Source organism: Pseudorasbora parva, chromosome 9 (assembly GCF_024679245.1).
Source record: "Pseudorasbora parva isolate DD20220531a chromosome 9, ASM2467924v1, whole genome shotgun sequence".
Taxonomy (NCBI): Eukaryota; Metazoa; Chordata; class Actinopteri; order Cypriniformes; family Gobionidae; genus Pseudorasbora; species Pseudorasbora parva.
In genome coordinates, this window is record NC_090180.1 from 12,401,568 (window position 1) to 12,523,463 (window position 121,896).

At 37.4% G+C, this 121,896-nt stretch overlaps 7 protein-coding genes across 15 annotated transcripts; 3 read left to right on the forward strand and 4 right to left on the reverse strand.

The window, feature by feature from the left end:
• Positions 1-2,368: 2,368 nt before the first annotated feature.
• rwdd3 (RWD domain containing 3) lies at positions 2,369-6,433 on the reverse strand. The gene is made up of 4 exons (XM_067453953.1): positions 6,291-6,433; positions 3,762-4,225; positions 3,431-3,543; positions 2,369-3,330 (listed from the first exon to the last, which is right to left on the reverse strand). The coding sequence occupies exons 1-4, from the start codon at positions 6,373-6,375 to the stop codon at positions 3,219-3,221; spliced, it is 774 nt and encodes a 257-aa protein (XP_067310054.1). The 5' UTR covers positions 6,376-6,433; the 3' UTR covers positions 2,369-3,218.
• Positions 6,434-7,877: 1,444 nt separating this feature from the next.
• On the reverse strand, positions 7,878-14,599 carry hccsa.1 (holocytochrome c synthase a). Of its 2 annotated transcripts, none has more exons than XM_067453951.1 (7): positions 14,493-14,599; positions 13,758-13,857; positions 12,976-13,151; positions 12,731-12,879; positions 11,983-12,102; positions 9,238-9,324; positions 7,878-8,577 (listed from the first exon to the last, which is right to left on the reverse strand). In XM_067453951.1, exons 2-7 carry the CDS (start codon positions 13,852-13,854, stop codon positions 8,385-8,387), a joined length of 822 nt encoding a protein of 273 aa, XP_067310052.1. In that variant the 5' UTR covers positions 13,855-13,857; positions 14,493-14,599; the 3' UTR covers positions 7,878-8,384. The 2 variants fall into 2 exon arrangements, with proteins under 2 accessions (XP_067310052.1, XP_067310053.1); XM_067453952.1 differs by having other exon boundaries at positions 14,368-14,493.
• Positions 14,600-15,129: 530 nt separating this feature from the next.
• Positions 15,130-23,649, reverse strand: si:dkey-10f21.4 (Transmembrane protein 56-B-like). 4 transcript variants are annotated; one of them, XM_067453959.1, is made up of 7 exons: positions 23,506-23,649; positions 18,785-18,951; positions 18,613-18,702; positions 17,665-17,723; positions 16,731-16,825; positions 16,568-16,641; positions 15,130-16,467 (listed from the first exon to the last, which is right to left on the reverse strand). In XM_067453959.1, exons 2-7 carry the CDS (start codon positions 18,937-18,939, stop codon positions 16,149-16,151), a joined length of 792 nt encoding a protein of 263 aa, XP_067310060.1. In that variant the 5' UTR covers positions 18,940-18,951; positions 23,506-23,649; the 3' UTR covers positions 15,130-16,148. The 4 variants fall into 4 exon arrangements, with proteins under 4 accessions (XP_067310060.1, XP_067310056.1, XP_067310057.1 ...); XM_067453955.1 differs by lacking the exon at positions 23,506-23,649 and adding an exon at positions 22,609-22,648; XM_067453956.1 differs by lacking the exon at positions 23,506-23,649 and adding an exon at positions 20,025-20,235.
• cnn3b (calponin 3, acidic b) lies at positions 22,770-39,510 on the forward strand. The gene is made up of 7 exons (XM_067453954.1): positions 22,770-23,025; positions 35,054-35,175; positions 35,803-35,869; positions 36,311-36,448; positions 36,562-36,678; positions 36,806-36,952; positions 38,429-39,510. The coding sequence occupies exons 1-7, from the start codon at positions 22,969-22,971 to the stop codon at positions 38,774-38,776; spliced, it is 996 nt and encodes a 331-aa protein (XP_067310055.1). The 5' UTR covers positions 22,770-22,968; the 3' UTR covers positions 38,777-39,510.
• Positions 39,511-57,735: 18,225 nt separating this feature from the next.
• f3b (coagulation factor IIIb) lies at positions 57,736-60,691 on the forward strand. Its single transcript, XM_067453961.1, has 6 exons — positions 57,736-57,934; positions 58,142-58,265; positions 58,439-58,629; positions 58,732-58,910; positions 59,022-59,187; positions 60,157-60,691. The coding sequence occupies exons 1-6, from the start codon at positions 57,865-57,867 to the stop codon at positions 60,288-60,290; spliced, it is 864 nt and encodes a 287-aa protein (XP_067310062.1). The 5' UTR covers positions 57,736-57,864; the 3' UTR covers positions 60,291-60,691.
• A 1,347-nt stretch (positions 60,692-62,038) lies between these two features.
• On the reverse strand, positions 62,039-77,128 carry abcd3b (ATP-binding cassette, sub-family D (ALD), member 3b). Its single transcript, XM_067453960.1, has 24 exons — positions 76,980-77,128; positions 76,615-76,846; positions 76,396-76,432; positions 76,140-76,238; positions 75,965-76,053; positions 75,612-75,681; positions 75,241-75,338; positions 72,976-73,099; positions 70,730-70,786; positions 70,097-70,239; positions 69,937-70,006; positions 69,778-69,847; positions 67,886-67,983; positions 67,521-67,612; positions 67,284-67,375; positions 66,631-66,700; positions 66,416-66,479; positions 66,228-66,305; positions 66,072-66,137; positions 65,856-65,945; positions 63,672-63,791; positions 63,106-63,210; positions 62,809-62,865; positions 62,039-62,723 (listed from the first exon to the last, which is right to left on the reverse strand). The coding sequence occupies exons 2-24, from the start codon at positions 76,719-76,721 to the stop codon at positions 62,646-62,648; spliced, it is 1,974 nt and encodes a 657-aa protein (XP_067310061.1). The 5' UTR covers positions 76,722-76,846; positions 76,980-77,128; the 3' UTR covers positions 62,039-62,645.
• A 933-nt stretch (positions 77,129-78,061) lies between these two features.
• arhgap29b (Rho GTPase activating protein 29b) lies at positions 78,062-121,471 on the forward strand. Of its 5 annotated transcripts, XM_067453962.1 has the most exons (23): positions 78,062-78,313; positions 80,006-80,356; positions 97,468-97,611; positions 102,423-102,519; positions 103,991-104,063; positions 106,481-106,535; positions 107,388-107,543; positions 107,633-107,697; positions 109,488-109,598; positions 109,689-109,769; positions 109,856-110,023; positions 110,445-110,582; positions 111,088-111,278; positions 111,616-111,788; positions 112,424-112,555; positions 113,861-113,959; positions 114,428-114,591; positions 114,676-114,864; positions 114,955-115,092; positions 116,998-117,224; positions 117,326-117,629; positions 118,966-119,068; positions 119,692-121,471. In XM_067453962.1, the coding sequence occupies exons 2-23, from the start codon at positions 80,086-80,088 to the stop codon at positions 120,633-120,635; spliced, it is 4,023 nt and encodes a 1,340-aa protein (XP_067310063.1). In that variant the 5' UTR covers positions 78,062-78,313; positions 80,006-80,085; the 3' UTR covers positions 120,636-121,471. The 5 variants fall into 5 exon arrangements, with proteins under 5 accessions (XP_067310063.1, XP_067310066.1, XP_067310064.1 ...); XM_067453965.1 differs by lacking the exons at positions 78,062-78,313; positions 80,006-80,356; positions 97,468-97,611 and adding an exon at positions 100,060-101,457 and having other exon boundaries at positions 102,423-102,470; XM_067453963.1 differs by lacking the exons at positions 78,062-78,313; positions 80,006-80,356; positions 97,468-97,611 and adding an exon at positions 100,061-101,457.
• The last annotated feature ends 425 nt before the right edge of the window (positions 121,472-121,896 follow it).

Genomic DNA, 121,896 nt, shown 5'->3' on the forward strand with positions numbered 1-121,896 from the left:
GTAAGAACATGTCAGGGAAAAGGTCAGGCAAGGTGAATTTATAGTTCAGAGTGGATCATTGTAAAGGGCGAGGAGGTGATTTTCATTAAGCCTTGTTAATTATGTTTAAAAAAAGAAATTTCATGTCAATTGCTCCTGGACCCACCTAGGCAGAAGCTGTCTGCACAAAGTGTATAAGATAAACAGAAGATGACAGCCAGCTATACAACGTGTGTATGTGGGAGTACGAAACAGAGCTAAAAACAGATTTGCTTCATATCTTTTTCATAATTAAAGTTGATGTTCAAAAAACCGATCTCTTATTAAATAGGGTGCTTATTAACCTGTACCAAAAATATCCACAGTTAAAAGATGAGTCTTAATTTGTTTGAAGTACAAAAGCTGTTTTTAAGGTCAGTGAGTGTGCCTATTTCAATTTACAAGTTTAATTTAAAGAGCATCTTCACACCAACTGCTCAACAAAGATTTACTTTGTTTTAATTGTATTAAAGAAACACACCGAGTTGTATTATTCACATTAAGAGGAAAACTTTACACTTGGTGTTTGTTCTTGTAGTGTGTGGCAGATAAGATCATTGATTTTGCCTTAAATAAACTGAAGCAGTAACTACGGCTTGTTTTTGCCCCCTAGAGCTTTAACTGTGTCATTGCTTCAAGGACCTGCTATCACCAGTACCACTCCTGCTTTGGGGTCCAATTGAATTATTATAAATTTAAAAATAAATATAATAAGAAGCATTATGACTAATGAATTAGAAATGATTAGGCTTTGTATGTCGCTAATCAAATAGATACATTTGCGGCACTGATCATGTGACCCTTTGTACAGATGGTAAGTTTTTCTTCCATTTAAGCTTTTTGTATCTGAAATCATACTGGAGAGCATGATCATCAGGTTTGATAGTAGCTGTGACTTCTTGACTTGACTTCTGCTCAGCGCCGCTTCAAGTCGAACACCTGCTACAAACTTCTAAAACTCATGCCGCTCGAGTGCTACTGTTGCTAAATTCATGAACATTTCCTAAATAAAAAAAGTTGATTTAACACAATTTTTTTTAAAAGTTAGTTTAACCCTTTCACGTATAGAGGTCACTAAAGTTGACAGCTATTGAGTGGTGCAGCTATGTAGGCTATGTATATCACTTTGTAGGCCAACCGAAAGTTCACACTGGTTCTCTCTCTCCTGAAAAAACATACAGGATTTTCCGATAGGCTTCTGGATAAAAAAAAAAAGCTCTGTGATCAACAAAAGTTTATGACACTTGTACGTTTTCTCCATAAAGATAATTATCACAGATTAACATAATTTTTCTGAATTTTGAAACCTAAACGGACTACACCTCGACTTCAACGTCACCATCACTAAGCTTTTTTTTTCTAAACTCTTTTTTTAATTGTATCTAAAATCATTTCCCAGAACATTTGACTAATAGACTAATTCATAAAAAACACTTATAAGCATGGGCTGTAAAAGCAGACCTTTTCGGCATGATGACATTTTATCTCCTTGACAATCTCTGTAGTCTCATTTAGCCATTTGTTAGCAACAACCTTTATCAAGACACGCAACAACTTACAAAAAATCACTAGTGGGGTAATACTGATGTATTTTATGTCATATAATAAAACCTGAATGTGTCTCGAGCTTGTGTTCACTACAGACCTTATTTCAGCCATTCAACCAAAATCCCATTCAAAATACATTGACTTCAGGACAATGGAAGCCGGAAAGCTCAAATGCTAACTCGCTTCTAAGTTTTGGCCTATAAAGTGATGTCATGAGTGCACCACTCTATTAAAAAGACATTTTCTTATACACTGCATCATCCTATACACTGACTTTTTCTTCTTCAAACCAAGATGGCTGACACCCAGTCAGAAATGCCAAATTGCTCACACCCGAATATCCATTCCTATCTTAGAAGACTCTTGCTCGTTAAATTTTTTTTGTAACATCTAATCACTGTTCAGTTTTCCAAGTATTTATTTTAAATTGGGAGGAAATTCTGATTAATCACCTGTCCACTAAATTGGACATCATGCTTTACTATCTATTTTTCAGATACAATTCTATTATTGTGACCGTTGTTCTTGAAAATACTTTATCTTTAATACAGGGGTTTTCAAACTGTTGTCTGGGGATTTCCAGGGGGCCACAAAAGTGTGCTGGGATGTGCTTCAGTGTAAAAGATTAGAGAAAAGCAGTGTAATTTTTATTTTTAAATAAAGAAATAAAAGTACTATTAAACTAACTAAATAAATTTGATTTAAAATGAATATAAATAATTTTTTATTTAATTAAATAATAAAAACATTTGAATGAAATTTGATTTAAATAAATAATAAATTAAAACACTCAATTAAAATAAATACAATTTGATTGAAATAAAAATAACTTCAAATACTTTTTAGCTGTATTAAATGTAATAGACTGTACTTTACAGTTGTCAAAAAAGTAATGATTACATAATACATGTTACATTTTAATGCATTACTTTACTCGTTGTAACCTCAAAAAAGTAATCTGATTACATAATGCATGTTACTTGTAATGCATTACTTTACTTGTAGCATCAAAAAAGTAATCTGATTACATAATGCATGTTACTTGAAATGTTTTACCACAGATACTGCTCATTTTAGATGAGATTTAAAAACACCTGATTACATTTTTTTCCAGTCTGAAAACATGAATAGATCAATGTAGATTTCAGTCTGTTTTCTCACAGAGGAGAGCTAAATTTGTCCATTTTGATCATAATCTGCATTATCAGCTAATGAGGGTAAATCGACGTACTCTGTAGAATGGAGGGAGCACTCGTTTTCTACATAGTCAAGATAGCTATGCAAAGTTCAACTTGTATGAAGTACTTCTCCATCTGCTGGTTGAATGGCAACAAACTCAGTTGTGTTTGCAATAATAGAAGCTGTATTATGTTTTATGGTTTTCACATGATTTATATAATTTTATTTATTGCTTTGTAGTATCTCTTCAATTGAAATGTCATGCAATTGGTGAACATTTTCACCAGTTCAACTCCATAAGGAGAAATGTCCTGTATTTTAGACCTGGGACTGATATACAGTTTTAAACAGTTTAACTGGGAATATTATACAACAGCATACTTTGATTTATAAGCTCTTAGAATCTAGAAAAAGAGTTGTTGAGTGCGGCTCCACTCAGTGGAGAGAGTGTGTGTTACACAGCAGCTGTCCTGTCAGATGAGTGAGGGCACAAATTGGTCATAAATCTCATTTAGTCCAACAAGATCAAACTCCCTTTTGAGTTCATCAAGTGATAAAATGTCTTTCACTTCAAATGTAGACATCCTAAAAAATGAAAAAGATAGCTGTGAGATTTGAATAAAGGGCAGTGGAGTATTTAGTTAACAATATATCACACAAAAATGTATGCATTGTATATGCTTACATTCTCTTCTCTGGATGTGGAATCTCACAAAGGACACTCATCATCTTTTCCTTACAGCGTTTTCCCGAAGAATCAACATCCACTTTTACAGTCTTCTGAAGGTGGACGTATTCCTACAAGAGTCATTTCAGAATGTATATTTTTTTAATCACAATAATGCATTGACAAATGACAACCAAATCCAATAAAAAACTCTAGTTAGCCAGGAATCACATGAGAAAGTAATAAAAAACTGTGTTGGCTGTGGTATTAATGCATATCATAAGTGATTGGATCAAATGTCTGGGAAATTGAAAATAAATGTTTATACTATATCATTTTGTAGACCTACTTTAATATTTTCCTTCGTTCCTTGCAGCAGAATCAATATCGGTTTGCCTGTAAAGAGTCTCCCAGTGAGACACAGTTCTGAAGCCCATTTTTCAATCAGTTTTATGTATTTTGCTTTGGATCTCATGTGATCTAAATGTAGTAAAGCGGTCCAGGTTTCTTCTGTGGTTCCTGCTCTGACCTCTGCTGAATGGCAGCTTGATGTTTTGATCAAGTCAGAGAAGTTTTCCTGAAGCCATAGCATTAAGCCATGGATCATGGGCTCTGGTGGAAGTGATCGTGCTGTGTCCAGTAACTGCTGTCTCAGGTCATGACACTGTTTCCTCGATAAGTGACTGGAAGTGATGCTGATATCTGGAGGAGTGCGGGGGTAGTCAGGAGAGATGTGGAAATCAAGGCCTAGCGGGGTCTTCCCGTTCTTCCTCTCTATCAGTGTATGTATGCGGCACACGATTCCTCTCTCAGCTGCATTGAAATATAACATGGTATTTCAAAAGGAATGCAATTATGGAGTTAAGAGTTGTTGTATAGAATGTGTATGCTCAGATAGAACATACAATAATGATCCAAAAATAAAAAGAGATTAACAAAATTAAACATATTTACAAATAAATTGAACAAGACTCACACGTAAATGCTAGGATTTTAACAAAAATGAATTAATGTGATTCATAAATAAAAAATATTTATAATTTGTGGATTGTACAATGATTGGTCAGAGCATTGTAGCTGTTATCTGATTGGCTTGATTAGAGGGGCAGAGTACACCTAATAAGTAATTTAGATTATTTTTACATTTGTATCTTATTTTTATTCTTTGTGAATTGAATTAATTTTTGTTAAACTCCTAACATATATTTGTGGCTCTCATTCTATTTATTGGTAAATGTGTTTGTTTTGTGTTAATGTCTTTACATTTATAATGTGGATCATGATCTATGCATCTAGAAATATGAAACCGTTTTAACTTTATATACAACCAATTCAAAATAAATGGTATTATTTTCCATCAAAAGATATAGTTAAGAGTAAGATTAAGATACTTTATTGTCATTGTACCAGTAGGCCTAAAAGTAAAAGTACAATGAAATTTAGAATGGCAGCTCTCATAACAGAAAAATAAACATTTACTCATTTAGACATACACATTAAAACACATAAAGAGACCGTATTGCATAGTACAAAAACTGGTATGATGCATGTATTGTGTATAAAAACTGATATGTTCTGATTCATATATATGATATGAACTGATTCATATGGGGAAAATACATGCATGGATGCATGTATGCATATTGGATGTCCTTCAACATTTAACAACACAAACAGCTCTCAATCCTCGACAGCAGTTACAATAGTTTTTGTTCCTACTGTTTAACCTCCTGGGACCCAGTAATAGACTTTTGTCCACTGTAGTGGACATTATATTTTAGTGAGTTTCTGTGACATCACACACGTCACAGTTTTGAGTTAGGATGTCCTTTATAGAGCACATTCAGGGCTTTGCACAGATACCAAATGTTTGGAGGTTTCACCAGGACAACAACAACTTCTTGGACTTTAAAAATGGCTGAAATTTATATTTTGCACTCTTATGGAAATATGATAATATTTTGTAATTTTAATTTAAATCTCATACATTTTCTAATTGTTTGTTATAAATCATCTCAGGAAAAGTTCTGGGGTTTCTAATCAAAATATGAATTTCTGTTACAAAACAGGGCATTGATTTCATAAATGTCCACTGTAGAGGACACCAGGGCCTAAATCATGTTTATCAGGCATTTTAGAGACACAAACAGTAAATAGGGAAATAAATTAGATATCAATATTCCTATAAAATATTACATATTATTATGAAAATGTTGGTAATTATTACTCCCCTTGTTACACTTCTTTTTTTGCACCAAGAACACAATAATATGCAAATTAGAGGCAGTGTATAGATGCATTGCATTGAATAGGAAAATCCAAGTATGGCCATTTTACCCACATATTGCACAAAGTAAGATGGTATATCAAAGCATTCAGTTATATCTTTTATAACATAGCTCAGAATCATCTTTTAAAAAAAGTTTGTTTTGAAAAAATCCTGAAACTTAAAAATGTATTCGTAAATTAAAAAATAAATCCCATTGTTTTTGCCTACACATGCGCAATTTCATTAAACAACTGAGTCCTGGTGTCAACTACAGAGGACATAACATATGAATAAAATATAATTCAATAGAATTCAATAATTTTCAAAAAAAAAATGTGTCCATTTGTTTCTAATGTAGTCTAAACTATCTAATGACATTAAAAATACAACAAACAAAAAATCTGGGTCCCATTAGAATGTGAATCTTCAAACTGGAGGCTTTCTAACAGTTAAACATAATGTCAAGTTACAGCTTTACTGCGGAAACATAAACATCCATTAACTGTACTAACTCAGGGCGGAAACGCTTACCTTGTGTTCAATAAAAAATAAAAATAAATAACCAATAATTAATTTAAGATTAATAAAAATGAATCCAGCAGAACTCACTTGACTCTTCTAACAGCTCGAATTCGCCCTGCTCGCAGTATATGGCGGACAAAACTGACATTTCATCAAACGCTTCCTTTGACATGTTTGCAGTTCATGTAGTAAATGTAAAATTATAAATGAGCGTGTGTGTACTGTGTAGATTGCTAACCGGTTTGTTATTGTACTACATGGCCATTCCGTGTAGAAACACCAGAACAGAACACCAGTTCCGAATGACAACGTGTAATACTTTTCAATGCGATTAAAACAATTTAACAGTTAATTAATACTTGTTGATGGATCGTTTTATTGAATAGCTGCGTTGCACAAAATTGCAATCCATAGAATGCTTAAATACAATTGATAGTGTAATTTTTTTATTTATTTTTTGACATTAGCCTACAAACCAAAAACCGGTAGGCCTATGTTCTTGTTTGACAGTACCATACGGGTGCACTGCACGCTTACCCCTCTGGTCCTATTTAGTCATAAACATTTTGTGGTTCAGCGGAATGGGATGATACTTGGTGACTTTCGTTGCATTGGCTATGTGAGCACACAAAAAAATCATGGAGATGTTTGGGTTATATCACGTTAGGTCACACTTGTCTCCTTTGCGGTCAAAAATGACAGACATAGTAAATGAATGGGAAATACGCAAAAACACAAAAACTCGGAATATTTTGCTGATACAAACCACAAATCAGCCATGAACCAACAAAAAGTGCATTGCAATGTAGTTGTGACACTAAAATATCAAGAGTGCAAAATAGACAATACCAACCTAAATCAAAATCTAAACCTTGACAAAAAGTTGTCTTTGAGAATGTCTATCCAAATCCACAACTTAATAAAAATAAGTATTTACGTCTAAAACCCCTAAAGAATGTAACCACTTTATATAGTTATATAGGAACCTGAATTTTATGATTCATGGAAATGCATTTCTTACATACAGTTCCTTTAACTTGGAATACTGTTTTAATTGAAAATAATAATAAATAAATAATAATCTGACCAGGAAGAGGACCAGAGGGTTAACTAATGCACATGATGAGGTAATGTGTGCCTCATGAAGAACTAAATCATTTATTAATGATTACTGCATCAGCAACTAATGAACATTCTATAAGATTAATGGAGTCGTGCCTCAACAAGTAAAGTCATAACATGATTACATCGTAAATCATTAGCTAATGATTAAAGCACTGGAACTGGAAGTTGAAATGCATGGCTTCGCCCTGTTGTGCTAATTACATTATTAATTAATGTGTTATTAGGAAATTAATACATGATGACACATTGAACTAATAACAATGTATTGATTACTTAATCTATTAATCATATAGAATGCTCATTAGTTGCTGATGCAGTAATTAATAAATGGTTTAGTTCTTCATGAGTTATACATTAACTCAGGAATATCTGTGCATTAGTTAAGAATGAATTAATGCATATTAGTGAACCAGTGTTGTAAAGTGTTACCAGAATGTCATTTCAGTTCTGTACAGTGAAATATTTAATCTTCATATTTTGTTTTGAAAAGCAAGTCAGTAGCAAATTTTAAAAAAAGAGCGAATGAGCATTTTAATGAACACAATAAGATTCCTTTAACAACTGACTTTATGGCAGAAATAAATATAATTGACATAAGGAAGAAAAAAAGTAGTAATTGAAGAAAAACTAAAAAGTTTGTATCAGAATATTTACATGGTTGCTGGATTTAGTCACTCTGGGTGGTTAACATTAAAGATATTTTACAATAAAACAGGAAGTATACTGACATGCCAACATTTGTTCTTAAAACTCATACAGAACATTTCATTTTTGTATGCCGGATTGCTTTCTTAAGACTACAAAAAAAAAAAAAATGTATCCGCTATTTCTTCTTTAATTACAGTAACAAGGTAGCCTACAATGTATGAATCCATATGTCAGCAACAACACAACCGACAACAGCGACAATCTTTACTTATCATAGGAGGAAGTCATGAGCATATGCACATAACAAATACATGAGGCCAATCTGATTCCATTTGCAAAAAAAGAAAATGTTAGTTATAAAGTTCCAGTATATCCTGTAGATCACACAAGACTCAATGTGGAGAATATTCATGTGGAGGTCCAACGCCACCAGGCCACTTTCATACGATCCCAGACCGCTCCTAAGGAATCGAAGGCAGGACGCACATCAAGGATAGTATGCTTGGACACCTGGCCTCCATCGTAGTAGTCTATCACATATCTGACCTCTTTCCCACACCGGTCAATAATCCAGTCATGCCTGTCAAACGGTAGCTCATTCCTAACACAGAGGACCACAGAGAAACACAGAGGACCAAAAGAACCTTATTATATTATATAAGCATTAGCATTGACACTTACATTTGCCTGAAGATGCTAACAGAAGTTTTTTTTTTTGAGAAAAGGCATTCAAGCAAAAATATCAAATAAATGTTATTAATTTAGATGCCACAGCCCCCCAAATATAATCATCCTTCTGCAAAGGACCCCCCCAAGTGAAAAATGTATAAATATTTTCTATTACATCGCTGCATTTTTTTCTATTCACTGTAGTACTGTACTACTATAAGTTAGGTGTATTTTTAATTTCATCAAATTATTTGAATAAGATGTATTAATTGATTATTTATCAAATTTAATGTATTAAATGTTTTTATTTTAATCAATTTATTTACTTAGTTTAACAATTTTTAAATTATTTTGACTCTTCTATTTGTATTAGTTATTTAGTTAAATCTAATTTAATTTATTCATATTTTTCATCATTTATTTGAATGATGCATTTATATTAATTTAAAGCTAATTTATTAATTTATTTAAAAATGTTTTGCACTGCTTTTCTCTAAACTTTTTCACTGACCCCCAGCACTGTTTTGTGGCCCCCTGGGAATCCCTGGACACCAGTGTGAAAACCCCTGTATTAAGGAATACCATCACTTACCCCATCCAGTGGCGAAATCTGGCTCTGGGTGAAAAGTCTTTTGCTTTGCCACCAAACCTTAGAAGAGAAGGTCCACATGGGCATTCTCTGTGTAGAACAACAGCAGAACATCAGGAATCATCTACTCAGTGGCCATTTCTCAAAATAAGTATGCAAACTTCTGACTTGCGTCCTTGGTAGTTTAGACTTGCCATATTCGACTCAGGAGAAAGAAATCCAGAGGATGGGGGTCATTAACCTCAATTATAAATCGTCATCAGTAGCTGCCCAAGTACTGTTCCAGTTCAAAGTTTTCATCTAGCCAAGTACAGTTAAAAAACCCGAATGTGTCCTTGATCTGCCCACTTCAGACCCTCACATCATTTAAAAGTACTACTATTAATGTGTCACAAAATCTAGTTTTAAGTCCTTTTCAGGCAAGAATGTAGTTGTTTAGAGCTCAAATATGTGGTATATTTATAAAGAAAGCACTTATTTGAGAATTTGATCTGGCGTTTTAGGAGTTTTGTATATTTAACTTAATTTTTTGGGGATATTTAACCATATTTTTAGGATATTTAACTTTACAGAGTTGTAGCCTACTTTCAATAACTGTGTTTGACTGAATTGTTTGCTTTATTTATTGTATAGCTTCTTATACCTTTTACTTATACTTTTATATCATTAATTACACATAACTGATCACACAACTGACATTTAACAAAAAGACACTAGGTCATGTTTTATGTAAGATTTCATTTTATTAGGCAAGGCAAGGCAAGTTTATTTGTAAAGCACATTTCATACCCAATGGCAATTCAAAGTGCTTTACATAGAAATTAATTAAAATAGTGGAAACATATGCATGAGAAAAAAGAATACCATGTGTACAAATTAAAAATTAAAAACGAAGATAGTTAAAACAGTTGTAAAGATAATTTAAAAAATAAATCAAATTAAATCAGATCCAGAATAGTGGGCTGAAATAAAAATAAATCATCAGTTTACAGCCTACATACATGTACCATCTTAATTAGAACCTCTCCTTCATTTCTCTCTCTTAAACACGTTCATAACATCAATTTTAATCATTATTCCCTGATTTTTTATTACAATCAGGAATAATCATATACATGCCCACTTGTCTGCAACACATGTTGTTGTTTTTTATGTAAATGAAAAAAGGCAGGTTTTTTTATATTTCCTTTTCTTATAAATATACATGCAGTGAAGATAATATGCATTGCCAGCACTAAATGTGTTTGGCTCTAATATGTTTATTTTTTTAGTGAAAATGAAAAGAGGCAGAGTGGTGTTTTATCATACATTTAGTTTTATTATAGCCCAATATATATATATATATATATATATATATATATATATATTATATATATATATATATATATATATATATATATATATATATATATATATAAATATATATATCACACACACACACACACTTAGTGTTACTATCAAGAACGATGCTGTTCCATTAGCAGAGTACCGGACTTGTGTCCTCCTGTCGTCAGAAGTTTGTTCTCTGGAGTCGAAATTGACAAGTCTGAATTACATGGACTCAAGTCAGATGTTGACATATTTGGAATTGAGAAATGTATATTTTAGGCTACAATTAAATGAAATGTGTCATAAAACACAACTCTGCCTCTTTTTTTCATAAAAAAAAGAAGAAAATAAATAAATAACATTTTAGGCTTCAGTGAAACGAAATGTGTCATTAAACACCAGTCTGCCTCTTAATCTTAAACATATTAATAATCACACAAATGTGGTTCAACGTATACCTTGATTGATCTTGCATGTATATTGAATGTATATTTATAACTAAACGAAATATTAAAAACTTTTACATTTAAAAAAAAAACATGTGTTGCAGACAAGTGTGCATGTATATTATTCCTGATAATTGTAATAAAATGAAATATGACATAAAACACGACCCAGTGTCTTTTTGATAAATGTAAGTTTATGTATGATTAATGATTTAAAAGTATAAGTAAAATGTATATGAAGCCATACAATAAATAAAGCAAAAAATTCAGTCAAACAAAGTAAGTGCTAGTAGGCTATAATTCTGTGAAGTTAAATATCCTAAAAATACGAAGTTTTGAAACTTAACTTTCCCCTCAGCCAAAACGATCTGGCATGGAACAAATGATAAATTCATGAGACCAAAAATGGCTGTTAGATCTACACAAGACGAATGAGATCTCAGAGACATCAGATCCTGCAGCAGACGTCAGAAGGACTAGCTGAGGTAAGGCTGCTCTCGGTGGGTTAACAAGCTCTGAGCGGCCGCTGATCGACTGGATCTCAAAACGCCAGATCAAACTGTCTCTTTATAAATGAACCGTAGATTTAATCTTAAAAAAATTACATTCTTGCATAAAAAGGTCTTAAAACTACATTTTGTGACACATTAACAGTAATATTTTTAAATTATGAGAGGTTTCTCATCTGCTACTGACGCTTGCTGGTCGGTGCGAGATGCATTTTGGGATACCGGTCTGTCTAAAGTCCACTCAAGTTTCCTCTCGATGCATCCTCGATAAAAGGGCGGATCAAGAACACACTCAGGGATTTGAACTGTAATCGGCTAGATGTGAACTTTGAATCGGAACAGAACTTGGGCAGCGACTGATGACGATTCACAAGTCCACGAGAACACAAGTAAGACAAGAACTCATATTGAGAAACGACCAGTGACATCTGAGGATACACAGCTGCCTTTAACATGCGACTTACTTGGAATGGAGCTTTTCCCATCTCAGGATTTCCTGCCAGGCTTGCTCATTATTCTGGTTGTGAATACTGATGATGCTTGTCATATCTTTCTGTTTGATATCATCATTGTTCCAGCGCCATCTGGTGAAAGTTTTAGTCATAAACAATGAAGTTGATGATGCTAATTAGTAGGGGTGACCCTGAATTGTCGAAGATTTAATGCATCGATATGCCGAGCCGGATTCGACCACCGATTTCACAGTCGAATCTTTGCGGGTGTGCGTCCCCCTTTAGGCACAATCGGTGCATGTAAACGCATTCAAAGTGTTCTTTTCCTTTCTAGGCAGGTTTTTTATTTGGGTTTATTTATCAAAATGTTCTTTTATATATTGTGTGATGTTCTGTATTTCAATTGCGGCTTTAAAACTGTATGAGAAAACGTTTTACGAATGTTTATCCACCACATTCCCTTTTATTCAAACCTAAATAAGAAAGCCATTGTCAGTTCGTCTGTCAGTTGGCAGACAGTTTTGGTCGCTTTATTAAAAGTTGTTGCCGTGTGCTGTGTTTACAGGAAAATAAAAATAGTCCTCCTGCGGACTAGTGTCGTGACTCGTGCACCTTCCAACCCATCCACACACACATAGAGGATTCAACTATCAGTCGACCATAGAAAGATTCGACAATCCTGATTCGAATGTGTAAATCCTTAGTCGGGGGCACCCCTACTAATTAGATGTACATTGTCTTTTCTCCATCAGGAACTCACCCTTTTCTCAGCATGGCATTCCAGAACATCTGCTCTGAGGGATAAACCCAGTTTTGCTCAGATCCAGAACGAGGGATTGTAGATTCCTCTCTTGCAACAGACAGGGGAAATGGTTGACCAGGTGTAGGTTGCTGGTCAGGTGGTGGCATCTATAGAGAAGAGTAAATAAATTAGGCTGAATGGTGGAAAAGGGATACTCAGTGCATCTAAACATCCAGGTAACCAATTTCAAAGGGGCAAAGTACCATGTTTGCTGGATTAATGTCAGATATTGTGGGTTTAGCCCTGTCGGCAGCTCTCATAGGGCACTCTACAAATTCATAAGCCCTGTCCTGATGTGCTGGCAGATCTGGCGCTTTCTTCTGCTGATCGCTAACAGGTGCAGACACCTGGTGCATTGGACATTCTGGCGGAGGGGCACCTGTTGGAGTTGTTAAGAACGAAAACTGAAGAGGATTTTTTAAGATGAAGATTTTTCTGTATATAAGTGCTGCAACAACTGATCAATAAAATCGAATCTAAAATAATCTACAGCGCATTTGATTAATGATAAATCGTGTCGCCGTGTTGTGCAAGAAATAAGGGTTGAAATATAAAATTACATTCTAAACCACAAAACAAATATGTGTTTACCATTTTAAAGCTAAATTAAAAATAATAACTTTCGAGTGTGTTGTCATAGAAATGCATTATTCACTGGGGTGAAGTGTTGTGACTGGTGGATGACAAAGAAGAGCCTAGATACATTCACTATATTGTTTTAATTGCCTTCAAATTGCACATTGAAATTACAATGATTATTTTTTAAATAATTCATCATTTTTCTCACGATAAGTTGAGTATATAATCGACAGATTAATCAATTAAGAAAAGTATTGATAGTTGCTGCAGCCCTACTGTACATGAATAATAATTTAAAAAAATGAAATCCTTATTTTTCTAAATAACTGCTTATCATAATTTCTGAAGTCCTGGAAGAACCCATCTCATCATAATTTCTGAAGTACCGGAAGAACCCCCATCTCACTTTTATTAACATCTTGATGCATCGGACAGCCTTGTGGTGGCACCATGATGCCCTCTGCCTTCACGGTGCCTGTAGGGCTGGACATAGTGTCTCCCATCAGCTTCCAAGACAAAAAAGACAAAACAACACAATACGTTTTGAGTGGCTTTACTATTAGTATATTATTGCTGTTACATATACAACAAAATATGCATGAATAAAATCCTATTACGAGCATAAAATGCTTGAAGTCTAACAACATCTTGCATTGATAAATGTTGGAGTCACAGACTTTAAATGGCAGAACTTGTCTTCATTTTTGTATTGGTTTTTTTATGATTGATGCAAATTCATCATACAAGAAACTGCATCATACAACACTATTATACCCACATATCAAGTACAGTGGTAAGCATATACATTAGAAGTAAAGAAAACACGAAAACACACACACACACACACACACACACACACACACACACACACACACACACACACACACACACACACACACACACACACACACACACACACACCTCAATTGATTTCTGCAGCATTTACTACAAAGTTATGCTTAGTTGTGCAACAAATGTTATACAAGGCTCCTTAATTATAGAACAGTGTAACTTACACAAACTCACGATAAAAGCATGTCTGTCCAGATTGCGTTATTAACTGCCCATATTGTTCAAATTGCACTGTGTTAAAACTACATGCTCTAATGAAAGATAAACCGCTATATAACAGTAAACTTACCTCCCACCTCTACTTTCAATGTCAGTCTCTAGAAACATGCCTCATATCCCAAGATGCTCTGTGTCATTGCATCACGCCGTGTGGCACGCATGGGCATCAAGATGCACACTGCCCCCTAGAGTATTGGAGTTTGTATTTTATTTTATTTTATTTTACTTAAAGTCCTCCATGACATTATCTAATGACATTATCTGCACATTACATTATCTAATTGAATTTAATTAAAACAATACATTTTTAATCCGTTTCCTGGGGACAGCATTTCAAAACAGCATTTTTAAATTATTTATTTCTCCAGTGGTAAGCTATGAATCTTGTTTTTTGTGTGTGTATCCCATCACTAAAATATTAATTAGACTTTCTGGAGGTTAAATCATTAGGCCTGTGGTCTATGGAAGTAGTTTTTGTGTGTGTGTTTGTTCTTTTTACTAGAGTGTTGAAAGGGAGTAACTAGTTAAACAATCCCAGTGCATAAATGTGAACAATAATGATTCACTTACTTAAAATATTTGCTCAAGTACACAGTTCACACACACACAAAAAACATACACACACAAATAAAACACTAGTGAGCAACACTGCATGCTTCTATGTGAATTATCCTGTTTTTTAAATAACCAAAATATCAAAATTGGCGTGAGTTTATACACTATAAAGTGTAAAACTGAGCAGTTTATTCAGATTAAAACATTGTCAAATCACAGAAACAGACATGTCTAGTCTCTTACATGAGCATTTTGACATCACATTATTTGTAGATTTTCATTCCAGTTGGAATAGCTCATAAACCTTTTCAAGAATCATATCATTGTTGATGTTTAACCGCATAGGCCTACATAACGGCCATGTAAATATATTGAAGCTTACATTATTTTTGTCATTATTTCAAATCCAACAAACAAACAAACCACATACTACAAGCAAAAAGCTTATACATGGCTGCATCAAGTTATAGATTTTCAGAAACACATATATTATATAACATTCTGCCACCTGATATGTTTTCCATTTCAGACATATAATACTCTCGATACATAGAATTATCCATATATGCAATTATATGCAGACATGCATGGTTTCTTTAGTACAATATCCTGCACTGCTGAGCTGCAGAAACAGGAACTTTCACCTATACATTTAACCCAATAATCCTCTGCATTTATAATGGCCATTATATTTCTCTACACCCAACTCTATCCATATTGTAGTCAAAAAGTTGTTTATCGTGGTCTACAGGCACACACTGTGTATCTTTGTGGAAGTTCAGATGTGCTGTTGCTTTGTTGATTGTATTCATAAAGGCAAGTTGGTTGATCTTAATAGCAGCTTTATAATAAATAGTGCAACCACAACTATTGTCCTGAATAGACATGTGATCAGTCTCATACCTCTTAATCACCTTTTAAAAGTGAAAAAGTGTTTGTGATTTAATTCCTCCAGGTGAGACCATATTTGAAGATGACATCATGCCATCCATTATTAATACAATGACTGGCTTTCTAAGCTCTTGATTGGTCAGTTTAAAACTCAAACACTGATGTCATGGCATTACAGTAGCAGGAGCAATACAAACGTATGCACTCCAGCATCACTGGACATGATACGAGATGGGCGGATTGTGTGCTGATGTGTTCAGTTTCTGTTGGTATCTCCATGTCAGTCTGTCTTTTTAGTTTCCATCTCAGTTCCTGCTTTTCTCGACCAGGCAGAGTGAAGGACTTTGAGACATCCACGGATGATTCTGCGCATCCACATGACGTTCATAACGTCCAAAGACACACTAGAAATAACCCATGCACTGCGTCCTCCCAGAGGTAACTTGTAGAAGTCGTCTGTGCCAAAGACCGAGTACATATGGCTGTAGTAGCCTGGAATGACTGCAATCCTCACCAAGAAAAATGTAAATGCCATGGCGACACCATTAACCAAACTTGGTTTGGAAAGTTTATGGTAGCCCAACATGTGGAAAAACCAACTGGGAGACATTAAAACAATTCAATTAGAAAATTAGCTTAGCTTAGGTAAATTAGCATTGTATGGTAATGGTTTTACATCTATTTTTACATATAACTCACCGCTGGTTGACAAAGGGGGTGGAGAATTCTGAGAGCAGACGGAAATTAGCAAAGTAAGGCAATATCCCCTGACTCTGCAAAATATATAAAAGCACAAAATGACATTGGAAATCTTGAGGAAGTTAGAGACACCAGAACAAACCCAACTGGAAACATAACTTACAAGCACATAGTAGTATGCATAGAGAGCAGCAAAATGATGCATGACAAAGTATTTCTCTCCAATTGACTCCCATGAAGTGAACATGAGCAGGAGATCTGAAGAAGAACAGAGAATGTTCTTTGTGAGTGTAAGAAGTTAAAAGCAGAAAAATATTAACCATATATATTCAATACATTAATGTAATCTTAATTAATATTTCCAAAACTGTTTTTATTTTATAAATAATTAATTTTTGAATTAAAGATTAAGTGAAACATTGGTTCGATTATTTTTCCTCAGAAATAATAAAAGCACTAAATATGGATTTTGTTTGACTTTATTATATTGTGACTCTATCTATCTATCTATCTATCTATCTATCTATCTATCTATCTATCTATCTATCTATCTATCTATCTATCTATCTATCTATCTATCTATCTATCTATCTATCTATCTATCCTTTTAATCTAAAAAATAAAATAAAATTGTGTGTTACAGAAAACATCAGTTTTGTTTAATATTTACATTAAAATATTAAAGCAATGAAGCAGTTTTGTAAAGCTATTTTCTTCTAAAAAATAATAATAAAATTTATGGCAAACCAGGAATTCAAATTCATGAATTAAAATTACAACGCTTATCATAGAATATATGCATTTAAGTCATTAAGTTTATAAGCTGCATTTTTTATTTATTCTTGGATAAATTAATAGATATCCACCTTATTTTTTCAACTGGGAAGTAAGGTGTTTTCTATAAATGTGCAAGACTTCCAATTTATTGGCTGCTATAGGGAAATAACGAGAAGAATATATAAAAGTGTGGTAAACTTTAAAATTGTTTTTGCATCAAAGCTGCATGTTTAATTAAGAGAATACATTAAAATAATGTGGTCACCACTTTTACCTGAAAAATAAAGTGGATAGCATCACATCATCAACCCTTCACTCACCTGAGATGAGGTAACCTGAGGTAACGGCCACATTTAGTTTCACCAGTGTGGCATCTCCCCTGTAATCACAAATTATAGAGGTTGGTGTATTTAACACTTTTAGTGTTCGTGAGAGTTCAAATTCCAGTTCAGGTTCAGACTGTGTTGTTTTGACAAAAAAAAAAACAAACAAACAAAAACACACACACACACTTGCGTAAGAAGTTGTGCTACCACATTTGTAAATGATTGCATCTACACTATAAAAACTAATACATTCAATAAGTTATAACAACATATGTTTTTACATTGTTTTAACTCATCAAAATAAGTTAAGAAATTTTAAACATTTTTTTAATAAGTTACAAGATGAGACAAATGTTGGCAAATCTTATAATTCCTTTGATTTAAGGTTAAAATCTGACATCTTTGATCGTTAGTCTGACATGTCCACCGGCAGCCGATTAATGACCACTGAGATCAAATTTTACCTCAGGCGAAACTCTGGCAGTGTCAGAAGATTTGCCACACAATCCTGCAGTGTGACTTCTCCGACGACGACAGTCAAATATCTCGGTTTTTCATGACAAACTATGACCAAAACGAGAGCTAGAGATTTTTTTTGTAGCCACCATTTCAGTCCCGCGTGTAATGCAGCTCACTGTCACCGAACGCGTCATTCATTGATGATATAAATCTCCGGACAAGTTTTCTTGTGCACGTCCGTTTTAGCTCGCCTCGACTATCGTACAGTCTGACATTAATGCCATTAATGAGATCTTACAGTGTGACATGACTTACAGCGGCGATCATGTTCGTACAGTCTGACAAGGGACATCGCAAAGGATTTTGAAAAATCGCACAGTGTGCAGGACCCTTAAGTTGAAATAACTTAAACATCCAAGTCAATTGTACTTAAAAATTTCAGGCTGTGACTTTTTTTTTTTTTTACAGTGTATAAATCCTCACCAGACTGGGTCTTTCTGGATGGGTTCATCAAAGATATATATGTAGAGACAGAAAAGTCCAACAACCAAGGCGTGCACTGTTGAGACGGCCCTTTGAGAAAAAGAGAGATCTTCCGACTTTAGTCAAATTTGTTACATAAAATGATATACTTTTAGAAGATAAAATCTGACACCTGGAGTTCCACTCTGTCCTTTGTGTAGGGCTGAGCCTGAGGAAGCCTTTGCAGAGGTGCTGAGACACCCAGGGGCTACCTCTGTGGAACAGCCACTGGAAGCCCATGAAGCTCCCTGTTACAACCACCAACACCTGCAGGCTGAGAGGCTCCATGCCTGCTGAGCCCTAGAGAGAGAGACAAGAGAGAGAGACAGCGGCGAACGTCCAGAAATAATTCTTCCATTGACCCATTGACGACACCCCCCCCCCCCCCCCCCAACACATAGTAATTACCCGCCTCTTTAACTAAACAAAATGTTTCTACTCCAGACTGGTTGCGAGCATAAAAGCCCCAGTCATCACCTGAGCTGCCGCAGTACCTCTCTACTGCCAAATCCCCCGATATAAATAAGCATTTGCATATGTGCTGACACAGCCATCCAGAGGTCAGCCGACTCCAACACGTCTCAGATTGCTCCATCCGTGATTTATAGAGCCACTCGTGGCTTTTGTGCAGTCTGAAATACATCCAAGTCGCAGAGATCCCAGCGTCCTGTATAGGAAACAGCTGATTGTGTGTGTTGGCTTTGTGCTGTACACACAGACTTCTATCCTGGCTGAGGGAAGCGTGCACATGTTACTCCAGCTATACATGTCTGCAGTATGGCCAGTGATCGAAATTAAACCACAGGAAATCAATGCGCGTGATCAATGTGGCATTGTCCTGGTCCACTGGGACGACCACTCCCCTGCTTTGTCCTCGTACCCTTGAAAAAGGCATCAGGCTTCAGTGCTTTGGGTAACTGATAGTAGGAGGACGTCAAGCCGGTGTGACCTTGTCAGATTTGAATTCTACTGATTCTCTCACATGTAAACTTCTGCATTTAGCAGAAGCTTTTATCCAAAACAACTTACAAAAAAACAAGGCGCCAACAATATTCATAAACAATGCCAGGTTTATATGACAAATAATGAAGCAAACTAAAGAGGAGGAGAAGTACACATAATAATGTGAGTGTTAGTGCACTGAAAACACAAAAACAGACAAATAATCAGGAAAAATGCAGTAGGGCATGCTGTCTTTATCATTTTCTGTGCCGGATTCTTTGGTCCAGTCATTCATTCACTCTCTTTTGCAATTCATTTTCTCTTACAACAGCTCTCTTGCAGTCCTGCTTTTTGGTGTGACTATGAAAAGACTCCATGCGTCCTTAAAAAAACGATGAAATAAATTCAACACAATGCATGATCAGACTTACCCTTTCCGTTATGAAAGACCCATTTTGAACTGGCCATGGAGAGTGTGCATGAACACAGCTGGACACAGGGATAAACGCAAGAGATCGGTGGAGCTCAGGTGTTCACCTTAGGCATGCACAGGGGAGATTGGTGGAGAGATTGTGAATGCAAATCCAACAGCCTTCCCTCTCTGGCCATTCTCTTTATCTACCCACTAAGTGCTTTCTCTTGTATGCAGTTGCCCAGTGTAATTGTATATCTTTGTAAATGAACTTCACTAGAGGAACCACTAGATGGAGTAAGGCATCCAACTTTTTCCTCCCCATAATAGCAAATGAGCTTCAGGGAAGGCAAATGTGTTAGATCAGGAGAGGGTGGTTGGTCCTGTCCGAACAAGGACACTAATGGTGAATGAATGAATGTTGTATATTTAGCAAGGGCAGCCCTGTCGTCCTCAATTTCCTGAATCCTCACCCTGAACCAGATCTATTATCAGACTTAACCAAACAAAATAAACCCTAACCCATTTAAAATCACTCCAACCGTAACACTCCAGAGTCTATTTAGAGCCACAATGGAGCTAGTTTAGGTCAGAGCGGTTTGTCTTGCCATACAGCTCCAGGTAAGAAAGTCCCATCCCCCTCTAAAGCTCTCTTGTTTGTTGTTGTTGTTGAGTCCTTCTGCATGCCGTGCCTCAGGGAGGGAGCAACAAGGCATTCCTGTTTGATGAACCGTTTACCCCAGAAGAGTTCTGCTCATGGAAAATGTTGTGCCTAAATGTGTATTCTATGGTTTTCAAACTTTATAATGCCAAGGACCCCCGAATAGGATGAACCTTTTTGAGGGACCCCCTTCCTAAAATCAATCTATTTTTATGTACGAAAAAATATTTAAACTGTTAGATAAATATGAAGTGTGACATTATAAATGCAACATATTGTTTTCCATCTTAAATTGGTTATTAATGTTTGATGTGTAAACCTGAAGAACATTTTCAATTAAAAAATGATTTGTATACAACTTTCACAATAAATGCATGCAAGCAGTGTACATACTATGTTAAGAAAACAATACAAAAAAAGATAAAGGGGACTATAGTGAGAAAAACTATTCATACACGAAGCATATACCATTCTGGATTGTATACGGCTAAAAAGGAGAGAAACATTTAGAAATGAACCAATTAGAATATTCGGTAGACTTTATCCATTTTTGCTTTGTCTTTATTCTCTGAAATTTTCCGGAGACCGCTTAGAACCTTCTGGAGGACCCCAGTTTGAAAACACCTGTTCTAATAGAATAGCCTTTACATGTTTCATTTTATCAGCTCTGGGTTACAGAACAGCAGAAACTAGCAAACTCTACTGTAGATGCTGACTGAAATGAATACTCAAATACTGGAGACACAGGAAAAGGGGAATTCTGTTGCTGACTAAACATCCCTTTTCACTTCTTGCTGAGTGAAATATTCATGGGTTGTTGTGGGTAACCTGTTGATTTACTGTAAGACTGAAAACAAGGTATTATAATGGAAAAGAAACTTAGACTTTAGGTAGAGTTTTAACATTACATGGCAGTACCTTGCATCTTTCTGATTTATTATATTAATATTAGCCAATATTAATGTTAATGTTTTACTCAGGGTTATCCACAGTGGTGGGTCTAGTGTTTTTCCTGTCTTAAACAAAGTCTGGGAACAATCACTTACAATGGCAAACACACCTTGCTTTCCAACAGTTTCTTTGTTTTATCACTATAGTGACGGGCTAAACACAAGCCTTCTATATCATTAGAATACAAGTTTTGGCTTGTCCTTAATTAATTGCATGTCTAGAGGCATGATGGGACTTTCCATTTCGATTAAATCAGGGGGCTGAAAACCATTTTGTATGTCTAAAATGACATGGCATATCTTTAGAAATGACATCAGATGATGATAAAGGTAATTGCATTATAATTTGCATAAAATAACGGTATATATATATATATATATATATATATATATATATATATATATATATATATATATATATATATACCGTTTTTTATGCAAATGTATTATTTTAGTTACATATAATTTATTTGTATGTTTTTTTATATTTTGTTTTAATAATTGTTTAAATTTATATTTGAACAATATTTGAAACTCGTACTAGGGTGAGGGCTTAAATTTTGAATATTAATAGTCTGCTCTGCTGACTTCTTTTTAAAACCTTCTTTTTAGCGTCCAGGGCCTGCACAAAACTAGGATAAGGGACTAAACCGGGATATCTTGGTGATCTTGTCATCTGTATGCTAAATTTAGTACACCGCTGTCGTGTAAACGTACCCTGAAGGCATAGGCTACTCACACCAAGAACGATAACAATACTGAAAGATAACTGTATATTAGCAGATCAATTATGCCAGGACCACCAAGATATCCCGGCTTAATCCCTTATCCTAGTTTTGTCCAATAGGCCCCAGGGCAGTGGTCCCCATCCCAAACATTAAAAAAAAAAATAGTTTAACCACCAATGGTTTCTACTACGATGACCATTGCTCAAGATGCTTTTGAGAAACGCAGTGTCAAGCACGCAAACTAAATCCATAAGCTACACTTACCGTAGCCATTTCACTGGCGCCACAAACTAACGTCTGAATTTCAGCCAATCAGGAAGGCATACTGTGTTACGTCGCGCAACCTGATTAATATTCACAACTCATGCCTTCGCCATAGTAGATTTGGTAAATTCGCTCGCGTTCAACCTTCTGCTCTTCTTTAATTACTTTGCTGAACAGAGAGAGTTTCGTGCATCCGCTCAGCTGGGGAAAATCGGCAGTCATTTTTTTGTGACTAGCCTAAACTCACGTATTTGTTGCTTTTTTTAAAGTTGTGCAAAGAATCTTTTCCGGACAAGAGGAATCAAGAAACCGTGAGATTGACAATTTATTTGGTGCAAATCGACGTGAAACAATTAGACAATGACTCAGTTCAACAAGGGCCCTGCATATGGTTTATCAGCTGAAGTGAGAAGTAAGGTAAGGTTTGAATGATTTTACAGTGCACTTTAACGTCAGCTTGTCGATTTTTGCTTCTTTGACTGAATGGTGTTTCTTTAACTGAATGTGTAACTGTCTAAAATCGAAACTGCCTAAGTTAAGTTACATAGACAGCTTTTCAGGCATCATAAACATGTTCACAATCAAATCTCGTATATAACTTTAATATATTTAATGTGCAGGATGGTCAAAGGCGCTGTGTCCGTAGGTTTTAGGAGAAAGCCATTGTTTCCTTTTCATATTTGATTAACGTTAGTTAGTTCTGATAATTTTTTTTTTTTTTTTTTTTTTATAAAACACAAATCCTTTTTCACGTCTGTACGTAGAAATTGAAAAGAAAAGTATTTCATGTTGCACTTTTCAATGAATTAAACTTTTTACGCACGCGACGTTTTGATTTAATCGCCATGTTGAGATGCTGTTTGTCATTTGCACCTTATCAGTACAAAGGATGTTTACCGTGTTTTATTCTGGTTGGTAAAGCTTGTCTCTGTAGCCTGATGTGTTGTGGGTCATGGGGTCTTTGTTGAGTTCTGGGTGGAGCTCCAGTTTGAGAGAAGAAAACGAGGCTACTGCAGCTGTAGCATGCTCTCTGTGCTGATTAACTCAAAAACACATATAAAACCAATGTAATGATGGCATTATCCGTCTAAATACGCGACAATGTGTGTATAATAAAGGTTCAGTGTCATTAGCTGTCATTCTTCTGGGTTGAGTGGTATGGAAACTAATGCGCGTGCAGCATCTTTTTTAGTCGTTTTGGAGGACTTGTTATTGGCTTATTAAGCCTGGCTTATTTTTGTAGTTTATATCTAGACTTCCCTTTGGGAGATGATTAGTTGTTAAATAGCTTTTTTGAGTGATATAACTTTTTTTTTTTTCCTTTTTCTTTTTTCCTGGGTTGGGGGTTCAGGAAAAGGTTAAGCTTCACATTATGGCACTGATTTTCTTTTTCGACTTGTTTTTAAACGATTTCTTAATGTTTTTCTCTGTGTTTATATAACTGCACATAAACTGCAAAAACAAGGTTATTTATTTTATTTAGTAAAAGATCTGAAAACAATTTAGACCCTATAGTTCAGTAGCTAAACCCTTGGCCCTTTGCATTCGTTAGTGTTCTTCTTCTGTTCTGGAAGTCTTGTAAAAGTATTGTATTGTAAAAGGTTGTAAAATTCAGAGGTGGAAAGTAACGAATTACATTTACTCGCGTTACTGTAATTGAGTAGTTTTTCTGTGTACTTCTACTTTTTAAGTAGTTTTAAAAAATATGTAATTTTACTTTTACTTAAGTACATTTTGATTGAAGTATTGTACTTCGCTACATTTTAAACCACATCCATTACTGAGTAAAAATAATTCATTAATGCAAAGAGGGGAGGAAAAAAAACGCGATCCGGAAATGACTATATTTAATAGAGGGCGCGGGGCGCGGGAGAACAAGCGCGCAAATATCAGATGGAGACGGACGAGACAGACGTCGTTGCAGACCCAGGTGAAAGCAAAACGCCTTCGTTAACCCCTGGCTAGTATGTAAATACTTTGGATATAGAAAAAAATAGCGTGGTGTTGTCCCGAAGGATATCAAATTTGCACAAAATGTGGATGAAGAAACACATAGAACATGTTCGGGAACACATCCCTCTGTGCAGATAAAGGTATGTTTATAACTTAAGGCCGATTGATTTCTGTGACGCAAAGGGAATTCCGGAATCCAGTCATGGTGGAGTACGCAAACTGGTGGATGAACGAAAAACTCGAAAGTAGAGCTGTAGCCTAGCCTGACAAGCCAGACCCACATCAAGATGTTTGGTCTGGAAACTCACCATAGACAGGGCTCAATCCGAGGGGCGGGATAAACGGTTGTCTTTCAAACTCCCTCTGCACACGATAGGATAGCGCTACACCAACCGGAGCAACGAAGGTGAAACAGAGCTCGCTGACTGATTAAACATTCGGCGTATCCGGTCGGCTAAACTACGAACACATCTTCCCGCTCTTTGTTCTTTTCTCAGAGAAAAGCTTAACTCCAAGTCTTCCAGAGTCGCGGTCAGAGCTGATTCGAAAGACCGCCGCAGTTCGCCAGTTTCTGTGTTAACTAGAAGCACGCAAACGCAACTCGGCTGTCGTCATTATGGCCCCGCCCGCCGACTCTATACACGATGTGATTGGGCCGTCCAGATTTTGAGGAACACAGCTCAGAATGGTATTGAGAGTGCCTAGACGACACTTGCGGGCAAATTAAATTTGCTGCCGCTAGGGTGCGTCTAGATTTCTAGGCTAGCTGTAGCCTAGAAACAAATCAAATCGCGACATGGTCTGGGAATATTAAAGCACAAAACATTGCTATATGAATAAATGATCTGCTTGTTCTGTCTCTGTGAATGCTCTGCTCCGTCTACTACATACAGGACTCTATTATTCCTAAACATTTTAACGAATCAATGATAAAAATAAGTTGTTAATCTAATTCATTATAATTTATTGAATTTAGTTTATTAGACATGTTTTATTGAAATTTTAATAAACAAAATAAACAAATGGTAAAGTTTGTTATAATAAAGCATTTGTTCAACCAAAAAAATAAAATAAAATAAGACCAATCATCTTCATTCATTTAACATCATTTTAACTAGTTATAATAACCATCATTTAATAATAGGTACAATAATTGTTTAATTGATGTTTTCTGAGATAGTTGTCATATCGTGAAAATCTCATTCTAATCACAACCCTACAGGGGAGAGTTTTAAAAAAGTAACTATTTACTTTTACTCTGAGTACATTTTAAATGTTACTTTTTACTCTTACTTGAGTAAATTTTTAGACCAGTAATTTTACTTGTACTTAAGTAAAATTTCATTGAAGTAACTGTACTTTTACTTGAGTAAAATATTTTGTTACTCTTTCCACCTCTGGTAAAATTTGGCACACTGATAGAGGAGAGTCTGAACATTAACACATTAACACTAACACACCACATTAACTCAATCCCTCTAGCGCCGTTTGAAACAAGCTAGAAACTAAAGGTTTCCTGGCTCATGACTTAATTTTGCATCAAATTTATATATAAAAACGATCATGAAATTTTCCACAATTTAGATATTTCCGAAAAGCTACTCGGTCCTGGAGGGCCACTGTCCTGCAGATTTTAGTTTCAACCCTGATCAAACTCATCTACCTGTGATTTTTCTAGTGGTCCTGTGCTTGCTCAGGTGTGTTTGATCAGAGTTGGAGCTAAGCTCTGCAGGACAGTGGCCCTCTAGGACAGAGTTTGAGGAACCCTGGCCTAATGCGTCAACAAATTTGTATGGCATTGTGCCAAGCTGATTCTGAGGCTCTGACACTTCAGCGCTTTACCATATTGACTTGTCTGCTCACAATGACCACACATCATCAATTTGACACATTATCAACAAGCCATGCCTACATAACTTACTGTGCTTTTTTTTGTGCTTGGGCCCCAATAATTGCTTCTTGCAGCTATTTTAAAAAATGTATATTATTATTATTATTACATCCCATATGATATTTTTTTTTCTTGCATGCAAAATACCATATACCCTTAAATAGGGTAATATTTGAAGGAACTGCCATTTGTAGTAGTGTCCAAAACCATAGTGGATATTATTGAAGGCTCTCATTCAATCCCATAATGCACCATAACAACGAGTGCACACCCTTTCTATGCTCAACGCCTAGAGAATATCCATAATGTACTGTGACTGTTGTCCCAAATTAATTCCCGCATCTCGCCAGAAGATGGTGCACGACGTTGAATCATCTATCCATTTTCCAAACCGATGGACCAATGTGGCTGCAGCGTAATATCATACAGGTATAAATTCCTTTTTACTTGATTATTCAAAGGTTTTATACCTGCTAGTTTCCATGACAGAGTTCGAAATAAATATTTTAATTTTACTACTGGAGCTGCAAGTTTGCTAAGTGTTCAATGATTATTAAACGCAAACACAAACTATGCAAAAGCTGCGATTTTGAACACTGCCCTAGTCCTCCGCTAATGAGAGTCCATCTGGTACACCTTTGCTCAAGGGATCAATTCCACATTCACACACCTAGTCTTGAACCTACAGCCTTTTTTGTTAGCAGCTAAGGCCACAGCTTTCCCTATCCAATTTTGTTTCCCCCTCGTCTCGAGAAATATCTGCGCACACACGAAACCGCTGAAACCAACTCAAAATTATGTAGTAACAGTAGTATACAGTGTGTGGCACTGTAATTCTGCCACAGAAATACACTAAAACCTGAGAAAAAGAGCAATGGTAGGTTGTGAGACAAAATCTCACAATAAAATAACAATAAATACATTTGCTACTTGCCAGATTGTGTTTTATTAATGCTTACACCTACCCCAACCCTAACCTACCCTTACAATAATGCAAATATAGTTACTATTGATGTGGCCTTGCCCAGTGCCTGTCATTGTATTGCCTTCTAGCCTTTACTGTGCGGGATGTGGTGTAAGGACATTACCATCTCACAAAATGTATGGATTGGATGTAGTACACACGAAAATGCAAGCCAGTTTCAGAATTATCCACTCTGGGACCCATTTGCAAAAAATACCGGTTTCAGGCTCCTAAAACGGCGGATCCATGTGGACGAAAATGCTGATACAATACAAAAAAAAAAAAAAAAAAAAAAAAAAAAAATATATATATATATATATATATATATATATATATATATATAATATTTATATATAATATATATATATATTTACACGTACAGCATACTCTGTGTTGATGAGGCCTAAGACCTTTTACCATTAAGCTACAGTCATCTTCATTGTTTTAAATGCTTATCTCATCTGACAATTACACAGAAACACACCTCTAGTGTCTGTGGTTGGTCATTTTAGTGCTTTTCAATAGAATTCCTATCACACCATGTTCTCATTAAGCATATATGTGTGAGTTTTTGTGTTTAGTCGGAATGAGTGGGAGGGTAAGCAAACAATGTAAACCACAGCGGGGTGATGCTTGTATCCTGTGTCGTTGCAGAGGTGTGAAGCCACTTGCCCCAACCTGATTTTCATTAGCACTTTACTGGGATGCCATGCAAATCTAAAGAGTTTTTGTTATCTAAAGTTAAATTTTGCGCAATTCAACATGACAGCGATCAACTTGAGCTAAATATATTGAGTATTAATCATTTCTACTAATGGCTAAGTGTATAATATTGTAACTTTATCCTAAGTAATGTTATGCTATATTAGGCAGCTACATGTGCTAGTGATACATGCTTCATGAAAACATAAACCGAAAAAATTTATAATCAAAATGAAAGATGACCTGTCCAGAAGAAATACAGCCAGCAATGAGTCATTTTTCAGCCCCTTTAGGTCCCTAAGTGCTCGACATTGTTGGAATATTTACTTGCGTTTGATTTCTTTATTTATCCAAAGACTTCTTGTGCATTGCCTTTACATGTAGGCCTACTGTATTCCTTTTTTTTGTTGCATTTTTTTGCATTGACTGCAAAACCCGGCACCGTGCATTTTGAATGCTTTTGCTCGGGTGCGTGCCAGTGTTGCCAACTATTTTCCAAGGAAAGTAGCTAAAGCCTGCCCAAAAAGTTGCTAGATGACGTCATGCGTCATTTAGCATATCAATGACGTCATCACGCCGCCCTTGCGTTCAGCCTGCCTAACGTGTTTTCTCTCCTAACCTGTGCTCATTTACTGTATTTTACAATAATGAGGTTCAGGCAACTGTCCAATAAATGTTTTCATTTCCTTTTTGTCATCCAATATGACTATGATATAGTGAATTACAAAATTGTTATATGTGTAAAATCTGAATTGAGAAACCGGATGAACTAAAGCTCTGTGATAGTGAGTAATATAAGTGATAAGCGCAAGAGAAGAATGGAACTCAACTCCTCCTAACTAATTTCTTTAAATATAGAACAAAAGAAGCAGATAAAATTAAGTGAGAAATCCATGGCAACCCTGTGTGCTCATGTGTAGCTCGCTCATTCACGTCTGTCAACTGCTGTCTGTGTACGTTCACCGGCATGCGTTCAGCTCCTCTCAGCCATTCACTGAACAGGGCAGACGCAGGGAGAGGTGTGTGTGACGGCAGGGGAGTGGGGGGTACTGGCGACATTTGTAAACTTAAGTAGCTGACATTTGTCCAAAAAGTCGTTAGATTTGTCGGTAGTCGCTTTTTTGAAAAAAAGTCGCTAGAGGGGTCTGAAAAGCCGCTAAATATAGCGACAAAGTCACTAAGTTGGCAACACTGGTGCGCGCATGTGTGGGCAGAACCTGTAGCGGAAGCAGTGGTAGCCATGGTAGCGAGAGAGAGTGACAGTCGCCCAAGCCAATCATTTTTTTTAATTCATTGCACACCAACTGAAATATTTCAGTTGTTTTATTGTTTTAATGCTGATGACTTTGGCATACAGCTCATGAAAACCCAAAATTCTCAAAAAATCTAAAAAAAATTAGCATATCATGCAAAAGTTCTCTAAACGAGCTATTAACCTAATCGTCTGAATAAACTAATTAACTCTAAACACCTGCAAATGATTCCTGAGGCTTTTAGAAACTCCCAGCCTGGTTCATTACTCAAAACCGCAATCATGGGTAAGACTGCCAACCTGACTGCTGTCCAGAAGGCCATCACTGACACCCTCAAGCGAGAGGGTAAGACATAGAAATAAATTTCTGAACGAATGGGCTGTTCCCAGAGTGCTGTATCAAAGCACCTCAGTGGGAAGTCTGTGGGAAGGAAAAAGTGTGGCAAAAAACGTTGCACAACTAGAAGAGGTGACCGGATCCTGAGGAAGATTGTGGAGAAGGACCGATTCCAGACCTTGGGGGACCTGCGGAAGCAGTGGACTGAGTCTGGAGTAGAAACATCCAGAGCCACCGTGCACAGGCGTGTGCAGGAAATGGGCTACAGGTGCCGTATTCCCCAGGTCAAGCCACTTTGGGCTACAGAGAAGCAGCACTGGACTGTTGCTCAGTGGTCCAAAGTACTTTTTTCGGATGAAAGCAAATTTTGCATGTCATTCGGAAATCAAGGTGCCAGAGTCTGGAGGAAGATTAAGGGAGAAGGTCCAGTGTCAAGTACCCACAGTCAGTGATGGTCTGGGGTTCCAGTGATGGGCTGGTGTTGGTCCACTGTGTTTTATCAAGGGCAGGGTCAATGCAGCTAGCTATCAGGAGATTTTGGATCACTTCATGCTTCCATCTGCTGAAAAGCTTTATGGAGATGAAGATTTGGTTTTTCAGCATGACCTGGCACCTGCTCACAGTGCCAAAACCACTGGTAAATGGTTTACTGACCATGGTATTACTGTGCTCAATTGGCCTGCCAACTCTCCTGACCTGAACCCCATAGAGAATCTGTGGGATATTGTGAAGAGAAAGTTGAGAGACGCAAGACCCAACACTCTGGATGAGTTTAAGGCCGCTATCGAAGCATCCTGGGCCTCCATAACACCTCAGCAGTGCCACAGGCTGATCGCCTCCATGCCACGCCGCATTGAAGCTGTCATTTCTGCAAAAGGATTCCTGACCAAGTATTGAGTGCATAACTGAACATAATTATTTGAAGGTTGACATTTTTTGTATCAAAAACACTTTTATTTTATTGGTCGGATGAAATATGCTAATTTTTTGAGATAGGAATTTGGGGTTTTCATGAGCTGTATGCCAAAATCATCAGTATTAAAACGATAAAAGACCTGAAATATTTTAGTTGGTGTGCAATGAATCTAAAATGTATGAAAGTTAAATTTTTATCATTACATTATGGAAAATAATGAACTTTATCACAATATACAAATTCTTTGAGAAGGACCTGTATATACATACATTTGTTATGGTAACATGGTGTGTAGGTACATAAAAAGCAGTTTTACCTTTTCCCATCTTGCGTTGCCTCCAGATTAAGAATGGGCTAATGTTAAGGCAGGCGTCAAAAAATGTTTGGCAATATAGTGTATATAGCAAAATTAGAATAGGCCTAGTTTATTTTTATTTTTGAATAGTAATTACAGAATAAATATTCGACTATTCATGCACGTCTCTAATTCAAACCATGTTTCCGTGATTCAGATTTTTACAGATGCGCCCCATTCTGGCCGCTCAAATCGGATTTTAAATGGTCTTTTGTGTCGCTCCTAACAAGAAACTATAGTAATTTATGTAACAATGGTAACTCATATTCAATACTTGTTGAACGGAAAGAGCACAGCGCATATTTATCTAAATGCTACACATTGTTCGCTAACAGTAGCCTATACCCCTGGTCACATTTTTCAAAATTCTTTTCACCACGAAACGAAAAAGAACTTTGGGCACCGTGAGTATATCAGGGCCTTTATGCTCACCAAGCCAGAAATTATTCAAGAGGTGAAATTATATCAAATTCAGTCAAATAATTCATTCCTGTGATGGCAAAGCTGAATTTTTTGGATCATCACTTTAGAAATCATTCTAATATGCTGTTTTCCTGGTCAAGAAAAAAATCAGTGTTGTGCTGCTTAATTCCCCCCCCCCCTCCAGAATAGACCGTTCAAAAGAACAGCATTTATTTGAAATAGAAATGTTTTGTAAAATTATAATTTTATTTTGCCATCTCATTTAATTAATTGAATGGATCTTTGCTTTTTAAAAGTAAGTATTTTTACTGACCCTAAACTTTTGACTGGTACTGTAGGACATTGCCCTGTGCCAAATGGTCAGTTGTAGCATTTACGGTCATTATACAAAATATGTGGCTTGTAAGCCTATATAAATCCACAGTTGACAGACTGTTCTTTTTAGAGTTCTTGTGCGCCAGGTTTTTTTTAATATGTAGTGGACTAGTGGTCATATAGACCAATTGTTATGCAAACATATCTTGTAGTCTGTATATACATCACAGACCTTACTGCCACATTATTTGTCTGCGAGACATTTCCAGAGCAACAGTGAATAATTGATCAGCAGAAACAGCTGTGCCGTTCACCAAGGTCTCTCACAGCATTAGATCTTTGTTAGTGATCTCTTCCCTCCAGCAAATCTAAAACTGTGATGTAGGCAGGATCCTTTCCCTCTGTGTAGCTCTGGCTGAAATCCTCAAGTACTTCCTGCAAGTGTTTCTTTTTTTATTATGCTCAGTTTTTGCCCATGAGGCCAGCAGAACTCCCAACATGTTCTCACAGGGCCAAATACAGATGTTCTCCCTGTTTTCTCTGTCTTCAGGAAGTTCACTCTCTGCTCTGGGTCGAGGGGATCTGGAGACATGTATCAATGCTTTCCTCTGCTACATGTTTTTTTCCCTTCCTTTTCCTTAAATGCTCTAGTTCACACTAGGAACACAAGCTCTATTGTGTGAAAAATGGCAAATAGACAGCTGGATTTGAAGACTACTGATGTCCTAGATGCAGAGCAGTATAAAGCACCCTGAGATGATAAAGGAGTCTGAGATGGGATATGAGAAGGATGCATTCATCAGCCTTAAGCTGTGTGCTATTTGAACCTGCACTTTTGTGCCCCTTATTATTGCTGGCTCTTTATATCATTGAGACTTTTTTTTTCTAACACACACTAACTGCGTTTGACGTAAACTTATGGCTATCATAGCAGAAATGAAAGCTGTTATTCTCCATATGTTTTTCCGTCGTTATTTTATTTAGCTTATTTTATCTTTTATTTTATCTCCAAGTGAATTTAGGTTTCACAAATATCCATTTTGAGATTTTATGATTATTACAGTTAACAGGGATACTAAAGGATCAGTGTTTTAAAACTGTACATGAATGTTAGATGAAGCAAAAAAAATCTTAATGTAAAAATAGGGGAAATGAGCATGAATGATTATTCAATATTCACTAAAATGAATAAGGTATCCATTTCTCCTTATATTTTACATAACTTGATTTGCCATTTTTACACCATCATAAATTGTTTTTAATGCAACAATCAGAAGTTATAATAAATTAAATTTAATATCAAGTAATTCACAGGTCATTTGGAAATCATATTACTGTAGAATGATTAAAAAAAGTGTTTGCCGCTAGGAAAAGCATGTAAATGTACCGGATGTCTGTCAGCTCTTTCAAGGGTAGGTGCTGTGAATTGAGATTTGGAGGAAACCAGGTTTTTTAGCTTTATCCTGCAGTATGTGTTGTTTTGTTTTAGTGTTGAAGGATGTCCACTTTAAGCGTAACAAACACCTCAGGGATTGGAAGTGATGAAGTGATGATTATCTATTTTTCCTTGTGTTTAAGGAGACTTTACAATAGCACTTTAATAATGGGGTATATGATCTCAATTCAAGTTCTGTTTTTCATCCGTCATTTTTCAACTGCCATTGGTTCACACCAACCAGGAGACATTAAGGTGTGACTGTGATGCCTGCTGTACTACTCACGACGACACATGGATTTGCTGTAGTTTTTGTCACAGACCCATTTCCTGTTGTCCTAATGCTGACACGCAGCTGAGGTGAAAGAGATCACGACAGGATATAGAATACAACAGTTGTGTTCCCAAAGTGAAAATCCTTTTCGTTTTCTTTTTGGACAATGATTTTGAGTGAGAATGTATAAGTCTTATAGGACAGACCTGCCATGAGCTTTGAGGTTTTGTTGTGCCTTAAAATTGGGTTTAATTGCTGAAATCCCAGTAAAGAAATCTAATTGTTTGATATGCCTGTGGAGAAAAGTGAATGAGAGAATACTTCAATCAAGGGGGAGTAGTCACTGTTTTGCTCTTTGTCCTCTCATAATGGAGAACTTCTAAAAGGAACAGACAAAGTTGTATGCCTTTTGAAAGTGTCTTTTTAATATGAATGTTAAGGCCTTAAATTGTTCCACAAAGGAAAAGGAAAGTCTCAATTGCTATACATTTCTTAGAGGGGGTCAAAAGAATTGTCCATAAAATCAGACATGTTTTAACTCGTTTCACCTCATTGTAACCTCAGATATTTCATTCAGGTGAACTTAGGAACCAAACTGCTCTGTTTGGTTGATGGAATATGTTTTACAACTCATTTACAATTGATTTTCAAGACCAGAACTGAGAAGTCAATTAAAGTACCTTTAAGTGACAATGAAAGGAAGGACTACCTCTCAAACATGAAATGACTTGATTTAATTATGATACAAAACTTGTCCGTTATTTTTTTGTTTATTGTGTCATTCGGATTGATAAATCAGAACATGGTGTTTACGTGAACGCTAAATAAAGTGATCGTGTTGATGTGTGCATTTGACAAGCTTCAAATTGAATTTAATCGTTTGACCCTAGTACACTGCATGAGTATATAGTTTCAGCACTGTTGTCGCATACTAACCATCCTTTTGTTTCAAAAAGCAGACTTCCTATTTATATATTTCGGGACGGCGAACACATGAAGCTTTGTGCTATGCTGCTTATATTTATCAAGCAGTAAAAATGCCCATTTCCATGCCCAAAACAAGCCGTCTGCAGATAAGTGTCTGCTTGGATTGTAATCGTAATACAAAGCACCTACTGACAGTTAGCAAGCTATTCTATTTTAAAACCTATAGGCAAGATAATTCCTTTCAATATTTTCTGTTTGTTGAATGGCATTAATGGGGCTTGATAGGTGTCTGAAGCTGCCCCTGAAGTCAGAGTTCGCAAATGGGGTAACGCTCTGTAATTTCCTGTCCATCTTACTGCACTTGGCTCCAGTCCAGCACAAACTACACAGAGAAGACGAGATGGATTTCCAAAGCTAACCTTAAAACATGATGGCACCTGCAAGCTTAAAAACCCTTTGTTTTGGACGTTTATGAATTGAAACTGTGCAAAAGTTTCCATGTGAGTTTCATGCACGTGTTCTTCTCGGTTCCAGTTATTTAGATTCACCAGGGAAACTGTCTGTTGCTACCTCACCTTGCCTTATTGGCTCCCCATCAGTTGGAATTAACGTCATTTTGTATGGCAGGCCTTGGTTTACATATGGAGAAACTATTTAAGGAAGCAAGAGTCACTCTCTCTTTCTCTCTTCGGTCCCTGCAGATCGCTCAGAAGTACGACCTTCAGAAGGAGGAGGAGCTGAGGTGCTGGATTGAGGATGTAACGGGTATGCCAATCGGAGAAAACTTCCAGATGGGATTGAAGGATGGTGTCATACTGTGCGAGTGAGTCTACGAGCATGATTGGAACCATCATGCGCATTTCAGTTTGATTAGGAACATTGGAGCACAGATGGCTGAATGTTTGTTTGGCTCTTAATAATGATTTTTAGCCCACCTGTAACCGTTTGTCTTGTTTGTGTCCCTACAACACACCAAGGGATTATAATATTCAGGCTTGCGACCCAAAAACTTGTGCCAACTCAAACCATGTGTTGTATTATAACAATCTAGTCTGGCATCTACACCTTATTTTGTTTGCTGTTGCCCTAAAGGAAAAAGTCCCTTATTTTAATGAAGAAACGTTCTGTCAGATGTTATCTTGGTATATACCATTTAAACATTTGTTTAATGTTCATTTGTTTAAACATTGATGCAAAGCTGAATTTTCAGCATCATATGAATATAACAGTCACATGATCGTTCAGAAATCTTTTGAAAATGGCGATTTGAACAAAAGACCACTGTTTGTGATCAGTATGTATTTTTGTATTAAGAGTTTTATAAACGAACACCTTACTTGTCAATGTAATGTGTCCTTGCTGAAAAGTATTTCTTTCTTACACTTTTGAGAAAAAAAAGTGTGTAAGTTGAGTGTCCCAGAGAAGAATGTAATGTGTGTTTTTCTCATAGGCTTATTAATAAACTTCAGCCAGGATCCATTAAGAAAATCAACCACTCCAAACTTAACTGGCACAAGGTGAGGAAAAACGGTTTATGTATAGAATTGTTTTAAAGGGATAGCTCACTTTAAAATGAAAATTCTGTCATCCTTTACTCACTCTCAAGTTGTTTCAAACCTGTATGAATTTCTTTCTTCAGCTGAACATAAGGGAAGATTTTTTGAAGAGTGTCAGTAACCAAACAGTTATCTGGAGCCATTGACTTTCATAGTAGGAAAAAAAACAATGGAAGTCAATGGCTCCAGTTAACTGTTTGATTACTGACACTCTTCAAAATATCTTCCCTTGGGTTAGAAAGAAATTCATACAGGTTTGAAACAACTTGAGGGTGAGTAAAGGAGGACAGAATTTTCATTTTAAAGTGAACTATCCCTTTAATGTTGTTAAATTGATTTTCGGTATTATTAATGTAAAAATACCACAGCAAAGTCACTTTTTTCTTATTCTTTTCACTGAAGCTTGAGAACCTGGGCAACTTCATCAAAGCCATTCTTGCTTATGGCCTGAAGCCTAACGACATCTTTGAGGCTAATGATCTGTTCGAGAATGGAAACATGACTCAAGTTCAGACCACACTTCTTGCTCTGGCCAGCATGGTGAGTTTTTTGCAAAACATCTTGATGGAGATGATAAAAGAAGGTTTTATTCTCTGACAAAAGATTGGATTTACATTTGGTTAAATAACACCTCTTTCATTTTTCCTTCAAAGGCAAAAACCAAAGGTATGGACACAAAAGTCGACATTGGCGTAAAGTATGCTGACAAGCAGTACCGCAAATTTGATGATGAGAAGATGAAGGCTGGTCAATGTGTGATTGGACTGCAGGTGTGACTTCAGTTGGATCATATCTGTTGTGGCTTTGGGAAACCGTTTGAAAACTACCTCCTTCTGTAAGTTTCCCTCAATCATGCATTGCATATTCATATACATCCTTTATTTACTCAATGGCTAGATGGGGACAAATAAATGCGCAAGTCAGGCTGGAATGACTGCTTATGGCACCAGGAGACATCTGTATGACCCGAAGACTCAAGCAGACAAGCCTTTTGACCAAACCACAATCAGCCTGCAGATGGGAACTAATAAAGGAGCAAGCCAGGTGAGTGTGAATCCCTAAAGGAATGCTTCACCCAAAACTGGATAATTCTGTCATCTTTGAAACAGAAATTAGGATATTTGCAAAAAAACCTGAGAGGTTTCTGTGCCTCCATCGACAACCCAGATAACCAAAGCCTCATTTGTTATGCTTGTCTCACACACATATGTTTATGCTTTTATTTACCCAATGTTATGTGCTCAATGAATGTGTGTAGATCACTGTTTAGATCTTTTTAACATTTTTAACGATTTTTAATAAAGGGATAGAAAATGAAAACTGTAAATGATGACAGAAATGTTATTTTTGGTTGAACTATCCCTCTTTCAAGTGTGGTCGGTGGTCACATACCTTTGCACACCAGAATTCTGCGGGTATAATGCAGTCATATCAATAGGAATCCACACAGTCCGTAATTTCACATGAGGATCTTGTGAGGTCAAGCATTTCCCAATGTGTATTTTAAGTTTATTTGAACATTAACACACAAATTTACCAATATAAAGCTGCTTGGTTTGGTTTCATTGCATTGCTGCACTATTGACAATGGATCTACTTTGCCCACAAATTTTTGCTGATGTTTCGCTAATGTTATCAGGCTTTAAAATCATGGTTGTTCAATCCTGCTGCTGTAGAGCCAATGTCCTGCAGAGTTCAGCTTCCGACATACTTGGTTGCGTCTCAATCAGCTCCCTAACATCCAAGGTCGGGAATCTGTATATTGTGTAGATGAATTTGCAGCGGATCTTCGTTTGTGTGTGTGATGATGGGATTCCTCACGTTGCTTTGACTCCTTTATACATTTTATAAGCCAAAAATACCATCATATGTAGGCTACGCACATACAACAAATGCATTTAGTCCAGAAAACGTCATTATTTTGGATGTTCGATAAATTCCGTCTTGAAATATATGTACTAAAAGCACGCCAGTCAGGTTGTGAATGTATCCTTATGCCTTTAGGTTCGGTTGCAAGTGAACAAAGTGATCCAAACTACAAGTGTAAACACATCCTGAGAGACACCCCTAGTTTCTAGTGTTCAGGTGTGTTTTATTGGGGCTGGAACTAAGTTTTATTGGGCCTGCAGCACTGTGTCCCTCCAGAAGCAGGCTTGCCTTAAAGTCGGCATGAAATGGAAGTTAAAATAAGCTTTTCTTCCCCAAGTGAAACTTCATAGATTCTTGAACAAGACAAAAATGTAGGGTGGGAATTGATTTTGTCTATCTGGAATTGATTGTTTGGATGGTTGTGGTTTGCCATTGGTCGATCTCATGTGGGTAACACAGGTTATCCTGCTCTCGTGCTGAAAAACAGTGTCATTAGAGAAATGAAGAGATGAGATGTCCCTGCAAGAGGGAGGGTTATTTTGATTAAAGATTATGTGGACACTTTAATTAAATTGAATAATGTGCATAGATAAATCCTTTATAATAAATGCTGCAATGTTTTTAGTTTATTCACCCTTTCTTCTCTCTCAGGCTGGCATGTCAGCCCCCGGCACAAGGAGGGATATTTTTGACCAGAAAGTGGCTGTCCAGCCTCTGGACAACTCTACCATCTCACTGCAAATGGGCACCAACAAGGTGGCCTCTCAGAAGGGCATGAGCGTGTACGGGCTGGGCAGGCAGGTGTACGATCCCAAATACTGCTCCTCCCCCACTGAACCCACCATCCACAGCAATGGGAGCCAGGGCACCGGCACCAACGGCTCTGAGATCAGCGACAGTGACTACCAGGCTGAATACCAAGGGGAATATCAGGATGAGTACCAGGCAGACTACCACAATGAATACAGACCCCAATATGACCATGGAATTGACTATTAAACTGCAAGTGTATAGCACAGATTAATATTTTTTGGATCTTTGCATCAACAGAGCGAGTTGTTTTTTTGTTTCGTTTTCCTCGCTGCCCTTTTTTACATGACAAGAAACCGATGTTAAGAGGAGCGTTTGTATATCATCATTCCTCTATTGATTATACAGTATTTTATTAGGTAGATAGACAATAGACTATAGGTTTGTTTTAAAAGTATGGTCCTGTTAAAAGTTGAGATGGGTTAGAGGAGAATTTAAAGTATTCATCAAATGTCCTTCATGACATATTAACCACATTCTGTATTCCTAGTTTTTAAACTCATTTTGAGCATCAGACTTTGTGTATGATTTGGTGTAGCATTGGATTTTCTTGCCTTTATTGTATGTCGATTTCAAGTTCCCAAATGAACTGCAGTACAAAAAAAAAAGCCATTTAGAAAGATTAAACACTTCCCAGGCCAATTTAAGCATTGTTGCTTTAAGATTTTTTTTTTGTACTATATTTTTTTACTTCCTGCCTTTTTAATTCATTTGACCAAACAAGACAGTGCTAAATTGTGCCATAGGCTCTTGTATATGTTTAGACCTACTCGTATCTCCTTTTACCCTTTCCATTTTTTTCAAACATCTTGTATTTATTGCCATTAATACTCGATAGAGACCCCTGTCCTGTAGAATGGCTCCTGTTTTGTTTTTGTTATTTTTGTTTTTTTAAATAATAAAGTTTTTAATTTTCCAGTCCAGCCTGTTGTCATTCTGGTTAAATGGGAAAACTTTTTAGGTTTCTCAATAGGTTTTGTTGTTCTATGTCATGGATGGATGGATCACGGATGGATGGATCATAGATGATGGATCATAGACAGATTTAGAGATAGATATATGGATGATCATAGATATAGAAGATATCGATAGATTTAGAGATGGAAATTATGTAGATATACAGGTCCTTCTAAAAAAATTAGCATTGTGATAAAGTTAATTATTTTCCATAATGTAATGATAAAAATTATCTTTCGTATATTTTAGATTCATTGCACACCAACTGAAATATTTCAGGTCTTTTATTGTTTTAATACTGATGATTTTGGCATACAGCTCATGAAAACCCAAAATTCCTATCTCAAAAAATTAGCATATCATGCAAAGGTTCTTTAAACGTGCTATTAACCTAATCATCTGAATCAACTAATTAACTCTAAACACCTGCAAAAGATTCCTGAGGCTTTTAAAAACTCCCAGCCTGGTTCATAAACCTCAATCATGGGTAAGACTGCCGACCCGACCCTGTCCAGAAGGCCATTACTGACACCCTCAAGCGAGAGGGTAAGACACAGAAATAAATTTCTGAACGAATAGGCTGTTCCCAGAGTGCTGTATCAAAGCACCTCAGTGGGAAGTCTGTGGGAAGGAAAAAGTGCTGCACAACGAGAAGAGGTGACCGGACCCTGAGGAAGATTGTGGAGAAGGACCGATTCCAGACTTTGGGGGACCTGCGGAAGCAGTGGACTGAGTCTGGAGTAGAAACATCCAGAGCCACCGTGCACAGACGTGTGCAGGAAATAGGCTACAGGTGCCGCATTCCCCAGGTCAAGCCACTTTGGGGCTACAGAGAAGCAGCACTGGACTGTTGCTCAGTGGTCCAAAGTACTTTTTCGGATGAAAGCAGATTTTGCATGTCATTCGGTAATCAGAGTCTGGAGGAAGACTGGGGAGAAGGAAATGCCAAAATGCCTGAAGTCCAGTGTCAAGTACCCACAGTCAGTGATGGTCTGGGGTTCCATGTCAGCTGCTGGTGTTGGTCCACTGTGTTTTATCAAGGGCAGGGTCAATGCAGCTAGCTATCATGAGATTTTGGAGCACTTCATGCTTCCATCTGCTGAAAAGCTTTATGGAGATGTAGATTTCGTTTTTCAGCACGACCTGGCACCTGCTCACAGTGCCAAAACCACTGGTAAATGGTTTACTGACCATGGTATTACTGTGCTCAATTGGCCTGCCAACTCTCCTGACCTGAACCCCATAGAGAATCTGTGGGATATTGTGAAGAGAAAGTTGAAATCGCCTCCATGCCACGCCGCATTGATGCAGTCATTTCTGCAAAAGGATTCCTGACCAAGTATTGAGTGCATAACTGAACATAATTATTTGAAGGTTGACATTTGTATTAAAAACACTTCTTTTATTGGTCGGATGAAATATTTTTTTTAAATATATGAAAGTTACATTTTTATCATTACATTATGGAAAATAATGAACTTAATCACAATATGCTAATTTCTGGAGAAGGGCCGATGGATGGATGGATGGATGGATGGATGAATGGATCATAGATGGATGGATCATAGATGGATGGATCATAGATAGATTTAGAGATATATGGATGGATGATAGATAGATAGATAGATAGATAGATAGATCGATAGATAGATAGATAGATAGATAGATAGATAGATAGATAGTGTAATCTGATATGGGTAATCTGATAAACTTCACTGTGGAATATTAATATCTTTGCTGAAGCATTCTGGAAATCATAAGTCCTTGTTGTTAGACACGTGGGCATGAGCGAGTCTGAATGCTGCCTTGTGGGTAACCGAGAGCTGTAGAGTGAGAACACATCCAGTGCAGTCTGTCTGATCTCAGAGCAGTAGTGAAGCTTGGAGGACAAGGACTGGCCGGTATAAAGGGTTCATGAGAAAAGCACCAGACCCCCACCTCTTCCCTCAAACACCCTGACGGGGAATAATCCCTGCTTTGTGTGCCTGTGGAATTTGGCTCTGATAATGCAGCACTCAATTAGACAGTCTGACACAACAGCACAGGTTTCCCCTAGCAACGTTCCCTTTGTATCAAATGTGACTTTGTATAAGGAGCTGAAAAGCTTTTACCTTGTGTTGGGAAGAGCTTGAGTATTACAGTAAGTTGGTAGTTTTCAAAGTGTGTTCTGATGGGAATTCTTACAGAAATATGCTTCTGTTGTGCTCACTGTCCTTAAAGGGATAGGTCATTTACTCACCCTCATGCCGTTCCACACCCCTATGACTTTTATTCTGTTGAATATAAAGAAGTTATTTTGAGAATATGTTGAGAATTTCCTTTGAATATTGAGAAATTGTGTTTCTCAACAATCAAAATATATGTTTTTGTGGGTTTCACAAGAAAGATGGTTTTGGAACAACATGGGGTGAGTAAATGATAGAATTTGTACCAATGGGTGAACCCCATTTAACAGTGACCCCAATTTAAGTGAAATTATAACGTTCAAGCCGTGCTGAGATTTAAAATAAACATTAAGAAAGAAATTTAGAAATGTAAGACAATCTGTAGGCATCTGCTGAAGACATCAACAGAACCTGATAGATCTTTTTTGTGTGTGTATTGTATGGAAAAGCATTTAGCAGAAGACAATCATTTCTTTAACTTTCATTAGGGGATTTATATATATATATTCTTTTATAATGTTATAAAGGAAAACCTTAGTATGAGCTCATGTGTGCCTGAATATGTTAGTCTCAAAGAAAACACTATCATTTTTCACCACAGACCTTAAGATCTGTCTGTGAAAACACTGAAGTAACTTTAAACTTGAAATATTTTAATGCCTGTGGCATTAGCTGTTCCTCTTCAGTTACAAAAGCTGAACTGTACATTTGCCAACCGTTCTGCAATCTCCAGCCCTTTCAGGCTTTACGCACAGTATGTGAATACTTTACATAACAGCAGGCATGGCTACAATTAAATGAGTTTTGTTGATGAATACTTTCCACTCAAGGTTTAAAGAGAGTTCCTCTCAGTGTTCAGCTGGACACAGCAGCTGCCCAGTGACTGAGGCTGGAAAATGTTTGTCACTCCTCCTCCTCTGTCTCCTGTGTAGCGTGTTAGTTTATACTATAGAACAATATGACTGCAAGGGTAGGATTTCTGTGAGTGCAGGACCTCTTGCACTGTTTCTTTAAAGTATGTTTGCTTAAAACTATAACATTTCATTTATGATCTTTGGCTCTTCTGTTCAGATGTTAACTGTGGGAATAGTACATTGGATACGATGCCAAGAGCTTGTCACTTAGATATAACATCTCTGTGTGGTCTGTTTTTTAGTCTGCTAGTGTCACTAAATGGAAGAGCATAAATGGTTGTTTTTACACAGGTTTCCTAAACACTTTTCTCCCATTGGTTAGACAACAAGATAGCTCCACCCTTAACCCAACACCATTGGTTGCATGGGAACTGGACAAAATGGTCAAATAAACAATGTTGTTTTGAAAGTGTTGCTTTACACTTTCAGTGGAAATGCACCAGCAAATTGTGAGTTTTACACTATGAATACCGTTCAAACCATATGGGGTCATTAATATTTTTAAAAATATTTTTTGAAATAAGTCTCTTATGCTCATCAAGGTTGCATTTATGATAAAAACAGTAATATTGTGAAATATTAGAATTTAAAATTATTTAACATTACTTTAATTAATATCTGAATATATTTTAAAATGTAGTTTAGTGATGGCAAAGCTGAATGTTCAGCATTGTCTTCTTCAGTGATCCTTCAGAAATCATTATAAAATGATAATTGCTGCTCAAGAACATTTATATTATTAGTATTATTATCAATGTTGAAGCCGTGGTGCTACTTAATATTTCTGTGGAAACTAAAATACAATTGTCTGGAAGAAAAAGGAAAAAGTATTGCTTTTTAAAATAGAAATCTTTTGTAAAATAAATGTCTTTACTGTAATTTTTGGTTAGTTTAATGCATCCTTCCTAAATAAAAGTATTGTCTTACAGAAAACTCTTAGTGTATATGTTAGCATACTCCTACGATGACCTGTCTTTAAAATGTAAAAACTTTCTCTATGGAGAAACAGACCAAAAATACTGATGACTCATCCTGCACTACACAACATTCTGTCCAATCAGATGCTCTTCAAAGTGAGAATGTTCCTCCCCCAATACCGCCTAAACGACTAGAAATTAGCTAATCATGGTTCATGCAATTAAAGCTTGATGTATAAAAATGTCTTTCACAAAAATACTGTTTTAATCATTGTATCAGCACAGAAAAGAAACTGTGCTTCTGAAGTGACGAGAAAAGAAACAGCCCCTTTTTTTGTTTATTTTTGTTGAGGAAATTTGTGTCAGCATTTTACAAGATATGCAGTCAATTTGCAATGCCTCATTATTTATAAAAAAAAAAAAAAAAAAAAAAAGGTATTTGACTGGTCATGCGATCTCGATATATCAGCCACCGGATTCAAATAAGGTACAATAAAAGGTTTAACCTTGTGTGGGTGTGTTTGTCAAAAGTATTAGTAATGTCTTTGAGTAATGTGCACTTTTTGGGGGGATACTGTTTATGATTTAGACAGAACCACATTTTAATTGCGTGACTTGAGAGACTAGATGCTTAAATCTCTTCAGGATTTCCTTTATTTGCTTTGTGGCGATGGGGGATCTGCAGAGACACCTGCTGACTAGTCGCAGAAATACACTCTCCTGAGTATCCTGCCCTGGGACTCATTACAGGTAAATCCTCCGAGCTCTGCACTCGACACCGTGACGTGAATATTCCAAAATTAACCTTCATCATCTCTCTTTGACAACGCACTTACTATTAAAATAACGTTATCAGTTAGTAACTTAGTAGTAATATACATGTCATCTGGATGCGCATGTAGCCTACATAACAACCAGAAGGTGGCACTCACATAGCAATGTAAAAAGAGGTTCAATGACGAAGGCCTGACAAAAGGAGACGAGATAGCCCTTTTCTGCTCGTATGATGATTTCCAGTTGACCAGGAAGAGTAGAAGCCACTAATAACATTGAGCTTATCAGTAAAGCCAACACAAAACTGCTGATAACAGTGAGAATAATCAATCATGAACATTCTAGCCGAAATTGGATTTCATCAGTTCAGAATGAGAAAACACAGCGAACATCTGCTCTGCACAATACAAGCTCTGTTCAGTGAGTGCTCAAAGATTGCTTTCAATGACAACGGTGTAAATCTATTTCAAGTGCAGAAGATGTCTATACAAACGTTGAAAGTTATACTGCAAACTTTGAATTTCACTTAAAAGAGAGTTATTATAGCAGAATGTCCAATTTGTGTTCGTAGTTTCTCACACAAAAAGAAGACTACAATGACTTTTTTTCTTCTTTTTTTGGAGCTTGACTAGTCACCAGTTTAATTGCATGTAAGCAGCAAAGTTCTGCTATAGTTTGTTTGTTAATGCTTGAAGGTTTAATATGTTTACATTAGTTTTTTATTTCAAAGTGTTTTTATTGTTTTAAATGTACATAACACAAACACACCAACATACATTCTCTAATGTCATACAAGGCATCACTATCCACAAACCTCATACTCTACAGACATGATCTCACATATCCACTTTTGTCGCAGATTTGCATCCAAAGTTATCCAAACCATATTGAGAATGCACACAAAACACAACAAACAAAACAAAAAAATAAAAAAATAAAAAAAGGGGGGAGGAGGGGGAGATGAGAACCTAACTTTTATTTTTTAATCTAAAGAATTAGCATCAAATGCATTTTCATAATAATCCAAGAAAGGTTGCCATGCATTCTGAAACCTTTCTGCTGAGTTTTGGATTGTAGTACTTAACTTTTCAAGCTGAAGGAAAGACATAATTTTGCACACCCAGCGTGAGTGTTTTGGAGGTGAGGGAGATTTCCAATTTGTAAGAATTAGTCGGCGTGCTAACAGTGTAGAGAATGCTATTAATTGAGACTGGCCTCTTGAGACCCCAACTTTTGTGTCTACCACCCCAAATACTGCAATGATAGGATCCGGATCAATATTCTTTTTACAAATGTAGGTGAATGTATTAAATATCTCAGACCAGAATGTTCCTATGCTTGGGCATGACCAGAACATGTGAGCCAAAGAGGCAGGGGCTTGGTGACATCGTGTACAAATAGGATCAACATAAGGATAAATTTTGGCCAATTTGGTCCTAGAGAGGTGCAGAGGCATGTTTACATTAGTTAATGTATTTATTAACTAACATGAATTAACCAATAGCCTACATTTGTTACTTTTTTTTGGTCAATCTTTAGTTTTTAGTTTAAACAAAAATACAACAGTTCATTGTTTGTTCATGTCACATGTATTAAAGGGATAGTTCCCCTAAAATGAACATTTTCTCATGATTTTCTCACCCTCAAGCCATCCTAGGTGTATATGACATATCTTATTTAAAAATTGTGGCTAATTCAAACATTATAATGGTAGCCCAAAATTTAAAGCCCAAAAAAGTGCATCCATCCGTTATAAAAGTAATCCACACGGCTCCAGTGGTAAAGGACTTTTGAAGTGAAGCGATGGGCTTGTGTAAGAAAAACATCAATATATTTAAATCTTTATGAAGTAAAATATCTAGCTTCCGGCAGACCGTCTTCCATATTTAATTTACAAAGAAAGTGTAATGCCTCTCGCAGTTCAAAACATTTACTTCATACGTAGCTGGAAGGTGGTCTGGCGGTAGCTAGATATTTTACTTTATAAAATTTGAAATATGGAAATTTTTCTTACACAAACACATTGCCTTAATAAAGGACAAAGTCCTTTATTAACCCTCTGGAGCTGTGTAGATCACTTTCATAATGGATGCACATTTTTGGCCTGCCATTCACTGCCATTATGACGCTTGGATTAGCCAGGTTATTTTTACTTCGATTGTATTCGTGAGTAAATCATGGGCTAATTTTTATTACTGGGTGAACTATCCCTTTAACTATTGTAAACAACTTTTGATTTTAATAATTTATTAGTAAATGTTGAACTTCCACTAACAAAGACTAACTGTGCAGTTTATTCATTTCATGTTAACTCATGTAGTTAACTAAGACTTAACTACACTAACTAATGTAGTGAACTAAGGAAACCTTATTGCAAAGTGTTACCATTTAGATTTTTTCCACAGAACACAAAAGTTTATTTTTATCGAAACATGCTTTATCATCTGAATTGGTCATGAATTTTATCAATTCAAATGAAAGGGGAAGTGGTACATTGTACTTAAGCTTCAGCATTTGTAACTTTAGCTTTATTAATCAGGGCGATAGCTCTGCAAACCACACGCTGCGTGATGTCTGTGGAGTCAAACCTATAGGGTCACAAGTAAGTGGCTGTGAAAAGTCAAGTGTTCAGACTCTACACATGCATTACTTAATGCAAACCGCATGACATGCTCTTTACGGTAACAATGTGCATTGTTAGTCAACGAGTGTATTTATTTCAGCACCGAGGTTCATCTGAATGTTGATGATGATGGAAACCAGAGTTCCACGGTCAACAGGAATGCTGAGGAATGTGGAGGTTGTACTGGACAGTGCTCACCAGTGACTCCCAACTCGTGAGAGCTGTTGCATAACCATACTGAGAATAATTAGCAGGTTCAGAGATGATACAGAAAAATGCAATGTATGAAAAGGCAATGTTTTCTCTGCCCTTGGCTGTTTTTCATGTTCCTTTCCTATTTAAAGAACAGTCCCTCGAGTGAAGCAATCACAGCGTTAGTAAAATGGGAATGATTCCCAGTCAACAGGGGTGTGATCGATGCACATGAGAGCATGAGAATCTCAGAAAGGGACTTTCTTAGACTGCTATATTTTGGATATCTGTTTTTATCAATCTAGCCAGGACAGACCCCTGGTTCCACAGACATGGCTTAAGCCAAGTCCAAGAATAAAATACATGTTTGAGCTGTTTTAAGAACCTGATCTCATAAATGCCTATAAATAGTGCGAGTGTGAAATCTTGTGGAATGTATAAGCCAAAATGGGCCATAAACCATAAAGTGCGTATCATATGCACGTGAAAAACTGCGTAGCATATGCACGCCAAAACTCATTTTGGTGTATACATTCCATGAGATTGCACACTCGTACTATTGATACGCATTACCATGTGGTTGTGTTGGTTTTAACTGAAAGCAACTTGCACCGACGCATCTTAAAATATGTTACGAAGCTACTAAAGCCTAATCCTGGCTTAATCTAAGCCTTGTCTGTGAAACCAGGCCAGATAATCCTACAGGCCTCTTTCAAAAAGTTGTATGTTAAATATAAATGAACACAAACCAGTGTATTTTACTTTTCATTTCCAGTTTGTTGGAGGCTTACTGGAACAACACATTACAGGGGTGAACAAAATCTGCTAGAAAAATGTGAGATCATTAATCTTTAAGGGTGTGGCGCTGAATGATTGCTGATAGTGCCAGTGAATATTTGTAGAGAATGATAAAAAAACAGTTCACTCGCAGCAAGGATTGACTAAGAATCCTAAGTGCTCCTTTTCAGAGAGTTCTATCCATCAATCCAAAAAATCTATCTATCTATCTATCTATCTATCTATCTATCTATCTATCTATCTATCTATCTATCTATCTATCTATCTATCTATCTATCTATCTATCTATCTATCTATCTATCTATGATCCATCCATATATCTCTCTAAATCTGTCTCTAAATCTATCTATCCATCCATCCATCCATCCATCCATCCATCCATCCATCCATCCATCCATCCATCCATCCATCCATCCATCCATCCATCCATCCATCCATCCATCCATCTATCTATCTATCTATCTATCTATCTATCTATCTATCTATCTATCTATCTATCTATCTATCTATCTATCTATCTATATATATATATCTATCTATGATCCATCCATATATCTCTCTAAATCTGTCTCTAAATCTATCCATCCATCCATCCATCCACCCATCCATCCACCCACCCATCCATCCATCCATCCATCCATCCATCCATCCATCCATCCATCCATCCATCATCCATATATCTCTCTAATCTATCTATCTGTCTCTAGATACAGATTTAGCAATATTTTTCTATTTTTCTCCATTTAGCAATGGACAGCTAAATGACGTAAAAACACTGTCACCAGCTGGCTGTAACCCTATCCAGAGGAAAGAGAAGACTGTGGAGAACAGACCGGTACTGTTGACAGGAATAATCAGTAATATCCTGGAGCCAGAAGAGGACAGACAACCGTTCAGCGTCTCTGAATTTGAACTAATGCTCTGGCCACATGTTCCCTGTTTCCTGTTATCTTTAGTGGAGACCTGCTACAGTCACTGCGATGACGACTCAACCTGTAACAAAGGTCTGAAGCAGTGATGGAGACCATTTAGCCTGATCAGATCATTACACTTGTGTGAGAGGTGAGCATGTTTATATTGGATAGGAGGCCGACTTTTTGGAGTCTGCGAGACATATGAGATTTCTGGAGTAATTTCCTCCCACCACAGTAAAATTCCTCTGTTTAGTAGAGTTCAGCAGGCCTGTCTCCTGGGGTGGGATTGGGAGGGGGAGAGTCAGGGGGTGTCTGAGAATGTTCTATTGAGCTGTCATGTGAACGGTCTGTTGAGACAATCTCACAGCGTGAAAAGGAACAATAGAAATCAAGCTCTAGTTATTTTTTTTGTCAGTTTAGGAGTAGACTTTGTGGCTCAGCCTCCTGATTCAGTCAAAAGGACACAGCGGAAGGACGAGCAGTGGAGGGTTGAGGAAGCTTTCTAAATATAGCTTTTAGTCAGGCTTTCATTTGACCCGTCATCACCACAGACTTGATTACTCTGATTGTGACAAGTTGCCAAGAAAGGTGTGAGTCAAGAGATGTATTAAAGAAAATCAATGCTGATGACACATCAAATGACAATGACCAGTTTTGACAATTTTCCCAGAATAAGAATGAAAATATATGGGTTTGAACTTTATATAAACTTAATATATAAACTTTATATTGAACTTAAATATACCATTTGAACTTTGCAAACCCACACTTACCATACGTGCATGTTTCATAGTCACAGGGAAAAATCGTAACAAGCTTAATCTTTTTTCTATTTTTACTCAAGAACGTTCTCTTTCTGCACAATGAAAGACTTGTTTGTTAAACCTAAAGTTTGGGAAAAGTTTGTTGTCACGCCAAAGGGTTCACCTTTAATCTCCTCACAGCACAATATTTTCCCTCCAGACGGCTTCAAGTTTTGTCACATGACTTCAAGTAAACTCCGGGCTTGACGTAACATTGGCCTTTTTGAGGGGGAGTTTTCCTCCTCAGTCTGTTTTAACAGTAAAAAGATGAACTTTTTGAAAAAAAAATCGAAGAAAATGCGAGTGGTACTTGAGTCTGGAAAACTTTTCCTTGTGCTGCTATGTAGTTGGGGTGTTCTGAGTGTTTGGGCATTGCTAGGGTGTTCTGGTGGTTGCTCTATAGGGTGTTATGGGAGGTTGCTGTCTCTGGAAGTCAAAAACAGCCTGTGGATGTAACTTGAGCCTTTGGTTCAGTATAAATCTGTTGGATCAAGCAGTGTGGTATGGTGAAAACATTCACATCTATACCATGACGTTGATTCAAACTACAGAGACACTGTTGTACAGAAGCACGTCACACTCCTAAGAGTTCCATATAAGGCCTGTGACCAAAAATGGAATTCAGACAGCCCATGAAGGCTGGTATTCCTACTCCTTCCAAATAATTGAGACCAGACTTTGAGGTGGGTAAAGTCATGGAAATTGTACACCCCACATCTGCCACACTTGTACATTATTGTGTATCCAGGAACGGAAGAAAAAAAAAAACCTTTTTGAAAGAATTTGATGTCTTGCTTATTGTAGGGGAGAGCGGTGCACAACACATTTTGACTTTCTCAGTTTGTGTAAATCCACTTGGGGTTTAGATTATTTATTTCCCCCCACATTTCCCACATGTCTAGTACAGTTGTGGTTTTGATTCATTAACACAGTGTACACTTTTTTCTTGATACCCTGAAAGAATGAAAGTGAAACTTTACAACATGCCCCCTATGCGGGATACATTGTAACATGACCAAATGACTAAAATGATTTCTGATATAATAAAAAATATACAAGACCAACTACAACATTTTGTCAGTACATTACAATGATCAACTTCTTCATATAAAATAATGGCATTTTTTAAATAATTAAAAGTATAATAATTTGACAACAAACACACGGCAAAACACAGCTATAGTACAGCATAGTTCAAAACGTAACCATTTCTGAACTTTGTCTCAGTCTTTATTCACCTTTCTCAATAGAATTCATATGGTATAGAATATAATAGCATAGTTCTAATAGGGGCTCATTGTAACGTAGTGTTATAACGCACCCCACCTGCTCAACTGGGATTTAAACCCAGCTTGTGTCTTCTACTGGTTAGATCAGCATTAAAGAACGATCTCAACTGTTAAATAACAGATATAAGATTAAAATAATATCCGATTTGTCTAATTTGAAATAAACACAAAAACAGACATGCAAAATTAACGTTGGTAAGAAATTAACTTTTGCTATGGTTAAACAAATGTTTTGTCTGGCTATCACCAGTCCAAGTAGCCGGACAAGCCAGACCCACATCAAGATGTTTGGTTTGGAAACTCACCATAGACAGGGCTCAATCCGAGGGGCGGGATAAACGGTTGTCTTTCAAACTCCCTCTGCACGCGATAGGATAGCGCTACAACCAACCAGAGCAACGAAGGTGAAGCAGAGCTAATTGACAGATTAAACTTTCGCCGTATCCGGTCGGCAAAACTCCGAACACATCTTCCCTTTTTAAGAATGACTTCAGTGCCGTTCTTTGTTCTTTTCTCAGAGAAAAGCTTAACTCCAAGTCTTCCAGAGTCGCGGTCAAAGCTGATTCGAAAGACCGCCGTTCGCCAGTTTCTGTGTTTACTAGTAGCACACAAGCACAACTCGGCCGCCATTATGTTAAGCCCCACCCAACGACTCTATACACAATGTGATTGGCCTGACCAGAGTTTGGTTTTTACAGCTCAGACGTGTATTGAGAGTTGCTAGACAACACGCACAGCAGATTCCATTTGCTGCCACTGGGTGCGTCTAGATTTCTAGGCTACAGACCAAGCTCAATTTAAAAATGAACATTGGTTTGGGGAGTCGGCTCTGTATTTTCTACTACACAAGCGGCGCGATCAACGGGCATTATTCAAATGACTATTGTACGCAATTGGATAGTCCTTCAACCAATCAAACCACAAGTGGCGTGATCAATGGGCAACGAACCATCGCTTCTCTATCCGCCAATAGCACGCCAGATGGAAAAGCCAGTCTGTGATTGGTTCTCGCAAAAGTGTTACAGAAGCAGTAGAGATGAATGTACAGGTTTCCAGACTGAGTTGCCGGGCGAAATCAAATCGCTGGCAGATCAGGCTGGGTTTACCCAGTCTAACAAATGTTGAGCTTTTCTTAAATTTTGGCTCACTTTTTCTATATATAGTGTTGATATCGCAACTGGTAAATAAATACACTAAGTTTGTCATGCTGGCATGTGTGGAAAGTGTTAAACCATGTGTGTTACAACTAACCCAGTGTTAGGTTGTGCCCCGCTCACCCATTCAACCTAAAGAGATTAAACACGTTCAGTATTAAGTAAATAATAGAATCAAACCATTAAACTCATCAATTGGTCATAAAAATAAATATTCTCATTAGTATGAAATATCATAAGAATTTAAAGTAATTATGATGATTATAAGGACATTACAATCTCTCAATCTCTGTTTCAAGAAGAAATATTTTGGACATAAAGAGAGTCCAAAATAAGTCTGCTAGCAGCTGTAAAAACAAAGAAACCAATATAAGCATAAACATAAAAAAATGCAGTACTTTTTTTTGGCAAACATTCTTTCATATAGTTTCAAAATGTTTGTTGTTAGTTTTATAGTCCCTGATTCACACAGTGCTCTCTGTCATCACAGCTGACACAGTCTCCTAATATTTTCTTTAATAATGCTGCTACTTGAGATAAATTTGATTATTGCTTCCAGTTCCTTCTTCTTAATGCGGTCAGACACACTGTAAAGCACCCTATTAAAAAGGAACTGTTATTTCCATTATGCAAACAGTGTAACAGGCATCCGCCGTAGTTGCCTCATTCTGGCAACACTGTTCCTGTTATCTATTCCTTTGAAAGCAGAGTTTATAATAATCTAGATTAAAATTATTCACTAGCAAGGTTGATATCTGTTACCAAACAACAACCACATCAGAGTCATGATGGACCCCTTATTAACAATAATTATGTTCTGAAAAAGTTTAGATTCAAGAAAATTACATTAAAAACAGTATACATATAAGACCCTTTGCAATACCACACACTTCCGGTTTACCAGGGGGGGAAAAGAGACTTTTATTAGATTTCTTGATGCAACAATTAAGTAATCGAGGAAAACACACAGAATCATTAAAAGACGAAATATTGCCATGTCATCTCGGTGACAAAGTTAAAGTTATGAAACTGAAAGCTTGCTGAACTTGATGATGTCAACTAGCAATTTATGGGAAAATGATAACTTCAGTTTGTGTATTGCTACGAGGGCTGTAGCTGGGGTATCCGGGGCCCCAGTGCAGCAGTGGGTCCCCTTGAAATCAGGTTTCACGTTATCACTTTTTCCCCTGTTAGCGACGGCCCTGATTGTTCCATTTCATAACTTTCCAGTTCTCATGAGAAATATTAAGCCCACTGTTTGACATTTTCAGCCCCAAATCACATTTACAATAATTTATCATATCAAATGATGGCACTGCTTCATGAAAGTTAATTCCTTACGACGACCAATGGGTCAACTAGGCTGCCTCAATCTCATGCTACATGTCACGCAACAGGAATGACTGGACTTCTACTAAAGTTTTAATTAAACAGTCACAGGATGCAAATTCCAATATTACCCAAACAGTCTGGTATTTTAGATGTTTACCACTTTATAAATAAACAAAGTGACATTGCAAATGCACTTGCTATACTCTAAACACTTACATTCTGGTCACCAGAATGATTCTGATAAGGGAAATCAACTGAGTTTCCTTATCATTTAGAACTTGTATGCAGCCACCTAATGATCAGAGCTTAAAGGAGTACTTCAGCGCTGGGAAGATGAATCTGTATTTAAACTGGGTCATTAATGTAGTAGAAATGTGAAATTATTTTTTAATTTGTTGCTTTTTAGACTGAGAAAAGACAGAAAATGTATTTTTGTCTCATGGGGATGAAAGACAACAATTCCCAGAATGCTTCGCTGCCCTGTGAGGCCATTCCCAAAGCCACCGCTACTGATTCACCAACCCCTTTCTCACCACCGCGTTCTTCTTCATCTTCATAAAATCAGTTCAGTTAGAGAACAGACACTACAATTAAAAATTGAACATGGCTGTTCAATATATTGAGATTTAGCCACTGAGTGTCACAAACACAGCAGGAGTAAGATTACACTCATCGTGAATAAGTTGAGTTAAGAGCTCTCATGATGAGAGCTGAGGTAAACGTGTCCGCACTCCGCAGTCGCGGCAGTAGTTCTCAGCGCGTGTTCAGTTTGGTGCGTTTTTAGTCTGGCGCGTTTGCCGTTCATGCCTTTAGAAGCTTAACTTTTAATAGGAATTAATTTGAGAAGTTAAAACCCTCACTTTGGCCCTCACTCCGGCGGCCGCACCGTTTACATGAATGCCTGCAGCTGCGAGCTGGGCTGTGAGTGCGATCTCACTCCCCATTTACGAGTTGAAAACATGCCAAAATGGCTCCCTTTGCTGGCTGTAGTCTTTAGCCTCTGGCCAAATTTTTTACTGAAAATTGACGATATTTGTGTCACCGGAGTAATAAACCCTTTAAAGTCACCATGAAATCAGAATTTACAATTTTATGGGGTTCCATTTGTGCCAAAAATAAGTCTGCCAACATTGTCGCTATATGATAAATTAAAATTAGCTGATAACATCACTATTTTCTGCAGAACGACTGTACAGCCAAATCAAATTTGTTGCAATATTGTCATGTTTAACACTGTGAAGCTGCTTTGAAACAGTCGTCATTGTAAAATCGCTATATAAATAAAGTTGATTGATTGATTGATTAAATAATAACAGAACAAAATGATTTAAAACAAAAGCCAGAGCAAATACTTTACATTGTATCTGCAATTTTATATAGAATCAATACAGAGACAAACTACCTGTGAAATTAGTAACACTTCGGCGGATTTTCCGTATCACATGCAAAGATTCTCAACTGAAGGAAAAAAACGCTGCCCTGCCAAAACGCTCTTAAGTGCCCACAGCAAGGTGTTTTCAGCAGAGCACCCAATGTTTTCAGCTGGCTAAGGCGTTGGTGGACACATGGCCTAAGGATGACAGTAAAGATGACAGTAAGGATGACATAGCAAGATGACATTAAATTCGACATAGCAAGACGACAATAAAGACTAAATTAAAGGGATAGTTCACCCAAAAATTAAAATTTTAGGTTTACATAGATACCTTATTAGTGCCTGCGTGGATGGCGCGGATCAGTTGAATGAGGCATCTATGTATACATATCTATGACCATGCCAGATTTTAACGTTCTCCGACGGAAGTAATGGGTTGGGAATACTAGATGAGATTCACTTGTTATGAGGTAAAAAAAATTACCTAAATACTGTTCGGTTTCTCGCAGAAACCGATCTTTTCGTGTTTTAAGACATCAATGTATCATCACAAGTCACAGGGTTTAATATGGATTCATATGCATGTGTGTTTTACTCTCATGGGGGCTCTCATAGAAATACACCCCATTGACATGGTTTTACGAGCAATTGTTGGATTTAAAAATCTTCATTTGTGTTCTACTAAAGAAAAAAACACCTACATCTTGGATGCCCTAGGGGTAAGCAGATAAACATCAAATTTTCCTTTTTGGGTGAACGATCCCTTTAAAGACGACAGTAAGGATGACATAGCAAGATGACAAACAGAGAGCATACACAAAAACATATACTAATTTATCTGAACAAGTAGGCAATGACTGTTGACAAGAACAAATGCATAGTACAAAGCACAAATCAGTCGACTTATTTTTACCCTATAATTCTTGAGTATTGCATTTTATTATAAATGATTTATCCGTAATTTGGTAAAATTCATGTGCCCTTGTAATCTTTTATCAAAATAACTTGCCCTCTGTCTTCAAGGGTCAACTCTTCTCTGATGACGCGATTATTTAGCCTAGAAATCTAGACGCACCCTAGCGGCAGCACAATCACATCGTGTATAGATTCGGTGGGCGGGGCTTAACATAATGACGGCAGAGTTGTGCTTGCGTGCTTCTAGTAAACACAGAAACTGGCCAACGGCAGTCTTTCGAAAAAGCTTTGACCGCGACTCTGGAAGAATTGGAGTTGAGCTTTTCTTTGAGAGAAGAACAAAGAACGGCACTGAAGTCATTCTTAAAAAGGGAAGATGTGTTCGGAGTTTTGCTGACCGGATACGGTCTGTCAATTAGCTCTGCTTCACGTTGCTCTGGTTGGTTGTAGCGTTATCCTATCGCGTGCAGAGGGAGTTTGAAAGACCACCGTTTATCCCGCCCCTCGGATTGAGCCCTGTCAATGGTGAGTTTCCAGGCCAAACATCTTGATGTGGGTCTGGCTTGTCAGGCTAGTGATTACTGGCATGAGGGTGGGACAACCTGCCACTCACATGAGATCGACCAATAGCAAACCACAACCATCCAATCCATTCCTAATGGATAAAATCAAGTCCCGTCCCGCATTGTTTGTAGGACTGTTTTACATGGCTATACGTTATAATAGGGAATAAATCACAACTTCCATTTCTTGCCGACTTTAATCAGTCATATGCATTATCACAGTATTATGAAGTAAGAAATGCCATTTTGATCTACTTCTAAACTCTTTTGGCTTGAATAGAACACTTTATTTGGCACATGTGAGCATGTATGACAGCAGAGGCTATCACAATAGCAGCCATTTCTCATTTTTAGTCTTATTAAGAAGCAAGAGGTTCATAAAGCGATCCAAAAATGATCTCATCATCTGCCATCCATTTCCTCTGAAGAATAAATTAACTGTTTGATCATCTTCCTTCATTACCCTTGAGTGTTAAAAGGGTTGCAAAATGTTTTATATCTGACAAATTTTCTATGACTTTTCCATCAAATCAGGCCCAGTTTTGCAGTTTTGATCTCCTTATCTATGCTTGAAAAGAAAAAAGAAAATGCTGGATCATTTAAGCAAGTAGAGCCAAGATGGTTTTCCCAGCAGCCGGGCGGACCGCCTAAGTCTCTTATGAGAGAAAAAAGGGGTCGCCTGCAAATGTTTTGCAATAGGTCTTATAAATTAATTTGACAGGGTTGACACAAAATTAAATATTTATTATAGTTGACTTGAAGTTTTGTTCTCATAGACATACAAAGTTTCCAATTAATTTGTTCACTCATGATGCACTGAAATCAGAGAGGCACATGAACAACCCAATACAGAACGGTGGTTACACATTTCCTCAGTTGTTAGAATGTTCTTTGCAACAGAGTTACTTAAGTGTAACTTCCCCACAAGATGGCACACAGGAGTGGAACATCTGACTGAAAGAAAAGCCCTTTTGAGAAGACCTTCTTATGGAAATAGCGCAGATACTATAAATTCATACAATAAAAAGTATTTTCACTTCACATAGATCACATTTTTAAAAATCACATTTATTAATTTAATTAATATTTTTTTATATTACAACTGAAAATAGATAGCAAATAAACATGTTGATTGTTAAAATAAAATGAAAAAGCCCCTGTTAGCTAAACTAAATTGAATTAAGTAGGGCTATTCACCTGCACAGCACAGTCTGTGTAGTGTGTACAACAAAAATGTGTAATGATTAAATAACCAATTGAGATGGCAAAAACTACAAGCAAACGTCTCAGAAATTCTAGTACGTGCTTGGATTTTGGATCATCAGCATTAAACCGGTACCCGGATAACCATATATGGTTATGAGGTGCGCGTTCCGATGGATGCCCAGCCAGTGACAAAACCCCAAAGTTAAGAAAGGGGCGGAGCGCCGTTCGTGACTCATGACGAGTCTCCACTGAGGCTGGCAGGGTAGCACCAGAACTCCCTCTCACACGCGCTATAAAACCAGGTCATTAGTGGAAGATTTGATTGAACAACGCTCCTCAGAGGGATCATTTGGATTAAGCATTTTACGCATAAAGTATCACTAACGATGAAAAGCAATACTGTAATATTTTCGGCGCTTTTTCTTACCTGGCTTACACTCGTAAACGGATCCCCAGGTAAGAAATCTGTGTTTTATGGATGTTTATTTTAAAAACTGTTTTAAACGGTTTACCGTACTTATAGTAGCATAGTATTGTACAGTACAGTACACTATATCTGTGAACTTCAGATATGTCGTTTTGTTGTATCTCAAGGCTGGGATGTAATGGAAATCAGCGTAAGCTGCGTACCTTGTTCTCACAGTTGTCCTCTTTCTCATTTAGCACCATTGAAGGTGGGCAAGCTTACCAAAGCAACAAATGTGACGTGGTTATCTTACAATTTCAAAACAATCCTATCATGGGGACCTAAACCTGTCAATTACACATATACAGTTGAATTCTCAAGGCAAGTACCCAAATATCCTCTTTAAACAGCATGCCTTTGCTTTGGTCTTTCTCTGTATTGTTCATATTGCATTATCTTGTGATTTAACATTCAGCAAAAAATATAAATGTGGGCACATGATTGAAACCCTACAGGCATGTGATTCTAACCAACATGTTTTATCTTCTCTTCAGGGTTGGTAAGGACAAACAGAGAAACCCTCACTGCATCGAAACCACAGAGACGGAGTGCGACCTGACCAATGAATTGGAAAACAAGGGGGTTTATACCGCCGAAGTGCTCTCAGAGACCTTGCGTGGGATGGTTTCTGACCATGTAGAGCTTCCATACACCAGATCAAAGACCTTCTGCCCTTATAATGACAGTGAGTGTCCAACCATGCATTCTCAACGAGTTGAAAATTTTACTTCATTCATCAAAACTGATTTTAAAGCGGTTGTATAATAATTTCGATCTGTTCCTATAGCTTTAATCGGAAGACCTGAGTTCAGCTTGACGATGAGTAAGGACAAGAAGATTGTGCTGATCATACGCGACCCCATCACAGCTAAGCACAAAAATGGCAATTATATGACCATCCGTGACATCTTTAAGAAAAATCTCAAGTACCAGATTTCATACAACAAAGCTGGAAGCACGGGAAAAGTAAGTGTCGGCATGTTTACCAACCAAAGATGCTATTCAAGATTTCCTGCCTTGCTTTTATTTAAATGCCCTCTGACTTTGCAGTTCTCACGTTGCTTTGTTTTTCCCCAGAAAATTCGTATTGTGGATGGGAGCAAAGAAGAATTTAAGCTTGATGAGGGTCAGAGTTACTGCTTCAGCGTGGCGGCATATATCCCTTCCCGTAAAGGAGACAAGATGAACGGAGAGTGGAGCCTCCCCAAGTGCTCGCCACAGGAGCACAAGACACTGTTTGACGGTAAGTTTTAAGAAGACTTCGCAATTTTGCCTTTTTGCCATTTTACGGGGATGTTGCATTCATTTGAGAGACTGGGGAAGGCAACAAAGGCGTATCCAAATATTCTGAATGATTCAAGACTTTTGCTTAAAGTCTTAGTTGTCTAGAATTCCAGTGTTATGGAAAACAGAAAGGTTGTTAAGCATGGGTCAGCTAGTAGAGGAGGGAGGATGACACACTCTGCCGTTACTCAGAAACTGACCAGGGAATGACAGCTGTGCTCAAATGACTCCATCCAGTTGTGTGGGAACCTCTATTACTGCACCTGAAGTTTTATAATTCAAAATTTGTATTAATGTGGATGAAGAATTAATAATTCATTAAATGTAATCTTTTTTTTTAAAGTGTTTATCCAAACTCCCAGTAATTCAAGTTTTTCTTTAATCATTTATTTAAAATAATGTGTTTAGTATTAAAATAGTATAAGTTTATTTATTAATCCATGATTACTTTCTGTTTTTTACTTTCTGTTAGGATTACTCATTCTTTTTTTTTTATATATAAAATATATTTATTATTATTATTAGAAAACATTTTATGAAGTCATTAAATTTTTGTTGAAATGGTAATTTGTTTTTTTGTTTTTTTTTAATCAATTGACCTTTATACAAACTAAAACCATTTTTTTTCTTGGACACTAACCTTCTTTGTATAAAGGTTAAATGATAAATAAAAGTATTTTATTCATCATGTAACCTTACAAACTAGCACAGAACTGTTACATGATCTGGACTTGAGCAATAACTTAAATTCGGTGTCAGGAAGAGTCAGGAAACTCTTCTCCATTACATTCTTCATGATGCATGTGCTCAGCTCTTTCCCATACTGTTTCATCAAATGCTGTTTTGAAATTGCACACCAACATGACATAGCTAAGCTTTCCATTTAAATGAATGATAAATACAATTCTTCCTCTTTTCTTTTCCATAGAGTATGGGCTGCCTGTGATTGGAGGAGCAGCACTCATTATACTGGCTTTTGTAATTGCTGTAATCGTTCTGATTGTGGTTTGCTGTAAACGAGCACAAAGACCAACAACTCTACCCAAGGAAACCGTAGTCTAGAGGAATCCAACATTTCTGCCGATCAAGCCCAGAACGGAACATACAGCTGGACTGTAAACGTTTTTGCGCTGGGAGGGAACGGTGTGTGTGTTTAGCACACCTGCAGTGCTGCACTGGACTGGTTTCTATGAAACACTAACACTACATGATATGTTATACATATCAGAATTTTGCTTTTATTTTTTATGAAGGATTAGTGAATGATTTGAACAGTGTATTATTTTTATTGAATGGCCTTTATTTATAATTTTCTTCAGAAATACATGGGTATCAGCTGCTGCTGTGTGTTTTATATTTATAAATGTTTTGTATCTAGAAGGAAAATATTTAACGTGCATAAAGTATTTTTTTAAATGTAAATGATACTTCTTGAAACTTCTAATAAATTATACTTCATTTTATACACTTTATTTTTTTTAAAGCGAAACTAAACTTTAGTGCCTTCATTGACTTATGTAAAAGGATTTGAAAATCCAAAATGAGGAAGAATGGAGAAGATTGTGCTCTTTTGAAGCAGTGATTCCAAAATAAGTTTGAACAAAAATCCCCCAATAGCTAATAAAAAAAGATTAAAGTTAAGAATGTGCAACACATTTTTTTTGTTTAAACAAAAATCCCAAATGCCAAGGAACTTTTGCAAAGCGTTGCATTCTCGTCTCAGTAGCTCACCCTTGTGGTGAACTAATAAGCATGCAAAAGTCATCCTTTTTCTACTAGTGTTTTATAACTGCTTTGAAATTTCACAAGGAATTAATACATTTTCAAAACTCTTAGGACTTATCAACAGATCATCAAATGTCCTAAACATGTCAGCATATTTAAGTGTGTTAGTACTATATAAAATAAATGTTTCATTCAGATTAACTGATTTATAGAAAGCTCTTACTATCAAACTTTTGATTTGTATCTCTTCTTGTTCAGTCACATTGGTCTATTATTTAATTAAACTGAACTTTATGGTTAATCAATTAATCATTTAGTAGTGGTACACCTATAGATTTCAGCTATTTATTATATAGACTTTTTTTGCAATATGGATTACCAAACGTAATGAAGGGATTTATCTTAGATGATAACCACTACGTTCAAAGTGTGTGCATGCACGTGTGTGTGTGTGTGTGTGTGTGTGTGAGAGAGAGAGAGACAGATTTGTGAACAGAGCAGGATGGAGTACAAGAGAGACTGTATAACACCAGACTGATCAGAGATGCTTCAGAAGAAGGGGGAGACAGATGGAATCAAATACAGCATTTTACATGACAGTATGCCGTGTGATACTGTAAAAACATCACCATGAAAGAAACTGCCACATTACTGTATCCCACCCTTATAAAGATCAACTACAGTATAGATAAGTCATATGGTACAGCAAGAACATTTTCTGAATTGTCAGTAAACTGTTCTAGCACAGAACCTCACGGCTGTCACACTTCATCATACCTTTTGATAACACAGATATGTGTATCATTGTAAGTGTATTATTAACTGAATGAAAGCATGAGATCAAGGTTTGAAATAATTACAAGTTTGATAAGTTTGGAGTTTTGAAAATATACCTTACTTGTGAAAATAGTACCAAAGCGAATAATAAAATAAAAAGAGTAAAGACTTTGACTTTAAAACAGCAAATACATTTGAATGCAAACAATTGTGCGTATGTAAATGTAAAAACCAAAAAAAAGCTTGTATAAAACAATGTGCCATTAAAATTATTTCGATTTTCTTTCCTTTTGAAATAATCACACAGATTTCCTTGTATGTTTTTTGTAATTCAGTAAAACATGTCTGTAAGGCACTATGTATGCACATACTATAAATATCCAATAGGGTCTCAAACATACATTATTAGGCTTCATTATTAAAATAAAATACAATTCAGAATGACTGATCATTACACTTAAATAGTTTCTCTGGTGTTATGGTGAGCTTATTAATGTACTAGTGGCATGAAACAGTTATGGACAACTCATAATGCATATGAACATCAACAACATACGTCACTACTTCTATATTACAAATGCTTGATTCTTAAAAAGGATATCAAACCCAGTTTTGTTCCTTACCAAAATCTTTTAAGATAGCCTCTCCCTGAGAGATATTTATCCACAGAGTTACAATCCTTTCCCTCAGACGAAGAAAAGCAGTTATATTTAACATCATATAATATAAAGAGTTCAGAACTCCAGAATGATATTGCTTTACATCCATGTTTAGTGCCAACAGGCCTCATTCATGACACGCGCAGAGAAAATTTCTGCATAAAACCATTCTCGCAGAAATGTTCCCATGCAATAATTTAAGTGTGAAAAACTTTCTGAAGGGTTTGCTCATGAATAAGGCCTACTGTTGTTATTATTATGATCCAAACTCCACTGTTTCCTTTGTGATGGGATTAAACTCGTAGTTTCCTCTTCCATCCATCTGCAAGTAATACTGTAAAACAGAGAAACAAAGATTTTTAAGACTCCATAGCACATTACTTTTCTAATGAATTCTGTCAACTTCATGATGATTGTACCTCGTGGTGCTTCCATAGTGATTTCCTATGGGAGACTGTGAACAGTGTGATGCCAACCTAAAGGAGAAAACAGATTATTCCAGCTGAGCTCAGGGAGACAGATGTTCCTGAAGCAAACTCCCACAAGAGCAACAAATACATTCCTGAATTCCTCACTTCTGTTCTGACTTAGAAAACGAGCATGGTGAGGTTACTGCTGTTGTTGTCCATCAGCCCACTGTACATAACTCACTGTATGCTGCATCTGCACCTAATATGTTTGCATTCATTGTGAATAAGATGATGACATATGACTACCTTCCGACAGTGGCTGTAGATGAAGTCCTCCACATCAACGCTTACAGCACTGGTGCACTCATCCAGAATGGCAAACTGGGGCTTGTGGTAGAACAGACGAGCCATCTGTGCAATGCAATAAAGAGTTAAGACACATTAATATCTGTCTCACCCAAAAGAGAGCAATATGTCAGGTTTAATGTCACCATGAAATCAAAATTGACATTTTATTTTTATTTTTATTATAAATGATTTTTCTTTCAATATTTTTTAAATTAATGCGTCCTTATAATCTTTAAACAAAATAACTCCCCCTCTCTCTTGCAGTGTCATCTCTTCTCTTCTCTGATGATGTGTTTACTGGCATGGGGGCGGGACAACCTGTCGTTCACATGAGATCGACCAATAGCAAACCACAACCATCCAATCAATTCCTTATGGATGAAATCAAGTCCCGCCCTACATTTTTTTTATATTCAAGAAGCCATTTCACTCGGATATACGTCACAATAGGGAAGAAAATACTATCACAACTTCAATTTCATGTAGACTTGGAAAAAATAGTTAATGCAAGGACTGGAGCTTACAGCCATCCTCTGCTTCTCTCCGCCGCTGAGGACATCCATCCAGTCCTGCACACTCTCCCAGCTGCCCTCTCTGTCCAGGATATGTCCCAGCTGGACATTGTCCAGATATTCTTTCAGTACCTGACCACAATTACACAACATTTAATAACTGTAATACTATAGTTTACTATTTAAGAACATTACTTAAAGGAACAATTTGCATATTTTCCTCCATATTTATTCTCGAGACGTTTAGCAGAATCTCTAAATTAATCGTTTCATACAATGAAAGTGGACTGGCAAGCTAGTCTATATGATTTTTGCACTATATTCCAAGTCTTTCTGAATTCATATGCTAGTGTCCTTTGAGAAGCAAACTTGAAATACAGCATATATGTCACATGGACAAATTTTATGCCGCTTTTTTTGTTTTGTTTTTGGAGCTTGAAGAGACATGTGGGTGAATAAATAATGACAGAATGTATACTATTGTTTTAAAGAATTAGTTCACCCAATAATAAAAAGGATAATTTACTCATTCTAAAGTCATCCTAGGTGGATATGACATTCTTATTTCAGACGAATAAAAAAAAATGAAGTTATATTTAAAAAATGTCCTGGCTCATCCAAGCTTTATAATGGCAGTGAATGGCCATGTTTTTGTTTTGAAGTCCATAAAAGTGCATCTATCCATCATATAATGCTCCACACAGCTCTGACGGGTTAATAAAGGCTTTCTGAAGTGAAGCCATGCGTTTGTGTGAGAAAAATATCCATATTTCAAACTAAAATAACTTACATACGGCAAACGGCCTACGCAAGTCGACTTGCAAAAGAATAACCCCTGACGCGAGGTATTGACGCAGGATGTAGGAGTATTGCAAGCTTTGATGCGTCTTGCGGTTCAAACAAGTAGGGTTGGACAACAAAATAAAACACTCTATTGAAATCCTCTGGCATTTCTCTTTAAAAACTCTTGTTTTAGACTTCTAATTCATGACCGGTGGTTTATTCTGCATTCGTTAATAAGTCATGCTTCAGGTCAGGGGTTACTCTTTTGCCGTAAATCGATGCGTGCGAACGTATGTTGGAAGCTAGTTATTTTAGTTTATAAAGTTTTAAATATGGATATTTTTCTCACACAAACGCATGGTTTCATTTCAGAAGGCCTTTATTAACCCGTCAGCGCTGTGTGGAACAGTTATACAATGGATCGATGCACTTTTATGGACTTCAAAAGAGAAAAGGCAATTTACTGCCATTATAAATCTTGGAATAGGAATTACATTTTTTTTATATAACTCTGATTGTATACATCTAAAAAGAAGAATGTCATATACACTTAGGATGACTTGAGGGTGAATAAATCATGAACTAATTTTTGGGTGTGCTAACCCTTTAAAAGCATAATTTACCCAAAAATCTATATTTTGTTACAAATTACTTATCTTCATGTCGTTTGGAACCTGTAAGACTTGTGTCAATTTAAATAAAAAACAAATGAAGCCTTTTTGATGAAATTAAAATGATATTATGCCAAAACTTTGACACTACAAAAAGTTTATAAAGAGACCATAAAAGCAATCCAAATGATTTGAGACATTTTATGCATCCTGAGGAGATTACCGCTTTATATGATGATTAGATTTAATACAAAAACAACGGATCAATGCCCATACCTAGAGCACATCAAACAGAGTAAACGGAAGTTTAAATGTACTCGCGTGCAAGCAAGTACATTTGAGCGTATGTTCTTTATGTTTGTGCATTGTAGATCCATGTTTATATGTTAATTAGAATTAAATTCTGTAAAAGACATCTTGATTTATATGGATTTCTTTTATGTTCTCTTTTCTTTTATGATCTCTTTAAAGCAAAGCTTTGGTAGAATGGACTGTCAGTGGAGAGACAGAAATCTTGATTTCATTAAAAAATATATTTATTTGTGTTTTAAAGATTAACAAAAGTCTTATGGGTTTTGAACAACATGAGGGTCATTTTTTTATTTTTGGGTGAACTAACCCTTATCACATAACATCTAATTTTGCCATCCATTTGATTATGAAACTATGATTATGAATTATGAAATTATGAAAAATTGCCTTTTGGCTAACTCTGGCATATTGACAAATTAATGTTTATTAATATGCACTGTCCCTGTAAAGAAATACATTAAATAAAATAAAAAATGTTTTAAAAACTCACCCGATCAGATGTTCCTTTCTTTTTTTGGTCTTCATGTGTGTCAGGATAAATCACCTGATCTCTAAGGGAACCCAGTGTCATATAGGGCCTCTGAAGTAAAATACAAACAAATGAACACTGAAAGTATATAGGAGAATATCTTCACACTTGTCATCATGAATATTTTCACACTTGTCATCATGTCATCATGAAAGACCTCAGTGTGAAAAGGCCCACCTGAGGAACATAGAAGAGCTTCCCTCTCTCAGGTTTTGTGAGCTGTCCTCCACACAAAGGCCACAGCTTGGGAAGCAAAGAAAGACAATGCAAGTGAACAACAGCAAAAACTAAGGTTTCTAAGGACACATGTTTATGCTGAAAAACAACTCTGACCTCTCCCAGCACCCTGAAGAGGGAACTCTTCCCACAGCCGTTGGGCCCACAGACCAACACATTTGTCCCAGATGACACCTTAATGTAAGGAGGGAAGATGGTAATTACCAAAACCAGATCCCAAAACTCTGTTTTACAATCTAAATAAGTTTAGACTAAGAAAATGATGTTATTGATGGAGCTTTAACCTCAAAAGTCAAGTCGCGGATGAGAATGTCTCCATTGGGCGTCGCTAAAGGTATGTGTTCAAACCTGAGGATGAAGGATACAGCTCAACTTGAAACACTGATGATATGCTGGTCAGACACGACGTCTACATTTAGCAATCAGGATTACACAAATGCATAAATATAATAATCTATCAGGGCTAAAGTGAGATTTGTTTAGTTTTTACTTAACTTACTTAATAATGTTGTCTGCAATGATGATTTCACCTCTCCCGGGGATAAGAGAGACTTTCTCAACTGCTGTATCTGTGAAAGAAATCGATCAATAGATAGTTGTATATTGTATATGACACACTAAATTTAATACCATTCAAAATTACTATTCATAATATTTTTTTAAGAATTTTTTTTTTTCCAGCAAGGATGCATTCAATTAATTAAAATTGTGTGACAGTAGAAATTGTGTTTAAATAAGATTTCCGTTTACAATAAATACTGTTCTTTTAAACTTTCTATTGTTCAAAGAATCGTGAAAAGTATTATCATGGTTTCCACAAAAATATTAAGCAGAAAAAACTGTATTTTAGAATGATTTCTGAAGGATCATGTGACTCAAGACTGGAGTAATAATGCTAAAAAATTCAGTTTTATCATCACAGGAATACTTTACATTTTTTAAATATGTCAAAATATATTTTTTTCATTTGTAATAAGAATACACAAGATTACTGTATTTTTTAAAATCAAATAAATTCAGCATTTTACCGCAAATTACAGACTCCAAACATTTTAACGGTATTATTAGTATATAAATCATAGAGAAATCTCATCACAAATTCATACAATGCTTAAAAAAAATAAAACAAAAACATAACAAAATAGTCCAGACCTTTGATTCGCTGTGTTATCATAGTCCGTTCATATCTGCCTGAATTCAGATCCTTAAGGACATCCTGAATTTCTGTAATTCGTGCAGTGAACCTAATAAAAGGATTCAGATTCCAGATGAACACGCATATACTTAAGCAGACAAAAGACAGAAAGTAGGTGAGCGCTGGCAAGTGTAGAGATGATGGATGGCATGAGGAACAAGCAAAGAATGATGTACTGGAGGTTGAGCACTCACCCGGACAGTCTGGTCATCTCTCTGCCTGCCAGGACGATCCTTCCCAGGGCCTGCGCCAAACTTATTAACATCCGCCCACTCTGGTAGTAGTCCTGCAGCGTAAAACAAACACAGAAGAGCTTCTATCTTCTGTGCAAACATTTATCTAAGGAAATCCGTATTGACCCAATGAAGCAATTTTACAAAGACAATCAAATCTGGAGAGATAATGGTCAGTAATTACAAGTGCATACAATTACATGAAGTAGCACATCGCCACCGTGTAGTACAATTGATTCAAACTGGTATTGATATTGCTTTCTGAAAACATAAATACAATAAAAGATATCAGTCTTACTAAACAGTCTGTGTTCATTCATACTCACTTCCAGTCGTTCAGAATATGTGCTGTTCAGATGCCGTTGGTTCGTGTGGTCCAGGAACGGCCGGCTGATAACTAGGTAACCCACCACCATGGCTATGTCTAGAGAATCATCAGAAAACATGTTTCCCATGAAAGATTCTTTACATTTATTCTATGATCCTTTCATTCTAGGCCTGTATTAAAAATGCTCAACGTAAGTATAATTTTAATGTCAGCATTGCCATTTGCAGCCCATTTTACTTTCATAATGTGAGTGCACAATTACCATCGCACACCTGTAGATTATAGGTAGGTGCTTTGGACGAAGGATAACCAGATCCAAAAATCTCAACAAACAAACAAAAGGAAATCCCGCACACTATCAATACTTGCAGAAATCAAAAACGTTTTATTAGCAACGTTTCGGTCTCATGACTTTCATCAGGCACCTTCACCTTCATCTGGCACTTTCATAATGTGACAAATTTTCAAAAAGTTAGAATGGATCCAGACTTGAATTTGACTTTAATATGACTATTATATACACTATATCAAATGCATTTTGATTGAGGATTATAAAGATTTTTTTTTTGAAAATTACTTGCTCACAATGGCCCTCATTTATCAAAAGTGCGTAGACCAAATTTCCAGCGTACACCTTGCGTACACCCAAACCCACGGTGACTTTGAGATTTATCAATATGGACGTTGGCGTAATCCTACGCCAGCTCAGGAGGTGGTGTACGCACATTTGAGTTAGTGGGAAAATGCGCAGAAAAACAATTCATAACACCACAAAACGCACTGGCAAGATATGCTATATGACCCACTGTTAAAACCACAACAACAACATTCAGTGTTTATTTTTGTGCAACATGAACGTCAATGTTTAATTTGTGTGACTTTACCAAAGCGTTTGATTTTTAGGCATATGTATTCCTCCAGTCGCGAGCCTGTGCGCTTTATCTGACGTTTCAGGCCCGACTGGGACTAAAATAATTCAGACTGACAAAATAATAAAAATGACCTTCTTCTTTTAAATAATAATAAAATCAATAAAAAAGACACTCTTCTTCTAAATAACAAGTGTCATTAAGAATAATAATCATAGGCTAATAATAATAAGAAGAATCTTACAAATTGTCATGTAATTATTAATGTGAATGAATCTTACTCCACATCACATCATCATCACTGTCGTACACCCCAATACATGCCGTGATACGAAATTAAATGCTAATTTTTTCAAAACGTGCTGTAAAATAATGCAGTGATGGTAATTTATCATCCAAACTTTAAACTGCTGGAGTGCGCTTCTCAACCTCCACACTATTAACAGTACTCGTTATTTGTGTCCATATTTTGTTTTTGTAGGTGCCTTTAATCCCACTCTTTAAACTCTCAAAACAATTTCGGGGTTTTTTTCCACTTCCCTGGTGATGGTCTCGATGGGCGCGTCTCAATCATCTCACTAGTTCAGTAGTCAGAGCACTGATCAGGGAGTCAGCCCATTGACTTATGTCCTAATCAGTGCCCTGAATAGTGGACTAGTGAGATGATTGAGCGCGCCCGATCTCCACGTCGGAGAAGTTTCGCTTCTTTGCCGTCTTCTGTTTGTCCATGGCGTAAAATGAGGGCGTGGGGGAGGCGGAGACTTGAATATATAGGGGCGTGTTATTCTAATGACGATCGTTTTCAGCCGCGGCATTTATCAAGGGCAGGTATTGCGTACACCTGGATTGCAGAGGTACGCACAGCTTCATAAATCAGGCGGTGAGAGGAGTGTAAGCATAATCTTACGCCAACATATACACCAGTTTCTACGCAAGATTGATAAATGAGGGCCAATATGACCTGAAACAAGCATTAAACAGTATAAAAGATACATATCAATGTTGACTTTAAAATGCTTACATTTGGCTATGATGCTGTCCACGACACCCATAGAGAAACGAAAGTGTATGAAGCGATTCAAGTGGTCCACCTAAAAAAACAAGAACTCTGATTGAAAGATTCACCAACATTGTGTGTGGATTTGATAACGGATGTCAAAACTGGTTTTATTTTCCTCACCAGTTTCTGAAAGGCCCCATTAATGGTTTGCTTTTCTCTCCTGTTGCCGTTGTAGAACGCGATCTCCTCACTGAAACCACACGCAGAAATTGTGCATTTTTCTTCATAAAATACCTCAGGAGACAAACAGCCAGACAAAGAGATGGAGTCCTATAGGTACCTGTTAGTGATGAGACGAGAGTTGACATATCTGTACTCCCCCTCATATTTTTGCTCAGTTATGGTCATTTTGCCAATCGGCCTGCGCAGTCGTGTCAGGATCAGACCGGAGAACAACAGGTAGCTCAGCAGACAAGCAGGGCCCTACAGAGAAGCAGGAAGATGCTTCAAACACTTTGAGGCGCTGAATTGGCCAGTGAACAGTTAGGTGGAACTCATAACCAAGTAATTAATGACTGTAATTGAATTACTTTACTTTTATGAAAAAGTAAAGAACAATTCTATATATATAATATTAGTGGTTAAAATGTGTGATTTTAATATTACCTCCCTTTAAATACTAGGGATAGTAATATTTAATGCAATTTTATATTATTATATTGTTTAGTAATAATTAATGCAATTTTATATTATTTATTTGGAAGAATTGAAAGAGCATGTCTATCCTTGTACTGTTTCACTGGTCGGTTCTGATACGGAATTTAGAAAGTAATTAGTAATAAGTAATGTAACAATTTTTGGAGAATCTAATAATCTAATACACTGTTGAAGATGTTATTAATAACTTAATTCATTACTTTCTTAGAGTAACTTACCCAACACTGCTGATAAATTATTCAAAACAGGCACTTACAAAAGGACCAATGGCTGTGTTCAGTTTGCAGATGTAGATTAATATATCTAGTAGAGGCTGGAGGAAAAAGAAGAAGAAAAAAAAAAGTCTTAAACTGATCGAGCCATCTTAATATATAGTTCAGAATAGAGCTGGGCGATAAAACGATATCGATAATTCTCACGATATAATTTCGATAAAACGATAACAACAGTTCGATAAATTCTCTTATGCACTATGTGTAATGCTTTTGTTTACAGTCAGTGGCTGACAGGCTTGGAGGACCAGAGGGAAGTTGAGCGAGAAAAACGAGAGATAGTGAAGAAAATTCAGCGCTCACGACCAGTTTGGAGGACACAGATATCGTGGACAAGTTAGTGGTACTCAACTTCGGAGATATTTTGGCTATCCCATCTGACATAAAACAGAGCGACGTACGTGGACTGCTTATCATAGGTTCACCACACGATCATGATCGTGCTTCTTCGAAGATCTTCCATATAACGTTGAGCCCAATGTAGTGTAGTGGGTGATTTACAAGCTAACGTTACCAAACTATAATCCCTAAAACATCGGATTTGTACATCGCTATCATAATTGTTTGTCTTTGGTGATGTATAAATGACTCAGCATCGCCTGTATGAAAAGAGAAATAATTTCATCCGATGTTTAAAATGAATGAAATAGCCTAGACAGCCCTTACTGGAGTTCCACAATTACTGAACTTTTCTCTTTCCTGACCATTCGGTGAGATGCGTGTGTGTGTGTGTGTGTGTAAAATGCACGGTGGACCAATCCATTGTGAGGCAAGAGAGGGGGGACTCAAAATGTTTCTTAACTTAAAATGCATTTTTTTTGCCTTTTTGCATTTTTATGTTTTACTACTTACACAATTAAGTATATATAATGATATTATTGATAGTGCAGAGTAAAAAATGCTGACCACAGTTAAGATTTTAATAAATAAATCTACCTGTTTGAATAAACTGTTCACCTGTTCGGGAAGTGTTTGTCATGTTTTGACAATAAAGGATAGTCAACTGTCTGTTTTCTACATCTTTCACTCAGGAGCAAAAATTTGCCTTTAAACTTGAAAGAAATAAAGATTTTACATTTATCGTGATATTTATCGGCGGACATCTCTTTTTCATCCCTCGGCATGGATGAAAAAACATCACCTGCAGCTCAATCTAGCAAAGACTGAGCTGCTTGTTTTCCCTGCTAACCCCACCATACAACACGATTTTACCATCCAGCTAGGTTCATCTCTGATTACTCCTTCGGGGTCGGTCAGAAATCTTGGAGTAATCTTTGATGACCAGCTGTCCTTCAAAGACCACATCTCGAAGACGGCTCGGTCATGCAGGTTTGCATTGCACAATATCAGGAAAATCAGACCGTTCCTTACGGAGCATGCAACACAGCTTCTTGTCCAAGCCCTGGTCATTTCTAGACTTGACTATTGCAATGCGCTTCTGGCTGGACTTCCATCTTGTGCAATCAAACCGCTGCAAATGATCCAGAACGCTGCAGCACGTCTTGTATTCAATGAGCCCAAAAGGGCTCATGTCACACCTCTATTCATCTCTCTGCATTGGCTACCACTCGCTGCCCGGATCAAATTCAAAGCCCTGACTCTTGCCCATGGATCTTCCACAAGCGCAGCACCCGCATACTTCGACTCACTCCTACGCGTCTACACACCCACCAGAAGCCTTCGCTCAGCTTATGAGCGAAGGCTTGTGGTACCATCACAGAGAGGCATGAAATCCCTCTCTCGAACTTTTTCTTTCATTGTTCCTGGTTGGTGGAATGATCTTCCGTCCTCCATACGCACAACAGAATCACTCGCTTCATTCAAAAGACAGGTAAAAACTCATCTCTTCCATGAGCACTTAATCTTACATTAAAAAAAAAAAAAAAAAAATATATATATATATATTTCTTTCCCCCTCTATTTCTCCTTTCTTCTTTCCTTTTCTGGTCTTTGCTACTCTGAGCAGTGTACAAATCTTAGTATTTAGGGCACTTTTTGTGTTTCGTTGCCTCTTCTTGACGGATCGCTTCCTGTTCTCCTGAGTTGTAAGTCGCTTTGGATAAAAGCGTCTGCTAAATGCATAAATGTAAATGTAAATGTAAATGTTATCGATATCGACTGATTGACTTATATCGTGATAATGTTTTTATGGCCATATCGCCCAGCCCTAGTTCAGAATGATAAAAATGTGTTATATTTTGCAGCAACAGAATGAGTGTTGCCCTGTTACCTTGCTGACATTAGAATAGAGGTCCACCACACTGCTACAAAACTTCTCCACATCCTGGGTTATCAGCTGGTCTGGGTTGGCAATGCGGTTGTCCAAGTTGCCAATCTGATAGTATGTGAACCCCCTATTATAAAATATAGTTTTGTAAAACATACAACAATGCTTTTCTAGGTACTTACACATTTAATAGCTACTTTTAAAAGTAATTTAATAGCATTACACTCCCCAAAACTTATTTAATGACGTTACTTATTTATTCATTAATGCATTAAGATATTTTTGCATTACTTTTTCCTCACCTGGCTGAGGCTCCCTCTCTTCCAGGCCTTGCCGGTGTTTCTTTTTTGCAAGTCTTTAACACAGTAATAGCCTATTTAACAGGGATGGCAACATCGGTCCTGGAGTGCCGCTGTCCTGCAGTTTAGCTCTAACCCTATTTAGACGCACCTGAACAAGCTAATCACTGTCTTCAGGATAGAGGGTATGCGCACGAGTGGCAAAAATACTTGGTTTTCAGCACGATTACGGCGAAAAACACACAAAGCACATCTAAAACGGGAAAGAGCTTTGAGATTGACTACAAACAGATTTGACAAGAAATCTGAGGTGTATTTTTACAGACTGCCAAAAGCTACAAAAAAGAGAAGCAAATGGATTGCTCCAAGTCACAGAAACAACTGTACTCCAGGCAGCGAAACGTGGATTTACAGTTATCATTTTATGTAAATGTGCTGAATCTGAATGTAAATGTGCTTTGGGGTCAAATCATACCCTATATATTGTATTGTTATATATTGTATTGACAACTAATCAGTTATGTTTACCATCTTATATTCTGCAGGATTGGATGTTGACAACGCTTACAAAAACTATACAAGTCTATAAGTCTTAAGGCTGGACAAAAATTGTATGGCTTTTTCGCCACTCATTCCAGCTGAGGGGGAGTGTTCCGGCGAGAACGAGACGCCAGTGCATACCCTCTATTGCTAAGATCACTAAGGTGAGTTTTTTTTAAATCAGGGCTGGAGCTAAACTCTGCAGGACATCTAGCGGCACTCCAGGATCAACGTTACCCATCCCTGCTATATAACATACAGCTTTATTTTCTTTTTAAAACACATTTAAAAAATAGGCAGCGGCTATTTGCGCTAAGTGTAAATAGAATCTAGTTGCTATTTAGGTCTATTTACACCACATAAAAGTAGCAGTTCTTTGCTCTATACATAGTAATTACATGTAATTTACCATTAGTTTTGACAGATACTTTGCAACTCAGAATTGTTGTACATTAACAGGATGCAATAATAACAGTGTAAATTATTATTTTTATTTAAATTATTAAATAGATGCCACCTTATAAAGGGACAATAAAAGTCTTCCTTACACCTATCCCTAACCCTACCCAATAAATGCTTTTATTATTATTAAACATTTAGTTTGACACTTTATTTCCACATTTAGAGCATTTTATTCATTTTTATTGGAAAAAAATGCCTTTTCGATGTGATTTGTGATGAGAAAAGAAAGAAGAACAAGCTTTGCAAAAGGCAGATTTGAAGCCGTGTTGATCGCGACAAAACAGTGATATAATAGCCATGCATACGCATTACTGATTGCTCCACTGAGGATGTTGAATTATGGGTGTTCTTTTTTTAAACATGTTTGGCACAGCCAGGCATTGTTAGGCGGAGCTAGTGCGAAGAGCACTTGCCAACAAGGTACGTTATTTGCACTTGGTGTGAATAGACACTCTGTTAAAAATATTACTATATTCTGACCATGCAGAATATTTCCTGACCCTAACAGCTATATGCCATTAAAATGTGTTACTTTTGAACTTTTTGTCTTTTCCCGCACACACACAAGTGCGTATTTCTAACGCTCTTTACGTTATGGAGAAGATAAAATAATAAAAAAATAATAAAAAACATGCATTACTTTTTCAAAACAGTAACTCAAATGTTAATGAGTACATTTATAAAGTAATGTGATACTTTACTCGTTACATCAAAAAGTAGGCAGATTCGATGCCTCAACACTATATTGTTTACATTACAAAATAAGAAATTGTGTAAACTGAATTAAGACATTCACTTTGAATGACACAAACTTGATTTCTGTATAAGACTGTTTAAAAAGAGGAACAAAATTCTAATAGAGTTACTAAACTAAAGATAGATATGAACATAAAACTTACAAAAGAGAAATATGATAACCCTTGATTCAATTTAAGGATCATTCACCATTTGTAGAAATATAACTTACGTCATGTAGTCATTGTAAAGTTGATTGGTCAGTCTTATTCTGAAACACAGCTTCAGTTGGTTGAGTCCCAACTTTAAGAAGTTATTCACTAGTGATATCTGATGAGTCAGAGAAAAATACATAAAAAACATGTTTCTCAAATAAATCTGTCAAAAGAAAAAACAACAGACACTAAAATGTGTAAAAAATACATGTGGCATAATTATCCTATTTATGACATGCTACACTACATGATCCCTTTATTAATAAATTCTATATTTAATACGGGAAATTATGGATATGTTATTATCATATAAATTATATGAATAATGGCTTGTCAAAAAACTTGTAAAATTGGACACAGTAACTAGTGCAAAGTTAAGTCCACTTACAAAAGGCATGACTGTGATAAAGTTGACCAAGTATCTTTTGAAAGCAGTTGTCGAGCGTCCAATAATTGCACTGCAAACCACACACACACACACACACACACACACACACACACACACACACACAGAAGTACAGTCATTTTGTGTTCGTAGTCTACACATAGTACAAGAAAAACAGGACAGACAGCATTGAAGTGATCAGGCATGTTCCGATGGAAACGACACCCAGAGGTAGCCTAATCACACCACTGAGAAATCCACTAAACTAAAAAAAGGTGAAGTACACAAAATAATGGTATTATCGTGGTCTTACACCTAAAATGGCGAATGCAATCAAGGATCTAAAATCTTCATACCTCTCAATCATGGTCCCGTTATGGATCACCCAGACATCACAGTAGGTTCTGGCCACGAGCATAGCAGCAATCAGAAGCAGATATCCTGACTAGGATAGAAAACAACCAATAATGCAGCTGTGGACCACCCAGCCAGTGGGAATAAATGACAATGAATACATAAGAGCAAAAATACCTCTTTGCAAAAGGTCTGTGGTAGCAGGATTTTCATGATATGACAAATGCGCCTGAAGAACACCTTGTCCACCGCAGCCTTGTCTGCCTTTTTATCCTTCTGAAAATGTAATCTAAATATATTAGTCTACATGCATAATTTTCAACTAGGGGGGCCTGAATATATTTTGGGGGTCCCTAATATACTACAAACTCAGATATTTTAGATAAAGCATACTACTTAGATTTAGACTACTAACGTTAAGGAATTTACTTACATCACTGCCCAACAGTGGTTTTGATGTCCCTTTCCCTCTATAAATGAACACGTGGGTAAAGCATGAGAAATCAACAAGCCTTGAAATAACCCCCTTGAATTTCATGTTAACGTCTGAATAAATTAATGCGTCTCATGTCAATGATATTTCAATGTCGAAGAGGTTATATCGGAAACCGGGTAAATACAAGACAACAGGCATGAGAAGCAATGATCTTACCCATTGGTTTCCGAAGATAGTCTTTGTTTTATTACGTACACGGCGAACACCAAAGCACCTGCGATGGAGAAATTGCCGGCTGTCAGATGCTTACTAACAGCCGCCATGTTCGCTGTAAAACCAATCAGGAAGCGACGGCGAGCAACGAAGGAGGACCCACGCAGTTGATTTCCTCCTGTTTTACCCCCAGAGCTCGACTGTTAACCGGGAGCTTCTATAGGTCCACACATGCCTAAGAACACACAAATACACATACGCACACCTTTGAAATCATCATCATCATCACACACACACACGCACGGACGCACGCACGCATGTCAACCGTATTTTCTATCCCCCTACACTGCCCCTGCCCCTAAACCTACCCATCACAGGAAACATTCTGCATTTTTACTTTCTCAAAAAAAAAAAACTCATCCTGTATGATTTATAAGCCTTTTGAAAATTGGGGACCGCTGGCTGGTTCCCACAATGTAGGTGATCTCAGGTTTTACTATCCGTATGGGGACATTTGGTCCCCACAATGTAATAAACAAGGACACACGGATGTACAGTAAAACGTTCAGCCGCTAGGTGTCGTCAGAGTCACCATTCTTCAAAGTAGTTTGTCTCTTGATACAGTTTTGGTATAAGTTTTGGTACGTTTTTGTTTTAAAATTGCCCCTGTTGTAGCAATAATCAGGGAATACTTTATTATTTCATAATTTCGCATTTTTTGCGATATAATGCAATCTAGCTATTTGTGCCAAAGTATTAAAGGGATAGTTCACCCAAAAATGAAATTGTTGTCATTACCGTACTCCGCCTCAAGTTGTTCCAAACATGAGTTTCTTTAATCTGTTGAACGCAAAATAAGATATTTTAAAGGATGTTGCCTTGTAATGAAAGACGGCACCCATTAAATTCCAAAAATACTATGGAAGTCGGTGGGTGCCCGCTGTGTGGTGACCATAATAGTTTAAAATATCTTTTTTGTTTAACAGAAGAAATAAACTCATTTTGAAACAACCTGAGGTAACTAAGTAATGACTAAATATCTCAATATCATTTAAATCATATTGATAAATCATATTGATAATTTATTTTTTATAAGAAAGGATATACAATACAAAATGTACATTTGTCAGTTTTTATTTATTTATTGTTATTTAAGCTTGTTCATTATTCAGCTCTTTTACTTTTCTTTTTACTGCCAATATTTGGAACCATACTAACACAATATATTGACATCGACTCAATATGTACATTTTAAATTAGTTGTGTTTTTTTAATTGTTCTATTCTCTGAAACCTAAAAAAACATTAATTAAAAAAAAACTATTCAAGTGTTTCCTTTTCTTTTTTCCAGCTATATCTTATGACTAGCATATAACCTCTAACCGAAATAAAACTATACATTATTATTGTACACTTACATCTACACTTGTTCTAGTAGGCTAGTCTCAGAGCAGCACATGCAATTTTGACGAGGAAAACAAGCGGATTGTTAATCACTCCGCCAGCCAATAGGAAGTTTGCTTTAAGGTCACATGAGTACGTTTTGAGTCGTTCCCTCAGTAAGTTTTTCACTCGTCAGTTGTGATGTGATGTGAAGAGAAGAGTGGTCCGTCGGCGAGCGTCTCGTTTGAGCTTATTTTATGTAGTTACAAAGGATTTACCTTCATAATTCTGCGGTATGATGTTCCTCGTGAATTATTCAAGTAAGTACCACTCGTTTGAGACGCTGTAAATACAGCAACTAACAAATAAAGATTTCTAAGTAACGTATGAAGTGGTTAGCTAGCAGCGCTAAAGTGTACGTTAACTTAAGTTAACTGTTAAAGCAGCTATAAAGTGGAGAAACGGTTACAGTATTTTGAGGAATTATTAAATTTGGTTTATCAAGTCATATGTTCCCTTTATTAGTTGGAATATTGTGCATTTAAATACATGATTTTGATTATTCAGAAGTGATTTGATGCTTATTTCGTGGTCTGTTAAAGAGCCACACTTTTCAAGCTAAGACAACATTTAATACTGACAAAAAAACATAGGTGGTCATACTCCACCCAATGTCCGTGTTTTTCCCTCTGTCCATTTCCTCTCATAACATTGAACAAAGGCGCAAGGGTTAGTTTTGAGTGACAGGTGTCAAGCCCCTGTAAAATGATAAAGATCGGTGCAATGCATTACTCGCATTCTGCAGCAGTGTGCGTCACGTGTTGACAACAGCAGTCACGTAATCACATTGCTTAAGAAAACGGTCTATAGCCACATAAATTACATGTGAAGGATGATGCATTCGTTGATAATGGGTCAGGTAGTCTGAGGACTTGTTCCTCGATCATCATAATGATAGTGAAGAGCTTGACTGAGTGCACTTTTGGTGCTGTGGAAATTGGTTTTAAATATAAAGTTCCTGTTTGCTTAGAAAAGGAACTCTGGATAATTTGATGCATTTGTAATATGACAAGATGTTAGCTTCCCCTTTCAGTAAATAAATTAAGAAAATGTTTTTTTTTTGTTGTTGTTTTTTATAAATAAATATCAACTGAAATACATCTGAACTAAATTTGATTCGCCTCTCATTCACCTCTCATTCAAGGCGAAAGTAATAATAGTTCATGGATTTCCTTTGTAAAATTTGAACCTACAACCTTCAATTACCACTCCAGGAGCCTCATTTATAAAATGTACGTGCGATTGTATCTGATACTAAATTACATGGATTTTATCATATTTCAAAAGTAAGAAACAAATCAGGATTTATAAAGGCAGAAACTGACATGTGTGCTCATATAGCAGTAATTACATTAATCCAAAACAGTTTATGAAAATGTAAAGATAAATAGGCAATAACTATATGCAATTAGTTATATGGGCAAAAATGAGCAACATTTGAACTGCCTTGTGAAAATTAAAGCATCAAAAATAATTCATTCATTATTTTTGGACAACAAAATAAATCTATGCAATATTCAGAAGTTTGGAGTCGATGCACTTTTTGAAATTAGTCTCTTTATGCTCAACAAGGCTGCAAAAAGGTTTATCAAAATACAGTGAAATATTTTTACATAAATATTACGTCTGTAATTGCTGAATTTTCAGTAGCCATTACTGCTGTTAGTGTCCTAGTTTACACAAAAATATTAAGCAGCAAAAGCTGTTTTCAATATTTATAATAATAATAATAAATGTTTCTTAATAAAGAGATATTTCTGGGGATTCTGTACGTGGAGTTGATGACCTTGTACACATTGTGTGTTGGTGTATGAATGGGTGAATGTGAAGCAAAATGAAAAGCGCTTTGGATGGCCATAGGGTCTGTTAAAAGCGCTATATAAATGCAGTCCATTTACCATATTTGTATGCTTACTTTAGCTGTTAATGATCATGAGCCTTTTCTCCTACAGTGCCCTCAGCTCTCCACTGGCAGGAAGGTGATTGGATCTGCGGCTGATGCGGCTCAGTAACGGCAGAAGCGGCTGCTGGAATGTTCCGTCAGGGCAGCAACAGTGGGAATAAGCGCTTGGCAAGCGGTGCTCATCTCTCCCAGCCCAACATCCCTGTGTCTCTGTCTCCCGGGTCCAACAAAACACGAGAAATGGGCCGCAGCTCTAAGACGAACCCCCTCAATGCTATGGGCCTGGACCATACCATCACCGCCCCAGGAGGAGACCCCGACCACATCTTGCAGCTGGTCAATGATGTGCGCAAGTTTTCTGATGTGCTGCTGAGCCTAAAGGAAGCTTTTCACTCCAAAGGTGAGATTCTACTCAACAATTGCTACTTCAAATGCTTCCAAAAGTGTTTTTGTCCATTACATCTGTGGTATCACTGTTTATGACATATCAGATTCTTTTAAATGTGCATATGGGTAAGTCGTGTCTGCCCACCAGGATGCAGAAGGTTTGTAAGTTGTGTTAGTGTTCCTCATTCCCATTACTGGAGGAGTGCCATGTCTGTCAAGATGCCACGGGTAAACTCCTGACCATCCTGCTGAGAGTGTTTCTTTTCTGCTGCACAAGGCATCTCTGAAATTTGCCTCCTTGTGGTAAACACTCCCACCCTCCCGAATAGATATGACTATACATGATACACACAGTCTGTTGTTGTTGGTTATTCCTGTTTGCTTTTTCAAGGTACAGTATTTTATGGGAAACTATGTTGCTCCTCTTCTGCATTATTAGAAACAGCTAGAAGATGATGCTCCTGTTAGATTCCTTTTTAAAGAAAAGTTGAAAGCATGAAAGGCCTTTATTATATAGTCATCCACAGTAAATAAATACAGCATTTATGACAGAGCTGTGGTGTATAGATAGTGACTGGCCAATTATGGTTTGTGGTCTTTACACATTTAAATACTTTCCCATCTAAGAATAGCCAAACCGTCCCACCCCCAGTAGGGAATTATGTTTTTGTATTCTTTGCAAAAAAGCATTTCACCACTTAAAATGGTGATCACTGGCTAAACAAGGGTGTAACTATAGATGTGCTATTTCTGCCAAAGTATGTTTATGCACACTGCAAAGGTTTGTTTTCAGTATTTAAAATGTCTTTTAAACAGTTTGGTCCCATCATTAGAATTGTTCCAATTGGTTTTCTGCATTGTTGGACTAACAAACCTATACTTCAGCTTAAAAGTTTGGTGTTAGTAACAATTTTCTTTTATTCAACACAGATTCATTAAATCAAATTAAATACATTTATAATGTTACATATAACTATTATAAATCATAAATGTTGTTCTTTTGAACTTTCTATTGATCAGTTCTGGGGGGGGAAATGTATCAGTTTCGACAGCAAGAAACGTTTCTTGAGCATCATATCATTAATGATTTCTGAAGGATCATGTGACATTGAAGACTGGAGTAACAATGCTGAAAATGCAGCTTTGATCAACAGTTATTTAAAATTGTAATAACTTTTCACAATTTTACTGTTTTTATTCCGTTTTTGATTAAATAAATGCAGCGTTGGTGAGCATGAGACCTCTTTCAAAAAAAAATTACCGACCCTAAACTTTTGAACGGTAGTGTAGATAAACCGATAAGCATGTATGCGTTAATCAGACTCTAGTTTGCCTCGGCATTGTGTGGATTCTCAAAAAGGTGGAGGTGATGCGGCAAAACATTTTAATCCTTTAAATGCTCGATTGTGATTATGATGCTTTGTGTTTTAATTATACTAGACATACATATGAACACTTAACAAACTACACAAAATTCTGCTGTAGCTTGATTATAACTGAATAACATACTTCATGTAATTTTCAGAATTACATGATTACATCATTTTATTAGCATATCATTTTATCAGCATACTTTCGTACGTATTGCCAAAGCATTTAAGGAAGTGGGATGAGGTGGAAAATAACTATTCTCAAAAGAGGCTTTTGTACCACTGTATTATATCTTCAATACTTTATATGACAAGTGTTGATGCTGCTGACTACAGAAACTTCACATAAATACCAGCAAAACAAATGGATTTAATAATCTCTAGTCGGGATAAAGATTTGGTGGATATTTGTTGAATATGAGGAGCTAATTCTCTTTCCCAGAAGTTAAATCAGGGGTCTGCCTGTAAAAAAAGGATTCCACCTGCTTTTCATTTCAAATGTTAAATTATTTGGTTGAGTACTGATGAGTGAGATACTTCACACCACCCTCTGTCAAGCAGCCTGGTGACACTTCCCACAAACACATGCTTTTGACAAGCACAGGAGACACTCGCTGACCCTCTAAATGTATGGATTCAGCCTGTCTGCACAGAGATTGATCATCACGCAGCTCTCCTCACTTCCCTGGCTGTTATTTTACACTAGATATGATCTACAAGTTAGCCAGGAGGAACGCTACAGGAACTCATCCGCGTGCTTATTTGCTCTGCAGTGTGAATGCACGTCACGTTGAATGTCTGCTGTAGACACTTGTAGCCACTACGTGTCAATTTAAGCTACAAAAAGAGTGTTTTGTAAAGTGTTTATCAGAAAACTGAAATTGCAGTGCTTTTTTTTTTTTCCTGTTAGTGTTTATGTTGGCTCATCACTTTGATCTGTGCGACCAAACTCTTCTTGTCGGTGATTCCTCCTCCGCCGTAAAGCCCCCTCCTCCTGCATACCCCACATTCCTTCAGAACAAATGTTCACTTGTTCCTTCGATTGACTGTTGTTAGGTGTGCGACACATGAAAAATGACTCTTCCTTCCTGAAGTTTTCAAAGGCACTTTTTCGCTCCGTTTTGGTTGTTTGACTATCTGGCAGCCAGGGAATTTTTAAGAAGTTGTCATAGTCAAATTTTTCTTGGTCAAATGTCTTTCTACGTTCCCTTCTTTCTGATCGACATCTTCTTTCCCAATAAAGCTCCGATTCTGTGCGCATCCTGTGAGAAATGTCAGAAATGTCTTTTTTGTTGTTCCTCTTGTCAAAACAAAACTGAGAGCTAAGCCTAGCGTGATTTTCCTTGAATCAAACATTGAGATGTTTTTAGTGTAATGTTGAACTCCCGTGACAGTTAGACATTCAGAAGGGTGGGGTGTTTTTACTGGAAGGGCTAAATATCAAATAATTCCCTCTGTGATTTTAAAGAAGCCCGTCCAGAGCGAATGGAGTGTATTGTGGCCTGTTGATGCTCATCATGTGGGTGGCTGAAAGAATGTGCTGTTCTGTTTTGAAGAAGAGTTGCTCTTAAGTGCTAGAGTTTGAAAAGTGGCTGTGATAACAGCCAAGGAAGTTCAATTCAGTTCACATTTTTGTGTAGCACTTTGGTTTTCACAATACGTATCGTTTCAATGCAGCTTGAAAATGTATGTTTCTATATTATTAAAAGGTGACTGTCAAAGTAATGTCCAAATCTATAGTTCTAATTTAATACAAATCATGCAATTAGCTAAAATCATTTGATTCGGCATACTTCAGATAACAATTCGTAGTGTTTGTCTTTTTTATAAATATACTGAATTGATTCAAGGTGCACTGGCCTTTTTGTTAGCTTTTAGGCTACTTGTTTAAAGTGTAGTACACTACCAGTTTCGACATTGACATTAGTTTGTCATTCTTTATTATCACAATTAAAGGGAAATGAAAATGTTCCCATAATTTACTCACCTTCAAGCCATTCTAGGTGTATATGACCTAAAAAAAAGTCATCCATCCATCCATCCATCCATCCATCCATCCATCCATCCATCCATCCATCCATCCATCCATCCATCCATCCATCCATCCATCCATCCATCCATCCATCCATCCATCCATCCATTATAAAAGCAAATTCACATGGCTCCGGTGAGTTAATGAAGGCCTTGTCAAGCGAATCAAGGTTTTTTTTATAAGAAAAATATCCATATTTAACATGTTTAAAAAGTAAAATAAATTCACATTTTAAAAATAAACTTAAAGTTCATTACACTGTCAAGTAGTGTATTTAAGCTACAATAGTAACGCTCACACACTCGCTTGCACACGCTGTAAATGTTAAAATAGTGGTTGTGCATTTTTTGTATTACTGGAAAAATTGTGATTTAATAATCGTGATTATTACCAAAATTATCCAGATGCAGCCCTAAAACTAGGTGTATAAAATATCTAGTGATTTGCTTTATGTTAATTGTGAGTAGCTTAAAAAGCAGCAGTCCATAATGAAAAGTAAAAATTTGATGAGAATCGCTCAATCCTTAAAGGGTTAGTTCACCCCAAAATTTAATTTGTCATTAATGACTCACCCTAATGTTGTTCCACACCCATAAGACCTCCGTTCATCTTCAGAACACAGTTTAAGATATTTTATATTTAGTCCGAGAGCGTATCTAAGTGTAGGCACATCATCCTGTCCATGTCCAGAAAGGGAATAAAAACATCATCAAAGTAGTCCATATGTGACATCAGTTAGGTAATTAGAATCTCTTGAACCATCGAAAATACATTTTGGTCCCAAAATAACAAAAACTACGACTTTATTCAGCATTGTCTTCTCTTCTGCGTTTGTTTTCAAACCTCAAATAAAGATTCAAACAGTCATGAATCAGTGGATTGATTCATGATTCGGATCACGTGTCAAACTGCCAAACTGCTGAAATCACGTGACATTGGCGATCCGAATCATGAATAAATCCGCTGATTCATGACTGTTTGAATCTTTATTTTAAGGGTTTGAAAACAAACACGGAAGAGAAGACAATGCTGTTGGACTAAATATAAAATATCTCATTAATGACATAAATTTCATTTTTGGGTGAACTAACCCTTTAAAGGGGGGCGTCCACGGTGCGTTTTTTGCTGTCGTACGAACTCGCAGACGATTTTTTTCTCTCGGGAAAAATCTAATGGACATTGTGGATGCTCGTATGGTCGCGGCTCGCACCATGTGAGAGGAAATACGAGACGAGCCGAGCACATTAGGAGCACCTCCCGACCTTATGATAATTTTTGAGCATGTTTAAAAAGTTCGGGGAGTCTGCCCATTTTTTTTTACCAGCATATGACTGTCCCCTATTGCCGAATCATGCACAAGCACGTCACATAGGCTTAATCTATGAGTTTTATTAGCTCAGTGGCTGCAAACATACAGCGTTCACACACACACACACACTCTTTCACTCTCTCACTCGCACCCTTCTCTCTTCCTCTGGTTGTTTCGTTTGAAAGAAATGGCTTCTTTTCTCTGCTTTTCAACAAATCATTTGCACACATTTTCTCTTTATTTTTTGTATCTGAAGCTATAGCAGCAACATTGAAAGCTCCGGTGTATGTGTTTAACACGAAAGCTTGTGTGATCGCGGCCGGCTCGCGGTGCAAACAGTCGTGCTGTGTACCAGCTGACTTGATGCGATGATCAAATTAAATGACTCGTAGCGTCTGCAATATCTCACGACCTCCCGAGTGTCCGAATTCGCACCGTGTACGCCCGCCTTAAGCGTGGGAAGTCTGTTGGATCTGAGACCACACAGAACTGTAGTTTAAAATTAACTCAGTTTTTTTTCTTTTCTTTTCCTCTTTTCTTAGACTTGGTTTTAAAATAGTCTTCCAACAGAGTTATTTTCTTCTAGTCATAAAGCTCTTATTATGGCTCACAAAGATTATACGCATTGGCCACGTACACACTGCAAAGATTTTGGGCGTGGCGGCCACATTTAAATGCGGGAATACTGTTACTGGTACACAAAGCAGGTCTCTGGACTGTAATGAATGGGGTTCCCCGAGACCACAGGCCTGGTGAGCAATGGCGCCAATCCCGGTGCTAAAGCACAAGATGTTCTACATTGATTTTGTCCAACTAAAGTCGATTGAGTTTCAGGGAACTCTCTGATTGGTGGATCTCACATCAGGTCCAGGCGGGTTGTAACACAAATTTCTACCTTTATTTTTAGCGCAGCACAACCTGACATGTGCCTTTTGTTTTTTTTGCATGATGATAAATTGCATTTTACATAATTAACTCCATTATCAGGTAAATCAGTGAGAGAGCGGCTCACAATAACACTCATGGAAAGAATGTGTTTTTTAGTTTGTTTGTAATTGGTAATCATAGGCGGAGGAGGGTAAACCTTTCCGGTGGAAGACTAAAGAGATGTGCATTGAAAACTGCAATTGCAATTGTTCAGTTTAGTTCTATACAAACTCACAAGTAACTCATAAGTAAATCACTGCAAAATGTTAATTTGTGGGTGTCCTAATCATTTTTGTTTTGGGTTTGTAGTATGGGTTTGTTCTGCATGGATATACAGTATTAATTTTATTTTTGCAGTTCTTAAAAAGTCTTGCATTTGATTTTAAAAATTCTGCAGTACTCTTGTTTTAACTTAAACAGCCAGTCAGATGGTGGATTTCATTTGGTTTTTATTATTCCTAACGTTTCTCTGTCACCTGCACTCCCTCTACAATCTGATAGATGTAAAACAGATGAGGGGTTCAGGCATGAAAGAGTATTTTCTTATAGTTGGGCCTGGTCGACAAATTGTTTGTGTGAATGCACCAGCCTGCTGGAGGTCTTGGTATGGAGGCCCCTTTGGCATATTGTAGTGGTGTTAATCTGGGGATATGGACAAAACCCTTCAAATTGAAAAAGTGAAAAAAAGTGAAAAAAGACACCCCACCCTCGTGTTACACGATTGCTTCACAGAGTGTTGCGGGTGGCACTATTGCCGAAGCCCATGTGGTAGGCGATATAATGGCTCGCTGCGCTTGTGAAGTGGAGAAGAGAGATTTGTTGGGCAGTAACTTTCCCACTGAAGGTGAGGGATGTTTTTGTGTGGGCCTGTGGTTGGGTAGCATTTCCTGGGGTGTGGATTTATAGCCACAGTTCAGTAGATTGGTCATGGGGATGTGCCAGTTGGCCCATGAAATCCTAGCGAAGTACAGGGCCATCATTAGTGCTGGATGTAGAGTGTGTTTTTTTGGGTTCATGTCAAATGAAGGCTTCTTGATAGAGGTTATTTTGGTTTGGCTGGATGAAATATGTAACTGAAATGAGTTTGAACATGAAAAGTTTGACTTGTTGGTTCAGAGTGCTGCTCTCGGTGTGTTTATTTCCTCTTACGTGCTAATGGGATACTCCAGACTTTGCTAATTTCTTGCACTTCAAAGAATGCTCTTTCTGTTCGCGTTAAAGAGAAGTGGGACAGTGTGAAGAAGGCAGACAGGCAAAACGGCAAACCCAGTGCCGTTTTCTCACAGATGAATTACAACAGAGCGTCACTAAGCTCGTCTGCCGCTTTGGGCAAAGCGCAACTAAGGCAGGTCGAGACGTGCCTATTGATTACCTGTTGTTAGCAACAGAGAAAAGGCCAGCAGCTGTGCGTAAAAGCTTTGAAGTGTGTGATGACATTGTGTCAAGCGACTAATTTTCTAGGAAACGTTTGGAATGTTTGCTGGGACATACAACCTTTTTCTCAGGAAAAGAGAGCTGAGTTCGTTTCCGACTGTAGCAGCCCTAAAAATGTAGCTGATGTTTAATTGACTAGCACTAAAACTATTAACTAATTATTTTAATAATATTTTCCCCCTTGTTTTTTAATATTAACTACAATATTGTTCTTGAGTCTGTATCAATGTGTAAATATATTTATGATCAGATGTTTGGTGAAATTAATCACAGAAGATAGTTATAATGCTTAAAATAGTTTTTCGTGGATTGCATTAAAATATTATTTTAATCATTATGTAATATTATTAATAATTAATTACAAATAAGTGTTCAATTTATTTTATAAGAACATTTAATATTTGTTTAAAAAAATAACTACAACATTATATTTCTCTTCATGTTGATTCTGTAATAATTTGGGGGTTAAATATATTTATATTTCTAATGAAAGGAAGATGTGTAGTTAATTAAAAACTTGTTCAATCAGTTCAGTACTTATAACAATAATGCATGCTGGATCAGTATCATTAATTTGATGGACCTTCAACTCAAGCCACTAATTCAATATCATCCTATTGCATTTTGTCCCCATGAGTTAAGGACATGTTCTCAACTTCAAATTAAAGACATCAATTTTGTAAGTTTAACTTTAACATGTTTCTGCTCTGTTCAACTTTATTTCAAAAACATGTTAGATCTGTCAGCTATGAGATCAATCACTAATGTGTTTGTTCACGAGAAATCTACGTTGACTTTCTTGCCGATGAGACGTGGGATACGGGCTGTTTGCAGCCTTCGTTCTCACACTGCGGTGCAAGGCTTGTCAGTTGGGTGAGAGTATGTTAAACGGCTCTGATCAGAGACAGAGGGGCAGGCGAAGAGCACAAGCGAAACATGAAGAGACTGAGCGTGAAGCGTGGCTGGGCCAGCACACAGGCCAAGCGTGGGAGGGACGGTGACTCGCTGCTGGAGCTCTCAGAGTGAAATAGACCCTGGACGGAGGGCCGTCAGCGGGGGGCTCATCCCGAACAATGCATGTGTTCCTCTCTGGCAGTGTCCCCACCGAAACAAAGCCCCCAAGTTCCCCCTGAGCAGTTTTCATGCATACTTTTTAAAATCCCATTGTTTTGACAGCACTGAAGAGTTTGGGGGCCCAGATGATGCATTATTCATAACTGAGTGAGAGCGGGTTTGGAGAGCACCGATAGCTACGCTGGCATGAAGACGTCCTGGTACCCCAATCAGCTCTGACACATGACATATCCCCCGGTGTGCTGGGCCCCCATTGGGTGGATGCAACATTCCATCAAGCTTTTGAGGGGGTGGATCACTCCCTGCCATTCAAACCAGCCTGTCCCGCATGTCAGGCCACACTTAGAAATCAAACATCTTTAGAGACCAACAGCACTTCGGTTGTGCTGTTTAGACCGGGCTGCACCAGTTTCATCATTAGAAATGTGCTGTGCACAGACAGCTTAATCAGAAAAAGGCTTTTCCTTCTGTGACCTGCTGCTTGGGACTTGACCCCTCACCAGTAATTAGAAGGACAGAGAGGGGAAGACCTTAAACTGGGGTGGGGGCTACTGAAGGAGGCCTTTTTTCTGAGGAACACTTCAAAGTCAGAGAGGAGAGAGGACACTTGAGTATCCCTGGGGCTAGAGCCTCCTCTCCTCTTACCACTCTGGAATCTCCTAATCCTGAGCCCAACGGTTTGAAGACGTCCACCTGATCACCGCGGTGAAGCAGGGAGGTTATTGTGCTTTGCATGAATTTAAGATTTGGCTTTGTGTAAAAAATGGTTTCTGCCCTTTGCCACCACTCATTACCTCAAGTTGTTTTAGTCCCTCTCTCTGTTGATGAATAGATGAACAACACGAATAGCATTATGTACTAAACATAAAATACATTTAACCCTTTCCTCTCTGGTGTATTTATTGCAAAAAATAAGTTTAGAACATGAATCTTGAGTGTTTCAAGGGATACTTCACTGCTTTTTCATATTAAACTATTTTATTCCCTTAACATACATACCTCTCTCGTCTGAGTGCGTGCACTTAATCGCTCTGACGCACGGTGACGATCTGATAGAATTTACCTTGGTCCAGTAAGCCCAGTTCATTCACTATGGTACCAAACAGAGATCAAGTTAGAAGCGACCAAACACCTTCACGTTTTCCCTATTTAAATACAGTGACATGAATAGTTGAACAACCTAGTATGGTGACATAAAATAAAACGTGGCGTTTTAAAAAGGAGAACTATAATGTATGGCGGAATAGCACTTCTTAGAGTACTTCGACTCGGTGCAGTAAAAAGTCCCGGCTGAAACATCCTCCCTCACATCTCCCCCTCCCCCTATTGACAGATATGAGAGAGGCAGGGGGAGATGTTTGTGATAGTTGATTGAATATTTTTTTATACAACAAAAGTAAATAAAAACACAAAGTTTTACAATTTGATTCAATTTAAATTTCACAAGCTTTCGATTTGATTTTGATTCGATAACAATTAATTGGGGCTTATTAGGTACAGTACAAGGCAAATTTCCTTAAGGAACAAATCTCCTATCAAATGCTGTACACTACAGGGAATCCCAGTTGGTACATCACTATAATATTAAAGGTAAAAATTTACTGATTTGAAGGGTACTTACATTAAAATTTACACTTAAGGAAGTTTTTTAAATAATAATTATAAAAGTAGATTTTATAATATAATAATGTATTATTTTAATAATTGGCCTATTTATTAATTGACTGTGAGCAAATGGTTGTATTTTGTGACCCTTTTTCTTGTCGGTGTTAGTAAAGGTTGCACTGGTGTGGATTTGATAGCGCGGTGCGAGTTTGATCAAGCAACATGGTTACTACCCACTCCTAGTAGATCAAGCGAGTGCACGTTTGAATTCGCCCCAGTTTTAAGGTTCACCGCAAGATCTAGTGAGAATCATTCAAAGTCGCAGCCGAATTCTCTGTTATAAACCATAGATATCGAACAGTGCTGATGTGGAAACCAGGAGAAACATTGTGCCATGAACGAACAAGTTATAGAAGGCTTTTTAGTCCATAAATCACCAACATTCTTCATGGATTTAATGTAGCAACTCTAACTGTAACCATGGGATTGTGGCAGAAATAGTTGAATGTTTTTACATTATTCATTTCAGGGTTCATACAACCTTTTGAGAGTAAAATTCAAGCACTTTTCAAGGACTTACTGCTTCACACTTTTTCAAAGCCATAATACTATCCAATTTAAATGTTATTTTTAATGTGATGACCAAAAATCTAGCTGTGGCTAACACAATGAAAACAATAAAAGGTTGTTTTCCCTTTATTGTTAATCCATGTTAATCCATTGTTTTGTCTGAACGACACTACGTTTTGTTGATCAGCATTGTTTCATTTTCTGCAGCATTGCACTAGACCTGCCCACAACAAAGACTCCTTGGATTGAATGTCTCTCTTCATGCATATTAATTATTACATAATGAGTTGATGTAAATAGAAGTGACTGACACATTGGTCTTAAAGCAATGCACCAGGCGGTCATTGCATACATGCATTCGTGGGAGTGAGTTGGAGGAAGAGGACTGATAATAAAGATTCACAGCAGAGGTGATGAGGCAATAAAAAACCCATCGCTTATCATTTTGGCACCACACTGTGGGTCGTGACTTTGTTTCCCTGACATCTTTGTGTTTTTCCATGTGTTTTCAGAGGAAAGTTTTAGGTGGTAGATGTAGAAAGCTAAATGCTTAACTGTCAGAACATTTTGAGTTTCCTACTTTTTTCTTCCTTTTTCTTTATAGTGAGAGAAGTGATCCTCTCTCTGTTCCGCCAAACACAAACATACCTTCCACGTTGTAACTGCACTCATAAAGCTTCTGTCTCATCCCTGTGGCATGATGTACATCTGCACAGAAAGGATAAAAACAGATGCTCCTGCTATCAAAATGATGTTTAGAATATTATAATATTAGCTTTTAAGGCATTGTTTGTGTCTCATTATGGTCTGAAAAGACGTTTCATCCAATTAATTCCAAATGAATTAAACCAAGTCCTGGCTTGCATTTATTGGATTCATATTACAGAAGTGGATTCACATTTAAAAGGGTTTTACATTGATTTTAAAGGGCCCCTTTTATGCTATTTTATCTCATTTTCATTAGTTTAAGGATTCAGTCTTTTTAAACCCCTCTTTCCCGCAAGGCCACTCTGTAGGGTTGTGCCAATAGACGATATAATAGTATATCAACGATAGTCAGAGATATTGCCAGTGGCTGATGCCTTTGATGAATGGCTCATTCCCCATTAATGTATTGAATTATTATTATTATTATTATCATCATGACATAAATAGTGTTGTTGTTATTGTTAATATTATTAGGCTAGTATTTGGATCTAAAATGAATTTGCCTTCCCTAATTTCATAAAGACATCATCTCATAACCACACTTGCGACACCAACATGAGCGTATGAGGATAGAATTTCAAAGTGATGCACTCACAAATTGATTCAGGAATGCTTGTTAGGGCTGTGTGATTTGGGTAAAATATCTAATTGTAGTTTTTCTGACAGATATTGCATTTTGTGTTTTCATTTTGTAAAGTCATGCTTCATCTCAATATTCTCAATAGTGTGCAGCACACACTCTAAATTAAAGAAGTACAACATTTTAACTATAGACCCCGTCACTACCTTGTCAGATGCAGTGGGCCTTTCTATTAGTGATGGAAATTTTAAAACACCGCTTCATGAAGATTTATGAATCTTCTGTTACAAATCAACTGTTTCGGAGCGTGTATGAAACTGCCAAAGTCACGTTTTGAAACTCATCGAAATGTCAATGGTTCACCACTAGGGGGCGATGATCTCTGTGAACCCACGAATCATGAGAAATCACTGAAAACTATTGAACAAGTGTCTGTGCGTTTTACCTGATCTCAGTTTTATACATTTGTAGACATTTTAACTAGACATTAATATAATTAAAAGGAATAATTGTAGTTAATATTCTCGTATTGGCCTGTTTATCAGAGCCAATAAACAAAACAGGCTTTGCCAATTGATAAAAGAACATATAGAGACTTAATATTTAATTTTATTAGATGATTAGTTAATTGCATTTGAAAGATTTTACTTTCAATAAAACATTTGCACTATATTTGTAAAAGGTGTTGTGCATGTTTATCCTGGGTTTTCGTTGCATTTACACTGTTCTGACCTAAGGGGTTTGCCATGGAGACGGGTGTCGAATTGTTTCGAAGCTTCGACACAATACGATACATTTGCTTGAACTGTTTCAGTGTCTCACGAAGCCTCTACCTGTCCATCACTACTTTCTGTAAAGCCCCGTTCACACCGCCAGCGATTTTTGTCACTGCATGTCGCCAGCGATTCATGTCACTAGTGGGCGTTCCCACTACGGGTTGCATATACATGTCATTAAATAGTACCGTTTTTATTACTAGTGTTTTGCAAGAGCAAGTTATTAGAATACATACACACTGTACTGTAATAGGTAGACCATATTGCAAGCAGTTTAGTCAAAACTTACTTTATATCCCCACAATCCCAGACACGTTTTTCCATGCATACTTTTTTTAAATGTGTCTCTGTATGTAGGTTACACAGAGGCATATCGTAAAGAACAGGGGACTTGCTAATAGCTAATATCAACAACTCCTCCGGAAACCGCAGTAGCAGCAGTAAAGCAAACGGATCACGTGCACTCCACTGACTTCACTCCTTTTGGTTATCGCTCGCGAAAATCGCTTCTCGTTTGCATAAAGTTGAAATTTCTGAACTTTTCTCGCATTGCTTGACACGCCCACATTCTGTCGCCAACGGTCACTGTTGCTCGTGTCGCCGGAAGTCGCCAGCGCTCCATTGAAATGAATGGAATCATGTCGCTGCGTGTCACTGCCGGTGTGAACGGGGCTTTAGAGTTCATTTTCTCAGCTATTTTTTTTTAAATTTTGTCTTAGGTCATATTTAGTTAACATTGTCCTGTTTTAGTTTTTGAGCATTTTAGTCTAGTTTTCTTCAATTATGAAAAATGAAAACTAGATTAAATGGGTTTTGTTAAAGGGTTAGTTCACCCAAAAATGAAAATTCTGTCAATAATTACTTACCCTAATGTCGTTCGACACCCGTAAGGCCGGAGACACACTGCAAGTGTGGCGTTTCTGCTGCGTGTCAGCGGCGGGGCGGCTGCCTGGCATTTTCTCTGTCTTTGCACACCAGAAGCGTGTCTGACGCGGCGCTGCTGCTGGAAAGCCCTATACTTCATGTTAAATATAAATATATTGCCTATTAATACAGCAAAGACAACGTCGGCAGTAGCCTATCGACCATACATATATATGGTATTGACGGCAAAATAGGCTACAGAATATTTCGTTCTGTATTGACAGGTTTAATATTTCAAAATCGATAATTATGTTGTTTTTTATTATTACAATTAGGCCTATCTCTGCATTTATGTTAACCTACAGACTTTCAAACATGAAAATGTAATTTATTAATATATTTGTGTCAAAATGGCATATAAACATCTTTTCCTATGCTATTTTGCCTAGAAACGCTTCCAGCACGCTCGTGTGTCGCGTGAAAAATAGGCGTCTCTTCTATTTGAAGCATGCACGCGTTTTCCGCGCGGCTCGGACCGCGCTTGTGTCGCAGGCAGTATGCAAGCTCTAACCGGTTAACATGGGAGCCGAAATAAAAACGGACACGCCACGCAGCCGAGACGCTTACGACACGCTTGCAGTGTGTCCCCGGCCTAAGACTTCCATTCATCTTCAGAACACAAATGAAGATATTTTTGTTGAAATCTGATGGCTCAGAAAGGCCTTTATTGACACCAATGTCATTTCCTCTCTCATAAAAGGCTCTAAAGATGTTGTTAAAAGTCCATCTCACTACAATGACTCTACAATAATTTTATGAAGCGACGAGAATAGTTTTTGTGCACAAAAATCCCCCCGAAATAACGACTTGTATAGTGATTGGCCGATTTTTAAACAAAGATTCAGACGGTTACGAATCAGTGTATCGATTCAGGATTCGGATCACCAAAGTCACGTGATTTCAGCAGTTTGTCACGCGATCTGAATCATGAATCAATAAGCTGATTCATAACGTTTCGAAACTTGGTTTGGAAATTGTCCCATCACTATACAAGTCGTTATTCTGTTTTTTTCCGCACAAAAAATATTCTCATTGCTTCATAAAATTATTGTAGAGTACCTGTAGTGGGATGGACTTTTAACAATGTCTTTATTTTCTTATATGGCTCTTGAAAGAGGAAATGACATTGGTGTCAATAAAGGCCTTTCTAAACCATCGGATTTCAACAAAAATATCTTCATTTGTGTTCCGAAGATGAACGGTCTTACGGGTGTGGAATGACATTAGGGTAAGTAATTAATGACATAATTTTCATTTTTGGGTAAACTAACCCTTTAATGTTTCATGTCTTTTATTTTGAAGTATATTCTCAATCATGTTTCCTGGTGTCTTGTCATGTGCTTCCCCTTTTCCTGTGGCTTGTTCTGATTGGTTCCCTTGTCCATGTCATGTTCTCATTGATTCATTGTTCATTACTTTCAGGTGTGTATTGTTAGTCATTAGTCTTTGTGTATAAATAGCTCTTATGTTTCCATTGTCTCTGGTCTAGCTTTGTTCGTGTAACCTGCTGTTTGGTGAGTTTAGTTCAAGTTTGTTCTTGTTTGTATTTAACTTGGGTTCTCCTGCAACTCACCTCAGTGGACTTGCATACATTTCTGTCATGCTGCATAATGGTTAAATTGATAAACCCGATTTAGCACCGTTATAATCCTTTGTGGTAATTTGAGAAGTGTATTTTAACATTTCATCAGAATTATTGCACTTTCACTATTTAAGCACAAATCAGGAGAATGCCAACCATGATTCGCATTATTTATATGACTTAATCTAGTTTACTGATTTATTATAGGCTATTTATCATATAGGCCTACTGGTAAAACAAGGGGGGTGCTCCGATACCACTTTTTCCAGAACGAGTCCGATACTTATATTTTTAGTATTTGCTGATATCTGTTTTTTTCATTGTATTTTTAATTAAAAAAAATATTAGTCAGAGAAACTAAAAGAATATTAATCAAAATCGTTTGCTTAGCAAATAGATGCCTAATTATGTCCGTTACAATATTTTGGGAGCTAATGTTACTTTCACTGTTCATATTATTGCTCTATCATATTTTATCTTTTAATTTAATAGCATAGTACATTTTTATAGCTGCTCCAGCAGGGCTCAACCAGGCAAGAGCAGTGAGTGATTTTATTTTGTTGTGGACATTGAGGACAAATACAGCATTAGGTTTATTATTAGGCTACTGTCACTTTAACCAGTTCCTCTCTGCGCCCCACATTTGAGTCCAAATTTGCATGTCATAATTATTCGAAATATGCTGCAGAGCTGAAGTGGTTGAGAGCAGCTCATATCCAACGTAATGTTACAAACACCTTTTCTTTTCAAATGTTTATGTTCACTTTAGAACATAACCGCCTTTGTTTCACAAGGATACTTGCCTATATGGGCATTTTTGACATAATTTTGCAAGAAGCGAAGAAGACATGAAAGAGAACTCGATTTAATATTTGTGCCCTCTCTGAGGCAGCTTTCAGGGTGTGCTCCGAATGTTTGCTGACAGAAAACGTATTGAAAAAATTTGATTTATTACTGTACCACATTACTGTACCACATTCCTGTAATAATGTAAGCGAACCAACGTTTCTTATTCATAAATCATGTAACAGTTCATGTTTTTACTTGCACATATGATTTGGTTTTAATTCAAATGACACGTGTGCTGAGAATGATCAGCAATCAAGAACATGCAACAGAAGTGTTCTCTCTCTCGCTCTCGCTCTCGCTCTCGCTCTCACACACACGCTCCTCATTTTACTTTCTTTGCTGTTGCCATATCTGAGCGAGGCTGAATTTCCAGCGATGCCTATGAAAAAGGGATGTGTGTTCCACAATCTTGCACGCCTCTGCTGCTGCAAGCTCAATCCACTCAGTGACTTCCAGAATCGCATATGTAGGTATGTAACAGGAAGTGAGACTGGAATTACTTATGTTATGACTAGTTTCAGCACTTCAGAATCAAATCTGTTTTTTAGACAGTAACTTTATTTGTCGTGCTCTTTGATCTTTAAAACTTTGCAGATATTTTACCTTCACAAACAGCTATAATACACACTGATGAATGAAAGGTCATATTTAAAAAAGCACAAAAGGGAAACTTTAAGGTTGTTGCATTCACACACTGGGCTTCTTGCTCTATATGAACACGCATTCACACATACATACAGATAAAGACTCCTGTTCAAAAGTTTGGGGTTGTAAGATTTTTAAATGTTTTTGAAAGAAGTTTCTTATGCTAGCAAATCATTTATTTGATCAAAACTACAATAAACCAGTAATATTGTAAAATAGTATATTACAATTTAAAAAAATAACATGAATATGCATCTCCTTTTCCATGACAGTAGTAATCAAGTTCAGTCAGCAGTAATCAAGTGCCTCACTCTCAGTCAAAAAAATCTGTTAGTATTACATGTCTGGATCGGTGCGGGTAGCTGTTGTCAGGTTTGTCTCAGAGTTCTTTTCTTATCTTGATGTCGGCCATCTCTTAAGAGCACAGAACATTTTCTGCATCTCAGTCACGCCACGCCTCATAATCTGCTCATCGTCTCTAACCATAGGGGTTTGCACCATCACACTTCTCTGAGCCTTCTAAGAACAAGTGTGCTGTCAGGTTGTACTAATGTCACACATGCCACTTTATCATGAGTTTGCTTGGGGAAGATTCACATGGGTATTTTTAAATGACTGAATTTTAAAGCTTTCAACATTGCTGCTCTACCCTTATTGTTTTAAAGTTGTGCATCTCTTAAACGCGCAGAGGAAGTTGAGCTGATGCGATTGTGGTCTCTGTCTGTTTTTTTACCCACAGAAAATCAAGAGTGCTCGCAGCACGTGGTCAATGAGCGTCTTGGGGAGCTTGTACGTGTGTTGAAGGTCGTCATTGGCAAACACCAGGCACTGAACTCGTCAGAAATTCTCGGTGCTGCAGGCACCGTTATCGCCAAAGTCAAAGGTTAGCATCCTCGTACAGCTCTGCCTCCAACCCACTTAAGAAACTCAGAATTGTTTTATTGTTAGTGTATGCATTCGTATTTTTTCTGGGTTCATCTGCATGCATGTACATAGTATGTTTTATTAAAATACAGAAATTGCTCCTCCATTGCATATATATATATTAGTAGTTTTTTTTTTTTCCACCACTCAGAAAACTATTTGTAATGCATCACTGTTTAACTCTTGTTTCCGACTCTATAATGTGAGTCAGTTGTTTTTGTACTGATGGCAGACATATCATTCATTTGTTATGACTAATCTTTCATTTGTTTTGTTTTTTGGAACTTGATGGATACAAAAAAAAAGATAAGTTAATTTAATTTAATGTAAAAAACAATCAATAGACTATCTGCGAATAGACATTACTGCATGGTTATGAAATTCTAATACATTTTGATGGTTGAATTTTCAGTGAAAATAACTGTTGTGATATATTCTCTAAAAACTCATAGCATGATATTTATTTTTTGTCATACCACCCACTCCTAGTCAGGATAATTCCTCATCAGTGCAGGGGTCGGTTCTTCGTACCTCGCTTAATACATCCGAGATGATTTGACAGATCCCAGATCTTTTAATCCTGATAACTGATCTCTGGCTAATTTGGTTCTTCAAACAAATTTGCGGATTGGATTAAAATATCTGGATTAAATTATCTGAGATCACTGCTCGTGCCTGTGTTCCCTGAAGAGGGCAGATCCATCGATACTCGAAATCATGATCAACAATGCAGCGATTGTCAAAACAACGCAATGACATCATAGAATTAAAAAAAGACACATCCACCTTTATAAGGAAACAGACAAACGACCAAACCAACATAAAAGTTAGATAAATTAAATGTGCACTGTTTTGATGAACATGATTACCAATTATTTATTTTCACGATTTTATAATATTTGTACACACTTTACATTTTTATTTTAATATTGTAATTTCATATTTAATTTAATTTGAAGCAGATTTATGTGACTATTAATTAAAGTTTCTTAAAGATCAAATGATCTGCATCTCTTGCGCTGCATCAAGCCACTCCAGTATTATCCGTCATCACTCACATTAATGCACGACAAAGATTAACTGCACAATGGCCCTCATTTATCAATCTTGCGTAGAAACAGGTGTATATGTTGGCGTAAGATTATGCTTACACTCCTCTCACCGCCTGATTTATGAAGCTGTGCGTACCTCTGCAATCCAGGTGTACGCAATACTTGCCCTTGATAAATGTGGCGGCTGAAAACGATCGTCATTAGAATAACACGCCCCTATATATTCAAGTCTCCGCCTCCCCCACGCCCTCATTTTACGCCATGGACAAACAGAAGACGGCAAAGAAGCGAAACTTCTCCGACGTGGAGATCGGGCGCGCTCAATCATCTCACTAGTCCACTAGTCAGGGCACTGATTAGGACATAAGTCAATGGGCTGACTCCCTGATCACTGACGATCCTATTGAGATAATTGAGACGCGCGCCCATCGAGATCAGCAGGGAAGTGGAAAAAAACCCCGAAATTGTTTTATTTGGGAGTTTAAAGAGTGGAATTAAAGGCACCTACAAAAACAAAATATGGACACAAATAATGAGTACTGTTAATAGTGTGGAGATTGAGAAGCGCACTCCAGCAGTTTAAATAGCTGTTTGGATGATAAATTACCATCACTGCATTATTTTACAGCACGTTTTGAAAAAATTAGCATTTAATTTCGTATCACGGCACATGTATTGGGGTGTAATAGTGATGATGATGTGATGTGGAGTAAGATTCATTCACATTAATAATTACATGACAATTTGTAAGATTCTTCTTTTTATTATTATGATTATTATTCTTAATGACGCTTGTTATTTAGAAGAAGAATGTCGTTTTTATTGATTTTATTATTATTTAAAAGAAGGTCATTTTTATTATTTTGTCAGTCTGAATTATTTTAGTCCCAGTCCGTGCGCAGCTGCCGGGCCAGACGGGCCTGAAACGTCAGATACAGCGCACAGGCTGAGGAATACATATGCCTAAAAATCAAACGCTTTGGTAAAGTCACAAAAATTAAACATTGACGTTCATGTTGCACAAAAATAAACTATGAATGTTGTTTTTGTGGTTTTTAACAGTGGGTCATATAGCATATCTTGTCAGTGCGTTTTGTGGTGTTAGGAATTGTTTTTCTGCGCATTTTCCCACTAACTCAAACGTGCGTACACCACCTCCTGAGCTGGCGTAGGATTTGAGCGTGCCGTACGCCAACGTCCATATTGATAAATCTCAAAGTCACCGTGGGTTTGGGTGTACGCAAGGTGTACGCTGGAAATATGGTGTACACACTTTTGATAAATGAGGGCCAATGTGTGTAAACCTCCAATACATCTATAAAGTAATTATACCATCACAATTCACAAAAAAAATCTTTCAATCAAGTGATATAGTATTATACACAAATTTTACAAAAAAACATTAAAATATTATTTTCAAATATACTTTTATATTTATTATCATTTTAAATTATTATTGCCCCTGGTTCAGTACTGAACTCTTGTAACGAAGTAGTAGTGGCTGGGACAGATTTTAAATATCACCTCAAGATGCAATCTAATCCTGTTTACATGAAATAAGCTCCCGAGCAGGTTTAAACTATCGGACCTGTTGCTATGACCGCAAGTCCAGGATGAGCTTTGAAGAACCAAACAATCCGAGATCAAGCCAAATCGTCAACAATCAAATCCAGCTAACTGAGTTAGCCACGTACAAAGAACAGGCCCCAGGTCACAGTCCAGATTGAGGGAAGAGGGAACAGAGAATTTCTGTGCTATATTGACATGTGAATGTGTTTCTTATTGGTTATCCACATAATTCCTTTCAACAGTTGCCGCTAGAATATCGTCCTTTGCCACTAGAGGGACATTGACCCCTCTGAGCTCCCATGTGTCTTATACAAAGACAGGCTCTTGTGAAGGAAGTCTGAATAGTTTGACAGAGGAAGATAATCTGTGGATTGTGTCTTTTTTTAAATGGGGATGTTGAGAAGAAAGGCCAATCACCTTAGAGACCCGCCTCGAGTTACCTGTAAGGCTGACATTCTAGTGCGCACGTCCCACTCACTCTTCAGCTTGCATTTTAACACCCCACATCCATGTCAGCCGCCTTCTTTCTCTTGATGGAATGCTATGAACTACAGGAAATCAGATGCACATTTTTCCCCCTCCATCACACTCTGTCCATGCGGTCCTTTCTCTTAAAAAAAAAAAAATGCTGCATAGTTTTGCTGAAGAATCTCTCAGGGGCGCAGCAATAAAAGTGTCAAGTGTCTCAAGTTATTGAAATTCTTTCTTCCCCCACCCATGTCTAGAGCGAATCAGTGGCATCTGATTCACTGTATTTTTATCTTTGCCTCTGATCTGGAGATGTTATCTTATGACTCATTGCACCTGATAAAGTGATACCTGCATGTGTTTGAATGCCACAAGTAAATAGTAGTAATCGTTGTTAGTTTTTCCCCCATTCCTTTTATTCACATTGACAGAATTTTAAAGAAGTCTGTCCAATGATGCAAAAATGCTTTCAAGGTTTTTTCTTTGAGAGAACTTTCTAAATGTAGCCATTCCCGAACCGTATTTGAGCTGTAAAGGGGGCAGAAGTGGAAGCATTGTTGTGGAACTGCAGGATGTCCTGAGGAAGAAGTCAGCGTTCCACTGCAGGGGCCACTGAACCGCCCGCCTGCATTCAGAAGCAGAGAGGCATGAACCAGGAGCCACGCACCTCTCTCGCTCTCTTCTCCTGCGCCGTCTCCTCTGCTCACATTGTATCTGTGAGTATGGGTGGCAGTTGAGGTTGGGGATTCCCATCTTTGCCGACAGTCGCTGTGTTTTGTGTGGCATCCAATCAAAAATTGTGCCTGTGCGGAACTGGAAATAACAGCTGAAGAGGTTGCTTTTTTTAAATGGCCTCGTCACTTTTTCTTGTATGTCAGGGAAAAAGTGGAAGTCAAGCTGTATTGTGAACTAGGCTGTGGTGTTAGTTCCTGAAGTTCTGGGGGAGTTTTGCCTTTTGTTAATCTATGCTTTACCCTGTCAAACTTGGATATGACTGCAAGCGCAAGTTAAAAGAGTTGGTAAGTTGGGTGAAAGTTGTTTGAACGTCCTCTGAATGTTTTGAGAGTTCAAGCTTTGTCAGTGTTTCCTGTAAAGGGGAGGCTCAGCTAGCAGACAGGAAGCTCTTGGTAAATGCAAATTTGTTTTGCCTCTCGGAGACTTTACCCGCTGTCTGTCACATATTTAACGTCAATAGGATGTCCATTCTCTTCTAGCTGCTCCAAACATGGAAAATTAGCACCAATGTGGTGGGTAATCTTGTTGTGTGGTGATCAGTAATCTTGAAACAATGATGAAAAGCATCCTTTGATTTATTTACATGCAAACTAATTCGCCATTTGTGTTGTACTCTAGGGAAGCACATCTTGACTACTGCAGCATTAGACTCTAGACACAAGAACCTAGAAGTAGAAGTAAAAAAAATTTGCACATCGCAGTGTTCAAAACCAGTCTGATTTTAAAGAATAATGGGTAAATATAATGGGTTAACTATATATTATCAGTAAATGTTGTTTCTGCTCATCTGTCCTCAATAGCTACAGTGGTGCTCCCAGCTGTCAACAAATTCATATTGTCATAAACGCAGAGAGATCTATCTGAGTTTCTTATCATCATCTAATGAGAACTGTAAGTTCGGTGCCTTTTGGCTGCACTTCTGATGTGGTTTTTTCACTTCCCACAGGCGTGAACATCAAGGAAGTCAATAACGAAAACAAAGGGACAATATTTGGTGAGATATACACATCGATCGACACTTTGGCATTCACCTTTGGCAATGTGTGAGTACTGTAGCCCTCTCTTCTAAATGTATTCTATGCTCTCCATCTGTATAGATTTAATTTTAGTTTCTATGTCGTGATTTTACAGCACATTTCATCTGTGCATTCTGTAGTCACCCTCTTACTGCTAATGAAATGTTCTTTTGCTGTTCTTTTAAAGGGTTGGTTCACCCAACAATAGTAATTCTGTCAAAAAATACTTGTCCTTATGTTGTTTTTATCCCTTAAGACCTCCTTTCATCTTTGAAATGCAAATCTCAGAGGTTTTTGACCCTCCATTGATAGACTATCCATAGATTTATATGCACATAGATTCCTCAGCCCCATACCAGCCATCCGCCATTTTCGAACGGTCAAACCCGGTCATGAACGCGTTTTGTGAACATTTAAAAAAATTTGCCTATGCGTCTACAACCATAGTTATACACATGCAAGTATGAATTTATACATGCAAGAGACTGAAGCAGAACATTTTATTGGATTTAGTTTATCATTTAATGGCAGATAATTAATTCTGCATGTTCTAAAAATATTGGTTAAAGAGCTTGTAAATATTATTGATCATCAGAGAACCCTCTTAGCTTTTAATAAAAGCAGTGAACTCATTATAAACAAGTTAATTGGAAAAATCCTAAACAGTCAACCAATCAGCCATCAAAATAAATAAATTATAAAAATGGTAAAATTTATACAAGTATTATATAATTATAAAATGATAACATTACATTACTGCATTTAACCGTACATTTTTAAGAACAGAGATGAGTTAAAATGATAAATTATTATAAATTAATTTAAAATATGATTATAAATATTATAGATACATTATTTGAATGCACATAGCTTCTTATCAATTCACCAGTTAACATTTACAACACTGCACGTAGTATAAAAATAGGGGTCACCATGGTCGATCTTTTTCGGTTTTGTGTTCGTCTGAACTACAACGAAATGCAATTTCACTCTCTGACAGTAGGTTGCGCTTATTGAACAGCAGAAATGTGTTGGTATTTCTACTGACTAACACAATAATATGAAGAATGCATTAGAAAAACCTGTAATATTGAGTTAGTATAGGTTATAAAAACACATTCTCACCTCTGAACGGTTATCCCATTTCTTCGGGAATTTAAAACATGCCGGGTTTTACAACCAGAGGCAGCTCAGTGTTGTTGTTGTTGTTTTTTGTTTAAATTTAAAAGATGACAGCATCTGAAGTGTTGACCGTTCTAAAATGGCGGAGTGTCGACATGGCTGGAGTGATCAAATGAATGAGGCATCTACGTGTACATATCTATGGGACTATCCCTTTGTACTGTTCATATTTGTTATTTTTTTATTTTAGTGATTTATTTTATTTGATTATTCTTTTTGTGACAACGAACATCATTTCGTTACTGAATTATGTATGATCATGTTATGTGCAGTGTCATCAATTATGTATTTTTTTTCTTCCTCTTTTTCCATTCAGAGTGTCTGACTTCCTTATGGGAGATGTAGACAGTGGCTCCAGGTTGGGGTACCCCCAAGCCAGAAGAAGTTGTGTAAGTTAACACTTTTAATGCCTTTTTAAAAAACACAGGTCACACAATTGCGCCTTCAAAGGTCCTTAAATAGTTCACACAAAAAGTAATTTACTCACCCCCATGTTGTTCATACCCATGTGCTATATTTTCAGAGGAACAGCTCTTTTCTACACAACAACAGTTCATAGAGACCACGTCTGCCAGTATAAAATACCATAAAAATAGTCCTTATGACTTGTGTGCTGTGTTCTATGTCTTCTGGGGCCATACGATAGCTTTATGTGAAAAGCAGACTGAAATTTGAGGCAGTATTCACGATTTATAAACAAAAACAGCAACATATTTTTAGAACAAGTTTGAGTAAAGTAGGACAGGCAACGTTTTTTTTTAGAAACACTTTTTGTTATACTGGTTGAAACGCTCCCCACCGAACCCCACCTTTTACAATTGCTCTTGAACCAAAACAACAAGCTTATGGCAACCCAAGATGTTCTACTCAGAGCAGTTCACCTCCTCAGACTCGGATTTATGCATTTCTGGGACATCACCATCAATGGTGAAATTAATCTGCAGCCCGGTACTGAAACCCGGTATGTAAACGGAGCGAATCAGAACGCAGATTTCGGTGCCTCATTTTTGTGCCACTTAAATGAAAACATGTTTCCGCGCTTTGGCTGGCGCTGAGACAGATGAGCCCAGCGTCTGTCACATATCACAACTATTCAGCGTTTTCAACCACATAAGGCTTATTTAAAGTTTCAGACATTTAGGGTGTTCTCACACTAGGCGATCTAAATCGTGCCCAAGCGCGTTTGACACCTAAAATCTGGTTCGGTTTTTTCAGTTAATTAAAGTACATTTAGGTTCATATGGGGTCTGGTTTTTAGATTCTTGACAAACAGAGAATGTAGTTTGCAGCTGCAAATTCATTCATCAAAGCCAGCTGCCTTCATAATAATCTTCTGATACGTGCAATACAATCAAGTGAAAATAGCTGCACAGCATAAATGATCAATCTATTGGCAAAAGGGCTTTTCTTGTCTTCTTCAAAATAAACAGTTTCATTGTGAATGACATAAGTGTGCTCCCCCGGCCTGGTACGTTAAGTGCAATGTGAGTGCAGGACAGTGGGGAGGGGGGAGGGGGGACAATTGTGCTTAAGCACTGTACAAGGCAACAATGCCTAGTGTAAGTATGCCCTTAAATTCAAAAAGTATTAGCAAAATATAAATGTATAGTTTAAATGATGTCTATGGAAGTAGCAATAACAATCCTTTCAGTCTTATTTATATCAGATATACTTTATATAGTTAACTACATAGTTTATCCTGTTCTTCTCCCATTTCACCATTCACTTACTTTCATGTATTTCATGAGATGTGGATGAATTTACGTGATGTAAATTCGACAGATCAGATTCTCTGACTTGTGGTGCAAACTAACATTGCGGCACCCATTGCACATTATAGATCAATTAACACGATCGTTTAAATGACGAAACCCATTCACATATTTGAAAATCAGAATATCAAAGCATTTATCACTAAGTTAACAAGTTTGTGAATATTTTGAATTTAAAAAAAAGAAAAAAAACTATAAAAGCAATGCATCTGTCATACAGCACTATTGTGGCTGTGGTGTGTCATGACATGTTGCCATGGAAATCTTTAGCCAGAGAAGGCAATATGGTCATATTTATCAAATTATTTGCTGAAACTTTGAGCTGGTTTGTGGCAAGTATGACTGCTTTGTTTTTTATTAGGACTGTAACTGTTATTTAGTGTTAAATTAGGCCTATTGTAGTTGGGTTAGGTGGCTTGTTGTTTTGTATTTATTTATATATTTAAGTATACTTTAAACTTTTTAAGACATTTATATTAATTATTTGACAGTGGTAGGCATTCTTTAATATCATCCACTGTCGTTTTGTGGCTCTTTTGTTATTATAATTTTTTTTAAGTATCCGTTTAGGCACAGATATTGTTTTAAAATGATTGATTTAGTACCTGTATCGTAAAAAACCCAACCCAGTCAGTGCTCTTTTAAGTAGTTTAAGTTCATTATTATTGTAATGTTATGTGATTTGGAGATGAGGTAAATTAACTCTTTGCAAACTCTGCTCTGGCTACGCGCGTTCATGTGTTTTGGAGTTGGCATACTGACGGGAGGTGGGATCTTATGATTTCAAAGCTAGCTTGCTATCGGTAGCCTCTCCGAAAATGCCTACCCTACCTTTAAGTTTAGATGTCTTTGAAAATAATGAAACCTGGCTGGCCCCTGTGATTTAAAGAGTAGGGTGTTTCAAGCTTTGATTGACCTAGATGTTGAGAGACAAGATGAAAGAGAAGCACTCAAAAGAAGCACCTTTTCATCCTTCACCTCTGTAATCATCCTTCTCATCCCGTGTGAAACATCTTTCCCTTTATCTCCTCTAGTCTTTTGAAACCCTCTCTGAAGATTCACGGGGCTGCAGTCAAAATGATCTGGCAGGTAAATGGATTTCCTTTCTTTCTTCTTTATGTAGCCTTCTTTTACATCCTTCTATCTCTGTTTTTAGTGATAGAAGAGATAGAGGGCTTGTGCCGTTGAGGTGTTGCAGTGAATCTCATCGCTCATTTCATGTGCCCTTGAACAGAAATGCAAACTTTGAGTTTTAAGTTAACTTTAAACAAACCACACATGATAGGTGTTGTTCTAACAGAGAGACAGATGAGCAGTACTGACTAAGGTCATAATTGACAAGAGAGCTGTACACACCCCATACCTTCACACTTTTGTTGTTTTTCATATGGTCTAACATTCTTCTTGTTTGCCAAATGGTTGACATTCTTTTGGTTTTTTTTGGACGTTTGTGTGAGGAATGGGAACCACATGTGGCTTATTGGGCGGGGTGCTTGGATTCAGCACAGCTGAGCTGCGTGTCAGTGCATTTGACGAAGGTTAAGCACAGATTTTATGAGATGATCTCACACGCTCATGCCACGCAATATATCGTACATGCATCTAATGCAACCACAGATTAGTTTCAGTTTTAGAAACGTTCTTATGGGAATGGTGGAGAATATTTATTCCTCTTACAAGCAAGTCTGCCACCAATTTGAGGGCTGTCGTTGCCTTTAATAAGGCTATCTTGTAAAATTTGCCTTGTAACATTTGGCCTATAAACCAAATAAGGCGGTAACATTTAATAGTAGATTTTAAATTACAGTTTTAGAGAGCATAGAGACGAGGTTGAGGAAATATAAATGTCTTCAAAGGGTACCTCTGCATTTTCAGCAATCTTTTTAAACAATGTGAAGCGTTTGTGTATTTTTTCATATGCAGTGTTCTGTGTGTTTTTAGATCATGCTCTATCTCCAGAGCTGTCCACTGTGGAGCAGGTGGACCTCCTTCTGCTGAAGAATGACAGTGGAGTAGAGTCAGCCTTACTCTATGCCAAGGCCTGGTCCAAATACACCAAAGACGTGTTGGCCTGGGTGGAGAAACGCCTCAGCCTGGGTCAGTCCATTCTTAAAGCCTGATCCTGCTTGTTTTGAGTCTTCAGGTTTGATTGTTAGTATTTCATGTGGTCCCTCTGTGTTTGACAGACATGGAATGTGCCAAAAGTTTTGCCAAGATGGCAGAATCTGCAAAGGCAGTAGCAAGTCAGCAGGTAATGGCCTTTTTAGTATGTTGTTTTAATAAAATGAAGTGTGTTTTTTATTATTTTAAGGATGCATTAAATCAGCATCAATCAGCATTAGGGATGTCACAAGTACCGGTACTTTAGTACCAAGTTGGTTCTGAAATTTTAAAAATGTGACGATACCAGCATTTCTTGCGTACTGACTCCCGAGTATATTCAGTACTTGCAGCTGCGTTCAGTCAATTCTGTGTTAATCTAAGCGCAGGGCTCCAGACTGTAGCCGAATATATACTAGTGTATGTGAATATTACACTGCAAAATACTATTTAAATATTACTCCTGCATGTTCTGTGTGAATGGCGGGTGCCGATGTGCGGGCACATGCATGCGCACACACATATACCACACACATGTGACGCTCGCTCGCTGTCTGTCTTTGTAGTCTCTGCCAACTAACGTGTGTCACTATATGAGGACACCAATGCATGAACCATTACTTCATGAGAATTTACTGTTTCATTTGAGAAAAGTAATATCATGAACACACTCAATGGTCTTCACGGCAACCCGTCAAGTTCAGTCTAACATGAAGAAATCGACAGAATATTTTAGGCTACTGTTGTACTGTAGATTTAGCTACATCTCTATGCAATAATTATTATTATTATAAGTAGACGTGTATTACGTACATCTTATTTTTCACTTGATCTTTTTTTTAATAAACAATGTTTAATTTTAAATAGCATACAAGCCTTTAAAGGTGCACTATGCAGCTTTCCGTCCACTGGAGGGCGCCTATTCAAAACAAATTGTAGTTTGATGACGCAAAGTGTGAGCGCAGCATCTTGGGAGATGTGGTCTTCTCATCACAGCTGGTGGAAAATAGGATTCGGGCAGAAATCACGTTCATGTATGCGGTTATTAACGTTACTGTAGTCTAAAGCAGAGCAGGACCGAGTGTTGTGGAGCTGAGCACAGCTGCTGGAGCGATTGTTAAACAAATACCCGCCTCGCAAATACCGGGACTTTTATTATGACGGGACGGGACACAGTCGCCTGCACAGATCCGCTCTTCCGGTTATAATTGCGAGGTAATGTAGCTCTATTTATCATATTAGATACGTTTAACTGTGTTTAAAACGATGTTATGACTTTACTCCGTGCGTTCACTTGTTCACACTGCTAAGAGTAAAGCACTCCGGCCAAATAAAAGCCGAAACCGAATAAAAGGGTAACGCAGATATGACTCAATTGACAGGCGACTCCCTCAAATGCAATACTGAAACATCCCTGTCCTTAGTTAAAATAGCAATTTTCTCACAATTTACAAATAGTTGGAAACTTCTGGGATATTGTAGGTACTCAACTGAACAAAATATATAACACCGGCCTAGTGGTTTTTGGATATTTTACTGCAAAAATACTACATAGTGCACCTTTAAATGTTTATGTATTATTTACTTATAATGATTATCATCATAAATAATAAATAACATTTAATTTAATTTAATAACATTTTTGCAAAATAGTTAAACAAGATACAAATAAAAACATTTTGCTGTGGTACCAAAATTGGTACCGAGTACCATAACAGTTTTATGCTATTGGTACCGACTACTGGAATTTTGGTACCGTGACATCCCTAATCAGCATATTAGAATGAATTCTAAAGGACCATGTGACAATTCATGTAAAATTCAGCTTTGTCATCACAGGAATTCAAATAAAAATAAAAACAATCTTCTTGACCATAAACTTTTGAACATTATTATGGTGTTGGTTACATTATTGTGTGACTGTGTCTCTTTATCTAAAAGGACTACATGCCATTCCGGGATATTTACGTCTCTGCCTTTAAAAATGAGATTGAGTACAATCATGTTCTGCTCCAAACGTCTGCTGCTCTTCAAACCAACAAATTCATGCAGGTATAATCATTTGACTCTTCTGTACACTTTTAGCTATCTAGCCATCAAATAATTTCCTGTAATTTCATTCAATTCCTATAATTCCAATAGCCACTGCTGGCCCGCAAGAATGATCTGGACAAGCAAAGGAAAGAGATAAAGGAACAATGGCAAAGAGAGATGAAGAAAATGGTATCTATGATTACTTGAATTCTTTGAATTTCATCACTAACATTTCTTAAGCATGATAGCGCTTAATAACCCATGTGTGTTTTTAGAGCGAGGCCGAGAACGCTTTGAAGAAGGCTCGGCTGCTGAAGGTGCAGAAGAAAGAGGAGTACGAGAAGGCACGCAGCTCCACCAGCCGCACCGAGGAGGAGCAGCCTACAGCAGGAGGCAGGACTCTGGAGAAGAAACGGAGGGTGGAGGAAGAGGCCCTCCAGAAGGTACTTGAGAAACTGCACTATAAATCATTTTAAAGGTCTAAATTCAACTCCAACACTGTAACAGACTGCATAAACACGTACACACCCTGGCCTTTATTGTCCTTGTTTACTGGGCATCAAAGTGGCAATAAGAAACAGAGTTTGTGGGAATTAATTTGCTTTTCTTTTAACATCCAATGTACTGTCTGAAAATGTGGCTGTATAATCTAAACATTACTGCTGCTATAACAACTCTAGCAACTACATAGCATCACAATAAACACCACTCAGTAGACCTTAGCAAATGGGTGAGAGTTCTCTTTATATATTGTTAAATTTTCCAAGCCTGTTTGGTGCTGCTAATGACACACTGGCTTTAAACAGGCTAGTAAAATCATTATGCTTTTGTTTGACTCAGTCTGTTTTTTTTTGGTGACTGTAGGCAGAGGAAGCGCAGGAGCAGTATAATGCTTGTGTGGCTGATCTAGAGGCAAAGCAAGTCGGCTTGACAAACGCTAAGAGTGAAATCCTCGCTCAGATTCGGAAGCTGGTCTTCCAATGCGACCTCACTCTCAAAGCGGTCTGTATCACCTCATCATATACAACACTACAGTTAAAAAGTTTGGAGTCTGTAAGATTTTATGTTTTTGAAATAAGTCTAATATACTCACTAATCCTGCATTTATGTGATAAAAAATACAGCAAAACAGTAATATTGTGTAACAATTATTACAATTTCAATATAATTTTAAAATGTAATTTATTCCTGTGATGGCAAAGCTTTAGTGTCACATGATCCTTCAGAATGCATTCTAATATTCTTATATGCTGCTCAAGAATCAATATTGAAAACAGTTGTGCTGCTCAATATTTTTGAGGAAACGGTAATAAAAATGTTTTCAGGATTCTTTGATAAGTTCAAAAGAACAGCATTTATTTAAAACAGAAATCTTGTTACATTATAAACTTTTGAAATCTTACTGTCCCCATTCTTTTGAATGACATGTATCGAACAGTCCTTCATGAAAATAATTAAAAAAAATGTCCTATAATTGCATTCTGACTATTCTCTTGAACTCTTGTAGGTGACAGTGAACTGGTTCCAGATGCAGCAGGCTCAGACTGTGCCTCTGTCTGTCAACTACCAATCTCTAAGTGAACAGGCCAAAAAATATGAGCCAGGCCAGCGCTACTCTGAGTTTGTATGCAGCTTGCCTAAAGAGCGAGTATGGCTGGAGTCTCTGTCTCAGGACATCACCACTTCCTCAAAAACGGGGTTAGTCCACACTCAAATTTCTGTTTAAGCCGTGCATTGTTTGCATCTTCCTCAGGAAGAATGATGAACGAAGCAGCAGTCGGTCATGGCGTGTTGTTTACCCAAGTGTTCTGGTCTCCGTAATCGCCGCCCCGTGCAAACTCTGCTTTTCAGCTTGACCTCTGAATCACACCTATGTACAAACATACTGACCTGTGCTATCACATCTCTCTAAAGTGAATTCAAATCTCACGCTTGCCTGTTGAGCAACCCATTTCATAATCAGCAGAGATTTTGCACAGCCTGTTTTTGTGGTATTTTCCTAAAGCATTCTTTAACAAGCATTTTTCCTTTCCAGAATGTCCCTTCATAAGAGGTCTCAGAGCAGCACCCGTTCATCCCATGGGAATTTGTCTCAGGGTTCTGTTACCTCTGCGGACAACCACAGCGCAGATGAGGTCGAGTGTACCGTACAACCCTGCAAGACCAAGATCGCAGAAAGACGGTCCAATAGTAGTATAGACATGCAGGGTAAGCAAAGTTGTATATTAGGCATTAAAGATCTAGGCTGGTTACCTAAACGTTTGTAGGTTTACAATGATATACTTCTGTGTCACTAAAATGAGAATGAGAACAATGACAGAATTTCCTTTCTACAATTTTTTGGACAAACTGATAATCCTGCCCCAAACTCACACTATTGGTTGAGCCAAAGTTGCTACTTCAGGCTGCTCAAACATATAGAGCAAGTCTTTGGGGGTCAACTGCATTTCAACTGTCATTTGTTGGACTCCAAGATTTATTTTCCTTTCACTTAAACAAGATCCTGAGATGTTTGCAATTATGAGGCACGTTTATTTGGCAAGCTTCAATCTCCTGCACAGGTTATTAGTTTTATGGCTTGACGCGTCCGTCCACAGTAGGTTTTTTGCCCAGCGTTGCCCATTCATAGTTTGGACAACCTGCAAGCAGTCAAAATTAAGGCCCTGCTTCCAAAAAGCCCCTGGTGCTGTGACATCAGCAGCCTGCTGGGTTACAGCCTGATCATCCAGCCTGGATGGCTAAACTAAAGAAATGAAATTAAATATTCAGACTGATTCTCCAAAAAACATTTAAAATTACTAATTTAGTTAAGTTAATTCTGAGGTTAATTTTGTGTGTTGTAGCGTCAAGGACGCAGGGTTCACAGCAGGCCTGGAGCTCTGGCAGTGTCGGCGGTGGAGGGATGTGCAGTGACTCAGAGAGTGCTGGGGGAAGCAGCGAGTCTCGCTCCATGGACTCCCCAACAGCCAGTCCAGGTGCTTTTTCTGGCGCACATTTCATCCTACAATCCGTTACACAGTATGGTACATCTGAAAATGGCTTTTTATATCAGTGTTCATTTTCTATTTATTTATTTATTTATTCCTATTAGTGTTGTTAGAAGTACCGACCGCGATATCAAATCGGTACTGAAATTAAAAAAATGTGGTGATTTGAGTGCTGTTGAACGGAATCGTAAACACCTCTGACTGGCAATTGTGCTCACGCGCTCATCAAATAGGTCTGTGATTGGCTACTACGATCAGTGCTTCACAAACATGTTGTAAACATACATCAATAATGCTTTTCACAGAGTGCTTACACAGATAGACACGGAGCGTCTATCAGCCTACCGGTCCGCTGGTTGACGCCTGCTTGTGCTTTCAAACGCTCCTGCTCCCGCTTTCAAAACACCTTCAAACACTTCCGTGTTCTTTCGAACCGCTGCCGTGCGTTGATCATTGTAGCCAATCACAGGCACATCCGATGAGCGCACAAGCACAATGGCCAGTCAGAGGTGTTTACAATTACAGCTCAACAGCGCTGGAAGAAAAAATCTTTGCCTGTGTTGTAAAAAAAAAGAATAGACATTAATTTAAGGATAAACAGAGTACTAACCAACATGATCATTTCAGAGAGAAATAGTGAAGGTGAATGCATATACAAACAAACTCTCCGTTTGGGTTTTGAACAAATATAGTCTAACTGCCTTTGATGACGTGCATGTTTATGTTACTGTTTATCATCTGTCCGTTATCGCCTAAAGCCCGCCCTTATGATTTCATTGGTCCGAACAGTTTCTGTTTGGACATAATCACTCCTCTATGGATCGAGTCCAGATTGAACCGCCCGTCCTCAAATGTTGTGGGCGGGGCTGAGTTCGGCTGGCATCCAGGCTACCGATTTGGTTTCGCGGTCGGTACTTTAGACAACACTAATTCATGTGTGTTCATTCCACCCTGTTTCTTGCCAAAAATAATTTCCCCTATTTATTGATTTATTTCATTTATTCAGTCATTTAGTTATTCATTCTGTCCTGACATTAAACAATGTACTACTACTATTTTGTTTTTTGTTTTTTTTATTCACTCTAGTGTCTAGTGGCATCAGCCATTCTTTTTGTTGAGCCCTGTATATTTTATCATGTGTTTAGTACTAAAAAGAAGTCCCTCTAAAATATTGCTGGTTTAGGCACATTTGTAAGTTTTGTTTGTAAATTGGTTGACCTAGTTCTCATTGGACAGGATGGAGAAGTGTTCTGCAGGATGGAAGTATCTAATGTGTGTGTTTGTGTGCTAAAGGGGATTTCAAACGCAGGCTTCCCAGAACTCCTTCAACTGGAACTATGTCTTCTGCAGATGACCTGGATGAGAGGGAACCACCTTTCCCATCAGATAATGGTTGGTAGAACAAACTGAATAGTGTGAATGGCTGTCTCGTGTTCATGGTTTTGTGGTGACACACCACAGGTTTATGTTTATTACACAAGTGCTGATTTGCTCGCACCCATGTTTTTGCTCTCTGTGCAGCTGCACGGATAGGCTTGGTGTTGTATTGACATTGGCAAAATGCCACCGTTAACAGTTCCTGTCTCTCCACCAAAAGTGTTACATTTCAGTAATAACTGCTGAATGTAAACAAATGTTAGACTTACATTTGAGGAAATGGAGAGAGGGTTGTGCTTCCTCAAAAGTACTAAAAGAGTCATTCATTAAATCGGAATGCAAACCATAATCATTACATTCCCATCACATTTAAGACTTTTGATTACCCCATGTCCAGACCAGAACTTCTTTGATGGGTCAGCAGAGTCTTTTAATACTATTTGGGAATTAGTTTAAAAAAAACATTGTCTTCTCTCGTCTCAGGCCTTGCTGAGATGGTATTGGAAACGGCCAGTTCTCCTGGCCCTTTCCGCAATGCTCAGATGTCAAAAGCGGCACACACCCACAAGTTGCGAAAACTGAGAGCACCTTCCAAATGCAGAGAGTGTGACAGTCTGGTGGTGTTCCATGGGGCTGAGTGTGAAGAGGTACATCATCAACAACTCCCACGTTGATTCAGTTCACATTGTTCAGGAGAGCCGTTTGTCATTCTCTAATATTTTGTTCCGTAGTGCTCCTTGGCCTGTCATAAGAAATGCCTGGAGACTCTTGCCATTCAATGTGGTCATAAGAAACTTCAGGGCAGACTGCACCTGTTCGGGATCGACTTCGCCCAAGTAGCTAAGAACAGTCCTGACGGCATCCCTTTTATCATCAAAAAATGCACCTCAGAAATCGAGAGTCGTGCCCTGAACATTAAGGTAAACAATTACGATGTAACTGAAAGAAATTGCTTTAATTCAATGTTTGAGTCATTTTGTGAGTGACGCCTACTTTCGGTGCAATACAAGGGCATTTATCGGGTGAATGGGGCGAAGTCTCGTGTGGAAAAGCTGTGCCAGGCCTTTGAGAACGGAAAGGACTTAGTGGAACTTTCTGACCTCCACCCACATGACATAAGCAACGTGCTCAAGCTTTACCTAAGACAGGTGTGGTTGGACAAATAATCCCAGTTTCATCATGTCTTTATGAAACTTGACATATTAGAGTGCAACAGTGCCCGCCCGTTTTTTCGACGTCCATGGTTTAAGATTGTTTTTCAAAGTCAAAGTTATGAGCCATGAACCAAACCAACCAGCTTATTATGTGAATCACAACATTACAAACTTTGATTTGAAGCAAAAAAAGTATTTGAAAATCAAATAAAAAGACTAATCTACAAGCCTGAATAATTAATGATTTTAATAAGGTAAAGAATTGCAAATAAGGAAAATAATTTCCCATGAAGCATTGTAAATGACAATCAAAATGATTGATAAGTATCAGTCTATTGATTTGAATATGTTGGTTTTTATAGAAACATGTATTGCAAAAAAACAAAAACAATATGATCCGTGGCAGCCCATAGTTGGAGAAATTGAGATAAGCCATAGACGTAAAGGATGCAGCTGCAAACATTAATAAGGAAAGAAAAGGGTTAACATTACTATTCTAAACCAAAAGTGCAGTTATTGTCTACTAGCTACCATATTTTCTGTTTAACTTTTATTAGGCTCCAGGTCGAAAGAAAAGTGCGTTTTTACACTGAGCATATTCTCTGCAGTCCAAGCGCGATCCACTGCGAGCTCGCTCTCCCTCATGTCATTAACACCATCACCGCATGCAGTACATGTGTTTTATTGAACTAAATACATTACAGTTGGCTAAAACGAATACACGGGTTACTTTTCTGAACAAGAGCGCTCCCGAGTCCGTGTTTCTAACACTGTTCATGTGAATCGCGGCACAGTTAGGCACACACACAAAATACCGGCAGTTCAATAGGGAATGAGCAGCTCTTAAAGGGGCCACACTATATTCCTACTCGTGAAATATGGACCTCCTCCAGTTATGGTGTGGTACTGGTGCGCTCCCAGGTCCGCATGACAGCTTTCACATTACCAATTTTTCGAACTGTGCCCTGTTCTGAATTAAACTGCCAGTGTAAAACTACCTTTATTTATATTCTTAAAATGAGAGCAATCACTGCTTATTCTGAATTTTTAATCTTAGGCTTAAGAGCAAGTTATTTGATAAACATCTATGAACATTTGGTACATGTCTAGTCTTCATGCTGTATTATTGAATATTATTGAATAAGTATGGTTTCACTAAAAATAAACTTACATTTGCATAAAGCATGCGTATTTGTCCATACCCATGTTGATTCGAGTGTTAACTTAATTTAAGATACATTTACAACTGATAAAAATCACAAGTTAACTCATGACTATCAAGCAATTAATCGCGATTAAATATTTGAATCGATTGACAGCCCCTATATATATATATATATATATATATATATATATATATATATATATATATATATATATATATATATATATATAGTGGTTTGAGAGCTTAGCGAGATAGGCAGATAAACAAATTATATCTGATGTCTGAATCATTTTTGGTTTCACTGCATGTGCTGTATATAATTATATAATTAACATATTTAAAATAGTGGTTTTATGTTTCTTAATCGTTTTTAATTTGATTATGCGGTTCACAATGCTTCATAGGATTGTAATTCTTTCTATTACTAAGCTGTTAAATATAATACAGTCTTATATGGTACCTTTTGAATTTTGGCAGATTTTCGCATACATTTGTTTCAAATCAAAGTTTGTAATGTTATGGTTCACCTCATAGCTGGTTGGCTTGGTTCATAGCTTATGCTTTAACATAGACTTTTTCAAAAATCCCTATGGGAGATTGAATGGAAAATATAATTATGGAGCTAACGTTGCTGTAAAAGTGAGGAGGCACTGTTCCACACTATAGGCTCGTATTGCTTTTCTCGTTTAAAACCTTTTGTTTTACAAAGCCTAAAAAATAAAATTGTTTTTCAGTTGCCAGAGCCATTGATTCTGTATCGGTATTATAATGATGTCATTGGGCTGGCAAAAGAGACTCAGAACATGGATGAGACTGACTCTGCTAAAGAGAAATCACCAGGGGAGCAGTTGTGCCTCAGCATTGAGCTTAAAAGAGTTCTTTTCAAAATTAGAGACCTCCTTCGCCATCTACCTGCAGCCCATTACAAAACCCTACAGTTCCTCATCACACATCTGCACAGGTATGCTAACACAAACCATAAACATAAGCATCTGTAAAATAAAACTGCTGGTTGCTTGAGACTGAAATATAAATCCACCACTCCCAAACATTGTTCTACAGAGTAACAGAGCAATCTGAGGAGAACAAGATGACAGCTAGTAACCTGGGGATCATCTTCGGTCCCACGCTCATCAAGCCCAGGCAGTTGGAGGCTGAAGTGTCACTGTCATCTCTGGTTGACTACCCCCACCAAGCCCGCATGGTGGAACTGCTCATCAATTACCACCAGATGATCTTTGATGTCCCGCTCAGCCCTGTGTCTCCCACCAGTCCTACAGCATCACATGCTTCCATTGTGCCCAACGTCCAAGACAAGGAGCCAAAACTCAGCCGCAACTCCCGATCTCTAATGGATATCAAAGAGGTGAGATGGGCCAGAGAACGGAAACTAGACCTCACTTGCTTTATAGGGTTAATTTTCATTTTTGGGTGAACTATGTCATTAATGACTCACCCTAATGTCGCTCCACACCCGTAAGACCTCTGTTCATCTTCGGAACACAGTTTAAGATATTTTATATTTAGTCAGAGAGCTTTCTAGCATGACAAGCCAGACCCACATCAAGATGTTTGGTCTGGAAACTCACCATTGACGGCTCAATCTGAGAAGCGGGATAAACGGTTGTCTTTCAAACTCCCTCTGCACGCGATAGGATAGCTCTACACCAACCAGAGCAACGAAGGTGAAACAGAGCTTGTTGATAGATTAAACATTCGCCGTATCCGGTCGACAAAACTCCGAACTCCGAATAACTTCAGTGCCGTTCTTTTCTCAGAGGAAAGCATAACTCCAAATCTTCCAGAGTCGCGGTCAAAGCTGATTCGAAAGGCCGCCGTTCGCCAGTTTCTGTGTTTACTAGAAGCACGCAAACGCAACTCGGCTGTCGTCATTATGGCCCCGCCCACCGACTTTATACACGATGTGATTGGCCCAGCAAGAGTTAGGCGATTACAACTCAGAAGGGTATTGAGAGTTGCTAGACAACACTCACGGGCAGATTAGATTTGCTGCCGCTAGGGTGCGTCTAGATTTCTAGGCTAAGAGCTTTCTGTCTCTCCATTAAAAACGTATGCACCAGAAAGGGAATAAAAACATCATCAAAGTAGTCCATATGTGACATCTGTGGGTTAGTTTGAATCTCGTGAAGCATCGAAAAGACATTTTGGTCCCAAAATAACAAAAACTACGACCATATTCAATATTGTCTTCTCTTCCGCATTTGTTTCCAATCCGCGTTCTCGTCTGCGCAGTGACGCTGCTGACGTGTTATCTGGTGCACGCGAGCTTCGTTTATAGTCTGAGGGAGACTGTGCAGTTGCGAATGTCGATTGGAAACAAACACGAAAGTGAAGACATGCTGAATAAAGTTTTAGTTTTTGTTATTTTGGTATCAAAATGTATATTCGATGCTTCACATATTGACTACTTTGATGATGTTTTTATTACCTTTCTGGTCCTTCTGGAAAGGGACAGTATATACTGTGCATACGTTTTTAATGGAGAGACAGAAAGCTCTCTGACTAAATATAAAATATCTTAAACTGTGTTCTGAAGATGAACGGAGGTCCTATGGGTGTGGAACGACATTAGGGTGAGTAATTAATGACAAATGTATTTTTTGGGTGAACTAACCCTTTAAGGACATTTTTCGGAAGTATTAGCATTTGTGATATGTAATCTGTGTTTATTCTTCACACAGAGTGCGAAAGTCTACAAAAGACACTCGTCTGTGATTACCTCTGCACAGCTTATGGAGGATTTGACGGAGAGGAAGACCGAGGTTGATAGAGCACAAACACCTGGTTAGTATGAGTGTCTTTGCTCACCTTTGGTAAAATGATGGTCGAAACTGACCATGGCAGCATGAAAAGTAGTTTATATCTTGTTTGAAATCATTGTAATAATACGGATAATTTATAATATAATAATACATTTAATTAATAAATTTGGACTGTTTTGAGGAGTTATAAATTCTAAATAATGTAATTAAATCTATTGATTTAAATTCTCAGATGTGTTCTTATAAACTTCACATAATGATATATTCAAATAGATTTTATCATGAATATTGCAATAAACACCTGCATCAAGCTGTTTAAATTTAAAATTGTTTTCATTTATAAAAAAAAAGTGTAATTATAGTAATAACATGGTAATAACATTCAAAGCTCTTTGCATTTACTATTAGAAGTTTATTTTTATACAGCTTTTATTTTATTTTAATTTTTTATATACAATATGATTTTAGTTTAGAAAAAATATTAAGTTAAGACTGTTTTATAAACTTGTGTTCCACTGGGTCAAAACTGACCAGGAAACGCGAAAGTCCTATTCAGATTTTAAATGTATTAAGAGATTGCTGAGAGTTTATTTTGAATTAATAGTTTGTATAAATTAAGTTTAAGATAATTTTTTTTCTCTCCAGCGGCTGAGGGCTCAGATATAAATGGGGTTGACTCCGCTCCTGTGGACATGCAAAAGTCCATATCTATGTTCAGCCGGCCCAGTGCCAGCAGCCGATTGGTGCAGCTGCGTCCCCAGCGTTCCAAGCCGGTGTCTCGACCCATCAGCATGCCCGTGGACCGACTACTCAATGAGCGCAACAGCCGCAACACGGTGGAGCACGAACACTCGCCTGCCGCCATTCAGGAGACCACTGAACCGGAGAAGCCTTTGACACCACGACTCTCAAACTATTACAGGAACCCCTTCATAGACACTCAGACACTGAGGAGGACATGGGACAGGCAGTATAGACATTACGATGTGACACCCAGAACTGCAATGATAGTGGCCAACCTGCCACCTTCTGGTGTGCCAAAACAGTCTGAAATTAGTGTCGTACCCCACAGCATTGCTGCTAAAAAAGATGGTACAAGCCAGTCCAGCGGGGCTCCAATATCCTTCCGAGCGCCACGGACACTCAAACCACCTTCCGGAACGTTCTATAGACCTCCGTCAGGAAGCCAATTCAGGTCATTCGACTCGCTGTCAAAAAACGTTTCAGCAGCACCAACCACTACCACAGGAGCTGTTTACACAACAGCCATTACCATATTAACAACAGCAGCCACGTCAAATGTTGCAACAGTCTCTGCAGCGGTGACAACGCCCCCCACCACGCCAACAACACCGGTGACTATTACTCTAACGGCCAAGCCGACTTTTACAACAGTGACCAGCACTGTATCAGGAGGAGCGGAAGAAGGACTTTCGGAAAGCGATTCGCTAAGCCCCATCACACTCTCGCCGCCTCAGTCTCCAGGCTCCAGTGTGGAGGAGCTCAGCCCAACAGACGCCAAACCCCTCTATCAGAGACGCAGTCGGCGTATGCACGAGCTGGAGCAGCGAGAGGCACATTTTGTTTAAACTAAAAAAAATTAAAAAAAAACCTGGCTGTTAAAAAAAGGGCCAAATCTGTTCTCTAGGGCAGTTTTTGTCACGCTTGGTACAGTATTCTCCAGATATGTGACACAATGACTGATTCCTCCAGTCCTCACAATGTTACACAAATTTTATTTTCTCGTAGATATGTCTACGGCTTTATATGTATGTATCTCTGTGTCTTATTTTGTGCCATATTGTATATATGAAATTGTTTTAATATCCCTTTGAGAAAGGGCAAAAATATTACAGGAGGGGTGAAACGTCTCCATGATTTTTTTTTTTTTTGGATTACTAGCTGTTTGTTAATGTCCATTTAAGCTACAGTTTGAGCCGGAAAAAATCAGCAAAGGTCCAAAACATTTGTGACATTCACTTAACTTTAAGTGAGCACTTTTTTTTTGTTTATTGTTTCTGAACGTTCATGCCAAATGTTTCTCATTATCTCCTTCACTGTGATAAGATGGTCAAGAGATACTTCTATATCATTAAATAATCAGTTATATTGATGTGTTATTCAAACCAGAAGGTCTGTGTAATAATTGTATGAACTGAACACGAGTGTGTATAGTATTGTCTATAAATGTATTCCAACCTGCTCATTGTGATGCACTTGCTAAGCCTAACCACTGCATCATCACTGCCTTGACATGATGTAATAGTTACTGCTGGCTGTTTTTTGTTTTGTTTTATAGTTTGTCTCTCAGAAACACTTCTGCCCTTGCGTGGTTTAGGCTGTGTAAGTGCATTTGTTTCTGTTATATATGCATTTGTTGTAGACATAACCTGCTGCCATAAACATACGATAAACATACCAACAATTCTTGAAGACGTGCAACATGTTTGCAGATTAAATATTTAGTTAAAACTAGTTTTATATTTTCTGCCCTTTTTTCTTGTTTTGTCCATTTGCATTATTATATTTTTTGCATTATTATATTATTTGTCTTATTATAATTTTAGACTTAAATTAAGACTTACATTTTTAAAATTTAATTTTCAGAATTAAATATGATGGGTCTCTGTGATGCTAGGGTGTTGCCAGGGCATTATTATGCATTCGCTCAGGTGTTTCAAGTGCATGCCATCATGTAACTATGCAGTAAATAGGGTGAGTGGTTTCTAGGTTACTAGCTATATTTCTGGTCCAAATCAAAAAAGTACTGTCGTCACTGTATTGTTCGAGTCTATCCCAGTGTTATTGATAACTAAAACTAGTTAGCATGTTTGTTTATTGAATACAGCT

Coding starts and splice junctions, on each gene's coding strand:
- si:dkey-10f21.4 (XM_067453955.1), bottom strand. Junction 16,826..17,664: donor CTCAGGTTACCTCATCTCAG/GTGAGTGAAGGG, acceptor GTTCTTCTTCAG/ATCTCCTGCTCATGTTCACT. Junction 16,642..16,730: donor ATGCATACTACTATGTGCTT/GTAAGTTATGTT, acceptor TATATTTTGCAG/AGTCAGGGGATATTGCCTTA.
- rwdd3 (XM_067453953.1), bottom strand. CDS start 6,375: ATGTCAAAGGAAGCGTTTGATGAAATGTCAGTTTTGTCCGCCATATAC. Junction 4,226..6,290: donor CGAGCTGTTAGAAGAGTCAA/GTGAGTTCTGCT, acceptor ATTTCAATGCAG/CTGAGAGAGGAATCGTGTGC. Junction 3,331..3,430: donor CCACATCCAGAGAAGAGAAT/GTAAGCATATAC, acceptor TTCATTTTTTAG/GATGTCTACATTTGAAGTGA.
- abcd3b (XM_067453960.1), bottom strand. CDS start 76,721: ATGGCGGCTGTTAGTAAGCATCTGACAGCCGGCAATTTCTCCATCGCA. Junction 67,613..67,885: donor CATATTCTGAACGACTGGAA/GTGAGTATGAAT, acceptor TTTACGCTGCAG/GACTACTACCAGAGTGGGCG. Junction 62,866..63,105: donor TCTACAGCCACTGTCGGAAG/GTAGTCATATGT, acceptor TTTCTCCTTTAG/GTTGGCATCACACTGTTCAC.
- hccsa.1 (XM_067453951.1), bottom strand. CDS start 13,854: ATGGGAGACACTATGTCCAGCCCTACAGGCACCGTGAAGGCAGAGGGC. Junction 12,103..12,730: donor AATGCCATGCTGAGAAAAGG/GTGAGTTCCTGA, acceptor AACTTTCACCAG/ATGGCGCTGGAACAATGATG. Junction 9,325..11,982: donor TGGGAAAAGCTCCATTCCAA/GTAAGTCGCATG, acceptor TGTTCTACACAG/AGAATGCCCATGTGGACCTT.
- f3b (XM_067453961.1), top strand. CDS start 57,865: ATGAAAAGCAATACTGTAATATTTTCGGCGCTTTTTCTTACCTGGCTT. Junction 58,630..58,731: donor CTTCTGCCCTTATAATGACA/GTGAGTGTCCAA, acceptor CTGTTCCTATAG/CTTTAATCGGAAGACCTGAG. Junction 59,188..60,156: donor GCACAAGACACTGTTTGACG/GTAAGTTTTAAG, acceptor TCTTTTCCATAG/AGTATGGGCTGCCTGTGATT.
- cnn3b (XM_067453954.1), top strand. CDS start 22,969: ATGACTCAGTTCAACAAGGGCCCTGCATATGGTTTATCAGCTGAAGTG. Junction 23,026..35,053: donor CAGCTGAAGTGAGAAGTAAG/GTAAGGTTTGAA, acceptor CGGTCCCTGCAG/ATCGCTCAGAAGTACGACCT. Junction 36,679..36,805: donor AATGTGTGATTGGACTGCAG/GTGTGACTTCAG, acceptor CTCAATGGCTAG/ATGGGGACAAATAAATGCGC.
- arhgap29b (XM_067453962.1), top strand. CDS start 80,086: ATGTTCCGTCAGGGCAGCAACAGTGGGAATAAGCGCTTGGCAAGCGGT. Junction 112,556..113,860: donor CTCCCCAACAGCCAGTCCAG/GTGCTTTTTCTG, acceptor TGTGTGCTAAAG/GGGATTTCAAACGCAGGCTT. Junction 117,630..118,965: donor CTCTAATGGATATCAAAGAG/GTGAGATGGGCC, acceptor TTCTTCACACAG/AGTGCGAAAGTCTACAAAAG.